This window comes from Ambystoma mexicanum, chromosome 7q, assembly GCF_040938575.1.
Source record: "Ambystoma mexicanum isolate Mex_15411 chromosome 7q, UKY_AmexF1_1, whole genome shotgun sequence".
In the NCBI taxonomy this organism is placed as follows: Eukaryota; Metazoa; Chordata; class Amphibia; order Caudata; family Ambystomatidae; genus Ambystoma; species Ambystoma mexicanum.
In genome coordinates, this window is record NC_090941.1 from 234,194,749 (window position 1) to 234,338,927 (window position 144,179).

The window sequence follows — 144,179 nt, forward strand, 5'->3', positions numbered from 1 at the left end:
TACCTACAATTACTATACACATATTACTACTGTGGTTATTCTGCCCATACTCCTACCACATTGCCTATAATTACTACACACATTAGTACTGTGGTGGCACCAGAATACAATTACCTATATAACATGTACGTACCATACACCGGCAACTAATAAAACTCACCGTGATTCCCCTGCAATTGAAATGATGTCCACGGACACCACTACCCTACCATTTCCAAACCCTCTTTCAACCACCAGATGTTTTTCCTCAGCTTTTCGATCATGGAGCTGTCTACGAACTATGACACCTGCCCAACCTTTTTCTACCTACAAAAAATATCCCCATATTATCTTTTTTCACTCGCCCGCCATTCCCATCCCCTCTTTCCACCATCAAATAACCCAAAATATGTTTTTCAGACTTTTTCCCCACCGTGATGTCTGCGGTCAGCCGCAACTGTCCTCGGAGCCAACATGGCGGGTGTTTCAAAAAATCTGACGCACCTCACTCTTTTCACCATCCAATCAGCGGGCAGGTCTGATGTCTGCAGACATCACACCACCCATTGGACCAATACGAGGCCTGTCCACGGACCGAACAGGGAAGTGGGTCCGTGAACCGAACCCAGATATCGCTAATTTTTTTAAACCTAATTTTTGGTCATAAAAAAAAAAATACTGGACGACTTTACACCAGATTTACAAAAGCAGGCTTTCGAGATCAAGCTTCTGCTCCTGCTGCAAATTTTGTTAAATCGGTCCAGTGGGTTGGGCTGTAGGCGTGAGCAAAATCTTTTCCCCATTGCGTCTATGGGAAAAAACACACATTTTGGGACCCCCCTATAACTTCACTGTTCCTGTACGAAACCTCACCAAACTTTGCAGAATCAATTGGACAGGGCTACATGCATTATTTGCAAAGTTGTGAGATGATTCGTCCAGTGGGGGCAAAGGTATAAGCCTCTTGAAAAGTGTTCTTCCTATGGGTTGAACAACTTAACCATAACTAAAGGGCCGCTATCGCAGTCCCTGTAATAAAAGGGAAATTTGTGGAAGTGTGTATGTGCCTTTTCGAAATGTTCAGCATACCTCCCAACATGTTACCAACTTGAAATTCGGCACGTGGGTAGGTTCCATGGTGTACACAATGTAAAATGTATAACATTTAAATATAACTTTACCTAATGCTCTTTCTGGGGGGAAAATGTGTGGATGTGTGTGCGTCTCTTTGAAATGTTATTCATACTTCCCAACATGCTACAGAAAGACCTGGAATTTGGAATGTGGGTAGGTTCCATGGTGTAGACAATCTAAAAAGTATAACATATATGTTTTATTTTTTTAAAGCTTTTTTTAAGCAGTATGCAATGCTTGAATATGTGTGTGTGACTGTTCTAAATGTTCAGCATACTTCTCAATATGCTACAAACATGAGATTTGGCATGTGGGTAGGTTCCATGGTCTAGACAATGATAAAAGTATAACATTTAAACATACCTTTGTCTAATTCTTTTTGGGAGGAGGGAATTTGTGGATATGCGAGTGTGTCTTTTTGAAATGTTCAGCAGACTTCACAACATTCTACACACCTGAGATTTGGCATGTGTGTAGGTTCCATGGTGTAGAGAATGCAAAATGTATACAGGTGTCACTAAAAAGATGTTCCGAAGCAAGCACTAATTTCCTTCTCCGGCCCGACATTTCAGAGGTCTCTGGCCACCCAAAAGATGCAAGCATGAAATAAATCATAGAGAAGTCAAAATGGCGAAAAATAAATCTGAATGCGTAAGTGTATCAAGAAACATGTGAAAGGATACCCAAAGCCATAGAAGGGTGAGAACAAACACTGGGCCTCATTACAACTCACCCGGTATGGAAACAATGGTGGTGTTACCCGCCGCCACCGTTGTTTCCATACCAGGTGATCACAACTCCTGCAGGCGGAGGTGTCAATCTCACCAGGTCTGACCTGGCGGGTTTAACACCGCCCGCCTGCAGGCGGACGAGGAAACACCGGCACCATCACAAGATGGTGCCAGTGTTTCCATGATCCCCATTGAGTCTTATTGGACTCAATGGAAATGGGAATTTACACCATTCCGTCTCCGGAATTTCCAGGTCACCGTGGTTGTAATGCCCCGGTAATTCCGGGAATCACAGAGGCGGAATGGTAAAATGAGTCCGGCGGTAACCAAGCCGGAAAAAACGCCAGGTTACCGCCGGACTCGTAATGAGGCCCACTGTCTGCTAAAGGTACACACTGTTTCACAGCTGTAATGGTGTCCCATGAAGCTTTCCATTAAGCCGTCTTTACAGAAGCTGCTCAGTGCTAAGCGGGCAAATGTCATCCCGGCTGGGTTTATTATGTGTCTTTGATGAGATTCTGCTGCACACTCAGTACCACCAGGAGAACCAACTGAAAAGTATATCACACAATGCATAACTGTGATATTTATAAGTAATAGTTACATTCATTATATTTTAAATACAATGTTGCACTTTTAATGTGAAACATTACTTCAAATGACAGCAGGATATCCATATCTATACCCACAAATCTCAAATAGTTCCTATATAGTCCAACCAACTCTATGGCGTTAACAAACATTTAAAATTACCTTAAGCGCAATCTTGCAAGACCCATTGCCTAATCCACACCCACAAAGGTAATATTGTGCTGGAGCGCTGTTGAGTTCTGTACCTGGCCACAAATGACTCTGACACTCCAGGTGAACAGTTAACTCATTTACTAAGTTTAGGGTTCATCAAATACAGTTCTTGAATCAAACAAGTAGTAGGGGGTATAGGACACCCACCGGCATCCTCTCTCAGGGCTTACATACTTGCAACTGACAAACCTGGAACACTCTCATAGGTAAACATTCTCTGCCTGCATTCCATCTCAACATTCCAGTCACTTGCACCAGATGCAGGCCAAACTAAACACAACAAGTGCCCTTTCCATTGGTCAGTTTTACTCTTGCAGTGTTGGGTATTTTGAACAATTGCACAAATAGCAATAATGTAATCTGTACATAGCACTTCAATTGTTTTAAAAGGTGCCTGCATTGTGCAGCTACGGGGAATGCTGTTGCTTCCCACGCATGAATGTTCAGGGCCGCCCTTGTCTTTTACTCCACCATGAGAATGCACAGCCAAAGATTCCTAAAATCTTTATTCTACTGGGGTGTTTATGCCCAGGCAGAGTTTACAAACTTGCAATTTTGCCAAAATATAATGGTGTTCCAGCTCAAGGGATTGGAGGTGCATCGGCTGCAGCGGGTAACTTGCTTATTTCCATTTTGCCCCCTGCTAACGGCAGAGCAGTAACCATGAGAAGGAGTTTAAGTTCTTGATATGTAAAGTTTTTATTAGAGCATATATACCACTTGCATATATTTCATTTGTAAACATTACCATTTGACAAGACCGGATGTAGAAATTTAGTAATGTTTCATTAATATTACAGACTTGTCTAGGTGCTTCTCATAGAGTGACAACAGGCAATTTGTGAGAGAAACCAGATATTAGCATTGAAACCATAATTCCTCATTCCAAAGTTCTTTCACTTCTGTCCAGTTGGCAGACAGTTTATGTTCTTATTACTTCCTCTAAAAGATTGTTTTCTGACCTAACTGAAAGTAGACAATTAGCCGTGACAATTATCTCTAGGGCATTCAACCGTAGAACACACTGCCTGCTTCAGATCTTGGGCAGCAGAGATCTGAAAATACTTGTTCAGCTAACATAACATAGAAGATAACAGGCTTGAATTAATAGAGAAGAAGCAATAACGTTCTAATCCCTGCAACCTTAAAAATATCCTTACAATATTATGGAGTCAAAATGGGTGACAAAAAGGGCATGAAGGGGCGTAGTCTGGACAAAGCAGACAGAGTTTTTTGACAAGGCAGAACCAGGTGAAGGTGCAGGGTCTGGCAGAGGTGAAGTAAAGTTGGGGGCGGGGGGGACATGCACTTTTTTGGGTCTAGGGCAGCAGAAAGCCTAAACACACCACTGGGCACAGCAACAGGGAAACATTCACCAATATAATATACAATTGTGGCAAAGGCTTGAATTTACTGCATACATGGAACTTTTCATTATTAACATATTTGTAATCATGGGTGAAGTTATCGGGAGCAGTGGTTCAATGGGGCAGTTTATGAGGACTGCAGTGGAAGTGGGAGTTGCTCATTCACCGGTCAGCAAGTGGAGCTTGAGACTAATTTTGAACAGTTCTATTGATGTGCTATTTTTGTTAGTTGACAACAGAGTATTCCAGTGGTAGTCGGGGGGGGGAGATCTGGGAAGGTTGCAAGTAGCAAATTTAAGAATTGTATTCAGGTGGTAGAAGGAGTAGAGAGGAAGGCCGTAGGTTAGGCCAGTCTATTAAGCTGAGCATAAGGTTAGAGATGAGGATATTAGCAGACTGGTATGTTAGGTGGGGCTTACCTTTCTATTTTTTACTTGGTTGATCCTATACACAGTGGCCATGATTCCAATAGTCTGAAACTGCTAATTAAGATGTTCCCAAAGTTGTGAGTCTTGGGTTATGGTTGGGGAGGTTAGGTGGGAAAGACTTGGGAGAAGGAAGAGTGGGGATGGCTTTGAAAGCATAGGGAAACGCAACTTGCATTTTGGAGGAGTTTCACATCTGTCAACTAAGGTCCATCCACTGCTGAAGAGTTGTGGGACAGTTGGGGATGAGCTCTGGAATAGCGGGGTAAAGAGGGAATGGATGAGAATATCTTAGTGTTGTCAGTAAAGAGATGATATTGGAAGTTAATCCAAGCATGTGAAATGTTGAGGACTAAGAACTTATCCTTGAGAGACTGCCATTGGATGTGTTGTGGTGGAGGAGGATTAAGAAATCAATGAGATGGAACAGGAGCTGAATGAAAGGTAGTAAGGCAACCCGTTCAATTTATTTTTTGTCCTTCGAGCCATGGGAGGAGAGGGTTTGGTGTGGGTGTGGGGGTACAAGCTGTTAAAAGCTGCTTAGAGGTCAAGTAGAATGAGGATGGAGTAGAGATGAGAGTGGTGATCCATTGGTCAGAAATCTCGAGGCTGGGTCGAGAGCCGTTTTAGTGTAGTGTCTACTCAAAAAAAAGATTGGTGGGGAGATTCCGAGTGAATGATCCTTGAGGTAGGTAACAGTGCCGTTACAGACAACTCACTTGAGGATTTTTCGAGTGGTGCAGTAGGACAGATGCAAATCTTTGGAAAGAGTGATTTGTACGGCCAGCATTAGGTTTATTTAACACAGTAAGGGTTTTGGCTGTTTTGTGGCATGCAAGGGAAAGTCCCATAGATAAAGTGATAGATTGTGGAGGGAGACGATGTGAAAGGAGATGTCGGGTTCCATGATGATTTGTGGAGTGAAATGGTCAGCAGGAGCACATGACACTTTGGCTGAGGAAAGAATTGGTAAGTATTCAGTAGTGAAGGTGGGAGAGAGTGGGCTAAAGTGGCAAATAACCCTCTGATCACGCATGCTCAGTAGTAGGAAGGGGGAGGCAGAGAATGTAGGGTGTGTAGAGTGCATTCTTTTAGTGATGTGATCCCTGGCAGCCACCACTCAGTTAACTCTAACAAACATTCTAACTTTCGGTGAGATGTCACAATTCGGTACGTGACACAACATGCTGACATTATTGGCACGTTCTCTAACTCTTATATGAAATACAGAGGCATAACACAGTTGTCCCGGCATATATTCAATGTTTGAACATATACAATGACATTTGATAGAAAGCAAACCTAGCTGAGTAGTAGCAGAACACACTACAGGGGAAGGGCAAACTCAAGATTGTGCAGAAAGTTATGGATGTGTGTTTGTTGCAGGACTCTGGGGCCTGCAGAGATGGGACGTGCTTTACTTTTGACAGATGTTTGCGATTTCCTAAGAAATCGTGACTGTTGTAATATAAAGCAATTGTGTCTGTTCTGTAATATGCACTGGAGAAGCACATGCCCACTGCACATAGTACCTTGAACCATATTGTAAAGGTTATCCTGTTTTGGACAGAGCTGTATTCCAAAATATAACAAAAAGGGAGGAAACCCTCCTTCTTCACTTTTTTTGCAGCGCCACAATAGTTCATTTAAACAATGATGGCAGTTATGCTTAGTGCAACCCAATATTTATTAGGTAACAAGTTACAATGCTTGGTGGTGTCTGTTAAATTGCCCTTTGTGAGACACGTGCTTCGGCAAATTAATGCCTTTTTCAATCAGGGCCAGTCATAATTTCAATTTAGAGCGGACCCGAGGAGATTGTCAGCAGATTTTTTGAGGTGGGATTAAACCCGTAAAATCATGCGTGAATACCTTTACTAGAACCAATCAAATTGAAATTATGACTGGCCCTGATTGAAAAAGGCATTAATTTGCAGAAACATGTGTCTCACAAAGTGCAATTTTTCAGACACCACCAAGCAATGTAACTTTTTACCTAATAAATATCGGGATGCACTAAGCATAACTGCAATCATTGTTTGAATGACCTATTGTGGCGCTGCGAAAAAGTGAAGAAGGAGGGTTTCCTCCCTTTTTGTTACATTTTTCATGGAGCAAGGCGTATTTCTCTGCAACTCCACCAGCATGCAACACTGTCAATAGCACGGTGCATTCTAAGTTCTTATCTTAAGATCTCAATATACAAATAAATGAATTTCAAAATAGTCGTCATGCTCAAACTGTGCAGGTGCAGAAAATGTTTCATTGCCATTAGAAAAACACTGTTATATGCAAATTATACAATGTACACAATTTTCACAATGTAAACAAAATGAACAAACATTTGTCTGGGTGAAAAGCGTGAGCGGGAATGGGATGAAACACTTATTAGACCTTTAATGCACACGGGAGTGGTGAAAGTGACAGATAGTTATTGCAATGAGTCAAGCCCACAGGAACTGGCTAATGAGCACTGCTCCTGTTCAGGACTTCTGCTGACATGTGCATTTTTTGCTAATTCACAACATTTTTGTCAATTTTTTTCCAGCATGTGCTCTTTGTTCAGACTCAGCACAATGAGGATTTGCAAACAACTGTCGTTGTGCCTGGCAACATGTGAACCTGAGCGAATGGCTTTCTTAACTCAATGGGTGATTTAGCATTGAGATTCTTAGGAAGGGGGCGTTGGCATATCCTACTTGCAAAAGCAGAGATGCCCAATAGAAAAAACCTTGAAGCATCTTCTTCGGATGCTGCTTTAAGTATGTGCACTGAGCCACCAACCAACATCTTCCTAGGATGGGTGCTAAGGAACCAGACGGTATGCTGCCCTGACATCACTTCCGGTCACCTGCAAGGGGGACAAGAGCGGCTGGCTCCCTTTCACAGTACACAGTCAAAGATAGTGTGCTTTTTCTTGGAATCCCTCAAACTGAGTGTGTTTAATACAAAGCAAGCAGGGTTTGTGGGGCGCATGACATCATGTATAATGCTGCTTTTGCAGATTGAGAATAATCATTCAACGATCCTCATTATGAGGTGAGTGGATTATTTTACATGATTCCTCCAAGTGGTAATTGCTGTTAACTCATGTGGAAATCTGGTGGTTCCAGCACGATTAGGGTGTTACAACTCAGTCAGCAAAATATCACATGTAGGTTTTCAGAAATATTTGCATGTTATATTTTCCAACTTTGAAAAAAAAAGTGTCACTTTTAGGGGGATGTAAATGGATTGTGTACAGTAGCAAAGCATAGCACTACTGCTGCATGTACAGTTCTTGAAAGGCGAGTCAGTTCTGACTCTTTGCTGCAATACATGGCAAAGAGTCTGAGCAGGTGGGCATCTGAGCTGTCCCATAACCCTATTTAGGGACCATATGAAGTTGTGTATCTCTTACTGAAGTCTAACGGATGATTGATCAAAAATGTTTTTCTTGACAGTGCCATTTTAACGTTTTTACTACACACTTTGGATTTCGCAGATTTTCCACTCCTAATCATTTGCCATTTATTGCAAGCAGTACTTCCAGAAATATTGCATGATGTAAGCATTGCATGAATTAAAATCAGGCACGTAGTAAAAACAGGTGGGTCCTTGGGGGGAAGTGGCTGCCTGATCCTTAAATCGTCTCTTAAACCGAGCACTCCGGGCCGAAGCCCTACACAATGGAATAAACACAACTCTGAACCTTAATAGACATATGGCATTGATAGGCGGAAGATACTTAGGATGAAGGACACCCCTTCTTACCAGATTGTATGTCATGAATGGGAGAGGTTGTCTGGAGTGAGGAAGCACAGACAGCTGGCACTGAGTTGACCGCTATGGCCCTGAGGTAAAACTTGACTGGAGCACATCTCTCCCAGCATCACACCACCAGTGGAAGTGCACCATGGAGTGCTGGTTGATGACCGGGCATGCTGCATAGAAAAAACCGAGCACCACAGGGCGATATAATCACAGCGGCGCAGGATTGGGACCAGTGCGGTGGTGCGGGTGACAGATTGGACCGGGGACAAGTGACACGGCTGAAAACACCCAAGAGAGGTGCACGCTGGGGAGCGGCAATGGAAGCCCCGATGCTTGTTGGCTTTGGTGCTTTATAAAAACATTACTAAAATAAATAAAGAGACCTGCTCGAACACACATGAAGCCGGTAAGATAAAACATATAGGCACAGAATGAAAGGAACTATATAGAGAAGTGAAGAGGGGAAAAAAAGCATGACATGACCATGAACATAATCTCCACACCCTGGGAAAATCGGTCAGCCATATTGGAAGTAGTAATCCTGAAAAGTATGCAGCCATCCCAATGCATCTACTCTGGAATAGAAACAATGTAGCCACATGTAGGGCAAGCTCTCAAGATAGCCGCACCCTACAGTGTTCAAGCAGACAGCCAAAAAATGAAGGTAGAGTTCAGTAACAAATAACAACGCCCACCATCACATCTAGATCACAACGATTGCATATATTCTATCGCTGCACTATAAACCCACCCCAGTTAGAGCCGCAGGCGGGCCAAACCTGCTTGAGGAATTGTTTAAAAGCAGGTAATTGACCCGGACCTTGTGACGGCTGACAATGTGCACCAGCCCCCATAACCCACAGTCCCAGATGCTACCTATGACAAATTACCTAGCACATGCTTCAGACCAGCACGCACACCCTCCGGTAGATCAAGCAACATGACAGGAGTCCAAATAATCTCTGTGAACGTCATATGAATAACCCATTACATCAAGAGGAAGAACGTCTCACCTAGCTAAAGATACAAAGAGCAGGAATCGTGTTACTGCAAGAAACCCACTGAACCCCAGAAGACACCCAAAAACTCAAATGAGATGGGTTGTGAAAAGTCTATAACAGCTCCATTGCAAGAGGAAGAAGGTGTGGGGTAGCTATACTAATACATACAAATAGCAATGGCTGAATATCCAAAAACGTTGTCCAGTGGGGAAGGCAAATTATATTAGCCAAAATACAGAAAGAAGACAAGACAACAATCATTGTATTCATATATGACCCATCGTCAGAATAAGCAGTATTTTTGAGCTGCCCAAACAGAATACTAGCTGATATCACAAATGTGCCAACTATAATAGGAGGAGACTGGAACCTAGCAATTAACCCATTTGTCAACAGATCTGGCAATCCTGACCTAAACCACAATTGAGACAGGGCAGTTCTGCGATACATAATGAAATAAAGTGGTTTAAAGGAACTCTGGGGACTGCTACACCCAGACACCAGAGACGTTATATTCACCTTGTTTGCCTTTGGAACACTCATAGGGATAGACTATTAAACATTGTCATTTCTACCAAATATACAAATGTGTGAGGGACGAGCGCAGGAGTTATCAGACCATTCTCCCTTTCTTCTACAAGTAGATGTAGCGATTCTGAAACTTAATCTAGGCAAATGAACATACACCTCTTCAAATGCCCAAAAGAAAAAGAGTGCCTTCAACAATATATAAAATACTTTCTTGAAACCAATGCGGGCATAGCATCCTGGACAGACCAGCTGTGTGTTGCCTGTAAAGCATACGTAAGGAGAATTATGTTTCCAAAGGCTTCAACATGTAAAAACATAGGACACACTCAGACAAGCGGATATAGAAAAGGAACTATAAACACTAACTGAATTGTATACCACAAAACCGTCTGATAACTTCTTGAAGTGTCAGGTGGTGGGACCCATTTTGCCCTGCTGGAGGTAAAATAACACATGAGATACCATTTCATGTCAGCATTCTCCTCATTTAGAGCTTTAAAGCCGGTAAGCAACAAAGGTGCTATGTGCTTAAATGACAGCACACAATAACAGAATATAGTGCCAAGACAGAAGGCCAGTTTATACTGCATAGCAATATAGTGCTTTATTACGCAAGAGGCACTGAATGCATTATAGTCCTGTAATGGCTTAAATAAGCCTAATTGTGTAGATGCAGCCATGGAATATGTTTACATTAATTTCTACATATAATCCTTTCATTTTAGTACAATGTTTGGTAGATAAGATATACATAGATGCAAGCAGTCATATGTACATATTCAATTCAGCATGGTCTATATTTGCTTACACACTGAGCCAGGAAGTTAAGCAAGTGGATTAATTTGCCTCTTTAGATGCACTGTGCAAAAAGGCCTTAGTTGGTCTTTATACATAGAAACCTTTAGTTGTGCTATGATAGCACAATCATAACACTAGCCGGCAGAAGCAAAGCAAGGAAGACTGCCATAACAGAGAGATGATTGCTTTGACACAGCCTGTCCGAGGTGAATTCTTCTGGTTACAGATAAAAGGTGGTTTTCGATATGGACAATGCTTTTGCCGCAGACAGACAGCGCAAACTCTCTGCGTGTGACAGATATGCAACTTAGCATTGACAATTCTTTGCCCAACTTGAAGCTGCTGCCCAACTTAAAGCTGATGCCCAATGTGAAGCTGGTGCCCTACATGATGTTGGTGGGGGCATAACAATTGCATTGTGGATACACATCGCACCTAAGGACAGGACAATTAATGGTCCATACACATATCTCTGAGTTAGGCTCACTAGGTCCAAAGTGGCTGCTGTAAGGACATTGAAAGCAATGGCATTACATTCAGAGGAGGTAGTCAAATAGTTTCAGGAGGATTTATGTGGAAAATACAGACATCAAATGGCTGGTGCATATTATAAATGGAAATGCATATTCTTGCAGTAAGCAGGTGTTTAAAATGCTAAGAGTTCAGGGCAACAGGTCATTTGTCCGGTTTGCACTGTGTACATACTAACCTGAATTAACCAACTAACACCCCTTCCCATTAATTGGTAACCTGTCTTTAACAAAGCAGTGCAAAGCAGGCTCAGTAGACAGGTCAAAATGGAAGTGCTTTTTCTGCAATGGATTTAAAAAGTACAAGCACAGTTTACTGGCTGTGATTTAATTACACAAACTGCAAATAAAATATGCACTGTTTAGAAAGCACCATTGTGAGCTGGGAATGATTGTTGCAAATGTATTTGAAAACTATTCTTCAAGGGTAAAATGATGAGACAAGATTGGGTGATGATGCACCTCAGGAAAAGAGGCAGGTTCCAGTGAGATTGAAAGGGATAGCACTTAATTTCAGGAGACAGAAGGGTGTGAGGTTACAGGGAAGAGTCCCAGGGTGCCAAAGGAGGTCATATATTTTACCACATGTGGTAAAACATGAAATACATGTTGGTGTTCATAGTAAGTTTAAAAGTGTATGATGCTTTATGATTTGGCTGATAGAGCATAGCCCTGCATTGTGGATACGTTGCTGGGGACAAGCAGTGACACTGTTGAAATACAAGTGTAATAAGTCCAGTGACTTATACTTTAGAGAGGACCCGGGGTGGAATATACACATTAGTGTATGTTCTGAGGGGAGAAACGCCACTCTAGATAAGGAAGACACAGATACATTACCACTATAACAAAATACCACTATTTTACCACAATAACAAAACACCGCAAAACTGTCCCCACTTCCTCTATGAAACCACAATGAAGCCCAGAGATAGGGGCTGGCTGGTCGGGGTCTTGCTGTGTCCATAGGTCCTGAAGTCCTGGGGCCCTGGTGCCAAATTACAGGGTGTGCTTGCCTTTGGGTTACACCTTATTTTCAATGGGGTTTTCTGTCTTGAATGTTGTGCTCTAAAGTATGGTCTACTTTTATTTTAATGCAGTAGAAATGTGATTGCATTATATGTGATGAAAGTATATTGACTCATGCTGGTCACTGTAGATACAAACATTAGGTTTAGTGGGGGCAACCAAGAGCAGGTTCTGAAATGTTGTTCATAATATTGCCGTGAACTATGAATTGTGATGTATATTGAGTAGAGTCTATAGAGTAGACACAAGGGATTATGTGTCACTGGGCCCATAATGGGCTAGACTGGCCTCTTTGTGTTGAAATACTCATATGGTTCGAAGCCCATGTTTGGGGCATTGTAGATTGATTCAAGTACAGTGATTTGACATGTCATCCTTAAGTAAATGTGTTTGATTTTATGTACAAACAGAGAGAACTTTGGAAGATTGTCTGATGACTAAAAAAATGAGTTATAAAAATATGTGTATTGTTTACGGAAGTGAGAATTCATTGACAATTTGATAGGTAGATAAAATGTCTTTCTTTTTTTATAATGTGGTCATTTGTGACTATAGATAACAAAACAAGCAAAGCATTAAATGTTATGGAATGCCGATTATGCTTCTCTATCTTTCTCTCTCTTCATCTATCCATCTGTTGTATGCATTGGGTACAGCATCATAAATGAGTGTGCAGAGTTTGAAAGCTCATAAGTAAGCAGCCAGGTTGGTAGGCATGTTGTAAAATTAAAAGCACACTGTTACACATGAAAATGTGTGTTAGGTAGACAGTACTGCTAAGGGTGAATAGGGAGGTAGGGATGGTATAGACATCTAGGCCCAGATAAATAAATGTAAATCATAGCAAGGGCACATTCAGTGCTGAAAGATGGCGAGGGAAGATGTTATCTATGTTCTAATTCAGTGTCTGTAGCTCCACCACACATTTCATGTTGCTATAAATTGCTCTCGGCTAGACCAAGAGATGGGAAAGTTCATTTCAAATTCAGATCCAAGGCTGTCTGGTACGGTCCCAAGTAGGGACACAAGACCAAAGAAAATACCCAACTCCAGATATGCTTTAAATACTCTATACATCCAAAAAGGAGCTTTTATTTCCACAACCAGAAACGTTATGAACAGAGTGATAAAGGATTCAGAGTATTGGCACACCGAGACAAACAGAACACTCAATGCACATCCTGCTACAAAATGATGACAAAGAAGGTATGCCTGAAAATATTAATAGTGCCTAGATTAAGATACATCTTCAATATGGTCCCACTCACCCCCAAAAGATCCTAGTGGTCAAATGTTAGAATGTTCAAATAGAGAAGAGCCAACCCTAGACTAAGTTTGATGAAACTACAATCTAACACCCAATCAGGGGAGAAGGGTACCTTCTTACCTAATCCAGAACTATACCTTCTAGCTTCCCAATGCTGAACCTTTATGCACAACATTTTGAACCTTTCCCATGGGTAAGAATAGAAAGAAAACTGCTGAAGGGTGAATATGGCAATAGCGACATATTCATACACCAACATTGCAGCCATCACACCTGATTAAAAATAATGCACACACATGGAAAATAAAACATAAAACTGGCCAACATTACTGCATATACTCACAATGAAGTCCCCCTATGTTTTAACACAGAGGTCAGGATAAACAAGAAAACAATACATTTTAAAACCTGATCCAAGCGAGGCGTACACAAATTTAAAGATGTGTTAGACTCATCTAGACATATATACACATATATTTTACAAATTATAAGAATGATATCTGATCCCCCATTCGGAATATTAGTGGTACCTACAAATACATTGTTGTTTTCTCACTATACTGGGATCAGCTGATGAAAGTCCGATCTCGTCCCCCTTTCAACCATACTAAAAACGAACAAAGGAAAATTAAACATGCCAGATACCATAACATCTAATCCAACGAAGGATAAGCTCAAGATGCTATGGGAAACATGGCTACACCTACAGGTACCAGATGAACAATGGATCGAATTACTTGCATCCCACCATTCCTATATAAGAGAAGCTACAATGAAATGAATGCAATTCAAAATCATACATTATTGGTATTGCACAGCAAATAAAAAAAGGAGAGGGGCCTAACAGCTGAAGATAATTGTGGGAGAAGTGGTGGAGGGAATGGAGACCTCACTTATGTCAACTGGTAATGGGACTAGTGTAACACATAGCAGTCCAAGATTGAAAGAGCATATGCACCTGTCTGGGAGACCACATTTCAAAATTTGCCCCAGCTGCACTCTTACATGAATTCTCCCCTATACGTCTGCTAGACAAACATGAAACAAGATGGATAACTACAGCGATAATGACAGCCACAATCGGTATAATCTGGATGTGGAAAAAGAAAGATAGCCCCTCTAATGTATCTTGGGTATGCAAAATGGCAGATTCAGCAAGCTATTAAAGTTGACCTACATCTTCAACGTCCAAGAACACAATTTCATCGAAGTAAGGAACCCATTCTTGCAACTCCTATCAGAGGAACATCTAGATGGACTGAACACACAAATCATTTCCACCTCTCTCCACATCGTCTCCCCTCCTATAGACTCCCCACTGTTTGCAGCCAACAGACAAGAGTAACTGAACGTTGGACGCTAATACAATGATCAGTCTACCTCCACATACATGTATGTATGCATTTATTTATTTATTTGTCTATCTATTTATTTATTTAAACATGTTTTTATGTTGCTAGCCATGGACCCTCCCCAGGGCATTGAGCTATATGACTTTAAAATATGTATTCAGCAAATAAAGACAAGAGAGGAAGGTAAGGTTTAATTGTTGTTTAATGTAGTTTTGTATTAATTGAAAGCTCACAAGTACATATCATTGTTAATAATGTTGATCCTTCTCTTCTTGCAGCCCATATTAATGCATGCTGTAGTGCTGTCCCTTCTCTGGATCTTGGTGCTCTTTCTGAGATATTCACTACAGAAGCAGGTTCAGTGGCCCCCCTGGTGGAGATCTGGGTATGTGGTCGGCCTTCTGAGTCCTGGTTTAGTGACGACGTCAAAGCTCTTCATCTTAAACGCAGACAAGCGGAACGTAAATGGCACTCCTCTTACTCTGCTGGGTATAGGGCTGTTTTTTGTGCTAATACATTTAGCTATCATTTGGCCATTAAACAGGCCAATCAAAAGTGCTTTACTTCCCAAATTGAGCATTCTATTAATCAGCCTAAAGAGCCGTTTAGGGTTGTTCGGTCTTTGTCTTCAAGGAGTCTTCTGCTACCTCTACTCCTTCAACACAAGAGCTGTGCGACTCTCTGGCTGACTTCTTTGTGTGTAAAATAGTCAATATTCGGGATCATATCTCCGCCACTCACAATCCTGCTGAAGTGGTGCTTGGTTTATCCTCTGGTTTGCTCACAGGGCCTATGCTTCATTTGGTGCTCTATGGGACTCATTCCTACTTTTCACAGCTGCTGATATTACTTCAGCAGTGTAGAGGATGATGTTGGCTTCTCCTATTGATGTCCCTTTCCGAATGGTGAAAGCCATTCTGCCTTTGATTATTTCTAATATTACGGCTGCGGTCAACCACTCCTGTTCAACCAGGACCTAGAAGTGCCACAGTGATTCTTTTTCTAAAAAAATCTTCTCTTGCGTTTCTATGTCTTGCTTATTTTCACCCTATTTCACAACCGTCATTTTTTATGAAGTAGTTGGAATCCCTGGTCTCCCCGCTGCTTGGGCGGTTCTATGAAAATTCATCCTTGTTTGATGATTTCCAGTCAGACTTTAGGCTGGGCAGAGGCACAAAGACTGTTCTGGTCTTGTTGGTCGATGATCTGAGACTCATTATTGATCAGGGTGGAGTGCCAGCATTTATCCTGTTGGATCACACTGCCGCTTTTGATACTGTCGATCACTCCATCCTGATCAGTCGACTATCAGCAGCTGGGGTATCTGGTTCTATTCTTTCATGGTTTCTCTCTTTTATTTCTGATCGCTCGCAGCTGCTATCACTGCAGCCTTTTCTTTCTGCTGTTTCTGCTTTTTTGTGTGGGTTTCCTCAGGGTTCTGCCTTATCTGGTACCATTTTCCATATCTACATCCAATCTCTGGTCGCTCTTATCAACTCCCATGGTTTCAGATGTTACTCGTATGCTGATGATACTAAGATCTTAATCCGGCTGGACCTTTCCCATCTGACCCATGGCGCTCAGCTGAGAGATTGTCTGTATGCTGTGGGGTACTGGATGAGCGACAATTGGTTCAAATGTAATGGGGATAAGTCGAAGGTTATGGTTGTGGGATCTGATGCAGGCACGTCGCCCTAGACTTTGTCTTTTTGACCTTCGTCTTTTGGCTCCTTTCTCGCTGCCGTTCATTTGGTAAAGAACCTTGGTGTAAAGCTGTCTGCTTCCATTTCTATGTCTTACCAGATCAGCTCAGTTTGTCAGGCTGATCAGTTCCAGCTGAAGATACTTAGAAAGGCATTTCAGTTTATTCCCTCTCACCTGTGGGCTCCGGTGTATTCTGATTTGGTCCTTAGTCAGATTGATTATTGTAACTCTCTTTATCTGGCACAGCCTGACTATTTGTTACGTCACCTTCAAATTCTACAGAATTCAGCTGACCGTCTTGCCACTGGTTCCCCCTATCGGGAGCACATCTCTCCAGTTCTTAAAGCTCTGCACTGGCTGCCAGTGGATAAACAGTTAAACGTGCACACTTCAAATCCCTCTGCTTGGTACACAGGGCTTTTCACGAAGTAGGCCCTGAGTATCTGCAGTCAAAGTTTCGACCCTATGTACCTTTTCATCTGTTGAGTTCTAAGGATCGTTTCCTTCTTGCTGTCACTAGGTTCCCTCATGCTAGAATTGGCAGCCGTTCATTTTCTGTTAGGGTGGCTTTGCTTTGGAATGCCCTATCCGTTGCTCTTTGCTCTGTGGCTTCCCATCTAAAATTTAGAAGGGCCTTGAAAACCTTACTCTACTAGTTCATTCTTTTTCCTTTAATAGTGCTTCTCAGCCTTAAGTGCCAGGTTGCCTTTTTGTGTTGGTTGCGCTGTACCTTGGTACAAAAAATGATGACATAACATAACACAACATAATAAAGATTATATTGGAGAAAAAAAACAGGTGGGTTCTCATTCAGACTTTGGCACTAACTCACTGAGGCAATACTATGGGACTCATTCCGAGTTTGGTGATAATGTGGTGTAAGTAATGTGGACTTCCCATGGGATTACCATTAGTGGTACAATCAGATCTTGTAATGCAAGCAGCTACAGGAGAGGGGGTAAGTGCATGGGGGTGGGGTGAAACCAGTGCGGTTGGTTAGTCATAAAACTGGTAAGTGCTGTGAGAAATCGTTCTCATTAGTTGTTGACCAAGTGCAGTAGCAAAGGGGTAAATGCAGGCCCTAAGGCAAGTGCCGGAGGACTGTGAGGGAGCTAGGGACCTGTGAGACTCTGAGGTATGCCCAGTGGACAGTCATCATGCTGTGTCGGTGGGGAGAGAGAATGGAGAGAGAGATTAGCAGGGCAGAGGGAGAGAGAAGGAAGAGGAGAAGAGAAATGTCTTAAAGAGTTTCCAGAACGTAAAGAGATCAGGCTCAAGACGGAGGGTGGCAGCGAGGCTGTTCCAGAGGGAGGCCCCTGCTGAGGATAAAGATCTCCCTCCAAACCTCTGCTTAGAGAACTCGCTCACTTGCAGAAGGTTGGAGGTAGATGAGTGGAGGGCTCGGGAGCAACAATATTTGGGAAGAAATTGATGCACATAGGTGGGTCCCAGGCCCCGGAAAACCTTGTGGACAATGCAGAGGGTCTTAAATGTAATCCTTGCAGCCACAGGGAGCCATTGGTGGGATTTCAGTGCCAGAGAGATGCAGTCCAAGGGCTTGAGGCCAAGGATAAGTCTTGCAGTTCTGTTCTGGATTAGTTTTAGAGGGCGCAGAGCAGAGGCAGAGAGGTTGAGAAAGAGGCTGTTGCAGTAGTCCAGCCTTGAGAGTGCCAATTCTCTGGAGATAGTGAGCCTCTGAGGGAAGGTGAGAAAATGAAGAGTACTGTTGAGGTTATGCAGCTGGTAGTTAGACTTTTTTGAGATGTGCGAAATGTGTGTGGAGAAGGAGAGAGTGGAATCGAAGATGACCCCAAGGTTTTTTGCCTCACATGTAGGTGTGGGCGCACAGTCAAGGGAGGCCGGTCAGATTGAGAATGGGAAAGCAGGAGTAGGAGTCGCAATGCGAATGATCTCAGTCTTACTGGGGTTGAGGCAGAGGTTGTTTGCAGCACATCATGACTGAATTGTGGACAGACAGTCCATTATGAGCGAGGTAGAGGAGGTGGCTGAGGTTAGCCTGAAGGAGAGTTGCGTGTCATCTACATAACACTGGAAATTAGAGGTGAAACTGGCAATCACATGTGCCAGGGTGGCCATGTAGACATTGAAGAACCAGGTTAGAGCCATGGGGGACACCACAGGTTGAAAGAGTGAGAGTGTACAGAAAGGGCCCAATTGCACCTGGGATGAGCGGTTGGAGAGTCATAGTCATGCGCACCCTTCAGTGTTCACCCATTTTGGAGTCCAAAGGACTCCATAGTGAAATGCCATATTACTGCGCGTGGTGTTACTGAATCCACTAATATCACATGCTGTAATGTTCTTGGGTGGAGGCGATGATTTGTTTGGACGTTTCCATGAGTTCCGGTTGTGAAATCTATTCATTTGCTGGCGTAGTGAAAAATACAGTATTCGGAAATACAGTTTTAATATTTTTCCATTAACATCAAACTCTTAATGCGGTCTGGAGTCTTTAAAATCCAGCCTGTTTTTTCCATTCTTAACGAGGCCCTGACGTTGTGCTCCGGGTGGTCTATAAAGAAGCGGCAATGGTTATTGTGAATTTTTTTTGTTGATACTCCCTTTCTCTCTCATTGTTATGCTTGTCCACAATGTATCATTTGTCTGTTTCAAATAAAAATATGTTCTGAGAATTTGGAGTTTTGTGATTTGTTTTCCTTTGAAGGTCAAGTTCATACCTCAAATCTAGTGCTGGATTTTCTTTTTCTGAATTGGAAAATGTCAGGCTCGGGAAGCAAAGCAAGATGCATCACAATATGTTTGAACCTTAAGTGTAATTATACCCATCATGACATGCGGCCATGTTTTGCAACCATCCAATAAGAACATTTGCTAGTTTGCCCCATCTCCTACTGTCACCCTCCAAGCTCCATCTGTCCCTGCCAGCCTACACAGACAGAGATGTGAAAAAGGTCTGGCATGCCAAAACCTTGAAGAAGACAGGCACCAATGTTCCCTTAAAACCTTTCTCTTGCACAGAAAATAAACGTGAAAAGGAAAATGAAGCGAGAAAGATTGTTCACTCGTGCTGTCTCCTTCTGGTGCTATAAAAATGTCTTAAAGGCTTCGCTTAAAAGGAATGCTGCCTGCTTTAATGGTGCATTATGCCCCATTTAAATGGGTACCTATTACACAAAATAGACTTGTAAAAGCTGAACCTTTATCCCCATCAGAGAAAATCAGGTTTTATCATAAAGGAGCAGCTCAAGTTAATAGGATAGATAATTAGATCATACCCAGACAGTTGCTGCAAAACTCCCATCCCTCCCTCGCGGTTGGGTTGGATGTGTTTGATCTTCCTTGAGCTAACAATTTACTATTTTCATCCCAAGCAATTTAGATTTCGACCAGATTAGCACGAGCTGAGCAGAACAAAGAAGAGCAACGCACGGTTCATTCTTCCTGAGCTGTGTAATCTATAGCTGGGGTTTTGCAATGAATGTACTCATTCAGCAGCTGGTCCAGTGAATGATCAGTGTTATTAATCAGTGAAATTAACATCTCTCTAGTGCTGATGTATTCGCAGCACAGATTCACATCGCATACATTTTACCTCGGCGAAAATGCACACATAAAACAAGCACGCCAGGGCAATCCAAGGGGGAAACAAAAAGCAAGTGAAACCACAGCAAAGAGAGCACATGTCAGCTTTGTTCATTTTGAATTGAAGAACCCGCTTGTGAAGATGATACGGGGTATATGTAGCAATACTGTATGTAGAAGCAAAGGTATTTATATCTGGGCAAAAAGTAGACATAGGGTGTCCTTATCAATCAATCAATACATCAAACAATATTTATTTATTCGGCTTAAAGTCATTATACATACATCAAAGTTCATCTAAAACTTGACAATAACAATAAGTGTAAATCATAGTACAACATGGCTATACATAATAAAATGTTACAATAGATGTAACAGTATTTAAAATGCACACCAAATATTAGCATTTATAACACGATAATAATCACACAATACGAATTAAAAAAAACAGTGATATCTTTGATCCGGAAGAGATCTGTATATGCAGTTCATGACTTTTCATAATTTGACACCCTTTAATAATCAGCACCTCCATTATGGCTTTAGTCTCGGCAAAAAACACGCATCAGTCAAGCAGGCCATTGCTTCTAAGATGGTCACAATTCCTGCCACACTGAGAATTGGCTTTAGATGAAACGTCGTGGACTAAGGCCTGTCCAGTAAAATAAAAAAAAAATGGCGAGTAGTTTCCAGACTAGACAAGCATAGCGGGCACAAGCCTGATCCTTCAGTACTCCATCATTTCTAAAAATAAAGCCAATCAAGGGGTCCCCAATGTGAAAATCAGTGCATAAGGCATGTGCATACAGAGGACCATGATAATCTCGATAACATTGGAAGTCAAATTCTAGTTTGTTATCAAGGTAACCCAGACCCAATTTCACTTGTTGACATTGGGCTACCATTCTTCTTCTACTATGTGTGTTGATTGCTTCCCTCATTCTTCGCATGGAAGCTTTATTGATATTCGTCGGCTTTGACCATAGCTCCTGCTCATTCAGATATATCAAATATTTACTCACATGCTTGACGCTAAGCAAACCCCTCCTCTCCATCCAAATGAATCAAATGCAGAAGAGTTTATCGATCGGCAGCAAGGGTGTCCTTATCCATTTTCATATGGGAAACACAATAGGCCAAACTTACAAATGGTCGTATATGTTATTTTACAATATAGATGTTACACTAAGATAAAACAAGCCTGTTTATTCATTAGTATAACTTGGATGCATTTCCCATGATGCAGTACTCAGGAAAGCAACCACCGATTAAATGTTGGCCGGGACGCGGGGCAATATGTACATTTAGTTTTGCGACACTAGAGCAGTTTAGCTGCACTACCTAGTCACTGTTGCAAAAGTAATTTTAAGTAATTCGAGATAAGGCTTTACGACCTCTGATGGACAACCCCTATATGTAATGAATCGTCCTGTATATTGTTTGTCTTCACTATTTGTCTACGTCTTCATGTAAGCGCCCCGATGCTTGCGAGCAGTTCGGCGCTATACGGATACATAAATAAATAAATAAATAAATAAATAAATATAAATAAATTTGCTGTATGGTTGAGGCTTGCAGGAAGGAACAAAGGACCTGTCACTTGTTGGAAAGATGGATTCAGTGAGGCCGGCCTTTCACTTAGGAAAGCTGAGTTTTTGATGTAAGATTCTGCCTTTGGAAAGCGTGACCTAAGGGGATTCACAAATCCCTATGGACTATAATCTGAAGGATTAATGGAATGTGGGATTCTGCCTATGGTTAGAGAATTGTCACTTGTAGTGGTCAGAGTCTGGATATTTTCTGGTGGGCAAACTACCTTTCACCCATAGGTGCCAGGGATTGTCTCTGGGACAGCACACTGCATTTCACTTCTAAGAAGTATAGAGTCTGGCCATTGTTGCAGGGACATAACACTAGATTTCGCCTGTTATATTCTCGGAATTTGTACACTTGTAGAAAGGATAGGTAACACGTATGTACTCATTCAAATATTGGGTTCAGCATTGCCAGGTCCCAGGAACAAAGCATGACATATTGCCTGAAAGTTGAATTGCTCTACAGATTCACAAAAGAAAGAGACTATGTCCCGTCAGGAACGGTGGATTCTGGGAATTTGTTCAGGGACAAAAACATTTGGTTCTGGAGATTCTCTCATTCTGAAAGCGCCTGTTATCCTTAGAAAGGAAGGGTTTGGGGATTTTCTCATGAACAAATAACCGTCTACCCATAGAAATAATATGATCTGTGGATCAGCACAAGTATTAAAATGTGTAATTGCTACAGTAAGCACAATGCAAACACCAGTTCATGTTATTTTGTAAGACTGGGTTCTGAGGATGAGAAAAAGGCAGTCACTAATAGGAAGGATTGATTTCTGGGAGTGAACCCAGGATATTCATCTAGTTACTTGTGAGATGGGTGAGTTTTGGGGAGTCAACAGAGTCAGAGAAATCGGTTGATTGCAGTAACGATGGGTTCTGGGAAGTTAAACCGTGGGCAACAACCTGTGAGGAACGAACAGGAGGTATGGCTTTAGGCTAAATGACTCAGGCTGAGCATTCACACACAACACCCTATTCAACCAATAGTAGCCAGAGACAGCCCAAGTTCTGCATAAAGTGCCACTCGGTTACACATGGTAGCATAGGCAAACCTGAAGATGTCTCTCTGCCAGATGTGCTGCAGAGCAATTACTCACAACTACAGTGCAATTAAGAAATACAAAATAGAAGAACATATGTCTCAAGAATGGATTATTGAGTCTAACACAGGAAATGCATTCTGCTACATGATCGAAAGGTGAATTCTGGGATTAACTCCCCCAGACATATAATATATATATAACGTAGAGGAACCACCCTGTTTGTGTCTATGGGCAGGTTCTGGTGACCGACCTAGGAATATAGAACTGTTCAGCTGTAGCAAAGGTGACGACTATATGTTTATATGGATGGGGAAATGATTGACCCTAGAAAGGATGGGTTCAAGCAGGGAAGGGGAATCTGCCAACCATGGAAATAATGGGGCTGGGTATTCTCCCATTTTCAGGTCTATAATGAGTACTATAACAGTGGTTTTTAAGACCAACTCTTATTACAGGGCTTGCAGGAAGTGCTACATGAAAAAAGCAGCCCAATGACAGATAACCTGTCAAACAGTACAGGCCTCTGTAATTAGCACATGGGTACAGAGCTTCCATCTCTCATGTTGGATGGTCCAGTTTATCAGTACAGGTATGCAAAGCCGCCCCCTCCACAACAGGATGACGGTTCTTTCACCTGCTGTGCTGGATGAGAGCAAGTGTGCACAACTGTGGGTAGCTCCCTAAAGATTGGAAATGGGCAAATGATTTAACAAATAAATAGAACATCCAATCTTTTAGACTGATGAATTCAGAGCCAAACATGGGGTTTGGGACATTGGCACAGTGATGAACATCCATATCAACAGAATCCTTAATTGCGAATGAATGCAGTTATGGGAATTGCACAGGATGCCTCACTCAGCACCCCACTATTTGAAAGTTTCAAGAGAGGGATTAACCAGTGACATGCTTATTTGTCTCTTTCTGGAGGCCTCGCATTGAAGTTGTTAAATTTACCTATACATCCATTCTTTGGCCTCTCTCTAAAGGTGTAGAATCTCAGAGTGATTTTGTATGCAAAGCCTAATTCGACCAAACACACAGCTAGAAATTATATTTTCTGTATTTATGCTCATTCTGTCCTTGTTCTCTCTCTGGAGAAATCTCATTCAATGGCAAGGTGCACTTTGCCTTTCCTCATACATACTGTTGTATCCCCATCAGTAGGGCACCTCCCCATCCCCTTCGCCCTCTCCATGCACTTACACAGTCCAGTCCAGCTTACCAGTTACAGTCCGGTAACTAAATCACTTTATCCTAACAGTCTTGCTTTATGAGCTGTAAGGAACACATGGTGGCAATAGTAAAACAGGCACAAGTGACCACAGTTTAAGGGTTTTTATTGAACTTTTGCAAGGGTATGCTTAAACGCCTATCTAAACTTTAATCTAAGATGGGAGCATGCTGTCACCATCAAATAAAACATGAAAGGGTCTATACTGAAAAAAAAAAAATCTTCATAATCCTTACTACTAATTTACACATTTACTAATAATGTGGGGTGAAGTTTATGAAAAAAAAGAAGTTTTCACAACATTTTTTATTTTTTTTTTTATTTTATTGTTTCGGTAGTAAATTTTACTTTACACCTTTACAAATATTAATAAACATAAAAAACATCTAAAGATCTCTTTTGTACAAATACAACCAAATTTCATTTCCTCTAAAACAGACTTTAAGATAAAATCCTTCGGGTGAGCAGAGACAGTGTGTTTGCAATCATAAAACTACTACAATATACTGTGAACGTATACAACTTAACAGGACAACCTCCACCCAAAAGCACCCTTATAGATAATAGGGCAGAGGTGAGCGAAAAAGGAAGGGAAACACAACAAGCAATCAATCAAAGTTCAATAACACACAAAACATAAGTAAATACAACAGTAAGTTCAGATCCAAACTAATCATATCGGCCAAACCTCCTGTTACCTATGCGAAAGAGCCAGCCTTATGCTGTTAAAACTTGCGTGATTCATCGTCAACAGCTGTTCCTCAATCAGAGTAACCAGTCTAACAGTTGCTAGTATAATAGCATTCGAGGAACCCTGCATGCATCTTATCCATACTAGATTGGCTTCAAAGCTTGAGTAAGAAAAGAACAAAGAAGCCAAACAACACAATCTTTGATTCGCAAAGAATTTACAGTAGATAAATAGATGTTCTAGCGTTTCCTTTTCCAATCTATTCAAACAAAATCGACATCCGTGCCCCATTGCCAACTCTCCATAACCGGCCCAAGACCGAATACGCTCTCCCGTGTGGATAAGATCCAAACGGAAACGCATATAGGTCTGTCTGGCCCTTTTATCAGGAAAGCATAAGATATAAGGTAACCTTGGGGTCACGGCATGTCTGAACAACGCATAGGTCGCAAAGGAGGAGTATTCCCCAACCTTGTCAGAATTTAGAGCCCAAGCGTTGCAAAAAAAGCGAGTTCTAACTTTGCTTGGGGTTGAGGTTAGGTCTGTCAAGGTCATATTGAGCGAAGCCAGAGTCGCCATTATTTCCTCCTTTACTTCCAGAACCGAGGCCGGGCAATGATTTTCCATCATTATATGAAACTCCTCATAGGGGGAGGTACAAGAACTTTACAAAAGGCATTTACCTTCCTCCAAAGATATTTATCAGCTAGGGAATAGAGTCCCAACTCGTGTAGTATGATGGAATTTGGTAAATAACTTGGTAGCCCTAGAATTTTCTTCCAGAGCTGACCTTGGATTTGATTTAACAGGGGCCCCAACTTCAACAGGCATATATCAAGAGTATAAAGCAGGATGGGCTCTATCTTCATCGTATAAAATTGGATAAGGGGCAAGAGAGAGAAGCTGCAGTATTTAGCGTTGATTATTCTCATTTGTCCCATTAACGGGCCAAGCTTCTCTTTCAGCAAGGCCCGCCATCCATCAATTGAGTTCCCATTAGACAGCTGATAGCCCAGGTATACGATCGCCTCTTTCCTAGCAATGGTCTGCTGGTTGATAGTAAATGTAAATCTAGGCAGTTTTTTCTTAGCCGTAAAAATCATAATATGGGATTTCGCCGGGTTAATTGTCATGTTATTTTCCAGACAGTAATCATAAAGTGTGTTTAATTTGTTCTGCAGACCGAAAGGCACTCTGTCGAATAGAACAATATCATCGGCAAAGGCTAACCAATGTAAACGCATGGGACCTAGTATTACAGGGAAAGAATTAATCTCTTTCCATAGATTCTCAATATCAGCGAGATATAGATTGAATAAAACTGCAGCTAAATTACATCCCTGCTTGACCCCTATACTCGTAGGAATAATAGCAGAGAGGAGCCCCTTAGCATTGATCCGAATCTGACATGAGGTATTGGTGTGGAGTGCGGCAATTAAGGCCACCAAGGAGGATGGAATGCCATAGGCCAACATCTTACGCCAAAGGCGAGCACGAAGAACATTGTCGAAAGCACATGTGAGGTCAATGGCAGCCATATATATGGTGCCCTTTGATTCTCTGTGCACAGCTCTCCTTAAGTGTGCTAAGATTGAGGCGTTTAATTGGGTACCCAAAGCCCTACGAAAGCCCACCTGAGCTTTGGACAAAATATTATGGTTTCTTATATGGTCTTCTAAGTCAACCAGGAGCAGTCGTGTAAAAATCTTTGCCGCTGTGTCAATCAACGCAATAGGTCTAAAGTTCACAGGATTACTTAACACCCCCTTTTTATGAATGGGGATGATAATGGCTATGAGCCATGATGGCGGAATAATCCCGGTATGGTAAATCGACTGATAGCATGACAGTAGATACTTAGCCCAAAAGTGGGGATCAGATTTGTATACACAAGCGGGCAGCCCATCAGGGCCGGCAGCTTTTGATGGATTCAGTTGCTCAATTGCCCATATGATATCCTTTACTTCCCAAGGACAGACCACCGGAAGAGGCAAGTGCACCGGAACGCTCTCTGAAGCGGTATGTCTATCAGGTAGCGAGAATTTCAGACTAAAGAACCTCTCCCATTCCGGGCCTGAAATCACCGCCACCATGCGAAGATCATCTTTTCCTACAGGATTTCTTAAGATGGCCCATAAGTCTCTGCTTTTTTTTTTACACAACAGGCCAATCATGTATTGGTTGGCTAGAATATGGGCTGCACGACGCAACAGGGTTAACTGTTGCTTATAGTGCGCCTGAATCATGTTCTTTTGGCGAATATACGTATATTGACATGTCATTCGCTTCCTTAGTATGCGGAGATCGCAATTTCTTTGCTTTTTTAGACATGCGACCTGGGTAGCATTGACCTGGGCACCCACAATAGAGGACTTTTCCAAAGGCTCTTTCGCAACATCTACCAAATGCATATGAATCATTTTAGCATTCATTGCATTAATTTTGGTTACATTCGCTGTGGAGGCCTTAACATCGCAATGCACTAAAATATCCCTATTTACCAGAAATGACACTTTCCTGCATCTGGCAGGAGTCCAGTTTGCAGATATTGTATTCCTGTCACATGACACTAAGGTTGCAGGGGCAGAAGCTAGATAACATTCCACTCCCATATGCAAGCGGGAATATAGCATATGATGGTCACTCATATTCAAATCTAATATCTGTATTGGTTCAAGCAGCCCAGAGCATGCTTTAGAGGCAAGTATGTAATCAATGAGGGAAGTGGATGAACCTCGCTGCCAAGAGTATTGAATGGAATTAGAAGCCAATTGAATTGGGTAAATCCCCCATAGATGGAAAAGCGATAGTAGTTTCTGGCCTCTATCCTTGGCCTGTTGCGTGTAGGCTGAACTATTAGAAAAGGGTCGTGTTATACTCTTTAGATATAGATAGCAATTCAAATCACCTCCAATCATGATTTCATAGTCAGGCCATTCCCTAGCTGCAATAGATAGAATCCGTTCTAGGTCTTCAAGAAGCCTATCTAGCGAAACCGCTTTGGGATTCCAATAAATGGATAATAATAGCAGGTTCATATCTTTGGAGCTCCTAAGCGTCAATTTTACCAGCACACAGGAGGCCGAGGAATCCACTGTAGAAGCTGAGACTTTCAATCTGTTGTTAATAAGAATCGCTATACCTCCTGCGGGGCGACCTGTGGTAACCCTTTCTGCCACCCTGGAGAAACAAGAGAATCCATCTAGGCTAAAGAGCTTTAATGCCATAGTCTCTTGCAGAAATAAAATGTCAGGCATCTTGTCGGGCTCAACTTGCTTGTACCATGCAGTAAGATTGCCTAGCCCACAACAATTCCAAGAGGCCACATTCAAAGCTGGAAATTATGAGCCTGGCTTGGGCTCAGTGTTGGCGACAGACGCTTTTATTAAAGGTTCCAACCAGGCTAGACCACTTAAGGCTTGAGAAAGTGACGCCAATTGCAACGATAATTTATTGACTTGTGAGTCGGGAAGATCGCCTGCCAATGCAGTGGGACATGCTGGGTGAGAGGGTTGAATCCAATCAAGAAACGCCCAAGCAGATTCCATATCATAGAACAATCTGGGAGTAAGACCAATAGAATGAAAGTCTTCAGCAAACTCGAAGAGCATTTTGGTAATAATTTGAGACTGCACTCTACAGAGAACTCTGTTGTTATTATGGGACGCTAATTTGACCCAGTCCAGATCTTTAGATGAGAGATTTCTTAGTGCTGGAATCTGAAAAAATGAGTTCATTAAAAAGGATCTATTTATACGAGCCGGCCCATTTATCTCTGGATTACTAGACCAGCCTACTATTAGTTTCATATCCTTTGGTGTATGCACAAAGGAAGGCTCTGTCAGGTCAGACCCTCCCTGAGCAACTAGGGGAGGGGCTTCAATATCAACACAGGGAGCGCTCGCCAGAGACCTAGAAGCCAAGGCAGTAAGTGTTGACCCCGCAGTGCTGTTTGGCTCAATATAAGGTACCTCCTGTGCGGCAGCGTGACCCACTGTCCCCTGGGCCTCCAGCTCGGCAGTTGCAGGTATTTCCTCAGCAAAATAATAAGTCAGGATGATTGGGGCATTGACCTCCCTTCCCCATGTTTTCAGCACGGGGCAAGGCAGGTCACTCGAGCAAAGCACTCATTCTGGTACTGCAGGTACAGTTCAATTTCCACAGTTCAGGACCTACTGTGTCCAAGCCTTTTTACTCCTATAGTCTCTTAATAACGAAATGTTCCTTTCTCTCCGTCTGTATTCAAGTAGTGTATTCACCCTGGATCCCCCTCAGCCAGACTCAGAACCATTTATACTCAAAATGTCCATGTTGGATCCCTTTCACACCAATGTCCAAGAGTTCTCTCACGGGTGACGCACATTTCACCCTGGATCCCCCTCAGCCAGGCTCAGATCCTTTTCTTTCGGTCAATTAGTCTCCCCTCAGCCAAGCTCCGAACAATTGTCATGTGCTTTAAACTATCAAAGATTTTCGAATGTGCACAGGATTTAGCAAGACCCGTTACATGACCACGTAACTCTAAGTATTCCTTTTTCACACACTCAGCATCAGTTGAATACCTAACAGAGACCTTCGAATGAGCGCCCATGTGGTGCCGGACCACTCTGTATATGGTATCTTGGGTTGCCTCCCAAAGTTCAATCACAAAGTTCAATTACTTCTTTGGTTCCAATTATACTCATGTCACTCATCACCAATGCCTCACACACTGTTCTCTTTATACAAAGTTCCCGCTTGCAACCTTGGTTCAAAACACAAGCTGGCTTGGTATCAGTCTCTCTGACTCACCTGCTGTACTGTCTTTTGCAATGGTGCTTTGTTGTCGGATCCAAGGACAGTACCACAGAGAAAAGTGCTCCGCTCCGCCTGTGTTGACACGGGAGAGGCCCCAACACACAGTACAGGTTTGATCAGCTTGGGTCCGGGTCTTCGGTTTTTTACTTTTCAATGCTCATGAAAGTAACAGTCTTTAGAGGTCAAGGTACTCTATCTGGTCTCGCAATCTTTCTCCTTTTATTAAACTGCCATCTTGGAACTGCTGTCTCCTTGTTTGTTTTGCCTCACTCAGAGTGTGCTTTCATGCTCTGCCTTTTATCCATGTGGGGAAGTGTGATGGAAGTCAGGTGTGTGTAATTATCCATAATCGCCTGACCTTGCCTGACCATGGTGTTGGGATATGTCAGCTATTTGGCTCTGGTGTGAGTCCATTACTCCTCACAATTAACTATCCGTGTGAAGTGTTTGTGACAGAAAAGGGGGTGGGTGGGGGGTTAAGCTCCTAGGTATCCTACTTTGTAGGATGGGGAAAAGGTGTAATAGGGAAGGAGATACTACGTCTCACCCTTCAGTGTCCCACTTCCACTCCCCGAAGACCCCCCATCCAGGTGATCCTCCCTCACTTGTCCACCCCGATGAACTGGATCCAAACGCAATGGCCATGTCCTGGCCACCTGCATGACAGAGCCCTGGGGACTAGCGGGTGAGACAATTTCACGTTCCTCACAGAGCTCAGCTTTTACTATAGCTGTGAGAATTATAGGAGACATGGTGGAGGGGATACCCTGAGAGAAACACATGTGAAGTGAAATCAAAGAAAATCATATTGCAGAATTTCAGTGAAGAGCACAGGCTTGTGAATAGCCTCACAATATTCATCCCACCATTTCCCTGATGTTAGGCAGAATTACATTCAGTACCCTTTGGGAACACTACACACAATTAAGACTAAAGGTGTAAGCACAATCTCACCAATGGCATAAGTCTATACTACACAGTTTTTTGGTAGCAGGGCTGAGCATCCAAGCTTATCTCAAAAGGGATATGAGCAGTAGAAGGTGTTACACAAAGGACTTGCAATCACAATGTTTCAAACAAACACTTACTCAAGGTTTCTTGGTAACCCATTATTAATTTGTTTACACAGTCATTTACAAATCATTCCACTAACAATAAGCAGCTCAATATCACACTATAATACACTCCAGCACCAAACCAATAAGTTTCTGAACAAGTAAGGCTCCCCTGAATTAGGGGCAAAATGGCACTTCAGTAACTTTAAAAAGGGGTAAAAAGACAAAGGTTATATGAATTAAACACAAATACTTTCTCAGGCAGGGCAAATAGTTTCAGTTCACTACAAGAGGCAATTCCATTCAATAGGCCTGGGCCAAAGTCAATGGCTCAGTGTATTGGATAGGATAGCACAGTTCTGGTAGAAAACAGTTAAGTCTTTGCCAATGTTCTTAGAAGTAGTTTGCACAAAAAAAAATGTTAGATGTTGGAATAGGAGCGAACAAGACTCCAAAGTGTTCCTGGCAGTTTCTTGAGATCTCACTGTTCCTGGGCCTCAGTCATGGGCCTCAGTCATAGGAAATCAGGATGAGGTCATGTTTTGACATCTAATTGACCCACCCCTAGAGTAGACCACTTCTATGACAACTATAGTGGTCATGTACATTGATGCACTTTACTTGAAATTTCAAATCTGCTAGCTATGATTTTTAACAGTCTTTACCATATATGTATTGTTGTTGGGTATATAAATTGTATAGAATGTGTATGTATGATGGCTGTATGTGGAAGAATGAGTGAATGATTTATTGTCAACTGTGTGAACGGTATGGATCACTATGTTCTTAATCCTCCTGCAATGTAATTAATATGCTAAGTGCAGATTAAATCAAAATTAATTTGTTTATGTAAATCATGTATCAGGCACAATACATTCTTTTGATACTTTGTTAATAAATTAAACTCCTCTGGACTCTTTCTTCTGAGCAAATTAGTTATACTAATACCCTAGCCCAGAGTGGGGTGATTCCTGCACCTTTCGGAGATACAAAGCTGCCAACACAACATGGCATTTTCAGTGGATTCCTATGGAATTAGCCTTTTTTTAACGTGTGCTAAATGTAGGCAGATGCTACATGGATTCATTCATTTTATACCTGCATGACAAAAACATGCAAGCATACAACTAGATCATTTTTCTGGTGGAACAGGATTGACGTGAAGGAAAGATATCTCCCCTCCCATCTCCCATTCAGCCAACAAAAGATGTTTAAACAGCCTTGTTGCTGCCTTGTCATGTCAAATGTGTACACTTATTTTACTACACTGTGGCTTTTAAAATATCTCCAGTGAGCAATGTTAGGGAGAGTTCTCAAAAATGTGCTAATTCCCCTCACCTTAGAGACCCCCAGAAACTTTGCTGGATTTTGAGGAATTGATTTTTTTTTTACCTGGAAAGAGAGTGAGCCTTTTTCCCCACTCTTTCATGTATTTTGATGTGTGTTTTACACTTGTGTTCTTTGATTATGAAGTTTTAGATACCTCCATAGGCATCATCATTTCATGTGTGTCACACAGCACCTTCAGTGCAGTGACACAGGGATGCCTTTTTGACTTCCCAAATGTTTAAATACCTTCTTTGGGAGGAACTACTGTTTCCCAGAGAATGTAAAGTGAAATTGACTTTACTAGTCTTTCCAAATTTCTAGACCCAGCCCACGCCATCTTACAATGGAGTGCTGGAAGGGTTACACAGTATCCCCTGTGTCTAAATACTCATGTAGCAGTCAAATGCTACCCTTTCCCATTGAAAAGGCTGATGGGAGTGGTTTTACAATGAACTACCATGATTTTTCCCGAGCGCGAACACTGGTAGCTAAAAATCACGGGAGCCATGTTTTTTAAGATGGTGCCTTAAACCCCTTTGTTTAAACAGGTCCCGGTCTTCTTTTTTCGCTGTTTCTTTTCAGAAAGGTTCTTCTAGAGTTTGTCTCTGCATGCCAAACCAGGTTTGGTCCCTTTGTTCGTGTGCCTTTGGCAGGCTTCGGGACTGAAGACCACCTCTGGCATCTGAGTGTCTGGGGAGGGCAGTGAGTGAGGGACATGCCCAAAACTCCCTGTGCTCAGTCTCCTAGGAGACCCAAATGCACTCTGGCATGATTGGCTGGCTTACTGTCCGGCAAGGACAGCCACCATTCTGGGTGAGTGACAGCTAGGCTGGAATGAAAGGGAGAGAACTGTTTAAAAGGCAAGTCTCTTGGACTGGAAAGCAGAGTTGATCACTGGAATGAAAGAACCTAAGAAGAGATGGAAGAGGACGGCTGCTCCAACTCCTGGACTTTTGGTTTACCCGGTGAAGCCCTGCTGCAGGTCCGAATTGCCAAGTTCATCTCGACAGAGAAGCCCCTTCAAGGATGACGTCTTCCTTTAAGTTGGTGGGACCAATCAACTCATAAGCCACCTGGATACCATTCTCAAGGCTGGTTAGGATTAACCAGGGAGAGGGACACCAGCTTGTGTGCTTGAATTACAGCTACTGGAACTGAAGTGACTCCATCTTGTCAGTGTTTTCTGACGATCCTGTGCAGTTCACGAGTACTCCGAATTCCTCCCTCTTGTCTCCACGAGTGAGGCTCAGGAACAGCGACATCTGAAGGAACTGCCAGGAACCAACGTCTTCAGCTGCATTTTTAGTTCTTCATACTAAGGTACTGTGCCAACCCATTGAGAGAACTTACCTCTCGCAGTGAATGTTCATGAAACATTCCCAACTGGCAGGTCTATCAACTTGTGACCCAACATTTGATTTTTTTTCGGATAAACTACTTCTGAGAACTGTTGCAAAGACTTTACTGTTTACTACAAGAACTGCTCTTTCCTATCCAAGACACTAGTCCATTGACTTTGGCCTAGGCCAATTGAACTGAATCGAGTCCTCTTGTGAACTGAAACTATTTACAATGCCTAAGAAAGTATTTGGGATCTCTTCTGTGAAACTTGTGCCTTTTACTCCCATTGAAAGTACACAAAATACCATGTTGCTTCTATTTCAGGGGAGCCTAATTTGATCAGAAACTCATTGGTTCAGTACTGAAGTGTGTTTTTGTATAATACCAAGTTGCCTTCTTCTAGTGAAAGTGTTCTAAATGATTGTGCAATACAGTAATAAGTGTTTTACCAAGAAACCTTGAGTATAAGTGTCTACTTGAACCACTGTGATTGAAAGACCTCTGTGTAACCTCTTGTACTGCTCACATTCACTCTTGACATAAGTCTAGCTGCTCAGCTTGCTACCAACAACTGTGTGGTAAGACCTATACCAAAGGTTGGTTTGGCATACACCTGTAATCCTAATTGTATGTGGTGGTCCCAGAGGGTACTGCATGCAATTCTGCCTAACACTGGTGGCAAGCGGTGTGGATAAAATATAGTTGTTACATTGAGAGTGCTGCTCTTACCTTTGATAAAGTACCCTTCACAAGGCTAAACACAACTAGAAAAGCAATTGTTTTATCATTCCAAATATGTATAACTTCCTGATCATTCATACAGTAGATCAACTGAAAGATATATGTAAAGTCATGTCTCTATCTGTTAAAGGCAAAAAATAAAATGAATTGACTGAGAAATTGTTGAATCATCAAAGACTGTGAGGTTGAGCTATAACCCCTACCCCCTCAGCAAATGTGGATAGTGTTGTTGAGGTTGATAATAATTCAGAGTCCAACACTGATGTTACTGATGAGCTAGAAGAGCCAGAGGAGTCTCAGGGTGTGAGCCCCACTGTCCCTACACCTGCTTGAGGCCCTCAACCTGTAGCCACAGGGAACCTACCAGGTCCAATACTGAGTCCAGAATGTGTCTCTGTTGAAAACATGAGACTTGAGTCAGAGTTCAAAAGAATCCAAATGCAAACTGAAAGTAAACGTCAAGAAATCAGACTCAGAGAAATGGAAATGCATCCTGCTCTTGGAATGAAGAAATTGTCTCTTGAAAATGGTTCGCTCCCAGAGTCTTCTAGGTCTTCCAGTCCTAAGAGGCCTCACATGCCTAAAGAAGCTGTGAGTATGTATGAAGTGAGACTTGATATTTTGGATTGGTTGGCTGCTTTTGAATACAACTATGGGATTCGGGGTTTCACAGGGAATCAGTTGACTCCTTGGCTTTTTTTCTAGGCTCCCCCAGGTTGCAACTGATGATGTAATGGAGGTGGGGAAACATGAAAGATTGGAGTATGAAAATGTAAACCTAGCTTTGATAGCTAGATTTGGGAAAACTCCTTCTCAGTACCTTAAGAGGTTTAGGACCCCCAAAAAGCATGATGGTACCCCTTGGGCTAACTGGGTGTGTGAATGTCTGAAGAACTTCAATGGTTGGGGTAAGGGTTATAGAGTTAAAACTTTTTAAGGAATGAGAAATCTATTTTATTTGGGATCTATTTTTGATGCCTGCTCTCCTGAGCTGTGTGATTACTTAAACCAGGTAAATTCCCAAACTTGTTTTCTCGGGGGATCAGAACTCAAAGGGAATTCATTCAAAGAAGAAATAACAGAGAGTGAGTCTGATTACCCCTCTTTCCGTTGCCCTAATGTGTCAGCGTAACGCTCACAGACTAGACACAACCCATCTTACTACTATAGGACATCATGAACCCAATGCAGGCACTTAATTAGAAAAAATAAATTCACTTTTAATATTTGTGTGGATAAAAGCAGGGGGCGACAAATGCCCTACAAACAACATGACGCAATTAAACAATTGAACAAGACATAGTTTGTTAAAAAAACTTTGTTTCACTATGACTAAAGAAGGTACAAAGCTACTCATCAAACACGGGGGTGCAAACAGACACAAAATGCTTTGTTTGTATATGAATCCCACAGTTAAATCATGAGGGTATTACAGATAGATGTCAACATGTTTCGGCCGTTTTTTTTTATCTCTAGTGTCTTAGATCTCTCTTTTCTTAGGCCATCTTCAGGACGCGATTCCTTCAAACGGTCAACAAAGACTTTATACTCCAGAGTTGATCAGCATAACCACTTTTTTGGTGATGTAAAACACATTACATATTGGTCCCAGACCCAGGTGTGCCAACTACCACTAGGGCCCTCGTGTCTTTTGTACCTATTTAATACGCGTATCACAACTGGGACAGTCGCTTAGCATTGATGTGCAAGAGTTTAGCACTGATGTGCAAGAGTCCCCACTCTGATGGCAAGTGACTGTAATGCAAGAAGAGGGATAATGATTGCCCTAGTTCAAGTGGGTGGTTTAAACACACAATGTGTGTTTTTCCGCGCTGTCTCCCATGCTCAATATCAGGAAGCTACAAATCCATTAGCAGTCCAGGGAAATGCAAAAATCATTTCACGGAGCTGCTATTATTCATTCTAAAATGCCGAGTGTTTCAGTGTGAATACTGTGACTGCTCCACCAGCTGAGACTGAGTGTGAGGAACAAACCAGGAAAAGTCGAATGAGCTGCTGAGGATTCCGAGCTGGAAGAATACCTTACCCCTGTAGGAGATCTGGATACTAAAGACCATCCTGTGCTGATCTCTTTACTGGCAGAAGGTGGCCCCTGTAGGGCAGACATCAGCAGAGGTCAGAGAGAGTGCCCTACTCTTGAAGGTCTTCCCCAACAGGCAGCTTCCCAGCTGGACAGGCAAGAGCCAGGGAAGCCTAGGTTATACTGGGAAGATGGCTTCATCTACAGTGGACCAACTGAGTCTATCCCAGGGGACTACAGAAGACTTGTAGTGCCTCTAGAGACAAGCCACCAGTATCTACAGTTAGCCCATGAGATTCCTTTAGCTGGTCACTTGAGCTTCAAGAAGACCAAGGAAAGGCTTTTTTCTTTATTTCTACTGGCCTAAGTTGCGATCTGATGTAGATACATTCTGTAATAGCTTTCACACTTGTCAGACATCTGGCAGGATTGGAGCCAAGAATGTGGCACCTTTGGTGCCTCTCCAAGTGGTGGGAGTCCCTTTTGAGAGAGAGGGTAGGAATCAACATTGTTGGTCCCTTATTCCCTCCAACCGCTTCAGGCAATCAATTTATATTGGTTGTAGTAGACCATGCTACTAGGTATCCTGAAGCTATGTCTATGAGTGAGGACTGTTACACCCAGGCTGTTGCAAAGGCCCTACTTGGTATTTTTAACAGGGTAGGGTTTCCTAAGGAAGTAATCTCTGACAGGGGATCAAACTTTATGTCCCATTACCTGCAGGCCATGTGGAAAAACTGTGGAGTGACTTACAAGTTCTCAACTGCCTAACGTCCCCAAATGGGTTGGTAGACAGGTTTAACAGAACTATCAAGAGCATGATAGGTGCTTTAGAAGAAGCCCTTAGAAGAAAGTAGGACCTTCTACTGCCATGCCTTCTATTTGCTTATTCTGTTTCAGTTGTTATTGATATACATATAACAAAACAAATGTTTTATATATCATTTCATTTCAGTGACCTATACATTTACAATTATATACCTAGAAACAATTTTATGTCTAAAAGCAACACAATTAAACACCCTAATATTAGTACAGAAACACCTGAATAACAATTTCATTGCCAAATACATAGTTCATTGGTTCTCACATAGTTCATATAAACATATTACAACAATCTCATATAATCAATCAATACAATGTAAAATCAGTACAATTTTGGTATAAAATAACACCATAAAATACATTAGATTTATGTGATTGCCACTCATAAACAGTGACCAAAGACTCTCAATTTCATCAGGGTTAAAATCGTTGTTATATGATTTCATGTGTCTATACCGAAGTGCATATAAACTTTCACATACAATTAGTAGATGGTGTAATGTCTCAATTACATTGGTACCACACAAGCGACAATAGCGACTGGCTCATGGAATACAGGTATATGCGGCTTTAATTTCCAGTGACATAGATATATTAAACTTCAATAGGAGGTATTGTCGCACTGTTTGTGGGCTAGGGTAGTCTTTGATGTAACTCGGGATTTGCCAATGCAATTTAGGTTCATTACAATAAATCCCACTGTTGATTTTAGTTGAAAGATCAGTTAACTGCTGTTCATAACCAACCTCTTTAAGTATATTTTTTAGGGTCGCCTTCACAGAGTACATACTCATTTGGTCATATGAGGACATTTGACAAGCCCACTTATTGTGGAGTTTTTTCATCTCGCCCATTACACCAATCATAGTGTCCCTGATAAGTTTCAAATATGTAGACACATAAGAACTTCGATAGTATCAGTCTTTAGGCGTAACAACTTCACAAAATATAATACACAATGGTTAATAAACACATGAGAAATACCTGTCTTATCAAATTCCAGATATAAATATTCTACACTTACACTTTGTGGTAGACGGAACAGTTTTCGGAGCATGGAGGTTTCAAGTCGCTCGACCAGTTTAACAAATTTGTGTCCCCATATAATGATTGCATACAGTATTATTGATCCTATCTTTGCGATATAGATGGTCAACATCGCTGACACCGAATAGCCACTATTCTTTCCAATAAAAATGCTAAGGGCATTAGTGGCGATATAACATCGAGCGTTAAGTGCGGTCCAGTGGGCCTTCCAAGTCAATCGATCATCAACGATTATCCCCAGATATTTATAGGTTTTGACTTGTTCTAATGGTTTCCCGGACATTAACCACGTGTATTGTTTAGAGCAACATTTTTTTGTGAAGACCATCACTTTGCTTTTATCGATGTTGATCAATAGACCATTAAGAGTACAATAGCAACTCAGTGCATCCAACATTAACTGAAGACCTGCCGGAGTGCAGTCAAGCAATATAAGGTCGTCGGCATAAGCTAACCATCCTAAAATTACCCCAGAGATTTTCACTGAATTTGCTGCGGCGATGCTAAAAGCCCTATCCATATCTGCCAAATACAAATTGAATAGTATTGCCGCAACCATGCACCCCTGTTTGACACCACTGGTTGTTTTCATCGGCGCCGACAATCTACCTGCCGCATTCAGACGGATACGTACAGTGGTGTCAGAATGCAGCAACATCAGCATCCTTAAAAGACCTGGGGGGATTCCCCAGTCAGTCAGCTTTCGCCATAACCATTTTCTCTGCACGGTATCAAATGCTGCGGAGAAATCGATATATGTGCAGTACACATCAAGTTTACGCCTTGGCCAAGAGTGTTCAATAGCAGTGGAAAGTAACAGAAGCCCATGTGTCATACTTGAATTAGCACAGAATCCAATTTGATTAAGAGGTAATATTTGTTTCTCGGTAATCCACGCATTTAATTCTTGTAATAGGACCTTGGCAAATATTTTCAATGATGTGTCAAGCATTGCGAGCATCCTAAAATTGCCTGGACAATCCCATGCTTCTTTTTTGTGGACAGTTAATATATTGCTAGTTTTCCACAATGGTGGTATTACTCCCGTTATTCCTATATGGGTGAAAAGTTGGTACAAAGCAGCAGCCCATAGTTCTGGTTGTTGTTTCATTAGTATATTGCACACACCATCTGGCCCTGCGTCTCTAGAGTTGTTCAGATTAGAGATTATCTCCATTATGTCCAATATCGTTGCCCTACACTCCCAAAGGGCAGTAGGGGTAGGAGTGATGGGGGTAGGAGATATGGCTGGACCTAAGGTTTCACCGATATGGGATTGCCATTGTAGTTCAGAGATACAATTAATTGTTAATGGACGTTGTTTGGCCTGTCGGAAGAGTTGCCATATGCCAGCAGAATCGCCAGACGTGGCCTTTGCCGCGATCCGCTGCCATAATTGCGCACTGCATGACACCCTATGTTTAGATAGCCATTTTTTATAGTTCCTTTTTACAGTTTTGATTTGTGAGGAGACATCCTCAGATTTAGGACATGGTATATTCTCGTTTAATATGAGTTGGATCTCGTTTCTCATTTTTGACTTTGCCGCACTAATTGCAGCATCAAAGCCGACACAACACTTAGATGGCATATTCGATTGCTCACTCATTCCAATTTGTCTGCGCTTATCAGTTACTTCAGCTGCAATTGTCACCATGATGTTAGAGAAATCAGACAACAAGTTTGCAGAGATGTTCACTCCGCCATAATGGGTCTGTATGAAGCCAGTTAGCAAGTTGGATACAACAGAGTTATCTTTATCAATATTACGCTGACGCCATTGTCATCATGGTCAATTATCGATTCCTGATAACTAGGTAACTTTAAAAGCCAGCACATGGGGACATGGTCACTTTCGTATCTGACCACAGTGGCCATATCCTTGATATATGCGAGGACACAGTTGTTGGAGAGAGCATAATCAATGGTAGATGCGGAGCGACCCTCCACTCTTGTGAATGCCATGTGACTATCACCGGGTGTAATACCATTCAATTTCACAATACCATGGGTAGCTAACATAGTGTGCCATTTAGAACCCTGACGATTCACCTTCTGCGTAATTGCAGCTGAAGAAGAGAAGTTACAGTTAGCGTTGTTGCTAATAGAAAGATGCCAATAATCCCGTTAAAGTCACCAACAATCCATACTGGTAGTATATTAATATACTTTAACAGTAGTGTGTTAACAATCCTTATATTCACCATAGTCATTACCATGTTCGGTGGATCATATACATTTATAAGTATAATATCGAATGTAGATGTGGATATTCGCGTAGCCAAGATGTACTCAGATAAGCAATCGAGTTTTACAATTTGCCATGGGGGTAGAACGGACATAAGGAGACTGCCCTTCGGGCGACCCAAGGGACCCTTGGTGGCCCTCTGGTGCACCGTACAATGACTATCAAGTTGGACTTCTGCCAACAACCAGGTTTCTTGTAAAGCTACCACACCAAAGATATCCATCGCACTCACCAGACCATCGTTCTCGAAAAGGTGGGTATGCCCTCTGGTATTCCAGGAATAGAGCATATCCACTTTAGAGCATCACTGCTGATTGGCACTAAAATGGGGCTTGAACACCACTGGTAGCCACTGCCAGTAAACCTCAAGAGGTTGACTGGGCAGTGGTTCTGAGGATAGTATGGTGGGTGTAGTTGGTGGACGGCATTGCCGGTCAACCAACCCCTTACAACTTTTCTCCAACAGGTTAGGTGGATCAGGTATGGTCTCAGTTGCTGCTAATGGTGCACGTTTTTTAACCTTATTAGTAATATTTACGAGATCAGAGGTATCAGATTTATTTCAGGGAATTTCTGCACGGTGGATTGTATAACCTAAACGCAAGAAGTCTTCTTCAAAACTCAGAACGTAATTAAGGGAGGCGTCTGTTTCAAACCAGATGTTGGTTATGAACTGGTTCCTGGCTTCAACTTGATCAACAATGCGTATGTCGCCGGATGTGATAACTCTTAATGGAACAATGGATTTAAATATACATAGTACCGCTGAATGATTCAATGGGGTAGGAGTGAGATCCTGATGTAATTGCACCAGTTGGAGAACAGGTACCATTTTCTTTATAGTTGCCGAGCCAATACCGATATTTAAGTTAGTAGATTGCTCTGACTTACTCTTCGGCTGTGCCCCGACAGTCGGGAGAGTCGGTTGGGTATTCATGTCATTGGAAGTACAGATCACCTGTTTCACAGGTTTAGCAGAGATTTTTTTCTTTTGTTTTATTTTTAGTTTCTTTGCAATCTTTGGAGGAGATGACCTGTCAGGAATGTTTGTTACTCGATTAATTACTGCATCTACCACCACTACTGACACATCATGGAGTAGGCATGTAGAAAGGTGTAACACGGCTCTGAAGTGGGTTGATGCAGTGCAGAACTTGTGTACGTTATCCACTATCTACATGAACAAGTACATCATGATGTGTATCAATTAACTTGAAGGCAGTGCAAGGGCAAGTTCAGGCATCACATGCAATGTGCATGCAATGTGTTGCATGGCTACAGGCAAACCCCCCCTAAGTGAAAATGCACGGATGCATTGCATGGCAGCAAAAGGGCAACCAGAGACCTTTGTATTGGCAGACAGTGGTGGTTAGCATCAATTGCATCATCTGAGTCAACGGACAACACAGCAGATGATGATGGGACAGAAAGCAGTACACATGATGCACCCTCAGTAGTACAGGCATGTGTGCAGAAGCCGCTACACCAGTTGAACAGAGTCAGTGGGCCTGAAACGGGGGGAGGCCTGTGCCCTGCACAGAGTGTGACACCCTAAACATGTGTGTGATGCAGGACTGAGCCAGAGTGGGCGTGAAATGGATGATCAAATGCAAAGAAATGTAGGTCATCCTGGACACGTACTACACTGATCATCCAGTCAAGGACATACAGGGACATGCATGTAATACACATGGAGCATGAATGGGAACTCATGTCCCTGCGCAGCATCTGCCATCTGCACAGTCCGAATGAGACACCCTGCATGAAGTGCAGAGGATGTACCCCACTGCATGTGTCTGGCAGGTTGGCTGGTGGAAGTTTGCATGTACACAGCAGTCTTGAACAGGCCATTGCAATATGCCAACAGGATGCACACCTGTGAAATGTTGAAATTGGGGTGCAGGGGTGATGGAGGGGCAAGGGAGCATGCCTACGTGGAATACCTGCATGCATGCAGAGGACACATGCATGTCAGGCATGTCCCAGTACTGAGAGGAAACACACCACAGGCTACATGCAGAAGGGCCATTGAGCTGGATCATGGACATGTAGGAACAGCAGGGTGACTAGCATGTGAGTAGGGTGCAAGTGTGGTGGTGAGGACAGTCCCCGTCTGCTCTACATGTCCACTATCCTGCACAGCAGGCACGCATCAGTGAAGCATTGCATGACTTGCACATGAGAACCATGTACACATGACATGCAGTGGCAGTCAAGCACAACACATCACACAAGCAAAAACACATGTCCTCGACGAACAGGTGACAACGCTCACTGGACGGGGCATCAAAGTCCTGCATCTCTCCCACTCCTTCAACCATTACTGTTGGTATGAACTCCGCAACGTGTGACTCGTGCGGGGTGAAGTCTTCCTCCTGAGGTGGTGGCCCACCGCCAGTCACCAGAGTCATGTTGTAATTAGAGGCATGCTTTGCCTTATTGCTGCTTTTGAGGTCATCCCAACACTTTTTGCACTCTTGCGCTGTGCGCACCTCATGGCCGAATGAACTCACATGATCCGCAACTTGCTTCCAGTGGGTTTTACAATGGGCAGACATAGTTTGACAATTCGCCCCACTAGCATGTCACGGTTGTGTTCCTGCATGTAGTCCACGAGGAAGTCCAGTTCCTGCTTGCAGAAAGGCTTCTTCTTTGATGTGCCAGAGGTCGTAGCTGTGTCAGGGGTCCCAGCCTGTATTGCAGGTGCAACCTTCCTCCTCTTGGACGCTGGTCCGGACCCTGGCTGGCAAATGCTGCCCTGATCAGCATGGGCAGTGGCACTGGTGGAATGAGCCGAGGGAGTGGCAGGTGGAACATGGAATGAAGCCCTGACTTGCGTCAGTGGCTGCTGGGTGCCCTGGAAGGGACCCTGCGCAGCAACATCCACTGTGCCAGGGTCATTGACCGGGACTGTCCTGGTTGGTAGACTCACAACCAGGGTGGTGTCGGCTGCATCTGCCCCTGCACTTGCCAACACCCGGCTGGTTGGGGCAGCAGATGAAATTACTGCCCAGGGACACGTGCCTCGGTCAGGGCAACCCTATGTGCACCTACAGTGTGCCTCCTGACCTCCTGGAAATCTTCCATGGACTCTTCAAGTGCCAATGCAGCCTGCGCTGGCAGACCCTATGCCTGGGTGGTGGTGTCCACAGCTGCACCTGCAGCTACCACTACCCTTGGGCCCATGGCAGTCGATGAAACGGACTGCCGGGTCACATGGGCGCTAGTGCCAGATGCAAGTACTGCATCTCCCGGAGCCGCAGGGGGTGGTGGCATGACTGCACCAACATGTGGCACAACATCGTGCTCAGCTGGCGCACCCCTGCCTCTTCCCCCTCTGCAGCCACCCTGGACACCCAGGAGTCCCTCTACTCCCTGGTCACCCCGGCCACGTCCCTGACCACGCCCGCCACATGGAGTACGACCAGCTGAGGCGCCCCTCACCTTTCGTGGTGTCCCAGCCATGGCACAGATGGAGTAGTGCCGGCACAGATGGAGTAGTGCCAATGGGAGGTGTACACGACAATTGTCCTGGGCAATGGCGGTGAAGGAGGTGGGATGTTAACAGCACCCCTGCACCTGAAAGGCTGCATGTGACCCTGCTGATAAAGTGACGGGTCATGCAATGCTCAGGCACCCTAAAACTGCGGTAAAACCGTGCACGCCACCCCCGGTAGCCCACATGTGTGGAATTAACCTCCCGCAGTACGCAGTGGCACCCAGGGACACGAAAAACACATACGCATGGGACATGAAGGCTACTATGACCTCGAAAAGGGGTACGCGATACACAGGGGCACCCGCAACGGGAAAAATAGCGTGCGCGACTCACCGTCAGACTACCGTGATAATGAAAAACATGCGTAGCCAATACCCCCACCAAAAGAAGAGATACGCCCTTGATCTACTGTGAAGTTGTAATGGCGCGTGAAACAACAAGAAGTAGGAACACACATGTCGGTCTCCACGAAAGGTACATACACCGAACGGCTGGCCCCGCTCACCTTTAACCTGTGCTGAGGGAAACGCCCACGCGCATCACATCACTTATGCGCTTAGGCCCTTTCCTCGGATCACACGCATTCACACGCGGACGTGTATTTATTTCACGTGCTGAATCACTATGCACCCGTCACGAGGGAAACGCCCATGCGTGTAACGTCATAGACGCGCTTATGCGCTAACAGGCTTTCCTTGAATGACACACTGATGTGCAGTTTTTTCAGATGCCAAATCACTCTGTATCAAGCTGGCCACACAAGAACACATAAAGACCACACTCCTGCCCAGAAGGCCAATTTCCTGCCCCCTAGATCCCCACCCCTGCTGGAACAGAGGACTCTCGACTGGTATTCCATCGCTCCACAGCCCAGCCCCAGGACCCAGTTGCCTACCCACACCTGCCTCGGGGATTGCCATGTCCGACACAACACCTTCCGGCACCAGTGGCAGCCCCCAGCTAGAGAGGCAGAGGGCTCAAGCTTTACTTCCAATGAAGTTGGCATCCTGGTGGAGCGAGTCCTGGGGCAGTATGATGCCCTCTTCACACCATCGCGCGCTGGCAAGGAAGGACGGAGGAGGATCTGAACGGACATAGTGGGTGCCATCAACGTGGAGGGGGTGGCACCCCGCGACATCAAACACGTCCAGAAGCTCTGGGAGGACTACAAGTCCAGGACCCTCAAGAAGGACCGGCGCCTCTTAGACGCAGATGATGCAGTTGGGTGCCAGGGCCAGCTTACCAACCAGCAGATGAGGGTCCTGGAGTGCATTCGCCCAGTGCTTCACCACCAGATCCTAAGGATGCAGGCCCGTCTGGAGTCAAGCGGTAAGTGGCCAGGCATTGCTGTGTGAAACAGGGCATGTTACAGTGTGCTGGTCGTCAGCTACTTGCCTGTATGTGTGACATAGGCCATGTATGGATGTGTGTGTGCAGGGACATCATGGTGCTGCATGTGTGACCAGTCATGCGTGAACCACATGGATGGTGCATGTGTTACAATGCAACATGCAGAGCAGCATGCGGAATGCACACATGAATGCATGCCTGTCTCTGTTTTTGGACATGGATGGGGTGTGAGAGATGGGTGCTGCTCTCCTGGACATGTATGGTGTACATACCTGTGTGTCTGAGTAGCGTGTTTGTGACTTGTAAACGCCATGGATGCATGACACATGTCCGTGACAATGTTCTGATTCACTGATGCAGCCTAGTCATCCTTGTATCCACTGTGTGTGGGGTGTACGAGGCTAGATGGATGAAACTACGGCGATGTGTGTGCATGTGATAGGCATGACCCATGATGCATGTGAGTTTCAAACCACCATTGTATGTTTCAAGAGTTCCTTCGACATGTATGCAAATGTTCTTTGAATGTGCCATGCCTGTTTCTGCATGTGTGTTACCTGCACTGACCCATGTTTTGTGGAGGGACATGATGGAAGTGACGTTTGACAGTGCCACTCATCTGCTATTGCTTCCTGTCTAGGGGACTATAGTACATTACCCTGATGCTTGTGTTCTATGTCTCCCTCTACACAGCAGCAAGTGAAGAAGAGGGCAGAGATGGCACTGTGGAACAAAGCGGCGGTGATGCCTCCACCGGCCGGCGACGCAAGGCCCAGTCACCCTCCCAGGAATTACCATAATCCGTGAGCGAGGGGACTGGTGCCACGTCTGCCACTACAGCTGCAGCGGAAGGGGTGGTGCAAGCCCCACTGGGGCTTACAATGGCAGAAGATGGTGTGGACCCATCCAGGTTGGTGGTTGGCACAGAGGAGGAGGAGGCCACTACTGAGCCGCACATGGGGCCTGGTGGGGGTGGTACCACTGGGGCAAGTGTTGCAGTCCAGGGGCAGGGGCAGGAGGCAGCACAGGTCACCGTGGATGGACCTTTGCATGTCACTGTCCCTGACACTGTGACTGCACCAACATGCACCAGCAGGGATGCCCCATCCCAGGCCTGTCCGCAGGTAGGGGGAGGTCCACGTCATCTGACCCTCCACTACCTGCGGACAAGGGGACCCGTGACCGTATTGAGACCGTCCTGATTGGTGTCGCGTTGTGCACGTGTGACATTCGTGATGACGTGCGTGCTTCCTGGTAGGAGCAGGCACGTCATCACGAAGAGCTGAGTGCCAACGTGGCCCAGTTGGGAGGGGCCATGGTCAGGGGTTTTGTGCATGTGTCGGGCATTCTGGCGGTCCTTTCGTCCTCTGTGGAGACTATGCACCAGTCGTTCTCCATGCCGTCTTCCGGCCCTTATGCCACCACGTCCCCCTGTGGACCTGCCCTGACTAACGCAGCCAGCTCGGTGGAGATCCCATCCCTGCCACAGTTGGGAGTTGGAGGTCCAGCAGGGGTGGACACCCCAGCAACTGGTCCCCAGCAGATGGAGGATGTGCCAGCATCATCGGGCAGGGCACGTGCACAACGGCGCCGGTGGATTCCATCAGAATGGATGCTGTCGTGCTGGCAGAGGCAGTTGCGTCGAGGCAGCGGCAGGCTCAACGTGGGAGGAATCATGGCTCGGGCCATCAACATCAGAGGGGCAGGCATCCACCGGAGGGCAGGAGGACCCTGGAATGGGAGTGTCTTCCGTGTGGCAGCGGTTGGGCCAGCGGATAGATGCGGTGCAGCGGCGGGCGGAGGAGGCATGCCTCACTATGATCAGGGCGGAGAACTCCATGCGCAGGGCGCTGAGGCGGGCTGAGTGCCTCGAGGGAATTCGCAGGGAGTTGGAGGTGAACATGCCGTTATCCCTGCAAGACCTCGGGGCCAGGGAACAGGCCCGCCTCCAGGATGTTGAACAGGAGTTCGATGATGCCCTTGGCCGGGAAATCAACTAGTGAGCCGTAGGACTTGCCCGCCGTCATTGTATATAGTTCATTAGTGGTAGGTTTCCTTTGTTTTTTTTTTATTTTGGAGTTCATGGACTTTGCTCCACTTTATGTACATAGTTATTTTTATAGGGTTTTTTGGCAGGTTTCCTTTTGTTTGGACATCATGGACCCTTCAAACTTTCAGTGTATATAATTCAAGACTTGTACATACTTGGTTATTCTGTCATCACCATGGATCAATGTTTTTTTTTAAATTTTTTCAGGTACTTTATTTGGACTTTTAAAATGGACCACTTCCCTTTTTTCCTCTTGTGTTTTTTTGATTTACATTGGATTCATCATCATTTTTTGATTTGTCTTTTCTTCATTTACTAGTCTGATTTTTCTTTGTGTTTTTTAATTACGTATTTTAATACACATCATATTTCTTCATTATTGGTGTTGTGTACTCTCATTGGTTTGGGCATTGCACAATGAGCATTGACTCTGTCATGTGTTTCCACTTTGTGGCTCTGTTGTACATTTATGCATGCCCATGGTGGTTCTTTTGAGGCTTGCATGTGTAATTTGTGAGTGGGGGCAGTGGATGCTTGTGTGCATGGACTGGGGGGGAGGGGGGATTTGTGTAGGCATTAGGCCCATGCGTCTGTTTTGAGAGAACATGGTTTTTGGTGAGCCACGTATCGGGGCCTGCTGGCAGGTGCCCATCACTGGGGTTGGGGGGACATGAGTCGGTGTCTGCTGGCAGGTACCCATCACTGGGGGTGGGGGGACATGATTCGGGGTCTGCTGGCAGGTACCCGTCACTGGGGGTGTGGATTGGGGGACATGAGTCAGGGCCTACTGGCAGGTACCCGTCACTAGGGGTGGGGGTGGGGGGACATGAGTCGGGGTCTGCTGGCAGGTACCCATCACTGGGGGTGGGGGGAGGGCGGGGGGACATGAGTTGGGGCCTGCTGGCAGGAACCCTTCACTGGGGGTGGGGTGGGGGGACATGAGTCAGGGCCTGCTGGCAGGTACCCAGACATGAGTAGGGGCCTGCTGGCAGGTACCCGTCAATGGTGGGTGGGGTGGGAGACATGTGTCAAGGCTCCCAGGTGCATGGTGAAATGCGGGCTGCCTGCGGGGGATGCCCAGGTGTGATGGGCTGTCTGCGGGGCATGGCCAGGGGTGATGGGCTGCCTTTGGGGCATGCTCAGGGGTGTAGGGTGCTTTCCTGTAGTGTGGGTTGCCTGCAGGGCATGGGGAGGGGGTTAGGGGCACACCAGTGAGGGCCCTCACTGCCAAAACACATGTGGAACTTCCAGTGCACCCCCCAAATACATGTACCCCGCTCGCGTCAGCGAAAATGCATGTAAAACTCCCTGCGCACCCCTCTGAATACATGTACCCCGCTCGCACCAGCAAAAAAACGCATGTAAAACTCCCCGCACACCCCTCTGAATACAGGTATCCCGCTTGCGCTAGCATAAACGAGTGTAAAACTCCCCACGCACCCCAGTAATACATGTACCCCACTCACACAAGGCCTATCGCATGTGAAACTTCCCACGCACCCCCCAAATACACATACCCTGCTCGCACAGGGCATATCGTGTGTGAACTTACCCTGCAAACCCCAAATACACGTACCGTGCTCACACTATGCCTATCGCGTATGAAACTGCCCGTGCACCCCCGAAAAACACGTACCCCGCTCGCTCAGGGCCTATCACGTGTGAAACTTCCCGCGCACCCCCAAATACACGTACCCCGCTCAGACAAGGCATATCGTGTGTGAAACTTCCTGCACACCCCTCAAATACACGCAGGCACCCCATCCACCCTGGGCATGGCCTACAGGCAGCCCATGCCACAGGGGGGTGCTTTTTCTTTGCAATTTACCTGGCACGAGCGGGGTACGTGTATTCTGGGGCATGCGCGGGGAGTTTTACACGCGATATTCCTTGTGTGAGTAGTTTACGTGTATTACTGGGGTACGCAGGGAGTTTTACATGCGTTTTCGCTGGCGCAAGCGGGGTACGTGTATTTAGAGGGGTGCGCGGGGAGTTTTACACGCGTTTTTGCTGGCTCGAGCGGGGTACGTGTATTCTGGGGAGTGCGTGGGTAGTTTCACATGCATTTTCATGATTCGCAGGGCTGTATGCTAGTCCACTGGCCTTTGCGCCATGTACAGGATTTGTGCGCTGTTCATGGCACACGGGGTGGGGTTGGGGGCGTAACTGGCGCTGCTGCAGGGTCGCTGCGCCACTCTGCGCCACGGCTGGTTATGGATGTTGAAATCCATTAATACTCTGTGCGCTTAATGGGTTTTGGCGCACGCGGCTGGTGCAGACTGCCACACGCGCACACTGTGCGCCAGCCACGTGCGCCACTTGTGCGTCGATTTCTATGAATTAACCCCTTGATGTCAAGAATCTTTAATATTATATTCTTTCTATTATGTTGTTTTTTTTGTTGGCTCAATTGCTTTCCTAAAATGTATAATCAGGGTCATGATAACTGATAAAATGTAATTCATGCAATACGTACAACTGTGAAGATGAAAAATGTGTAGCCTTCAATAGCTGGAACATCTTTTTAACCTTTAACTCTACTTTAATTATCTTTAATTCGGCTCTGAGCCACAAAAGAACAACATCACAAAACATGATAATTCATCACATACAAGTAAATACGATTTAAAAAAAAACAATAAAAACATAAAATCAGGAATTGGATAACATGCAATTCATCAAATTCATCTGGATACAGAAATGGACTAGTCATAATACATATTAGGGGAGAGAAGAAAAGGGAAACATAAAATACACACAGCCCCCAGAAATCAAAGAAATAAGACATTAGTTGCCACTTATATAAGTAAAAACCAATGTGCCCCATATTTCACCCCAGACCTCAGAAGCCAGGCATGGTGTATACATTTGGCTGCTCTATATAACCTTTCTGGATCAGCACATGTCTTACATGACTCCTGAGCCTCAGTAACTTTACGAATACCTGAGGATCATAAAATGGGCTTGCGATATAAAACCCCCAATCCGCGTGTGATAGAACAAAATAACAGAAAATGGGTGACAGTTTCTTCACAAATATGACAGAGGGGACAGATACTCGAGTTCCCTACCTTTTGCTCCTTGAAACACTTGTGTATAGGTGCGTTATAAATGCCATATCATATCATATCCCTGGCCCCCATAGCGTGGTAAACTTTGCCACCTTCAATGTACCCAATCTAAAACTGATGTACAGTGCACAGGCATATGGAGGGTTAATCCAATCCATGTATTTTTCAAACGCCAAATCGCATTTTCAGGGTAATTCATGGAATCAAGCGCAGAAGTGGAGCACGCAGCTGGTGCACAGAGGGAGCGTGCGCCAGCTTGCACCAGCCCATTCTGACACACTGCGTATTGATGGATTTAAACATCCATAACCAGCCGTGGTGCAGAATGGCTCAGAGACCTTGCAGCAGTGCCAGTTATACCCCCAAACCCGCCCCTTACGCCAAAAACATCCGCACAAATCCCCTACATGGCGTAAAGGCCAGTGGACCAGCATACAGCCCCCCAACAACGAAATCACGCTAAAAACGCCACTCACCCTTCATGCGACAACCCAATCGCATGTAAAACTCCTTGCGCACTCCTCAGAATATGCGTACCCAGCTTGCACCAGCCCAATGGCGTGTAATACTCCCTGCGCACCCCTCGGAATATGCGTACCCCACTCGCACCAGCCCAATCGCATGTCAAACTACCTGCACACCCCTCGGAATACACGTAACCCGCTTGTGCCAGCCCAATCATATGTAAAACTCCCTGCGCACCCTCGGAATATGTGTACCCTGCTCGCGCCATCCCAATCTCATGAAAAACTCCCTGCGAACCCCTCGGAATACGTGTATCCGCTCGCACCAGCCCAATCGTGTGTAAAACTCCCTGCGCACCCCTCGGAATATGCATATACTACTCGTTCCAGCCCAGTTGTGTGGAAAAAGTCCCCCCTGTGGTGTGAGCTGGCTGCAGGGCATGGGGAGGGTGGATGGGCTGCCTGCGGGGCATGGACAGGGTGGATGAGCTGCCTGCGGGCTATGGTCAGGGTGGATGGGCTGCCTGCAGGGCATGGTCAGGGTGGATGGGCTGCCTGCTGGGCATGGGGAGGGTGGATGGGCTGCTGCGGGGCATGGTCAGGGTGAATGGGCTGCCTGCGGAGAATGGGAAGGGTGGATGGGCTGCCTGCGAGGCATGGCCAGGATCGATGGGATGCCTGCGGGGCATGGTCTGGGTGGATGGGCTGTCTGTGGAGCATGTCCAGGATTGTAGGTGTGGGCTGCCTGCAGGGTGTGCATGTGGCTCCTCACTACATGGGTTTATGAATATGGGGGTACGCAAGTGTGCTTTTCACGTGATTCACTGGCGCAAGCGGGGTACGCGTATACCGGGCCCGCGCAAGGAGTTTCACACGTGATGTGGCTGGCGTGAGTGGGGTATGCATATTCCGGGGGTGTGCAAGGAGATTCACACTTAATTAGGCAGGCGCAAGCGGGGTACATGTATTCCGATGGGTGCGCAGGGAGTTTTACATGCAATTGGTCTGGCGTGAGAGGGGTACGTGTATTCTGAGGGGTGCACGCAGAGTTTCACACGTGATTTGGCTGGTGCGAGCGGGGTATGTGTATTCCGGGGGTGTGCGAGGAGTTTCACACGTGATTGGGCTGGTGCCAGCAGGGTACGCGTATTCTGGGGGTGTACAAGGAGTTTCAAACGCGATTGGGCTGGCACGAACAGGATATGCGTATTCCTGGGGTGCGCAAGGAGTTTCACACGTGATTGGGCAGGCGCGAGTGGGGTACATGTATTCTGGGGATGCGCAAAAACTTTCACACGCAATTGGGCAGGTGCGAGCAGGGTATGCATATTCTGAGGGGTGCACAGGAAGTTTTACATGCGATTGAGCTGGCGCAAGCTGGGTACGCCTATTCCAAGGGGTGCGCAAGGAGTTTTACACGTGATAGGGCTGGCGCGAGCAGGGTACGTGTATTCCAGGGGTGCATGAGGAACACGTACCCCACTCGAGCCTGCCCAATCATGTGTGAAACTCCTCGCGCACCCCCGGAATACGTGTACCCCGCTTGCACCAGCCCAATCGTGAAAAAAGGGACGTGCGTGCTCGAATCACCCGCCAATGCATCTCGCAAACAGGCCACGCCACAATGGAGACCCCCATCACCCATGAGCATGCCAGCAAGCAGCCCACACCACAACAGAGCCCCCATCACCCGTGAACATGCCAACAGGCAGCCTACACAACAACGGAGCCCCCATCACCCGTGAGCATGCCAGGAAGCATGTCTCCAATCATATTCACCCCCTGTGACAGCAACCTGCCAGCAGGCCCTGACTCATGTGCCCCCCACACCACCCCGAGTGACGGCAACCTTCCAGCAAGCCCGGACTCATGTCCCCCCCACACCACCCCCAGTGACGGCAACCTGTCCACCCAACCAACACGTTGTCACAACATACATGCATGTAGCAAATGTCCACCCACTCCCACCCCACGCTGCCCCCCCCCCCACAGTGCAAATCCACACCCATCCATTGTCTCCACTCCCAGTACAGGAGCCATGGCATGTCATGCACAGAAGCACACATGCATGCACCCAAAGACATGCCCAACATGGCCACACAGCAGTGACACATGACAGAGGCAATGACGACTGACACATGCACCAAACTAATAAGAGCAGACTCCACAGATATGTGAACTGATGAAAATGAATTAAAAAACAGAAATCCTCCAAACGAAAAACAACCATGACAAGGAAAAATAAATGAATATAAACTGAACTGAAATGCAAATTTAAATAAAAAATGTGATTAAAACAAAAGGAAAACCTCCCAGTGGTCCATGTCCAGAAAACAAAATTCTGAATGCAAAGCATTCCATCATGGGTGTCAAAAACATAAAAGAATAAAGTCACAGTTCCAGAACTATTTACAATGAACGTTCTCAGGGTCCATGATCTGAAAACCAAATGAAACCTATTAAAAACCCTACAAAAATACAACTATGGACAAAAAGTGGAGCAATGACCATTGACTTCAAAATAAAAATAAAACGAAAGGAAACCTAAATTAACTATATACAATGGCGGCTGGCTAGTCCGACGGCTCACCGTTCTTAACAAGAGTCTTGGCAAGGGCATCATCGAGCTCCGAGTTTATGTCTCGGAGGCGGAACTGGGCTCTGTCTTCGAGTGCTCGCAGGGATTCTGACATGCTCTCCTCCAAATCCCTGCGAGTCTCCTTGAGAAACTTTGCCCTGCTCAAAGCCTGCCTCATAGAGTTTTCCTCCCTGTCCATGATGAGCCGTGCCCTCTCTGCATACATTTGTTGGCCCATCCGCTGCCACACAGAAGACACACATAGTCCAGGGTCCTCCTGCCCTTCGGCCCATGACTGCCCCCGTGATGTTGTATTCCCTGAGTCCAGACACCTCCTATGGTGCTCCTGGTGCTGCTGCCTTGATGTCATCTGCCTGTGGCACCATGACTGGCTCCAGAATGCTGACAACCCCCAGGGCTGTTGTGCACATGCCCTGCTGGAAGTTGCCTACGCATCCTCCATTGCCAGGGATCCTGTTGCTTGGGTGACCACCTCTGTGGAACCTCTGACTCCCAACTGTGGCAGGGATGAGATCTCCACCAGCCTGGCTGCGGTGGATGAGGCAGGTCCACAGGGTGTACTGTTGGCATCTGGGCCGGAAGATGGCATGGAGGATGACTGGCGCATAGTGGGTGCAGAGGAGAAGAGGGTCGCAAGAGCGGCCGGCACATGGAGGAACCCTGCAACAATGAGCCGTCCTATCCAGTTCAAGATGGCACACAGCTGTTCATGATGATGTGTGTTGAAGCATACATCGATAGCGGAGCAGTTGGAAATTATATTGATCAAGAACTGGCAGCAGAGATGGGGCTTCCTTTGTGTTCTAAGCCAACTATGGGTAAGGTAACCACCGTGGATGGGACAGAAATCGCTTCCGGAACCGTAACCCAGTACATAGCCAGGGTAAACTTGCTGTGTCAGGACAGACATCGGAAGTCTATTTCATTCAATCTCATCAAGGCACCTCAGTTCAGGCTAATACTAGGGATGCCATGGTTGGTAGCTCGCAACCCTTTGATAGACTGGCGGGCACGAAAATTAACCTTCCCCAGTGACTGCTCCCCTGCCTGCTATTACCAAGAGGAGAAACCCGACGTCTGTATCCCCATGACTCCCTGAGCGACAGTATCAACCCTGGGAGCAACTAATACCTTGCCAAGTGAATACCATGATTTCCAGGATGTTTTCCGAAAGGACCAATCCAATACATTGCCGCCGCACAGGCCCTATGACTGTCAGATCGACCTTGTTCATGGTGCACAAATCCCTTGCGGCAGGATCTACACTCTCACAGAACCAGAAAACCTTCATTTGAAATCCTATTTAGACCAGTACCTTGCAAATGGATTTATCCGTCCTTCGAAGTCCCCCGCAGCCAGTCCTTTGTTCTTCGTACTGAAAAAGGAAGAAGACTTGAGAACCTGTATTGATTGCCTCGCATTGAACCAGATCACCGTGAAGAACCGCTACCCCTTGCCACTTATTCCTGAGATGCTAGACCAAGTTAAAGATGTCCAGAATTATACCAAATTGGACCTTCGAGGAGCGTACCATCTGGTCCGAGTCAGAAAAGGAGATGAATGGAAAACCGCCTTCCGTACTAAGTACAGCTTGTTTGAATATCAAGTCATGCCCTTCAGGTTATGCAACGCTCCTGTGGCATTCCAATATTTCATGAATGACGTCTTAAGGGAGTTAATTGATTTGTGCACCTTAGTGTACATAGACAACATCTTAGTATACTCAGCCTCGGAACAAGATCATATCATGCACGTTCATTCAGTCCTCACCAAGTTCCGTCAACATTGCTTGTTTGCAAAGCTTGAAAAATGCTTTTTTTCACGTCACCAAAGTAGAATTTCTTGGTTTTATCCTTACTCCAGGAGGCATCAGAATGGACGTGCACAAGGTAGATGCCATTCTGAAATGGCCTTCACCGACGTCTCTGAAAGGGGTACAAAGCATGCTGAGCTTTGCGAACTTCTACCGCCGGTTCATCCCAGACTTCTCTCAGGTTGTGCACCCAATCACAGTACTATTACGAAAAAACAATAAAAAGTTTGCTTGGACCGAAGAAGCAGAAGAAGCCTTTCAGGAACTTAAACAAAGGTTTACCTCCACTCCAATCCTGCAACATCCTCGTCTGGACACCCCTTATGTCGTTGAAACTGATGCGTCCAGTCTCGCAATGTGGGCTGTCCTTGCACAGAGAGACCGGGAAACCGGCCAGCTACATCTGTGGCCTTCTGGTCGAAAAAGTTCTCACCTCCAGAGATTAATTATGCCATCACGGACAAGAAACTCCTGGCTATCAAATCCACCTTTAAAGCCTGGGGGCACAACCTTCTGGTGGCCAGACACACCATTACAGTCATCACAGACCACCGAAACCTGCAGTATCTCAAAACAGCCAAGGCCCAGTCCTCGCGCCAATTACAGTGGGCCCTTTTCTTCACCGAATATGATAATGTAATCACATTTCGACCAGGAGTCAGAAACGGAAAGGCGGAAGCCTTACCTCGCATGATCATAGTTGAAATAGTATATACAACTCCAGACCCAGTACCTATTATACCTGAAGACAAACCCTTGGGTATCACGACAGCCTTAACACAAGCAGAACTACGAAAAGAAATCCAATGGACAATGAATCCTGATGCCTACCTCGCATGGCAAACTCAAGGAGACCAATAAACCATCAAGGACCACCTACCCTTTTTTTGGGATCGCCTATATGTACCCAAGAAGGAATTACAATAGCATATTATTTCAAACTATCACAATTCACTGATCGAAGGGCATCCTGGGATCGCCCAAACCCTAGCTAAGCTGAAAGAGAACTTTTGGTGGCCTACCTGGCGTAAGGACATCATTCAGTTTTTTCAGTCCTGCTGTGTCTGCGCACAGAATAAATCACAGAAACAAAAACCATCTGGTCTCCTACAACCATTGGACATTCCTCCAGTTCCATGGCACACTCTTTCCCTTGACTTCATCTCTGATCTACCTCCAAGCCAAGGGTTCAACAACATCCTTGTAGTTGTGGACTTATTCTTTAAGATGGCCCATTTTATTCCCCTCAAAGGCCTCCCGGACGCAGCCACTTTAGCAAAAGTGTTCCTGGAGGGCGTGGTTTAGCTACATGGCTTCCCTTTGGTTCTGGTCTCTGATCGAGGCAGCCAGTTTGTTTCAAACTTCTGGAAAAAATGCTGTGCAATGGCACAGATTGATGTTCGGCTATCTACCAGTCACCATCCCCAAATGGACGGCCAAAACGAGAGAACCAATAAGACAATCAAGCAATATTTACGGTGCATGCTGCACCACGAACAAAGGAATTGGAAAGACCTACTATGGATAGCCGAATATGCATGTAACAATTCTTTGCATTCAAGTATGGGACAAACGTCCTTCTATACCCTTCATGGCAGACATCCACGTATCTCTGAACTAGACCTTCCAGCCATCTTGGAAATGCCATCGGTAAAGACTCTACACACAACCATTACTCAGGCTTTCAAAAGGGCAAAGGAACACCTTATTCATGCCAAAGAAAAACAAAAGAGATTCGCCGACCAACACCGGAAAAAGGCCCATCATTATCAAGTAGGAGACAAAGTTTGGTTAGCCGCTAAATTCGTACCCATCAAGGGAACCTGGATCTTTCATCCCATATTCTTAGGACCCTATACCATTAAGGCAATTATCAACCCAGCAGCCGTTAAACTGGATTTACCACCTAATCTTCACATCCACCCGGTATTCCATGTGTCCCTCCTGTCATGATCTCTGCTTCCAAAAGGTCAGGGTTTCCCAACTCCCTTGGAAGCAGATCCATAACCCAGATTCCGAGTGCCAACCAGTCCCAATTGGGACCTTTTGGACCCAGTCCTGGCGCCAGTGGCACCAGGCTCATAAATATGCCCAGTCCCAGCGCTGGAAGCGCCGGGCTCATAATGCTTGGGTGGACTTACCTGCAGCAGACCATGCTGCTAACTTGCCTGCCAGTTGAGCCTCTGATCCTCTTCTGTTTGGAACTACTTTTCCTGTTGGGTGGGGCAGGAGCCACTCCCTAGATTCAGAACACTGGAACTCTTCTGGAAAGCAGGAACTCTTTTCTTACCTAGGCGTGGCTGTGGAAGGAGACACCTAAGCACTACAGGAGGCTTTTTAAACCACACCCGATGGATGAATCTTGCTTTGCGTTATTCTGCATCCTCTGCAGCAGAACGCTCATCGTGTCTTCTGCATCTGATCCTGGGCCTAAGGAAAAAGGCTTACCATCCTGAATCCAGTCTTCAGCAACACCTATAAAGACAAGAAAGAACAGGTTAGCATTACGGTCTTCAGTGACAGCTCTTCACTTACCTGGTCCATCGGCTGTCCCAACGCCTCGCGCTGCATTCCGGCATCTGAAAGACAAAGGCTTACCTGCTCTTCGTGCGCTCCGGAGGTCTTCACACTGCATTCCGGCAGCTGAAAGACAAAAGCTTACCAACTCTTCGCACGCTCCGGAGGCCTTCGGCGCTGCATCCCGCATCTGAAAGACAAAACAAGGTGCGTTTAAAGACATTGGGGAACTTTAATACTCACGTGCCATTACTCCTTTCCACATCTAACCCAGTGGGTATTCCCGCACCCTGCAGCCGCTCCGAACTTGTACCTGCAAAATAAAAAGACAGTTAGAGCGCATCGTGAAGCAGGCAACAAGCGCTTACTTACGTGCTTCCAGGCGCTTCTATTCATCACACGGGCTCCATCTTCAACTCACTTCAGCCCGTCATCTGCCATCGCCGGAACCCTGCAAAACAAGAAACATCATTACTAAAGACTTTAAAGACATTAGAATTACTCGAAACTTACCGTTCGTGCAGTAAACGACGGACAGCAGTCCTCTGAAGTCAAGAGGCCTGCTCCCCTTATCCAGTGAAGAAACTGGTTACAGCACCCTGCCCCGAGGCAGATGGAGAGCACAGCGTTCACTTACCTAAGGTGAGAGCGTTAACCTTTGGGGTTCTACAGGAGAAGAGAAAGGGAAGAAGAGAGAGACCTTCAATAACCCAGTTCCTTAATCCCACATTTTCTATCTGCAGACATCTTACCCTTCGAGGCAGACATACAGTGCACAGAGGTCCAGCCCAAAGAGCCAGCCGTGTGTTACACATCACCTTTGAAGATACGGTATACGCCCAGTCAAGACCGGCGCCTCTACGGGAATCAGGTGAGCGTTACACAGTGCAACCCGCCACACGGATTGGGACACCACCTAAGCCCATACTTGTTGATGGGGAACCAGAATTCGAAGTCAAAGATATCTTGGACTCTAAATACTCTAGGACCAAGCTATATTATCTCGTTCATTGGAAAGGATTTGGACCACAAGATAGATCCTGGGAGCCCAGTGAGAATATCCATGCACCACGTCTAATCAGGAAATTTCATCGGAACTTACCAACCAAACCTGGGCCAGACAGAAGGAACACCATGGGAGGGGCCTTAGGGTGGAGTGCTGTCATGATCCTCGCCCAAAACCCCCCCTGGCAAACCCATTGGCCAGGTGGTGTCAAGACTCGGGCCTCTAGAGCCTGGCATCCTCTTCAAAATCCCTCATGGGGCCAGTCCTGGCGCCTATGGCGCCAGGCTCATACACCATGAACAACAAAGTGCTTGGGAACGGTTGTAGGTCAACTGGTCGAATCTAAATGGTCGACAGGACAAATGGTCGAGACCAAAAGGTCGACAAGACAAATGGTTGAATTATTAATTATTTATTTTTTTACATTTTTTGGGGGGGGGGTCCCCCAACCCCCTTTTTTTTGCTAAAAACCCCTTTTTTTCCCTAAACGAAAACCTAAAAAAATATATATAACTAAAAAAAAATTCAATCATTTGTCCTGTCGACCAAATTGTGTCGACCATTTGTCTATCGACCATTTGTCGACCATTTCACTAGACACCCTTGGGAACTACTTTATTGTATTGTCAGCCAACATGGAGGCATCCACATAGCTTGGTTCCTAAGAACCAAGCTATGCGGTCTAGTGTTTTGGGTGTGGCAGGCCTGGAACTACTTTCCTTGCTACTACTTTACCTGGGCTATATAAACCACACCCTGACTGCAGAACTTGCTTCCTGTTACTTTGCAGCTTGCAACGTGACACTCACCGTGTTCAGCTATTCCCTCGAACCTCAGAGAAGAATAACCTGCAAGAAGACAAAAGGAACATCATTAGAAGCAGCATCTTACCTGCAGTCTTCATCTTTAAACACTTGCAGCTACTAAGAACAGCTTCCTCGAATCTGCACGCCTCCCGGACAGAACGACCTGAAAGAGGAAGATAGAGGCAACATTAAAAAAAAGCTGTAGAGACATTTACAAATTACAAACTGCTCAAAAGGCTTAATTGGCTAGTCGCCTCTCAGCTGGCACCACTCCAGACATTCCACTCGCACTGAAGAACACCGCGACCTACAAGGAAGGAAAACACAGGTTAGCAAAGGCAAGACTTTGCAGCTCTGCGCATAGCGATTTCTTACCGCATCATAGCGCTCTTAATGCGCCATCATTTACCAGCAGGGCTCAACCAATCCAGTTCGCCGCGCTGAAGCTCTGCATACCTAAGGGAGAAAAAAAAGACATTTTAAACAAAGAAAGGCATGCAGGATAGCAACAAAACTAAAGAACAGTAATAAGACCTACCTGAACAATATCAAACGGGCTGGCGTCAGTGAAGTAACTGGACGGCACTCGCCCATGAAAGACAATGCGCGCCTGCAAAGAAGGCAGGACAGAGAGCACGCCTAATTCTACCACAAGGTGAGGAGAGGGCGCCAGAGGGACTGAAAGCATACGGGAGGGAGGGAGGATACTTATTCCAGTCGGTCAGTCTTGAACACAGTCCTCCTGTATTTTCAGGCAGAACCTTCCCCGTAGACCACATCAGGGCAAAGCTGAGAAGCATACCAGCTAGTAACCCAGCTGGGTGGTGACCCTGTGGATACCAGGTGAGCGTAACAAGGGACCACTACACACAAATAAGACTACATGTGGCAATACAAGTTTTACCTATGGTAGAAGCCTGTACTACTATGTCAGAGTGGTAGCAGTGGCGGAGCAGCCAGGCTTATCTCAAGAGTATATGAGCAGATGCAGAGATTACACAAAAGGGACCACAATTACTGTGACTCAAGCAAACACTGACTCAAGGTTTCAGGTATAAAAATATAAGTACATTTATTTTTAAACCATTTGTTATGAACACAACACTTCTATAAAACTGCAATAAAAACCACATGTTAAATATATACAACTAACCAATTCACTTTGTACAGTAAGTCTCAAGGTAAGTACCCTGTGTTTGAATGAACCGGTGTTATGAACAAAACACGTTACCGTGAATACAATTGCGATCACTTTTTGACAGTTCGGTCTACTAAACAAATGAATATCCGTGACATGAAAGGCTACCGGGGCAAAAACACACTTAGCACTTGAGATACCCAGAGGGAGTTGGAGACAAAAATCAGAGGCAATATTTTGGTTAGGCAGGCAGAATCAATAAAACTCAAAGACAGGAGTTCAAAAGTCAAAGGGCCGGAGCCAGGGTCGAAAGACACCGGGGCCAGTTGCCGAAGATCACACGGTCAAACAGTTCACGATTCAATGTAGCCAAAAAGTACTTCGATATTGTCAATGTTCGGAAGTAAAAGTTATAAGAAGGAGGGAAGACAAGGGCAAGCCTTGGAAATGAAGAAAAAGGGATTCACCCAGTTTCCTCAACATAACACAGTACCTTGTTCCAGTGGTGCAGCTGGTGCCCTGGCAGGTGTTCCTGTTGGTTTCCCGCAGACCCACGATTCCTGGAGCTTCGTTGTGAAGGAGGACGTCTGAAGGGGGTCTGCACCACACAGGGATGAAGCCGGCAGCAGCGACAAGGAATAAAAGGTGCGCTCCTTAAAAACAGGAGAGGCTCTTCAGGTGGCTATCCGGACCACTACAGCAGCGTGCAGCGATTTCGACCAAGAAAGAGGATCCTCTGGCTGTAGAAGATGAGCTGGTTATCCTCACCAAGCGCAAGGGAAGAAGACTCCGGACTGGATCTTCTCTAAATCGTTGAAGGGAAGATAGCTCAGTACTGCAGCAGGGCTTCACCGGGATGGGGTAGTTGCAGCAGCCGCCGTTCTCTCCGCTACACGTCAGTTCCTTGTAGTTCCAGTGGCGACTCTCTGACTTGGCCAATCATGACAAAGTGCAACTTGGGTTTCCTAGGATACCCTGTGCAGGGGGTGACTACACCCCTCCCTCACATTCAGCCCACTTAGACACCCAGGCACCTGGTGGAGGGCTTCTAAACAGAAAGCCCACCAAAAGACGGTGAACAAAGTAGGCGAACCAAGTTTGCCGCACAAAGTAAGACACAAGAACGACTTTAACAAAAAGAAATGGTGAATAAACCCAACCAGAGCCAAAAGAAAGACTGTTTGGTCAAGCGGGTTTATGTTCGAGGCTAATATATTAGCCAAGAACAGTACCACGTTTATCTAATATAATCGCGGTAGTAAAGTTAGGGTAGATACCACTGCCACCAGCCAAGACTAAATGTTAAAAGAGCGAAACAATGCTCTACGAGGTACAGATAAAAAGGGACACGAGTTAACCCTTTCCAGTACTCCATGGGAGATGGGTTGCACTGGATCTGTGGTAGATTGACTAAATAAAGTTAATGGTAACTTTACCTTTTTTTTTTTTTTTTTTTTTGATGCTGTAGTTTATTTGAAAACTTTTTCATCATTTGCTTGAGTTGGATTGGCTTTTTTAATTTTGTTTGTTTAGTTCGAGTTTAGAAGATAGGAAGAGAGCAATTGTGTAAGTGTACTTGTTGTTGTGGCCGCTGAGGAGAGTGGTCCATCTTTCTTGCGTACACATTTGTGTCGATGAAAGTTGAAAAAAAGCACCGAATTCTTTGCGTTGTGAGGCGAGTTCATTACATTCCATGACGAGGTGGAATATGGTTTCCTCGATTTTTTGGTCTTTGCAGCACCTGCAGTAGTTGTCTTCGTGCTTGATCTGTCTTTTTGTAGATAGGTATGCTTTTGTAGGAAGAACATTTTTAGGCGAATTTTTAGAAATGTTGTTCGAATGGTTTGGTCTGGGAAGGTTTGCAGGTAGGCCGGTGGTTCGTGGATTCTCCTATTGTCTTTTGGGCAATGTAGATTCTGTTTGTAGGTATTTTTTTGTTGGATGGTCTTTATCCAGTCGTTGTGCAGCAGTTTTGTTTTTGCGTGTTGTGGACGAAGTATAAGCAGTTCTTCTGTGATATTTTCACTATCCATTTCTTTTCTCATTGTATCTTTTCATTTCTGCAATATTGTCGTATTGAAGGTGTTTTCTTTATGTCGCAGTATTTGAATTGCTGGAGTTTTCCCATCTGTCAGTATTTTGCGAAAAATATCTAGTCTTTTCCATTGTACGACTGATTCAATTGATTGAGTTGCCAATTCATAGCGTATTCTTGGCATTGGAAATGTTTGCGGGAGTCGAAGGACTTTGCGCCAGAAAGCCGCTTCATATTTTGTCCCGTTGACTCTCTGAGCGTTCAACATTGCTTCAGTACTGTAGGTCAGAATCGGAATGTACTTGTGTCTGTAGTAGGAGATAATTGGCTTGAAGGAGAACTTGCCGTATTTTCTGTGAAGGAGGCAGCCTTGTCTTGATAGCGTTTGAGATGTTTGTTCGATTTTGTCTATCCACTGCTCTTCTGATTTTGACTGGTTTATTGTGATGGCTAGGTATTTGAACGAAGTAACATTTTCTATTTCGACATTGTTGATCGTAAAGATACGCTGGTTTGTTCTTTTTTTTAGTGGTTTGGTGAGAGTCATTGTCTTTGTTTTTTCCGTATTGATCGTTAGTTCGTTTTTTTTCATGTAATGGCTTAGGTCTGCCAGTGTCGTTTGTAACCCAGTCGGTGTTTTGTCTAGTAACACAATGTCATCGGCGTATTCCATGACTGGGACTGGGATCAAGTTGATTTTGGGGGGATTGGTTTTATGTGATTTTAGATGTTCTTCGATATCAGCAGTGAACAAGTTGTAGAGTGTCTCTGCGAGAGGACAGCCTTGTTTCAGTCCATTTTCTGTTGGTATGGCAGATGTTGTAGCTCCTTGTCTCGACAATCTAACTTTTATCGTGGTTTTTGAATACAGCAGAATAATCGGTTCTAGGATATCAGGTGGACAGTTCCATGTTCTAAGTTTCGACCATAGTTTTTCGCGTGAGATTGCGTCAAAAGCCATTTTTAGGTCAATAAATGCTGCGTAGATTGTCGAGTTGGAGTTGATAGCTTCATGTTTAATTACTTGTAGTAATATCAGGTTGAGGTTTGTTCCAACATTGGCCGTGAATCCTGTTTGTCTGGTCGAGAATTTATTGTTTTTTATGGCCCACGCGGTGAGTTGGTTTAGAAGTACTGCTGCGAATAGTTTTCCTAGCGGATCGAGCAGAGCGATCGGTCGGAGGTTTTGGGGGTCTCTCTAGGGCCTTGTTTGTGGATTGGTACAATTACTGCTGTTCTCCAGGAGTTTGGTATTCTGTGCAGTTTATTGATCAGTTTTGTGATGTGGCATAGGAGGCTTGCCCAAGCGTTAGGATCTTCTTTGATTATGGCATTGGATAGTCCATCTGGGCCTGGTGCTCTAGAAGTATTGAGTTTGTTAATCAGGAGGATGAAATCTTCAAATTCTGCGTGTACTTTCCATGTTGGGTCTGTTGTGGGCTGTGTATTCTGTTGATCTGTTTTTCGTGGTGCGTAAATGGTAGTAAAGTGCGTTATCCATTTTTCTTGGGTTACATTAGCTGTAAGCTTGTGCTGTTTTTGTTGATTGTCATTGAGTAAGTTCCAAAGTTCTTTTGTATTGTGGGATTTGTGGATTTTCAATATGTGTTCTGCATCTGCTTGCTGAATGAGACTTTTTTGTGATTTAGTCCAGTTTCGATGGTTGTTTTTCAGAATTTTAATCTGGTTTGAGGTATCGAGAGCTGGAGTTTTCTTTAACTGTCTTATTGTTCGGTTTAAGGCTTTTTTCCTTTCGGCAATTTCTTGGTTGTAGGAATGTCGATGGTCTTTCTGCGGGCGATTTTTACTGGTTTGTCGGAACGGAATTAGGATCCATTCGTAGTCGATTTTTAGAGCATTTGTCAGACTTGCCTGTAGGAATTTTTCCGGTAATGAGGCTAAGGATGCTTGTGGGATTCTCAGTCTTGTTGTTGTTCCGTTTAGTTCTAATAGAGGAGATGGTAATGCTGACTCTATTTTTTCCAGTGTCGCTTCAGAGTGTGCGGTAAGTTGATTGTGGTCGCTCCTGTCTGTTAATATCGTCTGCACGTTTGTGACTGATTGGTGAAGTTTTTCAGATAGAAATATATAATCGATGATTGCATGGGATGAACCTCTGCTCCATGTTGGTGTATAGGATTTCGAAGTGTTCCCTTGACTTAGAAGGAGTAGGTTGCGTATCGTGGTTTCTTTTATCCATCTCTTTGCATTTGCCGATAAATCTGAGTGCTTTAAGAGGCCACCGTTCTTATCATATAACTTGATGTTCAGATCGCCACATATTATTATTTCCGATGACGGGTATTTAGTTGTGGCCTCATCGATTGAGATGAAAACTTCGTCTAGGAACGTATCTGTTGATATTGCTAGTGGGTTCCAATAGAGGTTTAGGATTAGGATTGTTGAATTGTTTTTGTCTTCTCGCTTTTGCTGGTTTTTTGTACATATTATTGTGGTCAGTTGAGTCCAAGGGTTTATGTTCTCGGAGAGTATTGCTGTGCTGTGAGGGTTTATCTTGATTAGGGTGAGTAAGCCTGAAGCAGGTCTTCCTTGTTTTTGTACGATAGCTGGGTTTAGGAATGTGATAAAACCATTGCATGCCGGTGGATCGCTGAGCCAGGTTTCTTGGAGGCATATGAATTGGTATTGCTCTAGTTCAGCGGCTGTATCCGTGAATAGATGTAGATTTCCTCTGGTGTTCCATGAGCACAATGACCACCTAAATCCATAGTTCGTTAATTGTTATGAGTTTGAGTTCATTGAGTATTCTGTAGATTCTGTTTCTAAAAAGGTGTTTTCGAAGTCATAGATTCTTCTAATTGCGTGGGCATCTCTGTCTGGTCGTTGGCTTCTTATTGAGTCTTCTATAGATGCAATGTCTGATGAAGGAGTTTCAAAGCTTGTTCTGTTGGGTTTGTTATTTCTGTTTGAGTCTGCTTCTTCTGAGGCACGATTTGAGTATCTATCCTCAGTTGCCTGTTTTTGTTTCCTTTGGTCAATGTTTTTTCCTTCGTAACTTGCTGTTGCTTTATATTTTGGTTTGCTTGGTTTTCTTGTGAATGTTGAGGCCCAGCATGAGAAGCCCAATTTGTGTAATTGTCTTCATGTTGATATGATGAGTTCTTGGTTATTGGGGTCCGGGAGCTCTATGATGATCTTGTCTTTAAAGGTTATCAGAGCAATGTCTTTTGTTGTGAGTTTGTTCAGGCGAGGTATTACGCCAAAAAGGCGTAGTAGGTTTGTTCTATTTAGAATTACAGTTCCAGGTTTTTATTTGCATTTTCAATGTGGATTTCATATATTTCATTTTGTCGTAGTGGATTGACAAATGTTGGTCGGATCTGGCTGTGTCGACTGGAGTCTTGTGGTGTTGTTGTTATCGAGATCGACGAGATGGGGTCGTAGGCTTCATCTCTGGTTGTGGTTGTTGAGATGTTTTCCATTGAGATCATTGAGATTTCTTCTAGGGAGAGTACAGTAGAGTTGTCTTGATTTTGTTTCGATTGTTGGTCAAGGATTGAGGCGTATTCGTCGATTATTATGTAACTCGTCTGGATTATTGGTTGCGAAGACTGTTGATTGTTTTCTGATGGTTGTTCTTCATGGGTGGTCATGTTGAGCAATTCCTCGTCGATCGGCGATTGTGGCCGGATAGGTTGCGCTAATTTGGGTTTTGTCTGGGCTAGCTGAACTTGAATACTTTGTGTGTTGGCAACTGGTAGTTTCTTCTTTCATTGTTGAGCAATTTGGGTGTTCTGGTTTATATTTCTTAGAAACGCTCGCGAGCCCGTTTGTCGTTTTTTGTTGTTTTTCTGTTGGGTGCATTTTATTTCATTTGTTGTTTTTTCTTTTTCGAAAATCTGAAAGTTTTCATTTGGATTCTTTGTTATGTTGCTTGGGGTAATGGTTTTTGTTTTTTGTTAGTAATATTTTGACTCGGTTCTTTTGGTATTTGTTGGGCAAGGTCCGAGGTGGTTTCAGGTAGTTGTTGTGTCTGAGTTGGACATTGTGGCGATTTTAGAAACGGTGGGCTTTGTAGCCGTTGGTCGTTTGGTCTGGTTGCTTGCTGATGATGGTGTTCTTTGAGCATCTGTAATAGTTCTCCTGTAAGTTTTGTTTTCTCTTGTCGGTCTCCTCTTGCGATCTCAGCTAGTCTTTGTTGCCACCGGTGTGTCTCGTCTGCTTCTATTGTCAGTCTTGATTCCACTGTCGAGACAAAATGTTCGATGTGTATCTGTTTTGAATGGATTAGCGCTAGAAGGGTCGCTTGATCTTTTATTGAATCTTTCAAATCTTCATGTAGTTTCAAGAAGGGGATCATCGACTGGGAGAGTGTTGTGATGAGCATATTTTGCAAATCTAACATTGTTGTTGGGATTCTTGGGTGTGTATCTTCTTCAGCTTGTTCGTGGTTGTCGTTTTTCTGTTGGGGGGTCTTTTGGTTTTTGGTTCTTGATTATGGGTCTGGGGTATTGTAGGATTCATCCGAGCCATAGTTGAATCGTGATGGGACAGTTTTACGTTCATCCAATTCTGGTTGCCGTTCTTTTTTCATCTGCTTGTTTTGGTTTCCATAGGGGATACATGGTGTTGATGTTGATTGCATTTGATTTGCTTCTGTTAGGTCTCCAAATACTTCTTTTCTTTTTTCTGCATTAGTCATGATTGACTCAATTTCGGTAATGTCCAGTGATAGTTTTGCCAGTTTGTTTCTTGTTTTGGATGTTATTGGTTCCACTGTGCTGGTGGATTTAATGGAGTTGTGGGTTTTAAGCCACACAAGTCGTGCTAATCTTGCTTTTTCTTTTTGCTTCTGTTGGTCTGGTGTTGGAGCTGCTGATTTTGTAGTTAAGTCTTGTGTTCATTCAGTTTGTTGGCAGTTTGAGGTTGGCTTGAAGCCGACAGGGTCAGCTGTGTGTTTTGGTTCTTGATTATTAGCAATTTCCTGAGGATTGCTATCTATTTCGTGTGGTTTCTTCGATTCCATGGATTGCTGATTTCGGATTTGTTTGTCCGGTGTTAATTCCTGTTTTGTGGTTGTCTGCAACTGTTTGGTTGTAAGTTCCATGGGTTCTTTGTTGCTGGTTATAAGATTTGTCAGGGTGTCTTGTATCACGTTGTTTGAAGGATCTTGTTTTGTGGGCTGGTGGTTTGTGTTCAGAACAATTGAAGGATTGATCAGTTGCTGTTCAAGTTCGAGTTGGAGAGCCGGTAATGATGGTACGGACATGGTGGGTTGTCCAGTTTCTGTAGTTGGATTCTGAGCTTGAGGTTTAATGTCCGGGCTATTTAGCCCAGTTGAGATAAGTTGCTGATTTTCTTCTGTACTGTGTGACTCCACTAATAGTCGGGGGGATGTCACAGTGGGATTAACAGTTTCTATATTTTGGTCTCTGATGTCTTCTGAGTTCTGTTTAGAATGTGAATTCTGTGTCAGGGACTTTGGGATTTCTTTGTACAATGTCACTTTTTTGAAGGATTGCTCCAGTGTTAGCTGTAGTGAATCTTGTTCCGTGGTGTTAGCAATCGCGGTCTTGGTTGTTTGTCTTGTTTTTGGGCGTTGAGTTGGGTGTTATTTATTGGTGCGAATTGTTGTCATTGTTTCCCGGTTGTAGTTTGCTAAACTTAAGTTTTGGGAGGTTCCTATTTGGTTTCTCAGAGAACTGGCCCCCTGGTTAGGGCTTGCTGCTGTTGTCTTTGTCTAATTCAAACGTTTTGGTATTTGGTGCGGTCAAGTTGTTTTGGGGCCGAGAGTAGGGTTCTATGCAGCTTACTGTACTAGATTGAGCTGGGTTAGATGGTGTGTCGTTTGAGATTCAAGGGTCGTATCCTGTCGGTCTCCCGATCGATGAGGGTGCACAGATGTATGTTCGTTGCGGTCTTCCGCGATTTTTTTTTTTTTTTGGAGTTCGCTTTCAGGATCCAAGGGTCGAACCCTTTCGGTCTCCTGATCAGCGAGGCTGCGCAGGTGTATCTTCGTTTCGCTCTTCTGTAGTGGATCAAGTTGCGCTTTCAGGATCCAAGGGCCGAACCCTTTCGGTCTCCTGATCAGCGAGGCTGCGCTGGTGTATCTTCGTTTCGGTCTTCTGTAGAGGATCAAGTTGCGCTTTCAGGATCCAAGGGCGGGACCCTTTCGTTTTCCTGATCGGCGAATGGTATGAGGTTGTATGATCGTTTTGTTTCTCTGGAGCGGTTAGGGTTGAGGTTTCAGGATCCAAGGGGCGAACCCTTTCGGTCTCCTGATCAGCGAAGGTAGGCAGATGTTTGCTCTTTACGATTTTCTGCGGTAGGTAGAGTTGGAGGTAGTCTATTACAGACTTCAGTTAGGCGGTAGAAATCAGATGAGGATCCAAGGGTCGAACCTTTTCGGGCTCCTGATCGGTAGGCGTAGAAAGATGTTTGTTCTTCACGGTTTTCTGCAGTAAGTCGAGTTACAGTTTGTCTGTTGTAGATTTCGATTAGTCGACTGGGGCATTGACGTATATTCTTTCTGTTCTGTTGGGACTGTTCTTTTGGTGTTGTAATGTTCGGGGTCTAGGGGGTGAGGCGGGGAGATTTTTTTTTTTTTTTTTTCCCCGCTTTTTATATAGTTAAAAGGAGGGGGTTTTGAATAAAAGCATTTTTAGGGCAGCATTTACTGTGAAATTGGGTAGGAGGACGAGTGTCTGCTGCGCCGCGCGTTTGCCTGTTTGCTGGGGAGGGTGCTGCTTTCAGATTGCTCTTTGTGGCGTTCAGCCGAGGTCGGTTGTGCTATTTCTTTCTTCGTCGGAGTCCTGACGAGCTGGTATAGGGCGTTATGGGGCTGCTGTACAGCTGCGGGTGCCGGGAGTCAGCACGTTGAGTGGGGGGGGCGGGGCCGCAAAAGCACGAGCAGCAGAGGACTCTGTTCGGTGTCAGGTGGAGTGGAGGCGCGTGTACGCCAGGCACAAGCAGGCTCCGGCGTCAGAGGGGAGTCGCACAGCTCCAGGCCAGCCGATGCGGGCACACGAGGGGACAGCGCAGCTGTCAGCGGTCGCGACGGGGCTCAAGCGGAGAGTCGATCAGCAAATTCGGCGTCAGTGATGCAGAGCGTGGGTAAGTGGGTGTCGGGGAGCCTGTCACGGCGTTGAATTCCCGCGGGGCAGGCAGCGGTGCTTTGGGTGTATGTGGCAATCCGTACCGATGGTTGTTGGAAAGAGGGCGGATTTGTCTTCGCTGGGAAGGTGAGTGGCTCACCAGGATGTTATTAATTGGTTGGGATCAGATGTTTGTGTCTTGTTCATCAGTGGGTTGCTGCCAAAGACAGCGGGACAATCTGTTCAGCTCGTTCAGCGTGATGAGAGGCAGGTCACCTGCGAGGTTTTAAATGTCTTTGAATGATTCAGTAGGTGGATTTTCTGGGGGGGCGCCACGGAGCCTGCAGAGCCTAAAGACCAAAAGACTCTGCAGCAGACTCCGCGGCTGCTCCGCGGTCTTCTGGGTATTTTAGAGGCACCAGGTGGAAGCAGGTGAAACAAAAATAGGACAAGAAGCAGGTCCTCACAGGGTTCAGGAGCAAAAGCTGTAGAGTCCTCTCGCAACCGCAACCAAAAGACTCTGCAGCAGACTCTGCGGCCACTCCGCGGTCTTCTGGGTATTTTAAAGGCACCAGGTGGAAGCAGGTGAAACAAAAATAGGACAAGAAGCAGGTCCTCACAGGGCTCAGGAGCAAAAGCTGTAGAGTCCTCTCGCAACCGCAACCAAAAGACTCTGCAGCAGACTCCGCGGCCGCTCCGCGATGTTCTGGGTATTTTAAAGGCACCAGGTGGAAGCAGGTGAAACAAAAATAGGACAAGAAGCAGGTCCTCACAGGGTTCAGGAGCAAAAGCTGTAGAGTCCTCTCGCAACCGCAACCAAAAGACTCTGCAGCAGACTCCGCGGCCGCTCCGCGATGTTCTGGGTATTTTAAAGGCACCAGGTGGAAGCAGGTGAAACAAAAATAGGACAAGAAGCAGGTCCTCACAGGGTTCAGGAGCAAAAGCTGTAGAGTCCTCTCGCAACCGCAACCAAAAGACTCTGCAGCAGACTCCGGGGGGACAGTAGTCGCATCAGAAATGGAGTCGAGGGAAGTCTTAAAGACAACCCTTTGCCACGGCACTGAAGTTGCTGTGTGACACACAAAAAGAAGGGGGCTGCTGAAGTGGTGTGCTTCAGAGTCCACAATCACAAAAACAGATAGAAACACACAGCAAAACACAGGTAAGAGTGGGGGAAAAGCTCTCACTCTTACCAAGTGGAAAAAAAATAAACTCCAAAAGTCCAGCAAAGCTGCTGGGGGACTCACTAGGTGAGGGAAATTAGCCATAAATGAGAATTCTCCAAAACAGGGCTGGGCTGTGGAGCGATGGTACACCAGTCGGGAGTCTTCTGGCCAGCAGAAGTGGTCTCAGGTACAGGATCCCTGGCTAAGGCTTCTGTGCAGGCACCAAATAGCAGGGCATGCTGGTAGCAGGCAAGCTGGCAGCAGCAGATGGCTTGTAGGAAGCTGCTCGGGGCTCTGGGGGCAGGTAATTGACCCTCTGGGCAGGAGCGTGGTCTTAAGTTTGTTGTCACGTGGCCAGCTCAATGCAGAGTGATATAGCACGTGAAAAAACAGCAGGTCATTGTGTAATTCGAGGAAAGGGCGTTGGCGCGTAAGCATGTATATGATGCGCGTGGGCGTTTCCCTCGGCACAGGTTCAGAGTGATTCTGCACGTGCAAAAACAGCATGTCTGTGTGTGAATGCATATAATTCAAGGAAAGGGCCTAAGCACGTAAGTGATGTGATGTGCGCGGGCATTTTACTTCACAGCGGATCAAGGACATCCCTCTTCTTTTGGCAGGTTCTTGCCTACGTGTGTTTTTCTTTCCCATGCTAGTCAGACGGTGAGTCGAGCACGCTATATTTCCCACTGCGTATCGCATACCAGTTTTCAAGGTCATTGTAGCCTGTGTGTCCCACGTGTATGCATTTTTTGTGTCCCTGGGTGCCACTGCATACTTCGGGAGTTTAATTCCACATATATGGGCTACCAGGTGTTGCGTGCACGGTATTATTGCAGATTTGGGGTGCCTGAGCATTGCGTGACCCATCATTTTCTCACAGGGGTCACATACAGCCTTGCAGGAGCACAGGGGTACTGTTTGCCTCACGTACCCACCCCCTTCACTCCAATTGCCCAGGACAATTGTCGTGTACACCTCCCATTGGCACTACTACATCCGTGACATGGTTGGGAGGCCACAAAAGGTGAGGGGCACCTCAGTTGGGCGTCCTCCACATGGTGGGCGTGGTCAGGGGTGTGGCCGGGGTGAGCAGGGAGTAGGAGGCGTCCAGGGTGTCTGCAGAGGGGGAAGAGGAAAGGGTGTGCCACTTCAGCAGGATGTACTGCCACGTGTTGGTGCAGTCATGCCACCACCCACTGTGGCTCCGGAGATGCAGCTCTTGCATCTGACACTGGAGCCCATGTGACCCGGCAGTCACTTTCATCTACTGTCACAGGACCAATGGTAGTGGTAGCTGCAGGTGCAGCCAGCGGATGATGCATTGACACCTGAAGAATCCCAGGCTGAATTCCAGGTGGTCAGGAGGCACAAGCAATGTGCGTGCAGGGATGTACATGTCCCTGGGGCAGTGTTGTCATTGGCTGCCCCAAGCAGCCGGGTGTTGGCAATTGCATGGGCAGATGCAGCCAACATCACCCTGGCTGGAAGTCTGATATCCAGGACTGTGTCAGTCACAGACCGTGGCACAGCGGCCTTTGCTGCACTGGGTCCTGTCAAGAGCATCCAGCAGCCACTGACGCAAGTCAGGGCTTCCCCCCAGTTCCACCTGCCACTCCCTTGGTCCATTCTACCAGCGCCACTGCCCCTACTGATCAGGGCAGCATTTGCCAGTCAGGGTCTGTACCATTGCCCAAGAGGAGGAATGTTGATCCTGCACAAGAGGCTGGGACCCCAGACACGGCTCCGGCACATCGAGGAAGAAACCTTTCAACAAGAAGGAACTGGACTTCCTCGTGGGCTATGTGTCGGAACACAAACGCAATATGCTAGTAGGCCCAAAATACCATACTACGCCTGCCCAGCTTTGGGCACACTGGAAGCATGTTGCGGATGGTTTTCGTGCATTCAGATATGAGGTGCGCCCAGCTCGGGACTGCGAAAAGCGCTGGGATGACGTCCTACGCTCTGCTAAGCAAAAGCGTGTCTCTAATTATGCCATGACTCAGGTGACTGGCAGTGGGCCACTGCCTGAGGAGGAAGATCTCACTCTGCACGAGGAGATCGCTGCAGAGTTCATCCCGGCACAATTGATCGAAGGAGTGGGAGGGATGCAGGATTATGATGCCCCTTCCGGTGAGTGTTGTTGCGTGTTTGGCCAGCCCAGGTGTTTTTTGCTGGTGTGATGTGATGTGCTTGACTGCCACTACATGCCATGTGTACATGTTTCTTTTGTGCGAGTCATGCAATGCTTCACTAATGGCTGCCTGTTGTGATGCATGTTGCACATGTGAAGTAGACGGGGACTGTCCTCATCACCACAGATGCACCCTACTCACATGCTAGTCACGCGGCTGTCCCTCCGGTCCATGTTCCAGCTAATTGACATGTCTGCATGTAGCCTGCGGTGTCTTTCAACTCAGCACTCAAACTATGTCATCGCATGACTGACGTGCATGTGTATTCAGCCTGAAAGCGGGTACTCCACGCGGGCATGCTTCCTTGCCCCTCCACCCCCCTGCACCTCAATTTCACGATGGCACTGGTGGGTAACATGTTGGACTACTGCAATGGCCTGTTCCACGCTCCTGTGTACATGCACACTTCCCCCTGCGAACCTGCCAGACACATACTGTGGGGTACATCCTTTGTCCTTGATGCAGGGTGTCTCATTCGGACTGTGCAGATGGCAGATGCTCCCGGGGGACATGAGTGCCCATTCATGCTCCATGTGCATTCCATGCACGCCCCTATGTGTCCTTGGCAGGATGATCATTGTAGTACGTGTCCGGGATTACATACGTATCATGGCATTTGGTCATCTATTCCATGCTCACTCTGGCTCAGTCCAGCATCACGCACATGTTTAAGGTGTCATTGTCTGTGTGGGGCACAGGCCTCCCATTGTTGCGGGCCCCCTGACTCTGTTCAACTGGTGTAGTGCCTTCTGCATGAATGGGTGTACTACTGATGGTTCATCATGTGTCCTGCTTACTGTCCCATTCTCATCTGGTGTGGTGTCCATTGACTGAGATGATGCACATGATGCTAACCAACACTGCAAATACACAGTTCTCTGGTCAACCTTTCATTGCCATGCAATGCCACCCTGCATTTTCAATAAGGTGCGAGGGGGGTTTAACTGCAGCCATGCAACCCAGAGCATGCACATTGCACATGATGCTGAACTTGCCCTTACACTGCCGTCATGTTAAGTGATTGACATCAAAAAAGTACATGTTGATGTAGATTGTTGGTAATGTACACACGTACTGCACTGCACTCACTTCTGAGCCATGTTACACCGTTCTACATGCCTACTCACTGCTGCAATGTCAAAGTGATCTGGCATGCATGTTCTGATGTTCATCCCTTCACTGTTATGTAACCCACTAGCACAGGTGCTTCCTGTGACACATGTACTCTGTATTAGAACACCCTAACGGGTGTTTAGCAAAATTGATTGGACAATATGCGGCCTATACTAACTGGTATAGCCCGCAGATTAATGTAGGCCACAAATTGGGTTGTATTACAGTGGAGCTGCCTGCACTTGTGTATGTGTACACTTTCACATACATCAAAGCAAGCAGCGTTGAAGCTGCTTGCTTTGCTGTATAGGATGCTGTTCATATACACCATATGGGTGTATATGAACACGGGTGTATTTGAACACTTTCACATACACATATGCAAGTAGCTTCAACGTTGTGTTGTGCAACATTGCAGCTACTTACTTAGGTGTGTGTGAAAGTGTTTATTTACACATGTGTTCTCAGCAGCATTTTTGTTCAATAACTAATATGTCTTTATTTTATGTAAATACTGCTGAGATTTCAGCATTGCGCCCCTTATGTTAAACCGGCACAATCCTGTAGGTGCACTGTCGTGCACTACGAGTACGCCCAGGCCTACTTTGCAATACTGGTGGAGCCTGGGCGTGGTGATTTGACACACTGATTCATGTTTTTGTCACATTCAATGCACAAAGTACTGACTCAGGCCCTGAGGGGTGTTCTATAAGCTTCATGGACTGGCAGCTTGGGCAGTAGTGGGCGCTATGGTCCCTCATACCTCGTTGAAGGCCCTCGCTTTGCTCAGGACATTCACTATGTCTTCAGGGCCCATGACGCCCGGTACGGGCCAAGCTGCAGATCGATGAAGCTATATTGGTGATGATGATTTAGTGATGCATGTCTACATGCATGTTACGTGTGTCATGGTATGTTCTGAATCACTTCCAGCTGTGGCGATTTGCTATTCAAACATTCTTATGCTACTTGCCATCTCTTCATTGCCATCTGTCAATTCTGCCTGTGATATGTGCCTGCCAGAGGTGGTGTGTGATGCAGGTGATATACTACATTCAGTACATGTGTAGGCTTCACAATTTAAACACATCCATTTCTGATTTCGGGGTGCCGTTGCATATCAATGCCACTGGATGCATGCCAGATTTTGAGTTGTGTGTGACATGTCTGCTTCATGTGTTGGCTGTCGATGTAGTGATGTCTATGTGTGTGTGGGTTATGTGCTGCTGACATGTGTACTCATGTTTGTTTTGTTCATGTTACAGGTGATGACGCAATGGAGCCAGAGGATGGTGATGTCATTCCAGACACAGGGTTGCTTTTACATCAGCAACCCGGCACAAGTGGGGGTTGTGGGTGGTAGACCACGAGAACCCATTTGTGCTCCAGACCGTCGTGTCCAGGGCTGGCAATCAGTCCAGCTCTGATGAACACTCTGAGCACAATTTTGAGTTGAATACGCATCATGATGATTCATCACCGGTGAGTGATCCTGATGTGGATGATATTCTGTCTGCAACACCTGCAATGAGGGGCCAGACAGTATTGGAACAACCGCCTGTGGTGGTTCTGGCCACATGGTCACACTCCACAGCAGTTGCTGATGTGTTTGGGGCATCATGTCAACAAAGGGATGTAGTCCTGCAGCCGCGGGTGGTGCCAATTCAGCAAGAACCACCACTCCTTGGGTCCCGCAGGTGTAATGTCCGGCAACGCGGTAGCCGTACGCCACCAGGGAATACTGAGTGGGAGCAATCCATGTATGCCAGTTCACAGCAACAAGGGGCAGCTATTGAGAAGATCACTCAAGGCATGGAACGTGTGGCCCAATCCATGATCCTCCCTGATAGGCAGTTGGAGCTCCAACAGCAAATAAGGCAAAACACATGCCGCTCACCCAGGCTGGGCATGGCAGCCTCAAACAGGGCATGCCGGGCTGAAATGGTGTCTCTGTGCGAAGCACTTGCTGGTCAGGCAGAGGCACACAGGGAGGCCCTGAGGGAAGAACACCAATCCATCAGATCTACTCTGGGTGTGCTCAGCATGACCCAGAGCCAGCGGTCAGAAGTGAGGATGGAGCAGCTTGAGAACACCATCTCGGCTGAGCTACATGCATTCCTGGAGGTGCTCCAGATGTCATGTGAGGCCATGCAGGCAGAACTCCATGTTACACATGCTACCTTGCAAGAGGAAGCACACGTATCACGTGAGGTGCTGCATGCTGACCTACGTGCCATTGCCGCACAGGACCAGGCTTACCAGACCCGCATGCTTGCTGCCGTGGAGGGGCAAGCTGCGGATAGGCGTGGCCAGGCAAATGTGCCACGTCCACCTTCTGATTTCCATCCAGAGGGTGAGTAGGACGACAACTTATCTTCCAAACAGGTCGGGCCGTACAGGCTTCGAGCCCATGGAGGTTTTTTTTATCTCAACATCATTGCATGTGGGTCTTGAGGTGTACCCTGTCACCCTGTACCTCCCCCCTCCACGGTCCCTCCCCCACCCTCTGGGTCGTATGTGACCATTTTTTATTTTATTTTAATGATATTGTTTGTCTATTGCGCATTCATGATGTGACAGTGTGGTGCTTTGTGGCTTTTGAAAGCATCCACTGTGTGTTCCAGCTGGGCCCATACAAGCTTGTCTTGTGTATGTGTTTGTGGCTTGGGGTCCTGACACATATGCCACTCCTGATTCCCCTTTCCATGGGCTTGCAATGATGGTTCGATGTGACAGCAAATTACACAGGGGCACTGGACTTTTGTCGTATCTGTGGCCAGTCTGCTGTACTACTTGTTTATACACCCCTTGTGGGGATTATGGATGTTTTCTCCACGGCATGTCTGCAATCAATTGTGATGAGTTTATTTTTGAACTGTGCTTTTATTGAAGTTGATTGTGATGTTTTTTTTCATTTCTTGCTTGTATACGTGCTTGATGCACTTCATGCTGTAGATGGTAGCCTGCACCCTTTAGCTGTCAAAGCTAAACTGATGGTGGAAGGGGGCCGGGTGGTGAAAATGTCAAATTGGTATGTGTTAAGTTCAGCCCATGGGAATTGTGCCAAGGTGGAAGCATTAGAAATGCGACCCAAGAACCGCAACTCACAGTCCAGACCTCACCTGAGATGGCCGCCTAGACTACTTCTACGCTCCGTTCCGTTTGGAATGCACGTTCTATCTGTCTTCCCTCTTGGACTTTGCTGCTGCGTGATGGCACAGTTTTTCTACTGGACTATAGCTCTTATACTCGTTTTTCACACTCTGGTGCCTTTGGCCCTGTTTTTCTTCCTGCTACTGTCTTTGTTGCAGATCTGTCCGCCCATCTCTCGGGCAGTTATTTCCACATACTCGTACGCTGCCGCGGTTAGCCTTGGTACATTTCTGTACCACAGTATCTCTCTCTCTCGCTCTTCCTGTCTTTCATCTATTACATCCATACCTTCATGTTGACTTCAGCCTTTTACCAAAGCTATTCAACTGTTCTGGCTCTTAACTTGCTGCCAGTTGTTTCCAGCAATTTCGCATTCACTCTGCCTTTCCAGACTTGTGCTGTCTCTGCCTTTATCCATTCACACTATCAAGGATTGATTGGGTTTCAGCTCAACCATCCAGTTGTGCCAGCCTCCTTGGTTATTTTGTACTCAAGTTTCAGCTCTACCCATCAGTTGTGGCATCCTCATTGATTATTGTCTACTCAAGTTCCTACCCATCCTGTTGAACCATTCTACGACTGTGCAACCTTGGAAGTTATTCTATCATTCAGCTTGGACATATACTTGGCCATATTCTACAACTTCAAGTCATCTACTGGAGACTCTTCAAGGGATTTTTGGCACCTTGAGGCTTTTTCCCTGGATTGGGGTTTGGCTCCTTGGAGTTCTCTGCGATTTGGTCTTTTTACCGGTTAAGGTGGCCTCTGAGGGGGCTAGACCCTATTTACATGAAAGGAAGAACAAGAAAACCAAGGAGAAGGGGGATCCTGAAGCCAGGTAGACTAGAAGGAAGAAGCGACTAAACCCAGAGACAGTTCTTCTGAAGGTCAAGGTGATGAGGAAATGAGGGAGTGGCTTTCATTGTTGGACAGTACGCTTGGGCTACAGTGATTGGTCACTGTCTGACATTGTCAATGTGGGGTACTATGTACATGATGTGTTCTGCTGGTCAATGGATGTTCCTGTGTTGGGTTTACTTTTCAGGTGTCAGGGGACTGATGTGGTTTGACACACTGCGGTGTGCACATGGGCAATGTTCATATGTGATGTGTACAGGACAGTGAGGGTCACTTTATTTCACATGCATGTAATGAGTGCATGTCTCTACTGACACACACACTTACACAATGCACCACCACACATACAACTAGCCATCCATGCCCACAGGTGCACACAGATTGCCTTCTCTGCAATGCTGTGTCCCTGCAGCCCATGATCACTTACATTTTTCGATTGTGTACATGCGTCACTGGGTAATTTTAGTTGCTTGTCCTTTTTTATATGATGCTCAAGGTGTATCCCCAACACAATGGCTGCCCACTGTGCTGTGTAATGAGCGTTGTGTTGCAGGGGACACACACAGCACACGGTTTTGGGATTTGCAGATTTGGATTGCTCAATGTGCATGCCAACAAGCATTCTGTCTTTTGTTGATGGTACCGCTGGTGGCATGCATTTGTGTATGACTTTGTATGTGTGGGAGGTTGTTGGTCAGTAATTGAATCTGATTCCATGCCAGGTGTGTTTGTCTCAGGCCTGTTTCTATTTATCACGTGGCACTTTGTAACTAATTTGTCATTTGCTGTGCATTTGGTTTGTTCATTTGCTGTTGCATGCCATGTCACAGTGTGGCCGACGAGGGTAATAGGGGTTGGGTGGGTTTGAGTGACATACCATTGATTTTCATGGCCTGTTTTGCAGGGGTTGTTGGGATATGCACCTTGCATGTGTTCCTTTTGGTCACACCAGATTGGTTATGTTTAAGTAACTAGGGCTGCACACAATGTAGCACTTCCGTGGAAACATTCTCAGGGTGTTAAAGTTGTGACAGTTGACTGTCTCTTTGTCATCATCGATTGTCACCTGGTATGTGCTAGGCCTGTGTGCCTCGCCACGTTTCCTTTCCCCTCCCATGAGCACTGCCTGTGCATGTGGTTGGGGATGTGGGGGCACCACCATGTCCACCGGTACGCCCCATCATGTTGCAACATTGTGCAGGACACATACTGCCACAATGATCCTGCACACTACTGGGGGTGCATATAGTAGATACCCGCCACAGCGGTCAAGGGAGAGGTAGCGTGACTTAAGCCATCCGAATGTGCGCTCCACTATGGCCCTGGTTGCAATATGGGCTGCAATGTATCTTACCTGGGGTGGTGTGGTGGGGTTCCGTATTGGCGTCAGCAATGCGTGCTCAGAGGGTAGGCACTGTCACCTGGGGTGGTGATGATGATTGTCATTAGTTGGGTTTATGTATGTGTCTGTGTGTGACATGCATGCATGTGCACAGACATTTCTACTCACCAGTGAGCCATATGTTGCCATGCTTCCCAGCTTCCAGGTCCCGGTTTAGTGCAGACATTCTATATATGAAAATGTCATCGGTAGACCCTTGATAGTTTGCATAGACAGAGGTGATGATTCCATGGGCATCTCATGCAACCTGTACGTTGATGGAATGCCAGTGCTTGCGGTTGTAGCAGAGGTTCTCAATGGCCCTAGGTGGACGTAGGGCCACATGGGTGCAATCTATGGCACCAAGCACTTTGGGGAAGTGTGCCACCCTGTAAGAATCCTTGACCACGTCCTGCCTTTCTGCGGGTGTTCTGGGCATGTATATGTGCCTGTGGACCTAGGTGCGCGCAGTCATGATTGCTAACACCTGGTGTAGGCAGCGTGACTGCGTGGGCTGTGAGACACCCCCAACTGTGTCATCTGTCCGCTGAAATGACCCAGTGGCCAAAAAATGCAGGACACTGAGCACCTTTTCCAAGGTGCTCAGTGCTTGGGAGCACAAGGTGGGTGGGAGGATGTAAGGTCATCCTCCCACTCAGTGACCAGGTCTAGGGTGATATGAGGTGGAAACCTATACCTGCCATAGACCTTGTCATCAGGCAAATGAAAAAGGCTGCTCCTGGGCAGAAAATGTGGGGCCTGGCTATTCTCCTCCTCCTGCGGTGTCCCATGATCACTGCTGCGAGAAATGGGACATTCATCGTAGCAGTATATGCGTGTTTGTTGTTTGCGTGCACTTTTATACTGCGCGGAGCCACTTCTGCCTGCCTTCGTGTGGTGGACGTGTTTATGCCTGTGCGTGTCTTTTGATGTGCGTGTTTTTCCCCTATTCGATTCCATGAATACGTGTTGTTCACGCGCATGTGGGCGTTCCATACATTTCCCAGCAGTACTTCCCCAGTTACGCCCTCATTTTCACGCGTTGTTCCCCATTCCGTGTGTTGCGCCCCCTTTTTGGTGTGTGCACTACACGTTGTTCACTTTCGCTGTGCGTGTTGCGCACATCGTTTTGGATGTCGCAGTGACGTGTGCATCACGCATGATTTCAGTGCAGCTCCCAGGAAAAACACACGCACAGACATCCATGAATCGCTTGCGTGCGTTTCGCACGCGTGTGCTGCATTTTTCTCACTTGTGGCACCGATTTCTGCACACAATTATTCCATGAATCGGCCCCTTTATTGTTACATAAGTAAGTGTCAAGTTTAGGTTCTTGTATGCTGCAACCATTTTCTCTCTTTAAGATTCATTGTGTAATCTAGATTCTATGCTTTTGGACTTTGCTTTATTAATCAGCAAAGGTTGAAACCAAGCATCCTGCTCATTCAAATCACAAAGGCCATTCCTGACGTGTGCCACCCATGGCAGGCTCATGGCCTTCCTCAAATCTCAACACGTGTATCAGATCCTCCCTGAAGATCTTCAGTTCTGGAGTCTGCCATAGCCAAAGCCAATATACGATAGGTTTTGATGCAAAATTCCCATCTATGGGGCACAAATCGATTTCAAGATGTCACACATCATTGGGAGTACTCTGAGGGAGCCGTAGAAGGCTCTTAAGAAATGCATTTTCCACCAGACTCAATGATTTCAGGTCAACATACCTCCAGAGCACTGCCCCAAAAAGGGCTGCAGCTTGGGCCTGTTTCCTATGTGGGTCCTTTGTAATCAAATGGTAACTTTAACAGAGAACATGCGGATGGCTGAGAAAGCCACTAGGTGCTGGTTGCTGCTATCTCCATCTCTTCTTGACTCAGCAAAATATTACAATTCTCAGGCTCTTCATAGGTGTTAATTTTTGTTTATAGCTTTTCAAATAGGCATTGATGTTAAAGGCCAAACCTGATGCCCAGATGTTTAAATTCTGTAAAATCCTCTTCACTTATGCACATCATATATCATGAGTGATCTCAACAGGCAGTACTTTGAACATTATTGCTTCCTCATGTTTGCTACTTTCAAGAGAGCAATCAATTCATACATTCATAAAACAGAATAATGAGTTAAGGACTGTCATTTATTTTTTGTTTATCTTGCACATAAGTGGAGGAGGAATTCCCCAATTTGTGAATTTGCTGCAGATAAAGTACTGCATCCACTGTCATATAACAACATTTTGAATGAATTTGACAGGTTCAGCCCCTTCAAATACTTCAGAAGTTTGTAAACCCGGGCTCCAATTTTGTGTGGCATCCCACGGGTGCTAGCGTGTCACCTCTATTATTCAATCTATATTTGAGACCACTCTGTGAACTCCTTGAAGCTTCAGGCGTGTACGAACTATGCCGGTTATACAGAACTGGTCTTGGAGCTGAGGAGCACTTACACACTAGATTCCAATAAACTCTTGGACGCTTATGATCGTATCGAGTCTTGGATGATGTCAAACTGAAGCTCCTTGTCTTTGTCTTGGATGATGTCAAACTGAAGCTCCTTGTCATTGGCTCGTGGCAGGCCCATTCCAAGTTCAGTACCAACTACAAGAACCATAACATTAAAAATTGCAGTATCCGTGGACAGTGAAAAGAGAATACTCTAGGAACTTGGCTGGAGTTTTCTATGAGTGCAGTGCCATATGTTACTAAGGCCCTCATTACGACCCTGGCGGAAAGTGACTGACCGGACCGCAACAGCGTAAATAGCGTTTCCGCCATTGCACGAAGGAGCAAAGTGCGGCCCATTCCGACCCATCGGGCACGAGCACCACGGCATGGCGGAAGTGCAAAGTCCGCGATGGCGGAAATGACCCCAAAACGGCCCACACCGCCGCCGTACGGCGCCCTAGGTGCAATACCGCCACCCATCACAGCGGGCACCGCAGAGTGCGCCTACCGGAAAGTACGGTGACCGGAAATATACGGAAACGGAAGTTAAAACATGGTCCCGGAACGGGAAACAACCCGCCGTACACCTATAAAACCACAAAAACCACACAACCACTAAAAACACTACCCCGAGACACACCCCAACCCGTCATCCACCCTAGCGAAACCAAGAAAAATGGGAAAAGTAGCGAAGAAAGCGTGCGACCGCAAGCGGCAGGTCCACTTCTCCCGTGAGGAACTCACCGTGCTAACAGAGACCCTCCAGGAGAATGCTGCCGTCGTCTTCTCCACGCAATTGACCAGGACGGCACTTGCGAACAAGAAGGCCATATGGGCTCTGGTGGCACAGCGGGTAAGCGCGGTGGGGACCGCACCCCGCAACCCACAGCAATGCAGAAAGCGGTGGGACGACCTGCGGATACGCGTCCGCAGCATACTCTATGCCAACCGCAACATTGCCACAGCCACCGGGGGAGGTCCTGAATCACCCATCAAGTTGACCCCCTGGGAAGAATTCTGTGCCTCCACCATCGGAATGGAGAGCATAGAGGGAGTCGGAGGGATGGAGAAAGGAGTGCAGACATCAGAAGAATCAGGTAGGTGGCCCAGATAAAACAATGCAAAATCCACAATGTCCAATCATGTGAAGTACCATGTGTCCACATAGTGCAACAGAAACACATGTCCAGGAGAACGTCCACACACATCGCCCTGATAGCGCACCTTAAAACCACAATAAATACATAAATAATTAAAAACCCCTAAAACACCCACCACACGTCCAGCAGGCACACCCTAACTGCAGGCTGCCAAACAACTGCACCCTCACCCCACACACAAATAAAAGCACCTCCAAGGCACCGACCCAAATCACCCTCATGTACCACCCCAATGCATGTGATACAATGCCATTCCAATACCCACAGACCCATTAATAACCCTCGCCCTACTTTACTCCACCACAGGCTCCGATCCAAACGACGAGCATCAGGACACCCCTACCAGCACACCTGCAAAGAGGGCCAAGACCAACGGCCAAAGACCCTCCACCTCAGCTGCACGCATCAAGACACGGCAGCAGCACAAATCAGGTGGCAGCACAGAGGAGGGAACATCAACAGGCACCCCAGCAGCCAGCATGCCCACAACACCACCACCACAGGTCCCCCCAACGGATGCCACAGAAGGCACTGCCTCTGGTGGCAGCAGCACCATAGGTGACACCCCATTGATGGCAGCATGCTCCGACACAGAAGACGGGGATGTCGAAGTCAGATCCATCCATGACCTGTCCCATTCCCCCTGTCTGTCCCATCCCGTACAACATGAGGATACCACGCAGGGGCACCCACAAGACGACGACTGGCCATCCCCCCCAAGCCCTGTGGCAAGGCAACATGAGGTCAACAGCCCCTCTGTGACACCCCCGCAAATGGCCATGGCCCAGCAGAGGCAACAGTCCCTCGACCAGTTAATCGAGCAACAGCAGCAACTGGCCACGCTCCTCAAGGACCATGCCGATGAATGTGGGCGCACTAAGTCAGACATAGAAACATCAACTGAGACACTCAGGGCAGAAATGGAGAGAAGTACAGAGACACTAAGGGCACAAATGGAGAGTAGCACCGAGAGCCTGAGAGTCCAGATGGAGAGTAGCACCGAGAGCCTGAGAGTCCAGATGGAGAGAAGCACCGAGAGCCTGAGGGGGGAACTGCATGCGACGTCCAAAGACGTATGTGCCGAACTTGCCGCAGTGCGCCGTGTGCTCACTGAGCTCTCACAAACCCTTAGGGACATGCATGGACGTGAGCAGGCAGACACATCATCCGTAGCAAGTTCCGTCCAGGGCAGCCCCCAACGTAGATCTGGGAGGAACCTGCGCTCCACAGGCAGGGGTGCCCCTGACACCCGCAGAGGCGGCTTGCAATAGCGACAGCCCACTGACAATGAGCATCTTTGGACACTGGTGTTCGGGGGGGAGGTAGGAGGGTGGAGGGGGTGTGTTGGGCTCACTTGGGTGGCGGGTCGATAGGGTGTTCAACATGATATCACATATGCCATAAACAGTGCACGATCAACCAATGAGATGTGTGGACAATGATCTTTGTGTACTAGGTCATCATAGGCGTACAGTCCATATTGTGCATGTACCAGACACACACAGTGCCACGAGTCCCGTGTCCATGTATCAGCCACCAGGCGTGAGTGCTAGAAGCATGCATCAATGAGATGCTGACGAATGTCACGGCCCTCCGGTGCCTCGCAGACTCCTTGAGGTGCTGCCACATCCCCACCCTCATCATGACCATCATCAGGTGCTTGCAGTTCTGCGTCAGGGGGCATGGGCACATTTCTACGTACGCACATGTTGTGGAGCATGACACATGCCATGACCATCTTTGCAACCTTCTCATGGCGGTACAGGAGTGCCCCGCCAGACCTCCTGAGGCAGCGGAAACGAGTCTTCAGTAGGCCGAATGCCTGTTCAATGACTACACGGGTACGTGAGTGGGCATGGTTGTAGTCCTCCTCATGCTGGTCCCGTGGGTTCCGGACTGGTGTGAGGAGCCATCTCTTCAGTGGATACCCAGCATCACCTGTATGTGGACGATAAACGTATGATGTGGAATGCCATTGCTACGTACGCACACCCCCCCCTTCCTGCCAGTTCATTGCCGCATCACATACCCCACATCATCATGCATGAAATGAGACTCACCGAGTAGCCAGGATCTGTTCCCTGCGTGTCGCTCCATGTAGCGTGGTATAGTAGAGTTCCTCAAGACCATAGAATCATGGGTTGATCCAGGGAATCTGGCACAACAATGTGTAATGATCCTGTTGGAGTCACACACCATTTGTACATTCAGGGAATGAAATTGTTTTCGGTTGCGGTACTGGGCCTCCATGGCATGTGGGACGACCAATTCCACATGGGTGCAGTCGATGGCACCAATGCAACCCGGTATGCCGGCAAGTGCATGGAATCCCACTTTTGTGTTGGTAATTTCCTGCTCCGAGCGTGGTAGAGAGATGTAGTCGTCTGCGTGCTGCAGGAGGGCATCGAGCACTTGCAATAGTGTCCGTGAGAACAGTGGCTGAGAAATGCCATGCAACTGTCCCACTGTGTGCTGGTAGGTGCCTGTGGCCAGGAAGTGGAGTAGAGACACCACCTTCAGTAGGGGTGGGATGGCGGTTGGGCTATCTATCATGCTGACAAGGTCAACGTGTGTCATGTCCACTATTGCGGCTATGGTGTCCCGGTCCAAACGGTAGAGGGTGTGGATCTGCTCATCAGTGAGGTTGAACGGATGTGCTTGGAGGCGTGGGATTGCGGGCTGCCTGCGTGGTGGTAGTGGCTGTGCTGGCGGCCCTTGCTGGCCCTGCCTTGGCCTCCTCCTCCTCCTGCGTCTCCTCCGTGCGGCCGGTTGTAGTTGGTGTTCGTCTTCTTCTTGGAGTTGGAGTACTTGCAGTGCTATCAGGTCCCCCAGGGCCAACATCGCGAGTCCTGCCGGTAGCATTTCGGAGTGGGTGTGGTTGTGGGAGGAGACTGGGTGTGCAATTTATGTGTTTTCAGGCTGTATGGCCTCCACCTGTGGTGATTCATTCCACCTGTGCAAGCTGCTCTCCCCTTTGGCCGAGCACGTCCCGCACACAACGCTGCAATTCGAGGAATGGCATCTTGCTATTGCAATCATGTATTTGTACCCGATGGCCGTGTAACATTTGTTGATATGTACATTCGGCTATGGTCCCATTGTTTCACATACAATCTTTGCAGTCGCGAACAGACTTGTGATGGGTCAGTGGAACGTAGTACTCGAGTAACGGTGGGCCCTCATGCATCACTGTACCGAGTTGCACCGACGGGCGGGGCGTCCCATTCGTGGGTGAAGGCAGTTGCCATTTTCACACACAGCCGCACTAGATGGATTAATTTGTGATTTCAAACGGCCACAGATGCCTTTTCGACGTGATGTTGCAAATGAGGAATTCGAAGGGCGGCGCTTTCGGTTTCCAGCTAGCGCCGGGGAGATGCCCACAGGTCTGACTGCAAATATAACGTTCTTTTGTTCGATGTCCTTGAGACAGGGGCCATGGCGAGGAAGCAATGATTGATATGAATAGTTTGGGATGCGCAATAGTGACGTGGGCGATGAGGCCGGACGTTCCCAAATACATGTAACTTCACAACACTGGAATTACGGGCTGGGGCACTGTGGATTTTGCAGGCTGCATAACGCACAGACTCAATGGAAATTTCGAATGTTTTGTGAGTAAATATTCAGGCGTTTTTATAACAGGATGAGGGAATGATGAATGGATGCATGGGCAGGTGATTTGATACAGGGTTTGCCATGTCCAGGGCTTGTTGGAATCTATCCGCCTCCCCTGCACTATGTGATGCAGGGCTGCCATAGTGGGACCATCGTCTATCTGGCCTTGTTGTGCCCTCCCTGTCTCGACGCGCCTTCAGACACTTGTGTCCATGCACGTTAACATTCCCATCTGATGGAATCTGTTTTGACAGACGCATGCACAGGTACACTCGTTTGTGATGGTGTTTACACCTCGATATAGATAGTTATGAGTCGCAAGAGGTTTCGGGGTGGTGATGATCCTTTCGAGTGGGCTAGCATGCATATGACTGTGGATTTAGTGTGATCATTGAAGTGAGTTGTTCGAATGTAGTTCTGATGGACATTCTGTTCTTTTTCTTTTCTTTTGGTTGACAGGTATCTCCTCCCCTTTTGCCACTGCCATCTGTATGCCACTCCTGCAGATGGCGTTTACTCCCGCCACCTGCTGCTTCGTGTTAATCAGTGGAGCAGCATTACGATCTTATGGGACGATCGCCAATGGGCCACATGCCCTTACGCAGTACTAGTGGCTCGGAGCAACATTTCGGCCTTTCAGCTGGACTAGTGCCTCCCCATTGGGACGGGCCTGCGGTTCTGTGCGCTTCCATGTTGCCTTTTCGTACGTGAATGTGGCTCTGTGTACCATGATGGAACAGGGCGTCACACAAGTAGTAGCTGGTCATTCCTTGCGGATGCAGCCCACAATGGTGATATGTGTTTTGGAGTTCATGGACTAATGGCTGTCTGGGCTTGGTGATTTAGTTGTGCATTAAATTTCTATTCTGATATGGGCCGTGTAGCGTTCTTCTTTGCGAGTGATGTGGCATATTACTATTTGGGGAGCGATGTATTGTGAGGAGATCTGCATTGGGTTCCAGCTTCGGAGTTTAGTCGCGTGGTACTGTGCTGGGCGCGTTTGCCTACGGAGCCCAGTGAGGTCAGGGATGGGGGCTGCCAATATGACTGTTTGAATGTTGTCATGCTCAGGGGCGGGGGAATGGGTTTTGTGTAACAGATGCCGGTCAGCCAGGTGGACTGGTGGAATGTTGTGATTTTCGGAATATTGCTGATCACAGGTGCCTGTGTTTGCGTGCGTTTCTGGGGGGGGGACTGTGGTCATGTCCATTGGAATGGCTTCTGTATTCGTGCCATCTGTGCCCTGCAGCTCCCATTGGCCCCTCTTGTGTTTCTTTGGTTCGTTGGCATGCATGGGTGACTTGTACATTTCACTGGTTGCATTGTGACTTCATTGCACCTACGGGGAGTTGTACTTTGTGGGCAGGGAGCGGTGTACAGGCACTCAGTGGGGCCGTTTACGGTTGATTCGCGATGCCGTACTTCTCACCATGGCGGATTGGTGCTTTCCGCCATGCTTGATGGCGTTAGGTACATGTCCGCTAGGGACGGAATTCGCGTACCCTTGCGCCATGGTGGTATTTACGGTTTGGCATGGCGCGCGCGCGCGTACTTGGTGCAGTTAGCGTTGGCGTTCACTACGGTGTCGCTAATGGCTTCGTACTTTGCGGTGACGGGTCATAGTCGCACCGAGCGGTATTCGATGGCGGTATTGCATTTCCGCCATCGTTTTTCGGATTCCGCCAGGGTCGTAATGAGGGCCTAAGATTAAAAGAAGCTGCCAGTACAATCTCCATCTCTTTCATAATATTCAACCTTTTATTAATTAAACAAACTGCGCTACTATCGCATGAGCAACAATCCTTTCTAGGCTGGACTATTGTAACAGCCTACTAGCTTGGACCAGCAGTCTGTGCCTGAAGAAATGCCAAACCATACAAAATGGGTTCCATGTCACTTCAGCGCAAGATATTTTTTCGCAGGGTTTTTTACCGCAGATTTTTTAACAAAAAACCTCATAGAATGTATTTATTTATTATTTTTGGGGGTTGCCCCTCAATCTCCCATCCCCTTTAATTTTTCTATATATTCTCAAACACCCACACCCTATTTATATATTTTTCTAACCCCTCCTAAAAAATTCAATGAGTTTTTTCAGAAAAAAAATTGCAGTAAAAAAAAAAACAGCGACAAAACATCCTTTGATGAAAGGACGTTGTACCACAAAAGGCTGCTGTTCATCTGATCAAGAAAATCCGAAGAAGAGAACACATTTTAGCCAACAGGAGAGAGCTCCGTTGGCTTCTGGTGAAGGAACGTATTCACTTCAAATAAGCACACTTGTGCATCGTTGCCTAATTGGGATGGCACAATCCTACTCAAAAGTGCAGCTTAGCCACCATTGGCCATATCAGCCCCTGTGCTCTTCTAATCTTGGACTGATCAGTTGTCCTGGCTAGAAACCATCTAATGTACTCAGCATATCTTTCCCAATCATTGCAGTAAAGCTGTGGAACACTCTCCCACTGGCTATCATGCTGGAAGAAAACACTCTGACTTTCCTCAGTGTGCTGAAATCCTTTCTGTTCACGTAATCAGAATCCTAGGTACTTGATTGTCTCGTCTTGAACGTTCGTCTCATAGTGTTTTTGTTGCACCCTGATGCCTGTGGGCGATTTGGCACACTATAAATAAATAAATAGATAAGCAAACAAATAAATTAATTAAATACAGTCTTTGATAATGTCTAAACTTACAGTTTTCCAGATCTTAAATGTGACACTGTAACACCTCCTTCTCCAATGCATCAACATTTTTAAGAACATATCCTGAACATGGTTGGTTCACTGCTCAATTTCTTCCATCTCTTTACCACTTTCCCCCATTTTGATTGTATAATGTACAACATTTGATTAATATTCTCAATGTGTCACATTAGGGATCAATGGTTCGATATACGTGTTTGTAATGAAAACTCAGTTAAGGCTTCGGTCAGAGATTTAGGAAACCGAAGATAACTGTGGAGCCTTTAAGAAAGGCCCACAGAGCCATGATGATATTATTCAATGCTGAGCTTTTGTTCACATTTCAGGACTTGTGTTTGTGGTGTATGCTCCTGAAAATGTTTACTTGCAAAATAGCAATGCAGTGGCAGTAGTGGTAAGAGAAATGTGAGAAGATAAACTGATATATGGTTCTTCTGAATAGGTTACAGGTAGGTTAGCAACATAAAATGACTGACAGTTTCCCCATTATTAGTGGAACAGCTTAATCTTTAACCTCTTCAACCCAAATCCCAAATCTAAATGCCCACACATTTGCATCCCAGATTAAGATGGTTGTACTTTTTAAAGACGCAATTGTACATTAAAGGGTGTAAAATGTATTGTAAAAAATGGCTGTGGCAGGAGGAACAATACACCGTGGCCATCTTCATTGGTCTTCATAGGACTCTAGAACCCTCAGGCTTGTGGAACATGTACAGTGGCCACGACTGAAGGCCATGGCTTGTGGGTCCTAAGGAAACCTATAGGTGGAATGTGTACAACTGCCACTGTTAAACGACAAGGCTAGTGGGCCCTAAAGAAAACTATTGGTGGAACAAGCTGACCATGGCCAAAGGCCATGGCTAGTGGGCCCTAAAGAAACCAATATGCAGAACTGGCATAATGGCGAAGGCCAAACGCCATTGCTAGTGACGTTGAATAAGCTGTGGTATAACACAATCTTTGAAATTAATTGAAACAACTTTAGTTAAGGCAAAGTTAAAGTGATCAGATTTAATGCAACAAATCCTTGAAAATCAGCAGATGTGGGAAGTGATGGTCATCTTAACTTGGTGACCCCCCATGTTCCAAAGCCTATGGGCACATACATAACAGATCAGACTCACAAGGACTAACAAAGTTAGAGGCCGTCAAGATATCTCAGTGGGTTGAGCACTCGCTGCTGCGATTTGTGTGACTCTGAAGACAAAAATATGTTTAAACTTTGTAAGACAAAGGGCCTCATTACGAGGTTGGAGGTAACCATGGCGCTATTAGCCCCATGGCTGCTCCCAAATCCTTACCGACTCCGCCCTGGTGAATGGAGCTATTACCGCCCCATTCCAAGGTTGGCGGGGGCGGTAATTCCCCATTCACAAGGGCCCTTCCTCATTCCCATTTGAGCCCCCATAGGGCTCAATGGGAATGGGGAAGGCACTAATAACGGTACCGCAAATTGCGGTACCGTTATTAGCTCCAAAGTCCCTTTGCGGGTCCAGTCCTTAACGCCCTGTAAAACCAGGTGTTAAGGGAGGACCCGCAAAGGGAACTCGTAGTAGGGCGGTAAGGTATTACCGGCACCGGTGCCCTTACCGGTGCCGGTAATCCCTTACCGCCCACCTCGTAATGAAGCCCAAAGACAGATTGAATGTATTTGTATTCGAAATTATTTAATGATGTGTTGTCTGCACATAAATTATTGACCTATTTGCTTTGATTATATACAGACAAAAAAAATCTGTTTATTGTCTCTTTGACAGCAATAATCAGAATGATGTGACTGAACTTATATAAATATTTGCAGAGATATCTCTTTGCTGAATTGTGTGCCCCAGTTTGTCCCTCGTTGTTTGACAAGGTACCACCTAGTCCAGTATTTATTCAGTAAAGGTAGCACTTTACCAACTGGGAGCACCTGAAAACATGCTTTTATCTCGATTAAATTGTATTCTTATTCTTTGAGAACTAATCATTTCAAACCTGAGTGCACCTCTACACCAACTCTTTCCTAAGCTCTGCAGATTCCCTTGGGCTCTTACGGTCTTCATGCAGCTTTCGACATCTCCACCACACTGGTTTCTCAACACGTGTGGGGTTACTACTGGCCCACTCGGTTGGCTGGGATTCTGCCACTGGATGCCGGTCTTCCCAACAACAAGGTAGGCCATGGCTCTTTTCCTCCTTCTCAGTCCCCACCTTCTTGTTCCAGGCATTCGGGTCTGCAGCACATACTCTTGTGCTACTACACTCCCCAGCGTGAAGCTGCTCTGCAGCTAGACTGACGTCGAGGAGAGTCCTTCATCAGTTGTTATGCTGGTTTGTCTTTCTAGCTTCCAATAGCTAGCATGTTCATATCAGTTCCATGTAGGGGTCCTCATTACCATGCTCTTCCTTGTGGCAGGACTTTTGGAGTCATCCATATTCACTCTTCCGACACGCTTCCTCATCACAATACTATCTGCCTGATGCACATGTATAAGGAAATTAGTAGAAGAAAGAGAAGATAGAGAGGATGGGGGTGTAAGATCCTTAGTTGTATGTTTGGGTGATAGAAGTCTGGCCGCATGATGTTGTCGATACTGCATTCTGCCTAGACTGTCCTAACCTGTCCCATAGAGGGGGCCTCACCTATGGGATCCTACAACTGAGTACCACACCCAGGGGGACATTTCAGTAGTGTTGTCACCTTACTGGCCCCATGGGAAGGGTGCCCCTCCTGGGAGAAGCGATGACATTGAGGGATACATCACACTATACAAGTGTTAAAGCGCTGGTTGCTAATTGATTGATCTTGGGCTCTACCCTTTGTTCGGAACACACACAAGTGCCTCTGCCACAAATAAAGTAGGCCTCAGGGCTCAGGTTCTGGCATTTCAGAAACAACACATCTCAAAGTACACCTGCCTTCCACTATGTCCCAATAACAACCAAATCCCCCTTTCTTCCAGAAGTGGGTTATGTATTGTGGAGCCTTGAATATCCCACTTGAATTGGTCCATTTCTGGATCAATACTTCAGCTGCTGATTGACTCATTTACTATCCCTCGAGATGCACACATTTTTACCAAATGACAGGGCATTCAACTAGCTATTTCTGGTCAAAAATGTGTATTTGTCTAAAATGTCAGAGGAGGAGATTCATTTAAGTCGGCTTGTTTCCCCAATATGCATTTCTTGGCAGGACTGTGGCATTTTAACATACTTCTAAACAGTTTAGTGATACAATTCTTCCAGAACAAGACTGCAAGACTTGTCCTTGGCCTCAAAGCCAGGGATCGTATTTCTCCAGCAGTGAAATCTCTTCATTGGCTCCCAGTGGCTGCAAGGATTAAGTTCCAGACCCTCTGCATTGGCAACAAGGCTTTCTGGGGCCTAGGTGCTCAATACCTCCAACTCTCTCTTCGTAAATACCTTCCTGCTGGAGCTCTTCGCTCCTCTACCTCCAACTCCCTCAGGGTCAGGCGATTCTCCAAGCAACGAGTTGGGGGTATATCTCTTTCTTCAACTAGGGCCTCCCTCTGGAGATTCCTCCCTGCCTCTGAAACTTGAGGAGAAGCATCTCCGGTTCTGGAAGCACTTCAAGACCTTCCTCTTTGCTTCTGCCTTCTCTCTTCCTCTCTCCAGCTGATCTCCTGTCTGATACTGCACTGCTCACCTGGCCACCCTCTGATTTCAGGGCCAGGTCCCTGCCCGCCCAGTTGCACACCCCCATTGCCTCCTGGAAACCCTTACACTTGGCTCTGTATCTGTAACCCTACAGTCCCCCTACCTGCACTTATTGGACACCCGCTGTCTGCACTTACCCTTGCACCTGCCACCTGCTGGGCAAACTTCTTGTTATTGTTTGATCCCATGTACAGCACTGCCCCCCGCACCCCTTCCTCTGGCACTTTTCCTCTCCCCTCTAGTAAGGCCTAGTAAGATTGTTGTCTCTGTCCTCCCTCTGTTCCCCCTCCCCTGGCTCGTCGCACCTTGAAACACTTCTGTAAAGGGACGTTATAAATGCCATATCATATCATATCATTCTTTATTGGATGCTAGTTAATAACCAACGACTGTCGGATAATAAACAATAAACTGTTGGCTGTCAGGGTGGCCATAGTTCAGTATTTGGATTCAATTTTTCCAAAAGACCTCGAGTAATTTTGTAAGAAGGATGGTGGAAGAATGCATTGTGAAGAATACATTGAAAAGAAATCTGGAAAATACTGGAGAGTGTTATTCACTGTACTTATATCTATGAGCATGATTTTACATAAGATAACATTTATATTTTATATGTTTCCTTTTCGATTGTGATATATATGTATGTTATAATATGAATGTGAAATTTTGTTATAATTTGAAAGGTTGATTTTATCAATTAACCACATTTTTTAAAAAAATAAAAAATAAACGATCTTAAGTTTTACGGAAAAGGACTGTTGTGAGTGACCTCAAAACATCTTGAAGAATTAAATTAATATATGACCAAAAGTCCCAGATAAGAAAAAATCATCACTACAAGGATATACTTGTCAGAGAGTAATCAAAATGAGTGTAACCACGAAAATAGAGACATGATCCTTCTCCGAGCTGTTTCCCCAGTCATTGTGCACCATTGTTTCATACTGTTGCTCACTGAACACATCGTCCTTCTCTTTCTCTAGGTATTCTTCCATTCTGTCTCTTACAATCTCCATCTCTCTATTTATTTGTCCTTTTTTGATATCTCTCTCGCTTAGGCCTCCCATGGCTTGTATATTTGCTTAGTTAACAAACAGGTATATGTAGAAGTATTATTTTGACTGATACAGTACTAAACTATATATGCTTCTACTTGTTTAAAGTGCAGTCACGCCTTGAAACACTTGTGCATAGGCGCTTTATAAATGCCATATCGAATCATATCAGTTTGTTGTTTGATCAAATGCAGCATTTGGGAACAATTCAGATGTTAGCTTCTAATGCACGCACACCACATAACTTCCTTCAATGCAATAGGCATTTATTGCATCAGATTTGTCGAGCCTTCTAGCAGTACGGAATGTATATAAATCCACAAATTCAACTAAGGAATATGCCATGTTAAAATTGCTGCGTGTAGAGACAGTGAAGAGCCTGCGTTACCCCAAACATCATTCCGTCTGAACACAACATTTCATCAGGTAGGACTTCGGCAATTCGGTATATCGCGTTTGCTGTGTGTCAACATCTGTATTAACCAGAAAGAAGTAAGTGGTCGGGAAAGACTCACGTTCTTTTGCTTCCTCGGAGAAATTCATCAATTCATTCATTATGTGAAAAGCATTTTCCAGCGATGATTCTCACTTTTGTGAACTCTAACTTTGTGGCAATAATACACAAGCAGCTTGAAGCCCGCAGCATGATAATTTATTGATAAAAGTCCATATGTGTCCACTTCATTGCAATCAATAGTAAGCCCTGTGATGTGCAAGAGTTTCCAAAGAAATACCATTAGAGTTCTCCATGACCTTACTCCATGAATAATGCTTTCAAAGAGAATTCCAAATTCTAAATCTGATGAATATAATGTTTTACTTTGTATCTTGTTATGCATTTGTTGCATATATCATAACAGTTGAGAAAAACACATTAAAATATCTGGCACTTTGCAGGGCTGATGAAAACACGTGACTGACATGAGAATTAACACATTCATCATTAGTACCTGGCGAGAGACAATCAGAATGCAACAATCATTCTGATTGGCTCTCGCCGGGTCATACCAGGCCGAGAATCCTTCGATTCTCGGCTGGGATACCAGCCGCCTTGTCCTCGGCTGGGGTGTGGCAGCCCCTCAGCCAATGAGGAGGCTCGAAGCGGGGCCATCCCCGCTCGGAGCCTCCCCACGACTGAGAAGCTGCCTTCACCCCCCCGCCGGGGACTCGGGTAAGCTTTTTCTTTTTCCTTCCCTCCCTCCCTCCCTCCTCCCACTTACCTTTTTGCTCCTGCATCCCCGCTGAGCAACGATAGCAGGCTCCAGCAGTGTGGAGACTCGGAGCGGGCCATCCCTGCTCCGCGCCTCCACAAGGCTGTAGGATTCCATCGTCCCCCAGCGGGGACGCAGGTACGTTTTATTTTTTTCTTCCCCACCCTCCCTTCCACCCTCCCAACCCCATTTTCCTTCTGCTTCTTTTTTTTTTTCGGGAGCGGACGCGCTGGGAACACTTGTGTTCCCAGCGCGTCCGCTCCTTATGGGCGCCATGGAAAGGGAAAACGGGCTCCGTTTTCCCTTTCCCGGCGGCCATTTTTTTCATGTTTTTTTTTTTTTTTCTGTTTCGAAGCACGGCGAAACAGAAAAAAAAATGCCACTAGCACCCTGATCCAATGGGTCGGGGTGCTAATGGCAATAAGACCCTCAGCGGCGGGCCAATACCGCCGCAAGTAATGCCCGGGGACTTAACTACAGCCCCGGGCATTACCTGGTGCGGTATTGGCCCGCCACCTCGGGTCTTATTGCCACAATAAAGGCAGGAGACAGACACATTAATCAGGGCTGTCTGGAGCGATATTGGAGAGAAAAAGGAATAAGGAGAAGGACAGGGAACACAAAGGGGGTGATTTCAAAAGTAGTGGCTTGCAAAATAAAAGCGTAAGCGTGGTTTTAAGCTTTCATTTTTCACTCCAGCTCATTTCCCAGCTGTCCTGGGCCACAGGAGGGCCGCAAAGCAGAGATTGCATCAGGGACGTCATTTCACAAAAATGTCAGGGGTAGCGGAAGTTACATCACACGACCCTTGGCGTCTGATGACATCACAGGAAGTGATGTAAATTGACCCCACCCCAAAGTGACATCACCAGAAGCGATGGAACCCAACCTTTCACCCCTTGGCAAAACAGGAAGTGGCATCACATAGCATTGTTCCTAAGTACACTACGATAAATATGGTTATGATATCACTGTAATGTGATATACATTTCATACAAGAATGAATCACTGTATGTATCATTAATATCAGTGTTTATAGGTCCATATTACCAAATTACTATGAATGCAAGCAGATGTCCAAGGCCAAATGACGTATTATTATATAGCACTTAAGCTTAAGTGCTTTATATAGAAGAAATATACATACCATATCACCCCACCTGTGTTGGTAGTCATTTATACACCTCAGAAGGATGAAAGGATGAGTTGAACTTACTCTGATTCAAAACTGCAACCTGCAGATCACACACACATTGCAGCAGCGAGCGCTCAACCCACTAAGCTATTTTACCAGCTATAGCTATCTTACTGGTTATAGTAAAATTGGCAATTACATGTCTGAATGGTCTCAAAGTCAGAAAGAAAATTACACAGTGTAGTGGATACCAATAAACTGGTAACCGGGATTTAACAGCAGGCCAGTTCATCTGCAGGTCTGGTGCAAAGTTGGCCACATGTCAAGCCTGCATGGATTTAATTTTCAGGCTTCAGCGGTTGGCAAAATACATACAATTGGGAGGGATCATAACTGTGTATTAAAGAATTAGAGTAGCTCAGGGAAAGCAGTGCACTCACACGGGATCCCATACTCTGGGCAATTGTTACATTCTACATGAAAACATCGCAACAAACTATTCATTGTGGCTCAATGAAATCAAGGGTCACTTCATGTGCTAGGGTCAAACATTTCTACATTGTACACAAGCTTTTGGGCACAAGGATGTGACCGAGGACACCGAGATGGAATTTCTTCTGATGATCATAACACAGAAAACGGCAGAAAAAAACCTTGCTATAACTGCAACCTGCAAAAAGCAAAAAACATATAGTTTTTGTCTGCATTGTGAATTTGAGGTGTTTAAGAATAGACTAAATCAGACTAAATCAGTGACTCACCCCCTGAATTGTGCATAACATAAACCTTTAATGAGGCTAGCAATTATCGTATAGAATTCCTGAAAAACTCTTTGTTATTCTTGTTCTTCCTCATTTAGGGTCATTGCTCAAAGTGTTACACTTGTGGAACCCCCTTTTTTAAGAGGCCTGAACAAGAAAGCCAGCCACTCCAGACACAAAGAGCCACGTGGCGCTGGCCACAGCCCAGGAGCTCAATTTAAAAAAAAAAAAATGATTGGCAATAATTCTTCTCTGTACTTTTCACTTTTGCACTTTGCATTTTGTACTTTGCACTTTGCAATTTTATACTTTGGCACTCTGGTCTCTCTTGGATATTTTTGATTAGCTTTCTTGTATTTGGATTATAGTAGTTGTGCTGTTAGCTGTAATAAATCCTCCGACCCAACTATAGGATAACTAAATGGAAAGCATATGATCCATCCGGGGGTGATATAGGTCTAACAGAAACACATAAATCCAAACTAGCAAAAACAGTAAAAGCCAGTGCTGACACTATTAAACTATGCAAGTACAGAAATGCCACATCTTCAAGCGCTCTGACTGCCAATGGGACTAGAACTCTTGAAACTTATTTGAAAAAGGCAGTCGGTGTACCTGAAGAGAAGATTTTGCTGGCCAAGAAATCTGTTGGATTTAAGGAATGTCTTGACTCTTTACTGTATGATCTCAAGGCTTTTCTCTCCCAAATCCAGAAGCTTGGCGCTCTTGGCAAGGTAAATCTGGGTTTGGACGAGAGCACCTGTAAAGCTGTTATTGAAAATAAGAGCCATCATTTACAAAGCCTAGAGGAACACGGTAAGGGCAATTTTGCAGGGGTGGGTGACTCAAATACTGCTAGCTTCACTAAATCCTTAGATTTAAAAGAGACTTATTTTTAATACACCTTTGGTAAGCAATAGGCCATCATAGAATCCCAGGTTTTTCATATTAGGGAAAGTATTTCGAGTCAAAACGTTTGGTTGTAGCAGTAAGACCATACTAGTTATGGAGGAAATTCAGATTCACCTGGTGTCATCATTTCAAAGAATGTACATTTGAGGGGTACACATTCTAGGGCAATATATAACCGGGGCCTCTGTGGATTCAATTCCAATCACCTGCTGCAGTAAGGAGGTTGGGGTGAAGGGAGGGGTAGTAGGTGGCTCAGGTAAGAAGAAATATGGCTAGTAAGTTAGCTTCAAAAGTGTCCGATTATGCTGGGGATATCATATTTGACAACCATATTTGGAGCTGAAGGAGTGAAGGCTCCTATTAAGCCTATGGTTATTGAACCTCAATTGTCTGAGAAATGTCCAAACTTACTAAAAGCATTGATATGCCAAGAAGGTGCCTTTCATCCTACTCTTTCAGCTCAGGTGGCACCCCTTGTTGTAGTTTTGAATAATGTTCCCAGGAATACTCTAACTTGTGAGGAAAATATTATTTCTGATATGAATAAGGTTTCTCATTTCATCGGAAATATCTGTGGTGTCCCCTTTTGAAAAGCCCAGGATTTTCTGATAACAACACATTCAGGGATGGCTCTAGTAGTAAGAAAATCTATGAAATTATATTACTATCACTCTCAAACATCAAATCTTGGCTTTTGATCAGATACAAAGTGAATCACTGCCTGATTAGGTCAGAGATATGCTTTCTTCCACTAGTTTATTTCTACAGACCAGATGTGGATCATTGAACTGTTTATATGACCCACTGTAGACACCCCTTTCTTAATCCCTCTTTTAGTGCTGTGAATCATTCTATAAAGTCATAGAGTTTGAAAATACAGTCACCCGATGAGTATGCAACTATACCGGTAATCAACAGATTTGACCGTTTTGGAGTTTTGGAAGGAGTGGACTGACATTTAGACCCAGCCTTTCACACCAATTGTTTTTCTAATGGGCCCATTTATAGCCGAACCCAAACTGAGAACAACACTGTAGATCGGCCGGGGCCAAAGACTGTACAGTATATCCGGTAAAACCGGACTGCACTGTGCATAATGATCCCTCAACCTCTAATGTCCTTATAATCATGGTTTGGAACATAGCCTGCCTATGGTACAAGGCTCAGGATGACTCACCGCGTGACTTTATCAGGCTAGAAGGCTGCAAGAAACCTGGAGCCTATACATATCTAACATTGCTCTGTGTTCCATCTGCCTGCAATCAGGCAGGCATATCAGAAGATTCCTGGGGGCAAGCCTTTTACATTGCAACCAATCCGGGGTGAGGGGTTAAATAAGTTACAGCTCCTGTTGATCTACAAATCATCACTGCAAAAAATATGAGATATAAACCGCTTGGTTTTATAAACCTTCATAATAGAAATTGTAGTAGGTCCCTTGCTGTGCTTGGTGCCCTGAAAGGTCTCATGAGGGATGTTCTCCTGCACATTGACTCAGATCTGACCCTGATCATTTAGGGGATTTAGGGGATTTCATCCTTAGATTGGGCTCTGGTGAGGGCTTGCTAATTGATCAGGGCAAAGAGCATGCCTTTTCTTTTCCAAGGCCAAATTTGATAGGCCCAGCCATCTTTAACTGTGCCCTTTTAGTCTGGGATCTCATGCTGGAAATTGGCTATACACCCATAAATGGCAGTATACAACTGCTGGACTGTATGAAGGACTTTTACATTCTCAACCTCAGAAAAAGTGATAATTATCCCTTGTCTCTAGCTTGGGCCTGGGGCAGGAGGGAGAAAAATGCTCATGGCCCAATCTACACTCTTCCTCTGGAAACCGGAATGAATAGGAGGGTTCTGCATTTGAGGGCAGACAGGGAATCCTATTTCCTCGAGAAAGTGGTGAGAAAGTGGAGTCTTAATTCCTTTAATGTAAAATGCAGGGGCGTTTTTCAGGTATGGCGTCCTTTCGCCGACACCCGTTTTTACAACAGGTGTTTTACTGCAGGAGTTTTTATGAAAAACTCCATCAAAATGTTTTTTTTGGGGGTGGGAAAGGGTAAATAAAGGGTTGCGGGAAAGGAAATAAAAAATAATAAAATGAAGTGGAGTTTTGGGAACCCCCCCACAAAAATAATTAGAAAAATAGTTTGATTAAGTTTTTCGTAAAAACTCATGCTGCAAAACACCCGTCGTAAAAAAGGGTGTCGGCAAAATGACATGGAACCGTTTTTAGCAGCAAGAGGTGTGCTATTGTTAAGAATATTGCCACAAGTAAGTCTTGACTCTTGGCAGACTGAAGGAAAAGAAAGAGCCCTTGTGTGTACACTTAAGGCACACATCCCTGATATCCCTGTCATCAGTCAATGACGTAGAGACTATAAAAGAGAAGTATCATGGAGAAAATTGGAGCTCCGGTTGAGGTCTCGGAACCAAAAGAGGCCCTGGAAATAATGTTCAAAGTGGCCCCATATTACACATTTTCAGCAAACCTAACCCTTTTTCTATGAAAATATTTGGAAATAAAATAGGTCCCACACAAAATAGGTGCAGTGGACTTTCGGGACATATTCAGAGTTCCCTATAGGCCAGTTCACTGCTGTGGAGATTGCTCATAACCACTAGGATGCTTTGTCTGCAGCTGCTTCTTACAATGAGAGTTTCTGGAAGATCATTGCCAATGATTGTTCTAGTACTAATCTTGTTTGTGCGTCAGTCCCTGAAATTCTTCTCCAGGTGCAACATTGGGTGGACCATTTTCGTAAACTGTATAGAGTCAAGAAGAGGGTTGGTATACACTATAGAGTTTACTAAAATGGTCCACCCAATGTACTTTTCTCCATGCTACTTCCCTTTTTTGTTGTCTACGTTTATATATCATCCAATTACACTCCTGGACAGTCCGTCAAAAGTGTTTTCCGGGATTGTAATGAAAAAAATAGAGGAATAGGTGCTTGAAAATACAGTTCTTTTTTGATAGCAAGTTCACTTTTAGGTGTGGAATGGGGACTATTAAGCAAAGTATATGTATTACTTTCTAAGACCCTTGTCTGCCTGGCTTTTATGGATCTTAGTTCCGCATTTAATCATGTAGGCAGGGGTCTTTTGTGAAGACCACGCCTCCAATCTCTAGCGTCCCTTCATTGTGATTCCATGGTTTGTGTCCAATGTGCTACTAAAGGGGAATTGAGTGGTAGCATTACTCCTGAATTGGGGGTTTGGCAAGGCTGCATTCTTTCACCCCTTCTTTTTACATTGTATATAAGAAATATGTTACCCTTTTTTGAAACTCTTAATACAGACGTACCTCTTGAAAGACCAAAGAAATATCGAGGCTTAGCACCACAAAATGAAATACGCCAATCACTGGTTGAAAAGATACAAGTATCTTTTATTTCTGTACAGAGTCATAGCAAAAAGATAGCTATCTGGCTCCCAACACCTCGCAGTGTGTACCAGCAGACACAGTGAGGGGTGAGAGTGCTGGACATCTTAACACAGACACTATTATACAGTTTTTCAAACATTGCCCAGCCCCTCTCCATACTAATAAGTTACATGCTAGGTTTTGTGCCCAGTTCACATGTCAAATATTACGATATTGTACAATGGATTAAACAAGTTTGCATGTTCATGAAGTTAAAATGATGCCGTTGGTTCTCTGATCCACAGTAAGCCTTGTTTCAAAAATCGCTACAATGCAGTTCAGCAAAAAGACACGATCTGATTTTTTTCTACATTGTCTGGTTGATTATATGCGGATGAGGCTTGTGAGCGCAGACAACACTTGGATTGTAGTTCATTCGAGTCACAAGGTTTCATTGTATTGAACAAATAGTCTGCTCTCGGTGAGCCTAAACATTAACAAAACTCAAAGGTCGTTGGGCTCGGCTGCAGGTCGAAAACACAGGACACGAAACAAGAGTTGAAATTAAAATGGCGGATGATCCTTAAAAAGGCGGCGAAGTTGATCAAATATTGAAACATTTCAGACACGGTTTTCTGCAGAACGCAAATGGGCTTAGGCCAATATTCATAACAAGGTGGTATTAAACATATATGGTTTAGCACTCTGTGTGAGAGCAGGTGGTTCCCTGTTCTAAATTATGCCGCTGATGAGGCTTTGCTAGCTTGAAAGCCCAAGTCTCTTCGAAATCTTGTGGCAGAGTATGCAAAGTGTATGCACCACAGTGGCCTAAAGGTAAATGTAAACAAATGTGTTGTGACATATTTTAATACTGCATCCCTCCACAACACTACTATCCTTCTGGGTGGCAATACACTATAGGTCTGCAACTTTTTGAGCACCTTGGTATATTGTTTGACTGCCGGCTTAACTGAAAGGAGAATTAAATTGGGAGGAAGTGGAAAATGAAACAGACATCAAGTTGTATTTTCAGATTCGCTAACATCATGAAACAATGTTCTGCTAGACATATGTTAACTATATACATAGGTAAGAGTTTGGCAATGGAAGTGTACAGTGGTGAGCTTTGTGGTACAGCGAAGGAAGATGGACTCCAAGCCAGGGAGAATTCTTTCTCTCCCGTCTTTTAGGAATCCCTCCAACAGCAGCATCATATATCACTAATTTGAAACAGATATTGCCCACATCTTTGATAACTTAAGACTCAAACCCAATTAATTCTGGCTATTGTTATTTATTTATTGGATATTTGTAAGGCACCTATACAACAAATGGTGTTTCTAGGTGCCACAATGCAAAAAAAAGGTGTGGGGGGGGGCAAGGGAGAAAGATAACAATAAAGGTACTACTAGGCCTTGTGAGGATTCAGATCATGCAAGTGTAGTAGTAAGAAGTGCAAGGGATAGGGGGTGCCAGTCTGCATGAAGTGTGAAGTGCTAAGGTGGGAAAGTGCAGGGTAAAGAGAAGAGAGTGCAAGTGAAAGGGAGGGTGGAGGGGGAAGAGAGCCACAGGGGCTGGGTGAGTGCTAAAGAGAGGCCAGGAGGGCAAGTGCCAGGGATTGCATGGGGTTCAGGGGGTGAGGAACCACATGCTAAGATCAAGGAGGGGGGTGCATTGGTCGGGGTTGGTGCCCTGTAGAACCCTGAAGGAACTAGGCAGCCAGTCCTTGCGCAGACAGGGGTGTTAGCAGGGCAGGGGAAGAGGGAAGGAAGAAGAAAAGGAGGGTCTTGAGTAGGTTCTGGAACTTAAGGAGTTTTGACTCAAGCCTGAGAGGGGCCGGGAGACCATTCCAGAGGGAGGCTCCTGTGGAGGAGAGAAATCTACCTCTCACTCTCTGCTTAGCAAAGGGTCTGATCTGCAGAGAGTTGGAGTTAGAAAACCGAAGGGCTCTAGCAGGGAGGTATTTAGGGAGAGAGGGTTAGCTGTAGCAGGGTCCTGTGGATGATGCAGAGGGTCTTCAACTTGATCCTAGTCTCAAACGGGAGCCACTAGAGAGATGTTAGGGCTGGAAAGATGCGATCCCTGGCCTTAAGGCCAAGGGTAGGTCTTGCAGTCCTATTCTGGATTAGTTGAAGTGGGCGAAGGGAGGATAAAGGAAGATTGAGGATGAGGCTGTTGCAGTAGTCCAGCCTATAAAGGACCAGAGCTCTGGAGACATTGAATTTCTGGGGGAAGGTGAGAACAGTTAGAATGCCTCTGATGAGCTGCAGCTGATAGTGGGCCTTCTTGGCAAGGTCTCTGATGTGAGGAGAGAAGGAGAGAGATGAGTCAAAGATGACACCAAGGTTTTATTCCTCACAAGGGGGTGAAGGGAGCAGACCCATACAGACAAGCCAGAGGGTAGGAGGGAAGGAGGGAGCTGGGGCCCCATTGAGAAGGATCTCAGTCTTATTCAGATTAAGGCAGAGATCAATGGCAGCACACCATGTCTGAAAAGCAGTCAGACGGTCAGGGATGAGAGAGGAGGAAGAGAGGCAGTAGAGGGAAGCTTGAAGGAGAGCTGTGTGCCACATGCACAACACTGGAAGTGATGAGAGAAGGAGGAGATCAGGTGAGCCAGAAGGGCAATGTAGAATCTAAAGAGCCACAGAGAGAGAGGATAGAACCTTGAGAGAAGCCGCACGTGAAGAGTGTGATAGGGTCAAGAAAATGGTCCAGTTTAACCTTGGAAGGTCGGTCGGAGAGGAATGAGGTCAACCAGTCAAGTGCCAAGCCTGTGATAGCAAGGTTATCACAGCGACAATTTGTGAGGGTTACATGATTAACTGTGTCAAAGGCAGTGGAAAGATCCAGAAGGATAAGAACTGATGGAGAGTTGGAATGAGGATTTGAGAGCAAGTCATCATAGGCAGAGGCGTTGCTAGGGGGGGGCTAAGGCGGCTATAGCCCCTGGTCTTTCGGTTGTAGCCCCGGATAGAATCTCAGGAGCTACAGCCAAAAGGCTAGCTAGCCCCCAGTCCTGATAGCTCCGACATCAGCGTAGCCCCGGGTCTTTTCCACCCCTGATCATAGGTGTTCAGTAGAGCATTTGCTGTGCCTCTGAATGCTCTGAAGCCAGACTGGTGGTAGTTGAGACAACCAACAGATTGAAGTCTTTTGGATACTTTTGGAGATGACTAGCTTCTCCAGGAGTTTGCCCAGGGAGAGGGTAATGGAGATAGGGCAGTAGTTTGCCAGACAGGAGGGGTCGGCAAAGGGCTTTTTGAGGAGAGGATAAACAAGGGAGTGTTGAAGGGTAGCGGTAAGGAGCCAGTGGCAAAGGAGTGATCAAAGAAATCGGCCAAGGCTGGCACAAGGGAGGCAATGTTGTCCTTGATAGTTCTGGAGGAGCTGGGGAGCACCTGTTTGGAGGAGACCTTCGTAGAGAAGACTTGTCTAGAGACCTCATTCAGTGCAATGGGCAAGAAAGAGGAGATTAGGATGGAAGGACAGAGGGGGGCAAGGGAGTCATAAGGGCTGTGGGGGGAGGAGGAAGGGGAGTAGAGGAGAGTGTAGACAGGATGTCCTGTGTTTTGCTTAAGAAGTGGGAGGCCTGTGAAGTACAGAGGGTCAGGGATGTCAGGGGAGAAGTGGAGACTGAAGTAGGATTGGAGAATTCCTTGCATATTTCAAAGAGTTTGTCCATGTTGTTAGTGGCCCAGGAGATGCAGGCCTGGATATAGGCCCTCTTCTTCAAGTGGATGGAGAGTCTGTATTGTCTTTGGAGCAGACGGCAGGCCAGTCTGACAGAGGATGCGGCTGATGCCTACTACTTCCACTCAGCAACTGTGCACTTGCGTTTCAGAGAGGCTAGGTCAAAATCATACCAGGTGTTGCTCTTGGAGGCAGGTTTCAAGCGGATCCTCATGACAGGGCAAGGATGTCCAGGGTGTTGGGGATAGAGAGGTGAAGATTAGCAAGGGCAGAATGTCATGATCCACTAAGGGCACAAGGAATGGGTGTTAGGACCAGGAGTGCATTCTCCCATGACAATGTAGGGAGAAGGTGGACTTGTATGGTGGCTGGCTGGCATAGGCGTTTGATGGGAATGGCATTAACCCACACCAACATGGCTGCCAAGAAAGACCCATTATGGAACCCAAGATGGCTCCTGGTGAATACAAAGATCGGACCTCCCTGGTTGTCTAGTGTTACAGGATGCGGCCCGAGGCTATACAACCACACCCAGGGCCACACCCTGTGCTTATTGTTTTATCTGCTGCCTACCGGAGCAGTGTAATGCTTACCGCTCCTGTACATCCAGGTGTGGCGAACGTCCGGACATATTTATGACAGACTCACCTGAAGACCGGAGGTATCAGCTCAAGGATTCCACTGCACGCTTCTGTCCTGACAAGTACCTGGATCGGCATCGACCCACAGCTGCACAACCCAGTAACTTCATTCATCAAAAGAAGTTCTGTTTCCGAGATTCTGTTCTCTGATGGAAGCCCACAGAAACCACAGCTCCTGAAAACGAGAAAGCAGAGAAAGACAATAGTAAGAGACTGCAATTACTAGCCAATCCTCCCCAGTTCCCTGTTTTGCATAAACGTACCCGCGCCAGACTTCAACCGCATCGCTTTTCTTGCGCGCCGCAGCAATTCCTGCAAAGACTTTCTGTGATTCTGCACCTGGGAAGAAAGAGAGAAAGAGACTAATTAAAGAGCATTGCATCGGAAGGTGAAAACAGTACAAAATAAGCTGTGCTTCGCACCCAATGCGGCTAAAGCTCCAGAGCAGCATTCTGCAAAAACGTAACATCGTCCTTCCAGCATCCATTGTTTCACAGTTGGCGTGGACCACTATCTTCAGTGAAGTAACTGGAGTCGGATGCTTACCAGATCTTCCCGGCCCGCCTTCTTCATTTTTATACGGGGAGCACCAACATGAGCACGCCAGCCAGCCTACCTAGAGGGACAAAGTGGAGGTGGGGGAGAAAGCAAAAGGGAACAAACACTGAATACCTGTACTTACTTACCTTTAGGTCTTCATCTAGACCCCCTATCACACCCTACCAGAGGCTCCAGGTTCATCCAGGTCCCTCCCGACCTCACTGTCCCCTGGCGTTTGATTCATCGGCGGACCAGTGGCGAAAGGAGTGGCTGGGATATTCATCTTAGCCGTGTTATTCCGTGGGAGCAATGCTTCGGCACAGTCTGCTCCTGCAGGGCACCAGAGGTAAGCGTTAGAGAACGCTAAGCCCACATTTCAAGCCCTACCTGAGTGTCATGGAGTCAGGGGTAGACCAGTGAGCAGCCCTTTTGGGGGATTTTCTGAGCAGAGGTGCACGCCGCCCATTCAGAAACAAACAGCATGAGAAAGGAAGTAATGGTCAATAGAGAAAGTACAGAGGACCTGGCAAAACACCTGATGTTAGCACGAGCGGGTAAAATTCCGCTGCCCGGCCCATCTGATGGGACAGTAGCTGGATCGGCCCATATCCAAGTAACCACCCCTGTTACAGTTCCCCTGGCCCCTCCTGAGTGATTCCTATGGGACCCACAGAGGTACGCTATCTTCATGAACCAGTGCAGGTTACACATCTTGTGCCATCCTGGGGCCTTTCCTATGGACCAGACCAAGGTGGCCTTTGTGCTATCATATTTGGGGGTCATGCAGCCAATTGGTCAGTGCCATTAGTGAATCAGGATGACCCCATCTTGATTTTGCTGGTTTCCAATGTGGGTTAGGCAAGCTCTTTGCAGCAGAAGTCAGGGACAAGCCTTGGATGGGGAGCTATTGGCCTTACGGCAGGAACCACAAGACTTATTGGTATACATCACTGCATTTAATCGACTCATTGCTGAAACAAATTGGCCAGAAGAAAAGCAAACTACTCTCTTCTACCGAGAACTCAAGATCTCTGCGAGGAACTCAAGGATGTTTTAGCACAAGTAGTCAATCCGCCTGAGCGTTGCTCAGAGTACATAGATTTAGTGGTACAATTAAACCATTGGTTACAGGAAAGAAAGTCGGACCACCCCCACTCGGAAGGGCGGCTCTTGTATGTACACCCAGTGAAGTACCATCACATTCCCTAGAGAGTCCACCAGAACCCATGAAGTTGGGTAGCGTGAGAGGGCCGCTGTCCAAGGAGGACAGGGAGAGGCGCCGACAACAACAGTTGTGTTTGTACTGTGGCAAAGCAGGACACTTTTTGAAGGATGGTTCTAGCAAACTGTCGGTAAAAAGCCAGTAGGAGCAATTGATGTGCACCCAGCAAATGCAAAGGATCCCGAACAAAAGTCGGAAAACTCCACGACTCGACAAGAGTAGGGATCAGCTTGTCGAGAGAAGAACAATCAACCATGGTCTCACACCTTACCATACCTGTCATCCTCATCAATCCAGGGCAACCTCAGAAGATGTACACCATCACAGCCTATATCGACTGTGGACTTGAAGTTCGCTCAGAGGATGGGCATACCAGGACAATGGAGAGAGAAGGTAGATAACGTAGTCTTAGTAGATGGCTCGCAATTATCATCTGGACCAGTAACTCAATGTACTGAAGAGTTTCAACTAGGCGGTCACTGAGAGCGCACAACCTTCGATCTGATAAATACGCCTCAGTTCCAGCTCATACTAGGCGTGCCCTGGTTGGGGTACCATAATCCTGTCATTACCCTGAAAGCACACACAGTGATCTTCCCTTCAGAGTGCCTTTGTACCTGTTACCTGTTCGGGTCTATTGTGACCAAAGCGCCTGTGTCTCAGGCCGTAAAATTGGGAGCAGTGGTGCCACTTAGCTTGGCTGGACAATTAACAGCCATATATGAAGAGTACCCAGATGTATTCCAAAAAGAGCACACCAACAAACTACCCCCTCATAGGCCATATGACTGCCAAAAAGATGTAATACCCGGATCGTAGGTTCAATGTAGCCGCATTTATGCTCTCACCGAAAAAGAAAATCAGCATTTCTGTATCTGGACAAGTACTTGGCAAATGGATTCATTTGACCTTCAAAGTCCCCCACCTCCTCAGCTCTCTTTTTCATACCCAAGAAGGAAGGGGATTATAGAGGGCTTAACAAAATCACCATAAAAAATAGGTACCCACTATTTTAAATTCCAGTGCTGCTAGACCAAGTAAAGAATGCAAAAATATACATCAAATTGGAGCTACGCTGGGCATACCATTTAGTCCGCGTAAAAGAATGTGACGTGTGGAAGACAGCTTTCCGCACCAACTTCGGGTTATTCAAATATACTGTGATGTCCTTTTGCCTGTGTAACACAGCGGCAGCCTTCGAGTTATTTATGACCGACATCCTGCAAGAGCTCCTAGATGTTTGCGTGATGGTCTACATTGACGATATTTTGATCTATTCAACAACTGAAGAGGAACATGTACATCATGTGCGAGCTGTCTCAGAGAAGCTTCGACAATACCGGTTGTATGCCAAATTGGAGAAATGTTACTTTCATGTGAACACTGTGGAATTCCGGGGCTTCATCTTGACTCTGCATGGCGTCCAAATGGACAACCGCAAGGTAGAGGTGATTCTGAAATGGCCCTCACCTACATCTGTCAAAACAGTTCACAGTTTTTTGGGATTCGGTAAATTTTTTTTTTTAAATTTGTTTTTTATTGACAACGTACATGACTGGGTGGGCCAACTGGCCTATCCCCCCAACAATAAATGCAAAAGAAAATCACATTGTCTGGATCATTTTTTGGTTAACTCCCAGCCCATATTACCCCCCTCCCGTTCCCACCCCCCAAACAATTAACACGCCATGTTTAGAGAAGATGCTTCTACGATAAGCCTAGTGGAGAACACTTGCATAGAACTCGTCAAAGAACAATAATCCTTAAGACAGCGGGGTAAGGCCATGGTGGGGTTAAGTCAGGGCTAGCCCCGATCTCTGAGAAGTACGGGGGCCCATGTATTGCAAACATTAGCCTAAACATCTACAGACGCATAGTAATACAGTCATCATGCAACAGCACTGCTGTCCATTCTTGGACAAAATCAGTCATGGAATCGTTTGCTATTGCTGAGAGTTTCTCATAACTAAAAATCGCCCTAAGTTTGCAGAGCCATTCCTCTTTGGAGGGGGTCAGGGAACTCTTCCATTTTTGCGCAAGCGCCAATCTCCCTGCCCACAACATGGCACAGATGATCCTGGGGAAGGTATTCACCTCCGACTCAGGCATGGGGGAGCCCAGTAGGATTTCCAGCGGGTGCAAAGATGGACCATAGCCCTCAATGTCTCTGATCCAGCTAAGCAATTCCGTCCAGTAAATCTGTATGGACGGGCAGTTCCACCACATGTGAAACCAGGTTCCCCGTTGGTGGCATCCTCTGGGGCAGAGGGGGGAGACATCCCGGTACATTCTAGACATTAGAGCCGGGGGACGGTGCCATGAATGAAGGATTTTAAAGTTATGTTCCATAGCTGCTGTGTATAAGGAGCCCGTGAAAATGCCCTTGAAAACCGCACTCCAGGTGAGATCATCTATGGACCCTCCCATCCTCTCTTCCCATATGCGCTTGAAGGGTTGTCTGCCCTCCAGGTCTGCTGTAATCAGTACACTATAGAATTTAGACAGCGCACCCTTACGCGAACTGCTTTTGGCCAGAATGAGTTCGAATGGGGTTAGGGGGCGGCTAAGCTGCTCAGACCATCTAGGTTGGGTAAGTATCCCTTTCAGCCGCAGGAATTCAAAGACAGTGGGGGGCCTATCCACCAGGGCCTCTGTTAAGCTGTCGTATTCAATGAAGCCCTCTTCTCGTGTAAGCTGGGAGACTCTTTCCAGGCCCATGTCCGACCAGGCCTGGGTGTCCCGGAAGCCCCTCGTGCCCAGATCAATGGGCGGGCCCCAGAGTGATGACATCGGAGAAGGCCCTGTAGATATCAGTTTATTAGCTTTGCTGGGTTTCCAGAGCGTCCATAGGACTGCTAAGGTAGGATGTGCCTTGAGGTGTGGGGGAAGTGACCTGGGCGGAGCCCAGAGGTAGTCTCTGACCTTTCTTGGGTGAGCGTGGGTGTCTTCGACATACGTCCAGTATGTACGCATATCCTCCCGTATATGCTCCAACATCACCCTAAGCTGAGCTGCTTTATAGTAGAGTCTAAAGTCGGGGAGTCCGAAGCCACTGTGGGATTTTGGGAGGGTCAGAGTGGAAGTTTTAATCCTGGGCCTTTTGCCATTCCAAATGAAGTGCAGGACACGGGACTGGAGTACCTCGAAAAAGGCCTCGGGTATCACGACAGGGAGTGCTGAGAAGAGATAGAGGAGGCGCGGTAGGACGTTCATCTTAACCGTAACCATCCGTCCGAGCCAAGAGAGCGTAAGGGGAGCCCATCTTTTGAGATCGTTACTGACCCGGGCGAGAATTCCGGGGAAGTTACGTTGGTATAGTTGTGACAGGTCCCTGGGGATGACGGTGCCCAGGTATCCTGTAGATTCCCGCTCAATTCTTACCCCTTGGATGTCGGTTCTGTTCCCAATATCCTGTTCTCCCGGGCCTATGGGCATAATGCTTGATTTGGACGTGTTTATTCTCAGCCCCGAGAAGGAGCCAAAGAAGTGTATGAGCTCAAACAGCCTCGGTAGGGATTCTTGAATGCTGGTCAAATAGCCAAGTATGTCGTCTGCGAATAGGGAGAGCTTAAACTCGCACTCACCACATCGTATTCCCGTGATTCCCGGGTCATTCCTAACCGCTATGGCCAGGGGTTCCATGGCCAGGGCATAAATGAGAGGTGACAGGGGACAGCCTTGCCGGGTGCCTCTGGAGAGGGAGAAGGGCTCAGATGTACCCCCGTTAACCAATACTCTCGCCGTGGGCGAGTTGTATAGTGCTGCGACCCACCGACAAAAATTATCTCCCATTCCCATTTTCCGAAGGACCTTGATCATATACGGCCACTCGACCCGGTCGAAGGCCTTTTCTGAGTCGAGTGAGAGGAGATACCCCTCCACTCCCTGCTCGGTTGCTTCATGCATAAGGTCCAGGGTTTTTCTAATGTTGTCTGAACCCTGGCGCCCCGGGATAAAGCCCACTTGGTCTCCATGTACCAGGGTAGGGAGGAGTTTTGCCAATCTATTCGCTAGGAGTTTAGCCAGTATTTTAACGTCCGTATTTAGGAGTGATATGGGGCGATATGATTGGCATAAGGTTGGGTCTTTGCCCTCTTTAGGTAAGACCACTATTAAGGCTGACATCATTGTGGGCGGGAGGGATCCTTGGCTAAGTGCAAAGTTAAACAGCTTAGCCAGGAAGGGGGCGAGTGTGGATCTATAAGTCTTGTAAAATTTAACTGAGAAGCCGTCATCTCCCGGGGCCGTGCCACTTTTTAAGGAGGAGATAGTGTCGATTACTTCTTCCGGGGAAATGGGGATTTCCAGGGTGTCAACTTTGTCTGGTAGTAGGCCCGGGACTGGGATCGAATCCAGAAATCTATCAACGTCTATCCCATCCCCTTTGTACTCTGAGCAGTATAACTTTTCATAATATAGCCTGAATTGTTCCGCTATTTTGGAGTCCCTTGCAGTCGAGTTACCGTCCGCAGAGCGGATTGAATTCACTCTCCTGCTGTTCCTAAGTTCGCGGAGTCTCCAGGCCAGTATCTTGTCGGCCTTTTCCCCCTTCTCCATGTATCTTTGTTTAAGAAAAGAGAGTTTCCTTTCCGTTTGTCCTACTTGGAGGTCAGCCAACCTGGCACGCAGCTTCTGCAATTCCTCCCACTGCCCAGGAAACATCTGTGTTTTCAGTTTACCACCCGGTTGTATGGCCTTTATTTTAGTTTTCAGGTCTTTCTCTTCCCGGACCCTCTCCCTTTTTTTCCCTGCGCCAATGCCAATCAGGGTACCTCTGATAGTTGCCTTGAATGCCTCCCATACTCCCATAGTGCCTACCTCCCCGTTGTCGTTGAGGGAGAAGTAATCATTTATGGCTGTCAGAAGGGTTTGGCGCGTCTCCCTGTCATGTAGTAGGAGGTCGTTACAGCTCCATCGGGAGCCGGCTGTGGGAGCAGGGGGGAGGCCGATCCTAATCTTGACCATGTCATGGTCTGTCCAGGGGACGGTTTCCACTCCTGTGCTTGTGACCTCTCCCTGCCTTGATGAATCAACCAGTATGTAGTCTATGCGCGAGAAGGCGTCATGAGACTTAGAGTAAAACGTGTAGTCGGGGTTCAGACCTTTCTTGGGTAAGCTCGTGTCACACAATCCCAATTCCGCATTCACTTCCTGGAAGGTTGAGGCCAATTTTTTGTGGAGACGGGCATTGGGACAGGGTTTCGCTGATTTCCTATCCCTCTCAGGACATAGCACCATATTAAAGTCTCCTCCCACCAAAAGAGTACCCTCTGCGAATGCCATTATTATCCCCTTCATGTTTTCCCAGAAGACGTCCTGCGACTCATTTGGGGCATATATACAGACCAAGGTGAACAACCGTCCCCGCACCTCCCCCTTTACCATAAGATACCGACCTTCAGGGTCAGACTGTGACACTTTGAAGCCAAAGTGAGCCCCGGGGGACACCAGCAGCGCTACTCCCCTCTTCTTAGACTGGGTGGAGGCAGAGAACACCTGCTCTATATTTTTAGCTTTGAGTTTGGGCTCCTTCCCCTGAACCCAGTGAGTCTCTTGCACAAAGAGGAATTGTAGCTTCATCCTCGTGAATTCCCGCACAAGCAATGACCTCTTGGTGGGTGAGTTGAGCCCCCGGACGTTTAGAGACCCCACTGACAAGGATTGGAGTGAGTCATCCATTTGGACGCGTTTTGAAGCTCGTAACTCCAATATCAATGACGCAAGTGGCACTACCCCCTGAGTGCTTTGATACCTCGTAGAGGGTTAATAACAGCCCACGAGATGTGAGCGAATCCCCAAACTTTGGCGTTTTATAACAAATCCCCCAACAACCCAACATCCCCTCTTCTCTCCCCCCACCCCCCTCCCCCCAGATCGCCTGGTTGTGTTGAGGCATCGTCCCAAAGTCACACAACCGGCCAGCCATGTCTTCCCCCTCCGGGCTTATAACCTCTTCATAAACAACCATCCGAGCCCCCCCCCCCTTCCTCGGGATTAATGCAAAAAACATGTGATATAGCAACATCCCCCCTCTGCTGCGACTAGAAGATGAGTTTTTAGTCGGCCTCTAGTAGACTGTTTCAGTCATTCTGAGGATTTGGCGACGCCAGGGCTACTCTCCTGAACTTTCTTTGGCCTCGTACCCTGCGCCTCTCTTTAGGAACATTATTCTTTTTTGGGCCCATCGGGGTGGGCTCCCGTTCACGGTCTCTCGGCTCCAGGCCCGAGCTATCTATGAGTTCGCTCGTCACTCTTTGAATGTCATCTTCGGTGGTCAGGGCATATTTATATCCCTCGAACTCAAAAGAAAGTGAAAAAGGATACCCCCATCTGTATCGGACTCCCTTGGCTTGAAGCATCTTCGTCAGGGGCGAACAAAGGCGGCGTCTCGCCAACGTGAAGGCCGACAAGTCCTGATACACAGATATCTGGGCTCCCTCCCACTCCACCGGGCCCTTCTTGCGAGCTAGTTCGAGAATCCTGCTTTTCTCAGCAAAGTAGTGGAAGCGAGCCAGGACGGATCTAGGGCCTCTGGAGGCAGCCCCAGCTCTGTGGGCCCTATCAATAGTGGGTTCGCTGGTATTCGCTCCATCAAAAAGCACTCTCACCACCGCATTGACAGCCTTGACAATGTCTGCCTGAGTTTCACCATCTTGTTCAGGGAAGCCTAGGAAACGTAGGTTGCAGCGCCTTTCCCTATTTTCCAAGTCATCCATTTTCAATGAGCATTTCTCCTCTCTTCTCTCGAGCTCTGACAGGCGCATATCAAATTGTGTCTCGGAAATGTCGCTCGAGGCTGTGGTATTCTCCAGTGCCTGCACCCTGTCTTCTATATTGTCCACCTTTTTGTCTAGAGTGTCCAGTCTAAGGGTGATGTCTGCGCGGAATCCTCTAATTTCGTCCAGTAGGGCCGCCATACCCCTGGTGACCGAATTTGCGTCTGTCACTTCTTGTTGCGTTTGGGTAGCCATTTCAGGGGCTGTGGGGGGCTCGGGGGACGGACGCCGAAACCTCTGTAGCGTTTCCCTCCAGTTCATAGGCCCTTCCTGGGCACTCTTGTTCCCCGGTGGCTGCCACCAGGTGGACGTGGCTAACGGTGTTTGTTTGTCTCCTTTGAGTCCTGGGGGGAGCGGGGGCCTCTGGTAGCTCTGCGGCCGCGGGTGGGGTCACGGTTGTGGGGGGGGGGGATGGTATCCCAGGCAGTTCCCTCGTCGTGGGCTTCCCTTTCTCGGGGTGTCCCCGTTCACTTCCCCGTAGCTGGAGGCTGCAACCTGTTGTGTTTTGACTGGGCAAGGAAGGGGTGAGGAGGGGGGTCTTCTGCCCCTCTGCCTGACCCTGAGCGGTGTTTGCGGGGGGCGATTGCCCTTGGCGCACCTCTCAGGCTCAGGGTGCTTCAAGTGCTTCTTTTTATTTATTTATTTTTTTTTTATTTTTTTTTTTTTTCGGGCTCCTGGCTCCTCTCCTCCCAACCTCTTGGGGGTTTTATGGCCCCCGACGGGTGCCCCGCCCCGGGTTGGGTCTCCTTACCTCGGGGGGCCACTCCTGCGCCACTCGGCCCGGGGTGGTGTCCTGCGTATTCGCCCGCGCGGGCTCACCAGGCTGTGGGGCGTTGCTCCGTTGCAGCCTCTCCGCTGGGAGGGATCCTTATCTCCTGCTACTGACTCCTCTTCTTGGGCCGTTCCGTCGTCCCGGGCCGCGGATTGGTGGAGGCGGAGGCCCCCGGCCTCGGCCGCCTGGGCCTTAGCGCGTCTTCTCCGAGCCCGGGCTCACCAAGGATTTCCCCGGAGCCGCAGGGCCGCAGGGGGGAGGGGCCTCGCGCCCTCGAATTTCGGAGGCTCGGGGCTCCGGCTCCGACGCGCCGCCGAGGCTCAAGTTTGGGCTGGGGGTGCCCGGCGCCTTCGTACTGGGGGGGGGGTGTCGGCGTCTCGCTCCGGGGGTGTCGGGGGGGGCTCAGGTCCCTCGATTAACGCCCTGTTGGGGAGACGAGCGGAGATGGATCAGCACATCTCAGCGCCCCCTGGTGGATCTCGGATTCGGTAACTTTTAGAGACAGTTTATACCCAACTTCTCAAACATTGCTCATCCGATTACCTTATGACTCAAGAAAGACAAAACCTTTGTGTGGACTGCAGAATCTGAACAGGCTTTTAAAGAACTCAAAGTGCAGGTTACCTCTGCGGCTATATTAAAACATCCAGATCCTGAGCTTCCTTTCCTATTTGAAACTGATGCTTCCAGTGTGGCAATGGGGGCCGTACTATCTCAACGAGATCCAGTAACCAATCAATTGCTCCCTGTGGTATTCTGGTCCAAGAAATTCTCACCGGCTGAGCTGAACTACACAATAACGGATAAAGAGTTGCTTGCCATCAAAGCAGCATTTAAAAAATGGCATCATCACTTATTGGGTGCACAACAAACTATCACTGTTTACACTGACCATCCTAATCTGGAATACTTACGAACAGCACAAGCACAGTCTCCACATCAGTAAAGTTGGGCCAAATTCTTCTCCAAATATGATTTTACTGTGGCATTTCGTCGAGGAGTCAAAAACGGGAAGGCTGATGTTTTGTCCCGCATTGGGTGGAATTTGTAAGGAAAAAACATGTATGCAGCCCTTTAACCCCTTGCCATAATACCTGGAATTAAATTGCTAGATTTGACAAGCTGCACTCTACCTCCATTGGACCAGCTATGGGCGGTAGTCAGACAGTCGATGAAACCAGAACAATTACAGACCTGGGTTACCCAAGTCGCTCAATGGACCATGGCAGGCGACCTACCTTACTACAGAAAACATCTGTATCTACCGGACCCGCTGTTGCACCGCAAGGTTTTACACAACTATCACGATACCCTAACAGCAGGTCATCCAGGATTCTCCAAAACTTTGGCAAAAATCTGACAACATTTTTGGTGGGCGATTTGGCGATATGTAAAAACGTGTGATGTATCCGCCTGCAACAAAGCCTCCAAAACTAAACCACCATGATTACTTTGCCCTTTGTCCATACCACCAGCTCCATGGCTCACAATATCACTGGATTTAATTACTGAATTCCCTCCTTGTAATGCATACAATACCATTCTGGTAGTGGTGGATGGACCTTGTAACCGAAATGGCGCACTTCATTGCTTTAAAAGGCCTACCAAATGCTGGAACTCTTGTACAAACCTTCCTGACAAACATTGTGCGATTGCATGGGTTCCCATCTGTAATCATCTCGGACTGAGTAGGCCCAGATTGAGATCAGGTTGTCCACCAGCCATCACCCACAAACCGATGGTTGAACTGAGAGGACCAACCAAACTCTAGAGCAATACCTGCGTTGCATGTTTGCTCAATTATACAGTTGGGTTGACCTTCTTTGGGCAGCTGAATACCCGTATAACAACAGTGTCCACAGTTCCACAGGTTTTTCACCTTTCTTTTTCCATCATGGAAGGTATCCACATACCACGGCTCTCGACCCACCTGCACCTTTAGAAATGCCCGCCATGACATCACTGCATAGCAGTATTCAAGAAACTTTAAAGAAAGGCACCAAAACCCTGCAAGACACCAAAGCTACCCACAAGCACTTTGCGGATAACAAAAGCAGAGATGCGCCGGAATACCATGTAGGAGAAAAAGTCTGGCTAACAACCAAACATGTTCAACTAAAAGGTCCCAAAATGTTCCATCCCAAGTTTATTAGTCCCTATCCTGTTGTATCAATTATTAACCCTATTGCAATTAAACTTGAATTAATTCCAACTTTAAAAACATCTAGAGGCCCACAGGTTGCAGACCCCTGGTTTAGAGGCTAGCCTAGAAAAAAAATTGCTACTCTAAAACCCTAAACAAACTTATGTCAACATATGATGTGAAACAGCTTCCTGGCTCAGCTTGTTTAACTGCTGTCTTCTGGCCCATTCCATTCAGGATCTGCCCCCCTAACCCTGCTCATCATTGGTCCAAAACATTCTGCTCTTGTGCATGCAATGAAGATGTTTTTAACTGAATGTATTCATTTAGAGTTTGCCCACACTAGCACTAGCAGCTGCGTTATGTGATTCACACATTACGATATATACATGAATGCCACTTTGTAAAATGAACAGCACTGCCAAAGTAGGCCACATGAATATGTGTTTGAAAATCAAAACCACAGTGCGTAACATATGCTTAATCCAGCAGTAAATTATCATTAGCAAAGCTTGCAAGCTATCGCTTTACTGTTCCCCAATTGATTATTTATGATATGAACAACAGCACAATAATATACTGCAAAGATATGGGAGCAAAGCAATACAAACTATGTTCTGTAACAGTTGTCATACATAATATTCAAATATTCAGTATGTATGTGGCATTAGGTACCTACCTGACAGACATGTTGACTCATTTGCATCCAGTAAATCTCAAGATATAGCTAATTCCAAAGGCATCAGGAGAGACATGTGCATCTTAAGGAAAATGTTTTGGAAAACGTTGCTGATATGCCTGTGAACTAAATCATATGCCACATATTTAGCACAGAAGACATGTCAAATGTCACAACAATCGGACTCCCATTGGGATTAAAAAAATTTCTGGTATACGATTTTTATTTTCACATGTCAAAATGTTAACCTATCAAAATGTTAACCCATCAAATATTGCATCATTCCCTTAAATACAGGAGTAGTTGGCATAGCGTTTAACAAGATGCCAGGACAGTAATTGGTTAATTTGAATCTGAAAACATTTGAGTAAGTGAACTGATACAGCTAAGCAAGCTCCAATGATAGAGCTAAAGAACTGCCATTTGCCAGGCACATATTTGCATCCATCTCAAATATACAAGATAAACATAATCTTGACTTCATTTTCAAATATTTGATTTGCCACTTTGTTCCTCCGTCATACAAATCGCACCAAATATCTAACCTGTCAAATCATCAAGATAGATGTGGCTACCCTATTTAAAGAAATCCTAACATCAAAAAAGTCACACGCTCAGCTATCAGTGTTATGATGTGTGGTAATCTGTATATTGCTGTTATAATGTGTGGTAATCTGCATAACGCAGCAAGTGAATATTTGCTCACCATGCTGTTATCTTTGATTCTTATCTTTCTTTACCAATCAGCTACCTTTGATATTATTCATGCTCCCACCCACCTCTCTTAACTATCTCAAGATCAGTTCTTCAATGGTTGCACTTCTATCTTGCTGATCATACCGGTACACTATCCTGGGCTCATCATATCTCCTACTCTCACCCTCTTCCCTACAGCACCCCCCACCGCCAAGTCGTTTTGTTCTTTGTACTTTATTATTTATGCTGCACACTATATGAAGTATGGGCGGATACTGCAGGGAGTGTCTGTGCACTTAGTGTGTGTCTTTCTTAGCTGTAGTTCCATCCGTTGATACTACATGTCCCACGTATTCAATGTCCTTCCTTTTGATCTTTGATGTTTCTCTACTGAGTGTCATTCCTACATTATGCAACTTCTTAAACACCTTCTCCAATCTTCTGTCATGTTCCTCCTCTTTGTCAGCATATATCAAGATACCATCTTGGAAAAGAATTACGCCTTCTTCTCCATCAAATATTCGATACATTATTTTTTGGAACACTGAGGTTGCCGATATTAAACCAAATGGCATTCTCAGTGGAGCAGGAGACATGTTGCGGTATTGCAACATGTCTCCTGCTCCACTGAGATTGGCTGTTATGCTATAATCACAGTGGCAGAGGTGCACCTAAATTCTAGGCTGTGGGCTGTATGCTAAATGTTTTATTTTTGTATTTGTATATATGTATTCATATATCAGTCTTGGCTTTACTCGTAAGTATTCTCTGGTATTTGCCTTGATTTCTTTGCCTGGTATCTTCTTGTTTGCTCTGTGTTCTTTTTAAATTTTCATGCAAGCAAAAACACTATTCAGGGACTCGGACGAGGAAGAGTGTGATATCCTTATATGGATACCTTTGCTGTGCCTGGCCTATCAAAATTGCTGCATGTTGCATGAGGAATTCCACATTGCAGGGTCATTTTTTCTAATATTTCCCAGCGGACTGAGCGGCGCAATGGGTTTTCCAACAAAAAGGTATCCTTTACATGCTGTGTGGCGTGCACAACTTTACTTATTGTCCCGCAGGGATTATGGCTTGGTACATCTCACCTGTGTGGTCCGGAAGCCACTGCTGCTCTTTCTGTATAACGCTGGCTCGATGTCTTGCTTTAGAGGATCCTCGTCGCCACTTGAAGTATGGGTGGATACTGCATGGAGGGTACACAGACACGGAGGAACATCGGAATAAGATTTATTATATCGTTAACAGATACAAAAGGGATATGAATAATGCCTCTGCCACTCCTACACTTCTCTCGTCTCCGCAATTGTCGTCTTCACTCTCCCTGTGTTCTGGAGTGGAATCCCTCATTACCACAATCTATTGTTCTCAGGTTAATACACATTCCCGCTTTCTGCCCTTTTTACCTCATTCAATCTATCTGGTCTCTTTGTGCAGGTGGATGGGCGATTACTAGACCTTCTTTTCTCTCTCTTCTTTTACTGACACTTTCCATACTAAAGTCTCTAAATGTCTCTCTACTATGCATTCCAGGATTCACTTTCATATTCTCCACCTACAATCTACTGAAATGGAAGTTCATTTCTTTCCTGCCACCACTCTACACAACCCTATTTATAGCTCTGCACTTTCTCTCATTTCCTTCCTCTTCCATTTATGTTGCTTTCTAAGCTCCATTTACAGTCCTCTCTTTCCTTCTCTCATATTTCTACTTCTGCCTGTTGCTGTCGATTGCATCTGTTTAATAACCATCAGGTTCACCCATTCCTGTATTTCCAGATCACTAAGCTTCTTTAAGTGTCTCTAATGTATTTCTAATCTTTACTATGGTTGCTCTCTCCTCTTTGGTCTTCCTGTATCTCATCTCAAATCTCTACCCTCTGTCTACAACTCTGTCATCCATGTTCTCTTCTCCCTTTCTGCACACTCCTCCTTTATTCCTTTTATTTTCTCAATGTTCTTTGTACTTTTTGACGCCTGTCTTCTCTTTTAACTTTGTTTTCATTGCCTATAGGTGTGTCCATGGTATTGTTCCTTAACTTCATCTCAATTTCACTCCTTTTCTCTTCTTGCGCCTAAGCATTGGAACTCCCTTCCTCTATCGACTCAATTGTCACCATTTCTTTTTATACTCCTCCCTGATCTCAAATCTTACCTTCTGTCTGCCCTATGGAATAACAGATATTTCTAAATCTCCAGACTCTTATATAATCGTATTCCACTATGATTGACTATGGACTAACTTTCATACCGTGTAATTTACAGCACTTTGGGCAAAGTGCTTAACGCATTAAAATAAATACAAACACAAAACTAACATCTCAAAATTGAGGATACTCGTTGTGGAGATCCATCCCTTGCAGAGCAGGGATTAGTCAACTAATATGAGTCTTAGAAAGCGTATTTCAAAACTCATGTTCCAGAGTGTACACCCAGATTTAGTCAATGGCATGGAATGGAGTTTTGGGGCAATTTTGTGTTGCAATAGTGCTTAGGCAATAAAGTTAGCATGGCCTATGAAAGGTCCCTAACGACCTTCCACAGTCAATATAATGTGTGTATACATGAAAGAAAGAGGGTGAAATATCTGTAAGTAAATATGTGGGTAAGACTGATTAATATGTTTAGACTGCCTAGAGGCTTTCAAAATGGCATGCATATCACTATACAAGACCACTTTAAAACACCTTATTTATGAGCAAGGCACCTTTTTAATTCCTTATCATCCAAAGGCTTAACCAGTCTTCTTAATATTAATGGAGAATAAGGCAGCTTGGTAAAGATGCAGTAATAACGTTACCACCAAACACAGCTGTGGTAACAGAATTGCTGCCACACTTTTACAGCAGCACCAAACTTGTAATTGGTCCCATTGTGAGTTTTTACGAGGGTAAGATACATAAAAGTACAAAAACAACACGTGGTGAGTACTAAACTCATAAACAGTTAAAAGGGCCAAATTGTGAGCAAAAATGATCAAAATGATCTACAAACTCCCTGAAAATCCACCAAAACCCTTCTATAACATTTGTTAGAAGCGGGTCTGCACGAAAAGACCGAATAAAAAGACTGAATGCATAATTAGTGTGCATTCGGTCTGGTTGAAAACACTGAATCCCAAAATACCGAACAAGGGGAGCAGGGTTTGCAGGGTTGTCCCCTGTTACCCTGGTTCGGTATTATGGGCTTCGGTGGTCCGGGGTTTTCCCCAGCATACATTACATGGATGGTAGGGGACAAAAAAAAGGTCCAGTTACAAAAGGCAAACAAGTGGTGTTCACAATTTTATAATTCAATCTTTTGGTACTGGATTTTTTAATGCACACCCGTTAAGGGTTTGTCCTGTAAACTCCTACTACTTCAGTTAAATAAAAGGCATACATTAAAATTAAAAGTGATTTTATCCTTTTGCAGCACTCTCAAAAACTCCCAGAACACATCTCATCTCGATGGGACTGTCATTGTTTTACATGACACACCAAACAGAATCAGTCTGCCCACCCAAAGGGACATGTCTGGGTAATAATTTCGTCTGCCTGAAAGATCTTTAAGCTTCTGTAGAAACTCCAAATACTAAGGCTCGTATTCAGTTTGAGACACCCCGACACCCCATCATAGATAGGAGATTGCTGATCGACGTATGACTCTTACATTATTGTGTTCATTAATGAACTCGTTTAATGGCGTTGGACAGTTTAGCCCTCTTCTAAAAGCAGATTGGGCCCTAAGAAGCAAGACAGATGCATTGTCAGGCACTTCACTGATCATAATCATAGTCGTGTAATTATGGCATTGCGTATCATCAACATATGTTTATGTTGCAGTGAAGCATATAAATAAATGTGCCATTTTTTTGTACACACTCATTAGGGCTATATGAAACATCTTAATACAGGGACTTGCGTCTATGCGCTTGGACGAGTTTAGTAAACTTGTTTGTAATTGAATGAAATTAGAGCTCCCTATTTGAATCTGTTTTGAGACAGTAGTGAATTAAACACATTGACAATGAGATATTACATTTCTTGTTTGATGCACTTTTGTCACCTTTGAAATCATTTAGTTATGGTGTTTAGAATATTGCTCTGTTTTATTAGCTCAATAATGGAGAGTGACTATCAATTTTGTTCCGAATAGAGGAATCGATCACATTCATTTTAATCATTGCCAAATTGCCACATTGGCTTAAATAGGGGTTGGTAGCAGGAGTAAGGTCCATCCTTACTTGCTACAGGACAAAACCAGCAACTCTGTTCACAATACAGCTAAATCCAGACTTGTCGAACTGTGTGTATGATTGTTTAATGTGAAATCATCAGATTAAAATGTTTTTGTGGAACTGCAACTGTTATGCCTATTATGCATAACAAACAGCATCTTGCCTGTGTGCACAGGCTTTTCTGAAGTGCAGCTTAGTCACAAATGTTGTGCATCACTTGCATTGGGATCTCAAGTGTTCCCATGTCATGTATGAAATTATCAACCAGGCTTGTCTTGTAGCCTCAGATCACATTGCATTTGGTATCTATGGTTCTATATTCATAAAATGTAAAATAATGCAAAAGTGAATATGCTAAAAACAAAAGGAGGTAAAAACATTACACTGTTTCAGCATATTTGAATGAACATTTTTTGTTAATGGAGTAGTTGTTTGAGAAAGGGAAACGTGCCTGTGATCCAACTGAGCACTTTTTTTGTGTGCAGATTATACATATATAAAGAATGATCTTAGAATCCAGGTCGCAGAGACTCCAACATAGTGGGTGCCTCCGGGCGTGGAGGAAGTTGATCCACAATAACCACAACCCTGCAGGACATTTACAGCGTTGCCGATCTGAGCAGTAACTACATCAAAAGAAAAAGCTGAGTCACACTTTGTAAATTGCAATGCAGGGATGTCATATCAGCAAAATGCCAGGGTAGTGGAAGTGCCATCACACAGCGCTTAATCTCTGATAACATCACAAGAAGTGATATAATTTGACCCTGGCACAGAACCTTTCACCCCTTGACAAAACAGGAAGTGGCATCACTTAACATTGTTCCTCAGCACACCAAGAAATGTATGGTTACAATATTACTGTACAATGATGTACATTTCATACAATAATGGATCGCCATATGTAGCGTTATTATTATTATTATTCATTAGCATTAATAAAGCGTGCAGCAGCCTGAAGGCATTGTAGCGCTGTTACAAGAAAGCATACTTAATTGCATGATGATGACAAAAACAGAAGGAGGAAAAAAACGGGAGGGAATGAAAAAAATGAGCCTAAAGGTGGCCAGTGGAGATGGAGAACCTACTGACGTTGATGTAACAGAGAACAGGCTAATGTGGGCTACATCTATAGCAGTCACAGTGATGCAGGGTAGCGAAGGTCTATGATAAGGAGGGGTATCAGTTGAAAAGCCTTGTTTTTAGCCTTTTCCGAAATGCGATAAGGGAGGACTCAGCTCTGAGTGGGTTTGGTATGGCATTCCATAATTTGGAGGCGATGTAGGGGAAGCCGATGCCACCCGCTTTGGCCCTCTTCATTGAAGCGATGAGCAACTAGTTGGTGTGGCAGGCTCTTTTGGGGCGCAAGGAGGTGGCTCTGATTATTTTCTCTGATAGGTATGGGGGCTGTAAGTGCGAGGCACTTATGGGTAAGGGTAAGCTTCTTGAAGATAATCAGTTACTTGATGGGGAGCCAATGGGCTGTGCACCTGGCGTGTGGGCTGTGGTCTCTTTTGGGAATGTTTAATGTTGCTCTGATAGCGTTGTTTTGAATGACTTGAAGTCTATTCAAATTTTTGGCCGAGGTACCTGCTAGGAGAACATTGCAATGGTCTAGTTTGGCCCCAATGGTGGCTCTAGCTATTGAAACGCGGTTCTCCTTAGACAAATAGGGTTTTAATGCATTCATTAGTTTGGTAGTGAGTGCGGAGGTGGAGGCAATTGAGCTTACTTGGCGTGACATAGAGAGTGTGGAGTCTAAATAGACACCTAGGGCCTCATTTCGAGGTTGGCGGTAAGGGGTTAACGGCACTGGTAAGGATGCCGGTGCCGTTAACCCCTTTCTGCCGCATTACAAGTTCCTTTAGCGGGTCCCCCAGCTGCCCTTAGTGGGAGCCGCTAAAGGACCAGGGAGCTAATAACAGGCCCATTATCAACGGGCCCATTGTTAGACCCTTCCCATTGAGCCCTATGGGGGCTCAAATGGGAATGGGGATGGGTTCCCTGAATGGGGAAATGCTGGGTCCTCCAAGGTTGGAATGGCCTGGTATTTCCCCATTCAGGGGACCCGGACCCGGTATGCAGTATGGGGGTAGCCATGGCGTTAATAGCACCATGGCTACCTCCATACTCGTAATGACCCCCTTAGTATTTTTACTGATGAAGAGACAGGGATAACAGTATTATAAATGGTGAAATCGCTATATTGATTACCAAGTTTGCTTAGGTTTCATTAGGGCCGACTAGGAGGATCTCAGTTTTGTCTCCATTGAGACAGAGGCCATTTGCTGCAATTCAGGCTTGAATCTAATGGAGAGCTTTTTCATCTTGATCATAAGCGCTAGAGGGTGGTAGGAGGACCTGAGTGTCATCAGCATAGTTTGTATATGCTATGCTGAAGGAGTCCAATTTGTCGAAAAAGGTGTTTGGTGAATAGGTTGTAGAGAGTGGGTGCCGTGTAAGAGCCTTGGGGGACTCCACAGTGGCTTGTTGTTGGAGCTGTGCTCGCATGGTTTGAAAACACCTTCATTGCTCTCCCTTCCAGGAAGTGATCCAGGAGGTGGCTTTTGTGGAGAATCGGGCTGATTGAGTAAGATGTCTATTGAGAGTCTTGTGGTCCATAAGATTGAATGCCACCGAGAGGTCCAGAAGTAGGAGAAGAGCTAGTTTGCCGTCATCCATAATTCCTGTTATTTGGTTTTTGAGATCAAGAAGGGCCAATTCTGTGCCATGACCTTTGCAGAACCCTGACTGCCTCTTGCAGAGGATGCAATTGGCCTTGAGGAAGTGTTGTGTTTGGTTGTGGGCTGCTTTGGATATTTAGGAGAATTGGGACCATGGTGATAGGTTGTAGTTATCAGGGGATGTAGAGTCTAGGGAAGTTTTGTTTTTAAAAGAGGGCACACCCATACCTCTTTGAGGCTAGGCGGGACAATACCCGAGGCGAATGAAGCATTGATGAAGGCTGTTAAGAAGGGTGCAAGTAAGTGCGCGCATTTCTTGATGATGTTGGCTGGACATATGTCCCCTTTTCAGATGCATGGTTTTAAGTTTTGGAGGAGGTCTAAGACTTCTGATTCAGTGATGTCTCGGAAAGAAAGTAGGCTATTGACAGGGTGAGTGGGGATATGGGCATGTGAGGGAAGAGGGTTGGGGTTAGGCAAGGCTTCATGTTGAACTTGGATTTTTTTGGGAGAAGTTCTATTTTGTTGAGCATGGCTGCTTGTATACCAGAGAACCAGGCTTCATCTTTAGGGAAGTCCTCTGGGCATAAAGTGGGAGTGACTAAGTCTCTGAATATGGTGAACATTTCCCTAGGCTGGAATTTAGCATTAGTTATCCTTGTGTTAAAGGAGTTAGACTTAGCTTTGATAATAGCTTCTTTGTACTTGGCGGATAACTTTCTGAATACTTTCTTGTTGGAGTTACTAGGGTTTGTTTGCCACTTGGTCAGTATGCTGCGTTTAGAAATGCGTAGGGCATGGAATTCAGCTGTGAACCATTAGTTGGTGTGCATAGACTTTTTTTCTTTTTTATGTTCTATTGGGACTATGGCGTCAATAGCTTCTGTAAGGGTGTCATTATAGATATCTGCTAGTAGACCATGGTCACTAGAGAAAGGGGGCTTGAGAGTAGGAGTTTCCAGGAAAGGTAGGAGGTTGTCCTTAGATAGTTCACATGCACTTCTAGCCCATGTTGGGGAGCATAGGTGAGTGTTTTAGTAGTAGGAGCTCTAGGCATGGAGAATTGTATTATGAGGTTGTGGCCAGTCCATGGGTAGGAGGTGTTGGAACTGACTGTGGCAGAGCAGTTATGGTCAGCCACCCAATCCAAGGTGCAACCTTTGCAAGGAATAGGGTTTGTGACTTTTTGCACAAAGCCCATGTTGTTTAGTTCTTTAGCCAGTGTTGTGGAAGCTTTATCTTTTGGGTCATTTAAGCCCAGGTTAAGATTGCAGAGTATAATAGATTTGGTGGAGGTAATACCGTTATCTCCTAGTAGGTGGAGTAAATGTCCTTGAAAGTCTGGAGTTGGGCCCTGTTAATATCAGTGTGTATAGGCCCAAATTACCAAATTACTGTAAATGTAAGTGTAACGCTCACCTGGTATCCACAGGGATGCCACTCAGCCTGTTCTGACCTCTTACGACCTCAAACCCTTCCCTGGAATCTACTCGACTGGAGACTGGGCCTGAAACACAGGATTGGTAGAGTTTAACTCCATATTGTCTCTGTGTGCTTGAACCCCTTCTTCCCCAGGGTCCAACCCTTCCCTTTGATCCACAGCTCACCTTGTTTTCTCAGAAAGTGTGCTCTCCCTCCTGCTTTCAGCACAGGGGCGCGTTGATTGATGCAGGCTCGTTGCTGCCTAGTTACTTCACTGGCAAGAGTCCGACAGGTAAGTATAATGAGTCTTTTGGACAGTTTTCTAACTTCGTTCCTTTACTTCCTTAGATGATGGGCGGCGTCTGGGGATGGCGACGTGCTGCTGAGATGAGTAGCGCTGAAGTGGAGGGAGAGCGCGATGCGCGATGCAACCCTTTCGTATTTGTATTGAACTGAGTTCTTTTTCTGTGTCTTTTAGGTGCCGCAACGTTTTCAGTGTGGATGCCGGTTATGAAGAAGAAATGCGGTGAGTAAGCGTGGTATGCGGTGCCTCTAGATGTTTCCATGCTAATCTGGAGTGTCATTTCCCTCCTGCAGCTTGATGAGAAGTTCCGGAGACAGAATTGCCCAAGAGCGGCTTGGATTCAGGTAAGTATTTGAAGCTCGTACAGTCATTAAAAATAAGCGAAGATTTTCTGAATGCTTACTAATGCCTTTTTTCTGTTCTTTTCCCTTTTCCTTAAGAAGCAGCGTGCCGGGATGGGAATGACACCACCGAAGATGCCCGCAGAACAGAAGGAGTGATGAATGATGGACAGAAGCGCTGCAAGGTAAGGCTGTTCGTAACGGTGTTCTTGTTCTTGCAGGAGCTGAGCACAGAAGAAAGATGCAGACCTACTGGGGACCGATCTGAACACGGTGAGTGTCACGCTGCAGGTGCAGAAAATGCAAAGCATGTTTCGCAGCCTGGGCGTGGCTTAAATAGTCTCTGGGTATCCCAGGTATCTCTGGGCTGTACCACACCCAAAAGACTAGACTGCACATGCAGTTCTGGGAACCGAAATATGTGGGGGCATCCATCTTGTCCCCATCAATGCACTACAAGTCCAATCCCCAATGTTATCCTATGGGAATGAGTGAGTCTGGTGCCACAAGCGCCAAGTCTGACTCCAAGTGGGTCTTTGGAGGGATGGAGAGGCCCTGAGGGCCATGTAGGTGATCGTGGCCTGGCTCCAGCATGATATCTTGGAGGGCTGGGGACATGAGGGGCAGGAATCATGACAGCAAGCAGATGTCCAACACAGCAACATGGACTATTGTGCATCGCTACGGCTAAACTGTAAACAGAAAGAGTATCTCAAAGAGGCCTAAACCCAAAGTGCAGACATCCAGTGCCTGTCAAGTGTCTGACAATTGACTGGAAACAGCAACTGACCAACACAAGCCCAACCAGTAAAAAGGCTGTACCACTTCATGCTTTTACACTTGGACAATACGCACAGGAATGTTCTTGCCACTAGTGCACTTTGAACCATTGCACAATAACCAACTCTCGCAAGTCACCCAGAGCCTGAATATCCCCCAACCATTGTCAGCACGGGCACCCCACCATCAACTGTGAGTTGCTGAGGGCCTTCAGTCAACACCTTTAAATGTCTGGTACCCACTCCAGTCCTCCAACACATTACACCTCCAATGCCTTGCTCCAACACCATCATGTTTACACAATGTCACCCTGCAGTAACTTAAGTCTCCAGCATTATTGAACACCATGAACCTCAAGCAACCTGTCAACTTAAGTCTGGAGTACCCTCCTTCAACATCCCAACAGTGTGAGTCTCATTTACCCTCCTCAAATATCTTATATCTGCATTCAATGCATTGTAACTCTCATATGATATAATATGATATGATATGGCATTTATAACGCGCCTGTACACAAGTTTTTTACAACACATTGCGTTGAAAACACGCTCTCCTAACATCTGTAAGTCGCTAGTACAACATCTTAAGTCTCCAATACCGGCCCCCATAACATCGAGCCTCAAACACACACCTCAAACCCAGAGCTGTGACACTGATTATGAATGATTTAAAACCTTTCAGCCATCACCTTTCTGCTTTGCTTATAAGTAAGTAAGTAACCTGCAGTTTTTCTTTGTGTTGTTAGATAGGAAATAGAGGTGAAGGATCTGTTGCAGGTCACAGTATTTGCAGTTTTTATTTTTTATTTTTAAAATGTAAACAGTAGCAGCAGCTCCATGACATAACCCCTCGAAAAGAACCATTTTATCAGTTTATTTGGTCCTTTAATATATTGCGTAATGTCAGCCTCCTCCTTTTCCTAAGCACTGGTACAGGAACTGTACCCATGTTGCACTGCATCCTCTTCTTCCCAAATCAAGTGTGTTCCCCCCAAGCTATAAATAAATATTTTTTGCTTGATGACACAACAGATGGTTTACTTCAAAGGCGGAGGGCAACTTCATGTGCAGTAATGATCTTTCCTTGTGTCTATCTAAAGTGTGCCTGAATTGCAGGTCTGGCAGATCTAGGTCAGGTCACACAGTGCCCAGGAAGGACTGGTTGCCAAACCCACTGGGGCACACCCCTCTGGGGGAACATCCAGGCCTATCAAAATTAGAATTGGTGAACATAAATCTAAAATTTGAAACAAAATTGTGTCTGCTCCTTTAGTGTCGCATTTTGTTGAAAACAATCATGATCTGAACAGTTTGAAATGGTGCGTCTTGGAAAAAGTCTACGGCACGGATGTTAACAACACAGCAGTCCGATTGGCGCAAAGGGAACAATGGTGGATGTATAACACCAATAGCTATGAGACAGGATTAAACCGCCAAGAAGAATGGCTCCACTGTATACCTTAACATGTAACATAAATAAATATTTCTTTATTAGAGCCTTGTAGGCGTTCTCTTATTTGTTTTCGCTCATGATTATTTAACATATCCATACCAGCCAACCGTGCCGTTGTTTTTGTATTTTAGAGATTAAGTCCCTTCTGAGTACTAAAGTAACCTAAAATTGATGTAGGCATTTTTTCCTTGATTAGGGGGTCGTCCGCGTGTATTGATGAACAAAGCCGCGGTTATAACACCCAATCGTGTCTTTTCACGCCGGTCTTTTAAATATAGCCCCATTATGTAACATCACTGGCTTATTCCGAGTAAGCTACATTTGTTAGCATACACTCGCTGTTTCTCTTCGTTGCGAGGCCGCCCCTAGTCCTTTTTTAGTGTTCATGGGACTAAGAGCACACATACAGTCCTATTTCTGCTTCCAGCACTGCATGTGTTTATAAACACGGCCACGGATACAACACCGGACGGCGTGCATCCCAGGCGGTTGCTTCTAGAGACGAGAGTGAAGGCTCGTTCCGGGTGAGAATTTTGGTATTTGTGTATACATTCATAGGTTCTCCCCTTTCCGAGGCGAACTTAGTCTCCATTACAGTACCGACAGGACACAGGGCATGCATGAAGTACTATTCATGTCTTGAGTCCCGCGTGTATTTTTTTATATATTTAGTCGAGGAGACCACATAGGACGGCGTGAATGTACGCCGGCTGTTTAAAAAACCAATACTGATACAGTTTGCTTTTCTTCTTAAAATGCTTTTTAACCGCTGCATTTAATGTTTTGCAATCACTAAAATGCAAACTTGTTCCATATCTTTCACTTAGGAACCTATGGTCCTGTATTTGTTGGCCTCTCCTTCCGGCTTGACCCCACACCGTCCAAGAATCTTGGATTTGGAACATTCACCACAATTGAGTCTATTGCGGTTATGACCATAGTTTGAATTATCCAAAATTTTAAGGTTAGTAATAGAAGGGGCAATACCCAGATCTGCTCGCTGTGGAGACAGGGGACACTGTGCTTTAGCAATTGAAGTTTGAGATAATCTTGGGATATCTCTCTTAGCTTCCTATTTTTGTCTTTTCAGATGTAAATTCATTTGCATCATCAGTCCTGCTTGGGTGGCGGATCGAAATTAACACATTTTTTCGGCACCACATTTGGACCAACTTAGGTGAATATATATATATATCCCCAGGTTTTATCTTTATGGCTTGAGGCATTGAATATTAGGAGGCTCACTCATTATATTCTGTATTTTAACATAAAGTTTCTTTGTTTTTTCTATTTTGTCTGTTTTAATGTGTTTTATTAAGGGTCAACGTCTCTAACAGACTTCTAGATCTACAATCAAGCCCTCATGAATTGCACAAAGGTTTACCTGTGAGAACTACTGAATGATAGACACAAATTTAAGCATTAGTATGTTCCAGGTTTATATTGGCAATATTTAGTGCGCCCTGAAGAAGGCGAATACTGGCTCGTTTAACTGAGCCAGATAGGTTGATTTCGCCGAAACTGTTATGATATTTGAAGATCATGTATGCATAGTATTGAAGATCATGTATGCACAGTAGGCACCTAGCACTTTTTTGCTTCCAGTACCTTATTCCTTTGTTAACAACTTGGTACTTAGCACTTGGTTGTATTTAGTACCTTATCCAATTGTTAACTATTCGCTTTTTCTACAGCATTTCCACTATTTGAATGAAATTCTAAAATGAGATAGTGATATTTTACCTCGAGTTATACGAGGTTATGAATTGTGGCAATTAAATTGCGATTGAATGGTTTAAAGTATTAGATTTGATAAGTAGATTATACTAAAATTTAATTCATCTATTTTATTGTGGTTTTGATGTTTGTTTATTATGCAATTTTATAATGGTAATAAATTTCTATTGAAAATGTGAATATTTATGACTGGGCTTCCTTCTCTTTTTCGCCTCTATTCTCCATAACTGAGTACTCAAACTAATACAGTACTTTTCCATGTGAACTCCTTTTTCCCCCTTGGGATTTTCTTGTGTTACATTGTTGTTCCCCAGTTCCATGGTTTAGGGGTTACCCATCCGCTGTGATGTAATACTTTCCTCCTGCCTATCAAGAAATGTAGGCACAGTTTCTCTGTTACTGGTATTTAGAAAAGTCAACATAAATCTATGTACTCGGTTAGAAACAAGGAATATAATGTTCACCTTCCTACCGAGAGATATTAAACATGTACTCTGCAACTCATATTTGGTATAGCTACTAAAAAAGATGACACACTCAGATACACAGACCGAATGCACTGTAAATTCTCAAAGCAAGTCTGTGGTGTATTATCGACAACTTCACAAGCATTGGGCAATAAAAGATGGCGTTGTCCACGTTTAAAGCAGATCTGGGAAGACATGTTTGCCATATCTCGAATCCTAGAAATCTGGCCCAATGAGCAGCAGTGCATTTTTATTCATCTCTGGGTAGTTTTCTTTTTTTTTCAGGATGGATCATCATATATATATTTTACTTTGTGCGGGAGAGATTAGCATTTTAGGTGTACAATGACAATAAAGGTATTCACTCCTACAGAGACCATCTGACATGGCACTGTGCAGTGCCAGCTATCCCTCCCTTTCAATTTGTACAAACACAAATCCATCACTGCTGTTCAAGCAGCCCATAATTCATGGGTGATGTCTGGCCAATTAATTCATCTTAGGCAGGTAGTAGGGGCTGCCACTGGTTACTGCACTTTTCACATATGTGTGGCAATGGCATGGCCAACAATAGACACAGTGTATACAAGTTGGCAGAAGATCCACTCTGTTCATATTTCCACACCTTTTCACAATTCCAACTGCTCTTTACATCCGAGTTTCGGAAAGTGAAAGGGCATCTTGCTTTCCTTTTAGTGACCATTGTCTTGGCCACCGTTGCCAAGCATCAGCAACACATCAGAGAGCACTGCCAGGTATCTGTGCCTCAATGAGAGACACCTGACCTGAACCTAGGCGTGCTCCATATCTGCAAGGAGGATGCATGTGACAATTATAAGATGAGCACATTTTAATCGCATGTATAGGGCTAACACCGAATAGATTACCAGACTCAGGTGAGAACACTATTGGGAAATAATGCCACCTTATTTGGCTTCAACCAGTCACAAGAGGTCTATTCATAGATGTGTCAAGTATAGAATACATTGCGTAAAAATAGTATGAGAAAACGTATCTTTTATTTTATGTAGACTGTTATATGCTAGGGGGTAGGGGAATAATATCTATTAAAAAAAAGCGAATAGCATGAACATCGTTTGCTGTGGCTTTTTTAAGAAACATACAAGGGGGGCAGAGAATGTTTTCAGACTTTATTATTATAATTATTATTAAACAGCGGTCCCAAAATATAACCACACTCTCTCCATCAAAGTTCATATATGCAGCACAAAGCTCTGAAGGATACGTCTGATGTGGCCCACAACTTTTCAAAACCCATCTTGCCTCGGGTAAAACTGTTGTCCAAAGCGTATGTCATTTAACGTTAGAAGCAGTACTCCACTCCTGCTTGGAAACTGCTTTGAAGTGTATTTTGAGATATGTGGTGTCTGTTTCCAAAGAAATGAGAAAAACACATCTGCAACTTTTAGTATTCATTGTTATGCATGTTTGGAAATCAGAATTGATTAAAACATATGTCTGAGCATCACACGTACTAAGCCTTCACGTTCAGTCCCATCTGTCTTTTCTTTTCTTTTCCAAATAGAACATGTTGAGTTTAGCCCTGCAAAATAATCACAAAAGGAAAATTGCAATGATCCGAATGCAGTACTTTCTGTCTTGGGAAAGAAATAAATAGTTGCTACAAGCAAATTCATGACATTGATTTTTTAATGCATATGATGCAGAAAATTAGCTGCACATCTCTCTATTAAATATCTACCATTGTTGGCAAGAAATGCGGGGAAGTGCAGTAACCTGCAGGATACTACAGTGGTAGGAAAATGTGATTAATCTTTATGATTCTACAGCAAAAGCAGAGGAAACCTTGGGGTAAAAAAAAAAAGCCTACTGAGTATAATGAAGAGCTGAAGCTGCAGTCAACCGCATTTCAGTCCATTTCAGTCCTGAGATGGTAGGTGAGGGGATTCGGCACCACAGTGTGAGGATCTGTAATCAGCAGGATAGGGGGCGCGGATCTGAGGAGAGGAGGGGTTGGCAGAGCAGGGTGAATGGAAGAGAGGAAGGATGAACCTGACAGCAGGAAGCTGCAGTCAGATGGTAGATGCATGGACAAGAGACTAAGCACATAAGGCAGGGTAAGGTGAGGGGGAGAACAGAAGGGAAGGCAAGGACAAAGACAAGTAAAAATAAGGCGTAATCGTCTTCATCTTGATGCAGGTGTTCAATACGAGGACTGAGCGACTTCACTGGAAGATACTTTCATGCGGCTGTTTCCGTTGTGGGCACCACAGTCTAGGAAATAAACTAGACCATCATCTGCACTTGAGTTTTGGTACATAACGGGATCCTAAGTCACATCTTTGTTGTGGAGCGATAACAAGTGCAAAGGGCAACACAGGTCGTATATGGACACTGCGTTGAAAGTTGGTATCGCCCTAAACTCAGTAGGCCTTATTTCAAGTTTGGTGGTAAGTGGAAACAGTGGCGGTAATGGAATTACTGCTGCTGCAGCTTGTACCACTCTGCCAAATTAGAGGGGCCAGAAAATGGGTGCTGATTCCACCGGTGTAATTAGGAACTGCCAAATTGCCACAGAAAGATAGCAGAATTAGACCCAGCATTAATTCCACTGGAAGAATTACTGCCAGATTTAAACATGGCAATTCTGTCACAATACAAGTGGACATACTGCTGAAATACCACCAGAAATGGGTGGTAATACCGATAAAAACACAGCACAGTTGCACACATTCAGGTGACGAAAATGGCACGGCAGGTTCCACTAATGGAACCGAAAGGGTGTTAAAGGCCCACAGCTTCCCCAAGCACACTTCCAAGCAACATGCAGCCACAACCAGACATGAACTTTGGCATCCACAACCTGCTAATGTTCTTTGAGCGCCAGTGGCATGCACGGCCACAGCAGGGAAGATTTTTCAGGCACCACAAAGGTGAAGGAGATGTGTGTTGCAGAAGCCGCCCATATTACATGTCTGTCCATCCCCCTGGATACTGACTGACAAACAATTAGCACACTGTATTACTTGGATCTGCACACCATTGCATACCACCAATGCTGATTTAGGCTGATCTTTATAGCACTATCACCATCAGAACTGCAGGAACAGGAACACCAGGTCCTCCGAGTGGCTGCTGTAAGGAAACGGGCAGGTTAGGATTAATGGTCAAAACAATTCTCTATAGTACACAATAAGGAGTACAAATAGAAGCACCTACCAGAAGATGGAAAACTGGGCAGAGCTGTAGAATAGGCAGATGGTCAAGGTGTTGTATATGATGTCCTGTTCCCTCAGTAAGCTAAATGGTGAACACAGAGAGGGGAAAATACCTGATGGTAAGGGTAGCCCCTGTTAGCTCACTGGCAGCACCTCAGTGATGCTGAGGCAGAGCCTGAGCCTGAGGGCCAGACTCTATGAAGTACGTGGTTTCCAGAAGCAAGAGTTCAAGGATGTAAGTCTGAGCTGAAAAGGACCCAAAGGAAGTGCCAAACAGTCTGTGAAGTAGTCGGTGGCCATAAGCAAGAGAATCACAAGGTGTGATGTAGCAGTTAAGGGTTAAGCAAAGAATATCCAGGGAACGTAGTCCATGGTCAAAAACACAGCAACGTACAATCCAAGGTTCCAGAATGCTAAACACCGAAAGATCAGCTGAGAAGCAACATTAGCCGGGAAAACAGTTGTTTTATTACGTGGCTACGTGGTCTTAATGCGAGCGTCACTTGATGGGATAAAATAGCGTGTTGACATGGAAACAGACGTGAAACAGTCTGAGATGCCATGTCACATGATCATCGCCCTCCGAAGATGCTCCTCATGCACAACGCTGCAATGGGCCCCCGCTGCCCTGTCACTCGCATAGACAAATACCATGGAAGCTGCCATGAGTGACGGGATCTTGCCTGGAACCTTGGTGGCGCGCCTCCAGACCTCTGATGCTGCAGGTGAATAACAGGATGACCACAGGGGTGTGCTGTCTGGTGTTTTGTGAGGGTCCAAGCCCGGGACACAGCGGGCATACCAGAAGGGGTCTGTGAATGTAGGGGCTTAGACAACGTGTGCGTGACAGAACCCCCCCCCCACAACCCCATGGGTTGGAAGGATTCTCCCAATGGAATTGAGAAACAAGGAGGGGGGGCATGAACACAGAAAGAGGTTCCCAGGACCTTTCCTCGGGACCATACCCCAACCAGTCAACAAGATAGAACAAGTGACCGTTGGTAACACGGGAACCCAAGATAGAGTTGACCTTGTATTCCTCGGAACCATCCTGAACCAGGGAGTAGGAGGCAACACCACTCTTGTGGCCTCGAGGAAAGGCTTGAGGAGGGAAGTGTGGAACACAGGGTGAATACACCAGGAAGCAGGAACGGAAAGACGGAAAGCCACTGGGTTCACAACCTTGGTAATTTTGTAGGGTCCAATGAACTTTGGAAGTAGCTTCCGACAACCAGGCAAATGAAGATGTCTTGTGGACAACCAATCCCTGTCCCCTGTCGTGTAACCGGGAGCTGGAGAATGCCTTTAGTTAGCAGCGCACCGCATCACCTCCTGGGCTTCACGCAGGCGAGTGAGTGTCTGTGAATGTACCAAGGACAAGTCCCTTACACAAGCTGAAGCGGCAGGATTCTGGGAAACTGACAGAATAGGGAAGGGAAGGCTGCGCAGGTGTTGGCCATACAGGAATAAAAAGGAGAGAACCCAGTGGAGGAATGAGGGGCATATTGCAGGCAAATTCTGCATGATACAACAACTGATACCAGGAGTGTTGGTTCTGAAGGGAAAGGTACTGTAAGTATTGTTCCATTACTTGGTTTACCCGTTTGGTTTGCCCATCTGTCTCTGCCCATCTGTCTCTGGATGATACTAGAAAGAGAACTGGGCATCGATTCCGAGCAACCTGGTTAGAGCCCACCAGAACTTGGATGTAAATTGGGAACCCTGATCAGAAACGAGATCCGAAGGCAACCCAAAAAAACAAAAGACCTCCCGAAAAAACAATCCTGCTAACCGGTGGGCCATGGGAATGCCTAAACATGGAACAAAACAAGCCATCTTTGTGAATTAGTCCACTACTACCCATACCGTGTCAAACCCCTTCACCCTAGGTAAGTCTGTAACAAAATCCATAGTGAGCGTGTGCCATGGCCTGGGTGGTAAGGGTAAAGGCTGAAGCAACCCCAGAGGATATCCCTTTCTGTTTTTGCACTGGGCACATACTGAGCCTGTATTGACATAGGACTTCACGTCTCTACTCATCGACGGCCACCAACACCAATGTTGAAGTAAAGCCAAGGTGCGCTTCTGGCCTGGATGTGCATTGATAAGGGCATCATGGGACCGCTCTAGGGCCTGATTACATGTATCTTGAGTGGAAAGGTATAGTTTCTCCTGAAAAAAAGGTAAACCTTCATGTAACACCAAATTCCATTCTGCCAGTTGTTCTGGATGGGTGGACATAAAGTTTCGGATGGAAGATAGTAGGTTGGGTGGGGGTGTACATAACCAAACAAAATGTTTTTTGTCGAGTAGTGTGTCAGGGTAGATCGAAAGTGAAACACCCCCCGGGGAATGGGATAATGTATCAGCTTTCCCATGTGTGCTACCAGGTCTATGTTTGATGATGAAATTGTAAGCAGAGAAAAACAGGTGTCAAAGTACTTATCTGCTATTGGCGCATTTCATTGACGCCTGATTTTGCAAATTCCGATGGTCTGTATATACTGTGGTCTGAAGAGTGGCTCCCAGGAGGTGATGTCTCCAGATCTGGAAGGCCTCCTTTATAGCAATAGTTATTTTTCTGTGATCGTATAGTGGGTTTCTGCAGCAGTAAACTTTTGTGAGTGAAAGGCTACCAGGTGCAAACGACCTGTGGTTGGGCAGGTTTGGGAAAGGACTGCACCCATAGCAAACGAGGAAGCATCAGCTTCCACAATGAAGGGCGCTTCTGGGTTTGGGTGTTGTAGGACAGGTGCTGATGTGAAGGCTGCTTTCAGTGTTTCAAACGCTTCTTGTTGCACGGATGTCCAGATGTAAGGGACCTGAGGGCTGGTGAGAGTAGTGAGTGGAGCCGTGATAGATGAAAAACCTGATATGAAACACCTGTAAAAATTGGCAAAGCCAAGGAATGACTGAAGGGATTTTACAGAGGTAGGAACCGGCCAATCTAAGGCCGCTCGAATTTTAGAGGCGTTCATGGCTAAACCCCCTGGAGTGATATGAAAGCCCAAGAAATCAACTTGGTCCACATGAAACAGGCATTTTTCAGGCTTTGCAAAAAGGGCATGGGTACGGAGTCGGGAAAGCACCTCACGTATATGAACCACATGTTCTTGCATGGACGGAGAGAAGACCAATATATCATCCAGGTAGACGACAACAAATGCATCCAAGATGTCACTAAAAATGTTGTTCATGATCTGTTGGAACGTAGCGGGTGCATTACATAGGCCGAATGGCATAACCATGTATTCGTACAATTTGTGCCTAGTACAGAAGGCTGTTTTCCATTCACCAGGTTGTAGGCACCCCTAAGATCTAACTTAGTGTATACAGTGGCATGGGTCAATTGGTCAAGCAGGGGACCAATGAGAGGAATGGGATAGCGGTACTTGATATTAATGGCTTTCAATCGCCTATAGTCAACAGAGGGATGAATATCCTCTTCGCGTTTCGAGACAAAGAAGATTGGACTGGCTGCAGGTGAAGCAGAAGGTCTGATGTCACCCAGACGTAAAGCGGTCTGTATGTATTCCGTAAGAGCCTGGTCCTCTGAAGGTGATAGAAAGTATATCCTCCCCGAGGGTATGTCGGTGTCAGGCAAGTGATCTATGGGTCAATCGTAGGGCCTGTGGGGTGGAACGACATCTGCACATCCCTTATCAAACACCTGTTTGAAATCTTGGTACTCTGAGGGAATCCCTGTTGTGATGGTTCCCACTACGTGTTGAGGTAGATCGAGATCCATCGGTAGTGGCTCATTAAGAGTGAGCTGAGCGATGGCTCCTAGTACTTGGGATGGAGACTCAGCATCGACAGAGTGTACAAGACATGCAGATTGACAATGGGCAGACGCAAAGTACAACTGGCCTGAGGCCCAGTCAACAACAGGGTTATGGACACGTAACCAAGGTATTCCGAAGATTCGTCTATATTGAGGTGGGGTTATCAAGTCAAAACAAATAGTCTCCTTATGGGTGTCCTGAATCACGAGAGCCAATGCTGCTATTTGCCGCCTGATGGGACCTGAGATGAGGGACGTCCCGTCTACCACTTGCAGTGGCTCTGGTCGGCTTTTGTTCTGCAATGGTAAATTGAGTGTGGCTGCCAAGGAAATATATATATATATAATTGCCTTTAGCTCTGGAATCGATGATTAGGTGAACCACATGTTTTGTGTCAGGAGTAAAGTACATGGTAGCCTGTACTGCAATGGGTTTCATAGGTCCATAAGTGAGTGTGGACCACAAGGGGGTAGAGTCCTGCCCGTCTGTGCCCCCGAATCTAGGGACGGGCCTTTGGATAACGCTGTGTTTTGAGTTTTGGTTGGCAGGGAAATTCCTTAACGAAATGTCTGTTAAGGCCACAATAGAAGCAAGCATTAGCCGACATCCTTCGTTCTCTCTCGGTGGCCGTGATTGGGCTACGAACCCTGCCTATTTGCATGGGCTCCCCTTGCGTTTCAGTAAATGAGAAGGACTGGGTGGGAGCAAACTGGTCTATGCTTTACGTTCGTAACGTCGAGCATCAACCTGTAGGGCCAGATCAACAGGTTTGTGGTATTGGACGGGTAAAGAAGGGACCACAGCCAGAGCGTCTTTCATGGCATCACTCAAGCCTTTGTAGAAACCCATGACTTTCTTGTCTTCGGGCCAAGCCATTTCAACAGCCATACGGTCATATTGGGTAATGTATTCAAAGAGTCATGACTTGCCCTGAGATAGATTGAGGAGCTCAAGGTCCTGTGACTGTGCCTTGTGTCATATATCAAAGTCCTTGGTCATCTCTGCCACTAGAAGATCAAAGTCATAAAGAACATGGCTATAGTTTTCGAGCAATGGATTGGCCTAGGTGGCAGCGATATCACCCAGATGTGATAATGTGAAGGGTACCTTGGTGGTAGCATCCGTAAATGCTTGTGGTCTACACAAGAAGTGCAACTTGCACTGGTTTAGGAATGTACAAAACGTATGGGGGTCTCCTTGGATTTTCTCGGGAGCACCCAGGGGAAATGGAGTGGGAACATACACTTGTGTAGTGACGGATGGTTTAGCTTGGGAAACAATAGGTTGTGGTGTTGGATTACCGAATTCTGGATCTGTAGGTAGTACATGACGCTCACTCTGAGTAGTGTCTAGGCGTTGATGGATTGCCACTTTGGAGGCTGCCATATCTGAGCGTAGTACTGTAATGGCTTGGACCAGAGCAGCACACAGGGTCCCCGGCGGAGGGATCCATACTCCAGGCTAAGGGATTTTCAGTCTGTCAAGACTTTTTTAAAAAAACTTTATTTATTCAACTTGACAACACACCGAGAAAAAACAGATCAGAGAAGGCACATTGTGACATCAATTTGGAAATCACAACAGAGATGCTTCACAGTACAATGCAATAGTAACGTGCAGAAACCAAGGAGCGGACAACAGGCGAAAAGCTACGGCCAGAGACAAGGAGGGTATAGATCCCATGGAGGTTCACTGAGGAGAGTGGGAAAGAGGGGAAGTTTTCGAGTCTGAGTTAGAGTCTGTCAAGACTTGAGGGTAGTGTAGTATGTGTAGACCTCCGTTCCTAAGCAACCAACAGCGAAATACAAGATACTCGCTGTCCAAGGATTAGGGCCACAAGTGGCAGGAACAGGAACACCAGGTCCTCCGAGTGGCTGCTGTAAAGAAATGGGCAGGTTAGGATTAATGGACAAAACAATTCTCTATAGTACACAATAAGGAGTACAAATAAAAGCACCTACCAGAAGATGGAAAACTGGACAGAGCTGTAGAATAGGCAGATGGTGAAGGTGTCCTATATGATGTCCCGTTCCCCCAGTAAGCTAAATGGTGAACACAGAGAGGGGAAAATACCTGATGGTAAGGGTAGCCCCTGTTAGCTCACTGGCAGCACCTGAGTGATGCTGAGGCAGAGAGTGAGGGCCAGACTCTATGAAGTACATTGTTTCTAGAAGAAAGAGTTCAAGGATGTAATTCCGAGCCGAAAAGGATCCAAAGGAAGTGCCAAACAGTCCGTGAAACAGTCCATGGTCGTAAGAAAGAGAATCACAAGGTGCGATGTAGCAGTTAAGGGTTAAGCAAAGAATATCCAGGGAACGTAGTCCGTGGTCAAAAACACAGCAAAGTACAATCCAACGTTCCAGAACGCCAAACGCCGAAAGATCGGCTGAGAAGCAACGTTAGAGGGGAAAACAGCTGTTTTATTACATGGCTACATGGTCACCTGGTCTTAATGCGGCCAGCACATGACGAGATAACATAGCGTGTTGACATGGAAATGGACATGAAACAGTCCGCGACGCCATGTCACATGATCGTTGCCCTCGTAAGATGCTCTTCCTGAACATCGCTGCAATGGGCCCCCACTGCCCCATCAGTTGCGTATACAAATGCCATTGAAGCTGCCATGAGTGACGGGACCTCATCCGGAACCTCGGTGGTGCACATCCAGACCTCCGATACTGCAGGTGAGTAACAGGATGACCACAGGGGTGTGCTGTCTGGTGTTTCGTGAGGGGCCAAGCCCGGGACACAGCGGGCATACCAGAAGGGGTCTGTGAATGTAGGGGCTGAGACAATGTGTGCGTGACACCATCCCATGCATGTTGAAGCTGGTGTCTGTCCTCCATGTCTGTGCCACAGGTGCATTCCAGTACACTTTTGGGCTGCTGCATGGCATGTCCCAGCCAACATTCCTCAAAGTGCTGAAGCAAGTGTTGGATGCTCTCCTGATGCATGCACATCAGCAGATCTCCCTGCCCACCACCTAGCCTCAGGTGCACGCTGCAAAGGCTTTGTTCTACGGAATACCCAGTTACCCAATGTCATTGCAGCACTGGATTGCACACGTGTGGCATAAGTGACCACCCCCTCCCCCCAGGCAGTGAAGTTGTCAATTAGGAACTGAAGCAGTATCATTCCATTTACATCCAGATGACATGATATGCAAAACTCACCATCTCCCACTGCTGCACCCGATTTTCATGTGCCACCCCGAGGCCATGGTCCTAAGGGGCAGCACCCTTCCAGCGTACAGGAACAAACACAGAGGACAGCGTACCTGGTCTTTGGGTAAGTAGTCCATCAGAAATGTATGTGGCTCAGAGGCAAACATGGAGACATGTATGAGAACAAATGTGAGCAAACCTTAAGTCCCATAATGCCTAGTACAATATGCAATAAATAGGCCCTGGCCTGTTACCCACATTCTGCTGGCCACATATTGACCTGAGGAAGATCTACAGGCTATGCTGGTATTCATGAACGCAGGCACGTGATTCCTCACATCAAACAAGGCCCCTGTCAAATCCAACAAGCCATTCCCTGTCAATGCCTGTGAATAGGCCAGTAATTGGCCTAGTGCAAATTCCATAGCATCACCTTCAGGGATAACGTATTAACAGACTGAAACCCAAGAACAATGATGCAGGGCCCACTTTGATTTTCTGCTAGTGCCCATTGAAAGACAATGTCCCTCTCCCAGTTGATGTACTGGGCGTCATTCACAAACACATATGAGTACACAAAGGCCATCAGCACCATAGGAATAGTAACATTCATTTTGACAAATCAATAGTCATATTCATGTTTATGTTTATGTTTATGTTAATGCTTAGACATTTATAAAGCACCTTAGGCTCAAAGGCAAACAGGTACAAACGAAATAAGCACACAAACAACCATAAAAGAAAATATATCGAATATACATAGCTAAAATAAGAAGCACAATGAATAAACCTGAGAAAGGTGCAACCATAAAAACAAATAAAACAATACCAAAAAGGGCTAAAAAGATTGAATAATTTTAAGAGGCTACATGTTTATGATCAAGAAGTAGTGGCAAAGAAACGTGAATTGAGGCAAAAAATTAGAAAGCTGCAAAAATACCGTGATGCGAACTATCTCCACGATAAAAAAGAGTTGCATAAGATTTATAAAAATTGGCTACGAACACATAAGAATACGATGCTACAGAATGATGCCGAAGAAATGCTCCGAATACTGGGTAGCAAAAATGGACGGACGTTCTGGGATGTGATAAACAACTTGGCCACACCCCAACAAGCTATTCAGATTAATATGGTGAATGAAGCGACATGGTTTGAACACTTTAATAACCTATTCACCAAGAACACGGATAGCCGCTACGTAGATCCAAAGCAATCGGAAGCATGGGAGATTACAATTGAGAAAGAAGATATTCTCGACAACATTAAACGGCTAAGTTCATCTAGGGCACCTGGCCCTGATGGCCTCACAAACTATTCTTTGAAACTACATCCTGATGCATGGGCTGAGTTCTGTTTTGTTTTATTTAAAAACATCATCGAAGAAAAAAGAATTCCTACATCATGGAAAAGAGCCATTATTGTTCCCATTTTCAAGAAGGGATCGCGAACAGATCCGAAAAATTACAGACCGATAGCCCTCCTGGACATTGTTGGAAAGATCTTCGCAACCCAACTACTAGTAAAATTGACTCAGTGGATAAAGGCTGTAGGTCTAGCCGACCCTCGCCAAACTGGCTTCTCTAAAGGAGTTGGCTGCGGGTTGAATATTATGATCATCAACTTGATGAAAATGGAGGCGATCAGAACAAAATCAAAAGTTTATATGGCCTTTGTGGACCTAGCACATGCCTTTGACGGAATTGATCGAGAGTTATTATGGTCCAAACTTAGCAAATGGGGTTGCCCCTGGAGTTTGCTTGCGGCAATTAAACAACTATACACTGACACTACCATTACAGTTAGGCTCGACGCACAAGGATCACTAACTGATCAAATTAAAACATTGCGAGGAGTAAAGCAGGGTTGTCCTCTTGGTGCAACCTTGTTTAATGCCTTTATCTCAGATATCGGAAATGCGTTCGAAACAACCAGATCCTTTGCACCAAAATTGAACAGAATAAAAATTGATTACATTTTATATGCTGATGACATTGTGCTCATGGACCTTACTCCGATTGGGCTACAGAGGAAACTACGAGCTCTTAAAGAGTATACTGATGCAAATGGTCTTGACATAAATCCATCTAAATCCGAGGTACTTATATTGCAAAATCTAGTTGGAGCAACTAACAAAAGAAAATTCAACTGGAAATTGGAGAATCTACCGATAACACTTGTAAAGG